This window comes from Cynocephalus volans, chromosome 2 (genome assembly GCF_027409185.1).
Source record: "Cynocephalus volans isolate mCynVol1 chromosome 2, mCynVol1.pri, whole genome shotgun sequence".
Taxonomy (NCBI): domain Eukaryota; kingdom Metazoa; phylum Chordata; class Mammalia; order Dermoptera; family Cynocephalidae; genus Cynocephalus; species Cynocephalus volans.
Genome location: NC_084461.1, coordinates 171,792,828 through 171,935,169, shown reverse-complemented (window position 1 = coordinate 171,935,169; position 142,342 = coordinate 171,792,828). Strand labels below are relative to the sequence as shown.

General features: G+C 48.0%; 3 protein-coding genes across 5 annotated transcripts; 2 read left to right on the top strand and 1 right to left on the bottom strand.

Moving 5' to 3' along the window:
• Positions 1-5,384: 5,384 nt before the first annotated feature.
• On the top strand, positions 5,385-17,828 carry CHMP7 (charged multivesicular body protein 7). 3 transcript variants are annotated; one of them, XM_063085977.1, is made up of 10 exons: positions 5,385-5,744; positions 7,738-7,909; positions 13,019-13,204; positions 13,342-13,475; positions 14,321-14,369; positions 14,619-14,738; positions 15,029-15,127; positions 15,355-15,415; positions 15,933-16,112; positions 16,353-17,828. In XM_063085977.1, the coding sequence occupies exons 1-10, from the start codon at positions 5,446-5,448 to the stop codon at positions 16,403-16,405; spliced, it is 1,353 nt and encodes a 450-aa protein (XP_062942047.1). In that variant the 5' UTR covers positions 5,385-5,445; the 3' UTR covers positions 16,406-17,828. The 3 variants fall into 3 exon arrangements, with proteins under 3 accessions (XP_062942047.1, XP_062942049.1, XP_062942048.1); XM_063085978.1 differs by having other exon boundaries at positions 5,434-5,574; XM_063085979.1 differs by lacking the exon at positions 15,355-15,415.
• Positions 17,829-34,332: 16,504 nt separating this feature from the next.
• R3HCC1 (R3H domain and coiled-coil containing 1) lies at positions 34,333-42,128 on the top strand. The gene is made up of 8 exons (XM_063087711.1): positions 34,333-34,524; positions 34,861-34,988; positions 35,345-35,482; positions 36,165-36,765; positions 37,916-38,088; positions 39,253-39,323; positions 40,658-40,753; positions 41,815-42,128. Exons 1-8 carry the CDS (start codon positions 34,333-34,335, stop codon positions 41,943-41,945), a joined length of 1,530 nt encoding a protein of 509 aa, XP_062943781.1. The 3' UTR covers positions 41,946-42,128.
• Positions 42,129-43,179: 1,051 nt separating this feature from the next.
• On the bottom strand, positions 43,180-128,503 carry LOXL2 (lysyl oxidase like 2). Its single transcript, XM_063086760.1, has 14 exons — positions 128,436-128,503; positions 104,424-104,860; positions 98,248-98,423; positions 84,639-84,850; positions 78,495-78,717; positions 74,378-74,561; positions 67,275-67,426; positions 62,102-62,269; positions 59,140-59,305; positions 54,693-54,936; positions 49,576-49,691; positions 48,366-48,502; positions 44,680-44,791; positions 43,180-44,002 (listed from the first exon to the last, which is right to left on the bottom strand). Exons 2-14 carry the CDS (start codon positions 104,776-104,778, stop codon positions 43,923-43,925), a joined length of 2,325 nt encoding a protein of 774 aa, XP_062942830.1. The 5' UTR covers positions 104,779-104,860; positions 128,436-128,503; the 3' UTR covers positions 43,180-43,922.
• Positions 128,504-142,342: the final 13,839 nt, after the last annotated feature.

Here is a 142,342-nt window from a genome sequence, read left to right as displayed (position 1 = left end):
TTATTTGTTCTTATTTTTGTCTTCCACTCTTTTCCTGCCATTTGTGGCTTTAACTGAGCATTTTATATGATTCCATTTTCTCTCCTTTTTTAGCATATCAATTATACTCCCTATTTTACATTTTTTAGTGGTTGCCCTAGAGTTTGCAAGATATACTAACGACCAGCCCAAATCCAGTTTTAAATAATACTATATCACTTCATAGGTAGTGCAAGTTCCTTATAATAACAAAGTATTTCTAATTTCTTCTTCCCACACCTGTATCATTGTTGTCATTCATTTCATTTATACATAAGCTATAATCATTGAATTCTTTGTTGTAATTATTTTGAGCAAACTGTTATCTGTTAGATCAGTAAAGAATAAGAAAAATAAAAGCTTTTATTTTACCTTCACTATTTCTTCTCTGATGCTCTTTCTTTGTTCATGTATGTTTAAAGTTCTAACATATACCATTTTCCATCCTTCTGAAGAACTTCTTTTAACATTTCTTGCAAGGCAGGTGTATTTTAACATTTCTTGCAAGCCAGGTCACTTCTCTCAATTTTTGTTTGTCTTGGAAAGTCTTTATTTTTACCTCAATTTTAAAGGACAATTTTCCTGGGTACAGAATTCTAGGTTGGTGGGGGTTTTTTTTCTCTCAACACTTTAAATATTTTGCTCTACTCTCTTTCTCATTTCCATGGTTTCTGAGGAGAGGTCAGTTGTAACTCTTATCTTTGCTCCTCTATAGGCAAGGTTTCCTCCCCTCCTGTGCCACTCTTCTCCCCAGGCTTCTCTCAAGATTTTTCTTCATTTCTAATTTTCTGCAGTTTAAATATCATATTCCTAAGTGTAGTTCTGTTTTGTAGTTCTGTGTTGCTTGATGTTCTCTGAGCTTCCTGGATCTGTGGTTTGGTGTTTAACTGTAATTTAGGCGAAATTCTCAGTCATTATTATTTTATTTCTTTTGGTGGCGACCGATACTCTCAGTCATTGTTGATTCAAATATTTCTTCTGTTCCTTTCTCTCTCTCTTGTCTTTCTCTTATTCCCATTATGTGTATGTTACACCTTTTGTAGTTGTCTCACAGTTCTTGAAAATTGTGATCCATTTTTTTTTTTCTTTTTACTCTTTGCTTTTCAGTTTTGGAAGTTTTAATTGACATATCCTTAAGCTTACTAATTCTTTCCTCAGCGATGTCTAGTGCACTAATGAGCTCATCAAAGACTTTCTTCTTTTTTGTTACAATGTTTTTGGGCTCTAATATTTGTTTTTAGTTCTTTTGGGGGATTTCCTTCTCTCTGCTTATATCACCTATCTTTCCTTGTGTGTTGTCTACTTTTTCCATTAGAATCTTTAGCATATAGTTATTTTAAATTGCTGATTGGATCATTCCAACATCCTGTCATATCTGATTATGGTTCTGATGTTTGCTGTGTCTTTTCAAACTGTGTTTTGGTTTTGTTTTTTGCCCTTTTGTATGCCTTGTAATTTTTATTTTACCTTTTTGAAATCTGGACATAATGTTCTGGGTAAAAAGAACTGTGGTAAATAGATATTAGCAATGTTGTGATAAGATGTGTGAAAAGGGGAAGAAGCATTCTGTAACCTTACGACTATGTCTCAGTCTTTGAGTGAGCTTGTGCTCCTGGGCTGTGAACTTCACGGGTGATTCTGTTTCATACTTCCTCCCCTTAGGTAGGATGAGATGGCAAAAGGAGGCTGTAGTTGGGTATTTCTCTTCCCCCACATGGAAGGCTAGAGGAGGCTGGAGTTGGTTATTTCTCTTCCCTCAGGTAAGTTAGTCTCTGATAAAACCCCAATAGGTTAGATATTCTGGTGAAATAGCTTCTGTTGAGGGTAGGCCTTGTTAAAAACATAACTCTCTTGTATATTTCGAAATGCTACCTCCCCTCTCCTCCTGCTGGAAGCGAGAGGGAAAATTTCTATCTTCCCTCTGAGAATTGATAAAGTTTCTGGAGGTAAAATTTATAATAGTTTGGGGTTCCCCTAGGACTGGCCTCCCCTGGCATTTTTAACTCACAGTGTTGTCCACACTGAGCCTCCAACAATTCATCAATTACCATTCTAGTTTTCCTACCCTGGTATTGGTTTCTGCCAAGGCTTCTCTTGTGGGCCTCCACTCTGGTGAGCTGTATTCTCTATATCTGCCTGTCTCTCCAGTTTTGGGGGTAACAATTTGCCTTTTGACCTCCATTCTCTAGTGGATCTAAAAAAGGTTGTTTATTTTTAGTTTGTCCAGTTTTTTACTTGCTGTTAGGATGGAATGATGACTTCCAAGTTGCTTACATGCTGGACCAGAAATATAGAGTAATTTGAAAGAGAAATCTGAGAGGGAAGATAGTAAGATTTAAAAATGATAAATTCCTTGGAGTGTCCACTACATGAAATTAGAAAGGCAATTTCACAAATGGCTGCTGAGGCATTCTAGAAGACATGGTCGTGAGTGGGTTGTTAGTAATAGCTTCCTGTGGTTTGGATGTTTTGAAGAAAAAACCAAGGGGATTTCCCACATCTGTGATTGTTCTGTTCAGGCATGTAGGCAATTAAATTTACAGGCATTTCAGCTCAAAATGTATAAGAAACAAATAAGCCATTCAAATAAATAAAAGATACAAGTATTGTATTAGTACATTATTTCTGAGTAACTGTTCTTGTAATATAAAGAAAGGGTAGGCTTTGATGGAATTGTCTCTTTACTCATAGTTCATTAATTAAATTTATTCATTCCCTTATTCAACAAACTGAGTCCTTAGGATGTGCCAGGCACTATGCTAGAAACAAATATAAGAACACAGTCTTTGTCAGCAAGGCACTTCAGCTAGTCAGAGAAATAAGAATATAAACAGAGTATTAGGAAACTGTGTGGTATATAAAAAGATAGAGGGGTATACGGAGTAATAGAAAAATGAGGGAAGCCCAACCATCATTGGAGCAAGAAGGAAGGAAGAAGAAAGGAAGAGATCAGGAAAGGACTCTGGAACATAGTGATATATCCAGGAACAGAATATTAACAAGCCTGGCTTCTTCCCCTACAAATTCCATAGACTACAAAAAATTTATTTTTTTCATTTCTCTTCTAGCCTAGTCATAAAGGCTGTAAATCTTAGAGATAAGTTCTAGAACTAACTGGATAATATAGCAAGGCTTGCATATTTCTACAAAAATGATGAGGCATTCCCAACAAGCAGGAGAGATGATGTGGAGCATTATTACAGAGGTGTCACAATGCTTGAAGCCTCTGTGGTGTTTGTAGATTATGGCTGAAGTGGGGACATTTAGATGTTTAACCAAAAACATTTTGAAATATCAGTAAATATATATCACCACCACAATGAGGTGACATTTGTGTGAATTTTTGTTCTGCAGGCTCCTCAGAACTAAATAGCTTCTGCAATTATTCAAACATCTATAGCAGATATTACATTTAGGATCAGAAAATGTGCACTAGAAAAAAACTTCAAGATCATGTCTTAGAAATCTTAATTCACAGAGGAGGAATGTGAGAGGAAACCTGCCTGCCTGAGATCATCCAACTATTCACTAACAAAGATGAAACCAAAATGCAGGTCTAGCACATTTCTTTATCTATTCATTTAAAAAAATATATTGAGCGCCGACCGCGTGGCGCACTCGGGAGAGTGCGGCGCTGGGAGCGCAGCGGTGCTCCCGCCATGCAGGTTCGGATCCTACATAGGGATGGCCGGTGCGCTCACTGGCTGAGCGCGGTGCGGGCGACACCAAGCCAAGGGTTGTGATCCCCTTACCGGTCACAAAAAGGACACACACACACACACACACACACACACACACACACACACACACACAAATATATATATATATTGAACGATTTTACCAGAGGATGGGAAGGGAAGGGAAAGGGGAATTAGGGGGATATTGGTTAATACATACAAAGGTACAGCTAGATAGGAAGAATAAGTCATAGTGTCCTGTAGTAGTGTTGTGTCTATAATTAACAATTTATCGTATATTTTCAAATGGCTGGAAGAGAGGAGTTCAAATGTTCTCAACTTGTTAAATGAGATACTGACTGTGAAAGTGCTTGGAGAAATATAACAATACATAGAAATCAATTGATAAGCACATTTGTGTAACCAATCATATCCTTCACCCTCCTTCAAATCCTTATTAAAATTCTTCCTTACACTGAGGTTCAACTACTATTCGCCCTAAAACTCAGTGATAACACCTAGTATACTATGTGCTAGGTGCTTTTCATGCATCATAACATTTCCTTCAAGCAATTCCGTTAAGATATATCATTTTACATAAGAGGAAACAGGCTCAGAAAGATTAGGTGCTTGACCAAGGTCACACAGACAGTGAGTGGCAGAGGCCAGATTTATATTTAACTGTGGTGATTGTTACTTTAGTTCCATCAAGCAGAAAACTCCTTTCACCATTTAAATGGTTCAGTTAAGAAGAAAATCTATTTATTCTGAACACACTGGACAGATCCACTGCGTGTAAGATTCTTGGTGAGAATCACATATTTGAGCTCTCATTCTAACTAGATTCTAAAATATTTGAAGGGTAAGGTTCAGGTTATACACCTTTCAGTTAATGGAATATTTTCTTCAGCCCTGCTGTCATAGCAAGATATGTGAGTCACTGTATCTGCCCTCGGGGAACTAGGAAAGGCACAGGAGACAGAACAGTAAGTGCTAAACTGTATAGTCCAGGAAAGAGACGAACAGTAAGTCCGGACAGTCAACGAAGGTTTCGGGGATACTGACTCTCAGAAAGAAACAGAGGGGGACACTCCAGGGCAGAAGATGGGGGGCAATAGTAGAAGGTTACATATCTCTGAAAATAAGTGTATGCACTGTTACAGAGCTTCACCGACAGACAGGTCTGTTTAACAGTTGACATCATCGACATTATCGCAAAAGGAAGATATCTTGGAAGTTTAAATGTCCAAAGTAAAAACCGCTGGTCTGGGAGCGGTAAACAGTGATGCAAGCGCTCAGATCCATCAGGGCGGTCCCAGCGCTTCTGGTGCCCCTTTGCGAAGACTCCACAGTCCCGCTACCTGAAACCACAAGTTACAGGCTTAATCGTTGGCCCCTCTATCAAGCTTCGCCCACCTCTATGACTCCTGAGCCGGCGCAATGCGCTCCTTCCCGCCGCGCACGCGCGAAGCCTTCCCCTCCGCCCCCACTAACAAAAACCGTGGGAGGAGTGGTCGGCTCAAGCGCTCTGAGTCTCTTTGAAAACGACGTCATCATCCCGCCTCCCTGCAAAGGGAGGGCGGTGCGACGTATGCGCTGTGAGGAATTGTAGGACTTATTTCACGCTGGGAGCGGCGGTGACGTGATGACTGAGGAGGAGGTGTCAAGGAACGGAAGCCGAGAGGGACCTAGGGCGGAAGGGGACCAGGGCGGGGGCTGTGTTCGGGTCCTTGGCGGGGCTGGGGTTCCGATGTGGTCCCCGGAGCGGGAGGCCGAGGCCCCGGCCGGGGGAGACCCGGCGGGCCTACTGCCCCCCGAGTGGGAGGAGGATGAGGAGCGCATGTCCTTCCTGTTCTCCGCCTTCAAGAGGAGTCGCGAGGTGAACAGCACCGACTGGGACAGCAAGATGGGCTTCTGGGCGCCGCTGGTGCTGAGCCACAGCCGCCGCCAGGGGGTGGTGCGCCTGCGTCTGCGGGACTTGCAGGAGGCCTTCCAGCGCAAGGGCAGCGTCCCGCTGGGGCTGGCCACGGTGCTGCAGGACCTGCTGCGGTGAGGGGCGGGCCGGGCCGGGCCGGGGTCGGGCGGGAGCGGCTCCCCGAGGGCCGGGACCTGGTCCTGTTCTCTGACAGTGTACCGCGCCCAGCCCAGGGTCTGGCCCAGAGCAGGTCCCCGGAGCGTTCAGCAGGCGAAGAAAGAAGACGATGAAGGAGGCTGGGGGATAGGTGGAGGGCGTTTAGGGCTCTGGGGAAAGGCTGGGGACCGGGATAGTCCGATTAGATGGGGTTCCACACTGTAAGACGAGAAGCCAGACTGGCAGAGGTGATCATGATTTGTCTAGACTGGAATCCTCTTAGATCGTTATTTCGTAAGGGCCTCCAAATTTGAATTACTACTGGAGCAGAAGGTCTATGAGATAGGATTTATTGAGCTAAGGAAGATCAGAGCTAAGAAGAGAAAGGGCAGTCGAGGGGAAGAGGCCTGTAGGGATTTTGTCAGCACCTGCGTTTGACCTATCTTGGCTTGTCCTTGGTAGGGGCTGTTTGGAGCAGAGAGGACATGAAGGAGGCTGAGGTCTTTATTGAGTATCTTGGTGCCCTGCAAAGGTCTGTAGGTGATACGTGTGCGACAGATGCAGTGTTTGGAGGTACTTGACGAGGTAGATGTGCAGCACTTCACAGCATTCAGATACGTTGCACACACCATTTCATGTGACCCTCTCAACAGTCTTGTGGCGAGGTGGTAGAACTACCTTCAACAGACAGAAAAGGAAACTGAATCTTGGGGAGATCAAGTGGCTTACTCAGGGTCATATGGCTGGTTAGGGGTAATGCCATGGCTGGACCCCTGGTCTTCAGATTCTAAATCATTTGCACTTCACAGCGTATGCATCATACTGAGGCCAGCCTAGTGTGGTTCCTCCCTCGTTGAATGAAGGAGAAAGTCAAATGTGATCTGTTGGTTTTAGCTTGCTGCTCTTTCTGGATGAGGTCTCCCTTCTCTACTGTTCCCAGCACCTTTCTGTTGGCTGACATTGAAGTTACAAGCCCTTCTGAAATTCTCCTTTCTAAGAAAGTGTACTGTGGAAGAAGTTTTAGTTCATGCCTGAAGTGAGGCACAGGAGAGATAGTAGCTGAAGAAGTCAGTGAGGGACAAGACTAGAAATGGGCCTTCTTATTGCAGGACAATCATCTACCACTTCCTATCCAGACACCTTTAATACTTCGAAAACTCCTCTTCTGACTTCTGGCACTCTACTGAAGCTTGCTGCTGCTTGACTGGGTCTGGCACTTGAAGAATTTCTGAGGGCAACATATCTCCATGGAAGTGGCGTTACATAGTAGTTAACAGCTTGAGAGCCAAACCGCCTGGGCCCAAATCCTGGCTCTGCCATTTGCATTTTATGTGGCCCTGGACAAATTATTATGCCATCTTCAGGCCTCAGTTTGACCACTTATAAAGTGGTAATGATAATTGTACAAGGTTTATTGTGAAGATTTGAAGAGATATTCCTAGTGTAGCCCTTAGCATAGTGCCTGACCCATGGTAAGCATTTAGTAAATTTCGCTGCTGTTATTATTACCAGTACCATGAAATGCTTACATCTTATCTCCACTCTGGCTTACGAATAGCAGAAAGGCCTTTCCCTGTACATCTTTGTATTCTTCCTTATGTCTTGTACTTGATGGTGATTCATTATTATTTTCGTTTTATTGTTTTGAGCTCCGTTTGTAAAAGGAAATCTCAGTGAAGGTCTTGTAGCCTCCTGTGCCTCTGTACTCTTAATGAAGTGCTTGCGTTTTGGACCCAGACAAGTCATGGTTCAGACTGGGCCTTTCCTTCTCAGTCACTCAGTTTTCTCAGTAGCTAAAATGCTGATAATACCATTTATCTTGCAGAGTTGTTGTGAGGCTTAGAGTTGCTTATATCAGCTGTAGGTGCCTAATAAATGGAAGTTATGCAATGATAAAATTTGTCTTTTGGGAGATGGGGGAGGTGAGGACTGGAATGGGACATTGCATTGGCCCTCTTTCTTTCCCTGCAGTCGAGGAGAGTTGCAGCGGGAGTCAGACTTCATGGCCAGTGTGGACAGCAGCTGGATCTCCTGGGGGGTCGGAGTCTTCCTGCTGAAGCCCCTCAAGTGGACTCTTTCTAACATGCTGGGGGATAATAAAGTTCCAGCCGAGGAAGTACTTGTGGCTGTGGAGCTGCTTAAGGTGGGTGCTCAGAAGGGAGAGGTCTGGCTGTCATCTGATGTGATAACAGGACCCATGTTCTTTAATGTACATTCATAGAGAAAGATTGTCTTTTTTAACAGGGCAACAGAGTTGACAACTGGGTTGACCTCCCTTGTGTTGTACTTTGTAGCATTATTTATTTTTTAATTGGACTTTTTCATGTCAAGATTGATCCTTTGGGAATTGTCAGTAACAGACAGTTATTTTGTAGTATTTGTAGCGATTAATGATAAGCTATAGTTTGGGAAATGCTTTGCCTCCTTTAGTTTGCTTACAAGAATTTCTCAGGATTTCCGAGGACCTTGTGACTTTCAGCTTTGCCTACCCCTGAATCAAAAACCGAGGCTCAGTCTTCCTGCTTTCTGACTCTTCCCCCTTCCCTTTCCAGCTTGCTGAAGGCCTGCCTTCCACTGTCCGTGCTCTTCTGCCTCCAAAGGCCATTGGGGCCTTGGTCCCTTCAGACTCTGCTGGTCAGGCAGTTTCCCCCGGCCTGCCTTTCCTACCCAGCCTAGACCCTATGGCTGATTGCTTGACAGACTCCCTCGTCAGTGCCCTCAGCTCATTTGCATCTCTTGGGCCACACCAGAAGACACTCAGCAAATCCACAGCCTTACATCAGCCCCACAGTCTGCCATCCCTGCTGGAGAAAATCACCCTGTCTCCCAGACTGGGGCCGCCTTCATGGTCCCAGCTTTAGGAGCACCCTCAGTGCCACCCAACAGCCCAGATTTCTTATCCTTGCCCATCCCCCTCACACACTCAGTCCATTGTTCTCTCTATTCTCTGCAGGCATTTCATTGAGAAAGTAGAAGCTCCTGAGTACGGCCTTCAATTTTCTGTCCTTTCACCTGAAGTCTGACCCCCATGGGGCTTCCTTTCTCCCCTGGCTCAGAGGATACGGTGTCCTTCCTCTGTTCTACTGTGCTTTGGAGTCTGTCCCTACCTATCTTTTTCCTTTGACCCAACGATTAGCCTCTTGCCCTATATATTCCATCTCCCTGTCATCTGATGCTCTCCTTCTTCAGCCTCTAAACCCACTCAAGCTTTTCCCATCAAAAATCGACTCTTTTGTGGTGTCTAGAGTCCTGTCTGGTTACTACTGTGTCTCTCTCCTTGTTGACAAAACCTTGTTGTCACCACATACTCATCTCTCATTCACTCTGTAACCCACTGCACACCTGCTCCAGCCCCACCACTCTCCTGAAACTGCCATGGGCAAGGTTTTAGGGAACCTTAAGTTTGGGTGCGTGTGTGTATATTTATAAAGTTGACTGGACACCAGGCAGCAGAAATATATTGCAGATAGTAGTTACTTTTCAAACTCACAGAACAAGCCCAACCTCAGAGCCTTTGGATAGCCCTGGAGGCTTCCACACAGCTGGAGCCAGCTCAAAATCACCCCCCTCCACCCCAAGAAAAGCATGAATTTTTCCTCACCTAGACAGTCCCTAACCCACTCTGCCACAGATTGAGGAGGAGGTCTCCTGGATTTACCAGTCTCTCTCTGTCCCCAACAGGGGACTGAGCAGCCCACATTTTCTTCATGGGAACTCCCCCGTCCCTGTCTGCACTCCCCCTCTCTGACCCGTGTGGTTGTTCCCCCACCCAGAGCTCTGATCTCCAGGGACAATCCAGATTCCCACAGAGTCTGCAGGATGGTTTGGTTGGTTCTGGGCCAAGCTCAGGTCCTCTGTGCAGTTTTTTACCTCACAGGTTCTCTAGCCTGGAGGAGAGGAGTGGTAGACCCACTGATCCCACAGATGTGGTTTTGGACTCAATCTTTTGAGTGTAAAGGTTGGATATGGGGGTGAGGAGAGGAATTACATAGATCTTTCAGAACTATTTTTGAGAGCAATGTAGTCTAATCCGTTTAAGTAGAAAAGTAAATCTTCTAGCTCTGCAGGGTGCAGTACTGTTTAATCTATACCCACTTTACATCCCTAAACAGGATACTTAACATCGCATTCAGTGATACCTGCTTGCAAATGTATGGTGACTTCCTTGTTTTCTCCTAGGATGGGGACTTGTTTACATTTGTGAAACTAAAGGTCCTATCTGGATATTTATATAAAACAAAGAAAGCCTGCTTCTGAGGTAAATTGCGTTTCCCAAGTCCGGGCACCAGAAACAGCTAGTAACTTTCTACTTTATTTGAAACAGTACTGAAAAAAATACAAAAAAGCAAAAATTGTCCATGATTTTGCTATTTAAAAAAATGGTACAAAGAAATAAAAGTTTCCTTTCTGTTCATCCCATTTCTATCTCTTTGAGTATATTCTCATCCCATCTGTGTGTGTGTATGTGTACGTGTGTGTGTGTGTGTGTGTTTACGTGTGTTTACAAGGTATGTCTTTTCTTACTGATCCTATCACACTCTGTTATGTTACTTTCCACTTTATGTTCTTGTTAACATTTAGTACTTCCTGAAAATCTTATTTACTTGTTCAGTTGTTTATTATCCCTGTCTTCTACTAGAAGGGAGAGGTTCCATGTGCTGTGGAACCCTGGGAACAGTGCCTGGAACATTGTAGACAGTCAATAAATATTTGTGGAATGAACCAGTGAATATACACATACATATATATATGTGTACACATACACTCCATTTTTTTCCAGAAATGGAATTGGTTCACAACCTCCTTTTTTATTCTTTCCACTTTAATATATCATGAGCATCTTTTCAGGCCCTACACAAAATAGATCTAATTCATTCTTTTTAATGGCTACCTAATAATCTATAGCTATACCACGATATATGCAACAGTTGCCTTACAGATGGACATTTAAGTCATTCCAATTTCTCCTCTTTTTCATTTTAAAAAATGCTACTTTGGCAGCCTTGTGCATACATCTGTACATTTCTACTTATATTTTTATGGAATTGATTTCTAGAAATGCATATGTGCCTTTTAAATTTTAAACAAAGTCTGGCTGGTTAGCTCAGTTGATTAGAGCACAGTCTTATAACACCAAGGGTACGGGTTCAGATCCCTGCACTGGGCAGCTACCAAAAAATTGCCAAATTACTTTTCGAAAGTATGTACTAATTTACACTTTCGTCAAGACTGTATGAGAGAGTCCAGCCTCCCCACATCTTTGTCAGCACTGGGTAACATCAGTCTTTTAAAATTTGCCAGTTTGATGGACAACAATGATACTTCCTGTTTGTGAGTTGAGCATCTTTTCTTCTATCCACTGGCCATTTACATATCCCCTTTCGTGAATTGCCTATTTATATCCTTTGGCTGTTTTTATGTTGTGTTGTCTTTTATGTTAATTTGTAAGAGGTCTTTATGTATTAGAGGTAAATACATATAATGTATTTGGTATTAGGGATATAAATATTATTTCCCAGCCTGTTGCTTGCTTAATTTTTATTTATGATGTCTTTTACCATATAGAACTTTTCATATTTCTGCAGTTAGATCTCTCATATTTTCCTTTATGGATGCCAAATTTCTGGTCTTGCTTAGGAAGGTATCCTCTGCCTCAAGCTTAATCAGATATTCTTTTACATTTTCTTTGAATTACTTTATACTTTTTTTTTTTCAATTTAAAATTCAGAACTTGAGTATTTGTTTTTGTATATGTGGTGAGGAAAAGCTGTTTTCTTCTAAATGGATAGCCAGTTTTCTCAAAACCTTTCATTAATGTTGTGTATTGTTAATTTATGTGAATGTGGGTACCATGCTGTTGTTACATAGTAGCTTTACAGTTAAGTGTTAGTATCTGACGGGGCAGTCACATCTAGTGAAAACTTTATTCTCTGTCCTGTTAGCCTCTTCTGCTGCCTTTGATACTATTGACTACTCTCTTTTTAAAACTTCCCATCTCCTTGGATTTGTTCACGTTGCACTGCAGGTTCTCCTGGGTTCTCCCTAAGCTGTCTTCTGGGTCTCTTTTGTGGGTTCCTTCACTTCTAAACATTGGTCTTCCTGCAGCTTATTATTTTCCTCTCTGAATTTCCTTGGGTAATTTCATTTGCACTTGCGATTTTCATTACCGTTTCCGTGCTGGTGACGTTCAGAATTATATCTGCTGTCTTGGCGTCACCTTTGAGCTTCAGATTTGTATATCCAGTTATGTGCTATACGGGTCTTCTTGGATATCCCTCAGGCATTCCCAACTGACATGTCCGAAATCGAATACTTTGTTTTTCCCATAAAATAGACTTTTCTTACTGTATTTTTGCTATAAATCAATGGTATAACATCCAGCAGTCACTTAAAAGCCAGAACCTAATCCTCTTTCTCTTTCAACCCATACCCAGTTATCATGGACTGCCAGTTTTATCTACTAAATTTTGCCTGATTCCACCCCTTCCTTGTTCCTATCACCCAGATACTATCTTATTCAGCCCCACATATTCTCTTAAATGCTCACATGGTCTCCCTGCTGCTAATCCTAACTCTACAGTCGATCCTTTCCCAATTGTTAGCTGGCTCTCGATTAATCTAGCCACGTCCATTCCCTTCAGTGACTACCCTCCACCTGCAGAATGAAGGATGGCATGTAAGATATTACACTTTATATGACACAGAAGTGTTCCCTTGTTTTCTCACTAACCTGATCCTGTCTGTTTGTCACATACTTTTCTCTTAAGGCTCCATATAAACTCACTAATGTTTGTGTCTGCAGTATCACCAGTTAGCATAAAAATAGAGTGACTAGACTTGGAAGGGAATTTAGATGTCATCTCATCCATCCTCTTTGGTTTGCGAGAGGGATACTGAGGCCCAGTGAGACTGTGGTCCACGATCACACGGGCTGGGCCAGAAATGAGGCCTCAGCTCTGGTTCATGGCCCATCTGCCTCATTCTTCCCTTGGGGAACCACATGCCAGGGAGAGGCAGAAACGTAAAGTCCCAGAGGGAAGTGCAGACACAGAGCTGGCTGCAGTATTTCATGTGCCTCATTTCGTACATAGTCACCGAACTTTCCTCCAAGGTTTAAAAAAATCACAAATCTTTCTTCCTTGTTAAAAAGCTGCTGCTTTAGGAAGGATGGAGCCCATTCCCCTGCCCTTGTCCTGCACAATCATGGTTTTGAAGCTCAGGGTCAGGGCTCTCTGCTTGCTTTTCCCTGCAGGAAAAGGCCGAGGAGGTGTATCGTCTATATCAGAACTCCCCGCTCTCTTCCCACCCTGTGGTGGCCCTGTCGGAGCTAAGCACACTTTGCGCCAACTCCTGCCCAGATGAGAGGACCTTCTACCTAGTGCTGCTGCAGCTGCAGAAGGAGAAGAGAGTCACAGTCCTCGAGCAGAATGGGGAAAAGGTATAGAAGTTCATCCGTTCATCCTCGACTTACTGATGATTTTATTAAGTCTGTACTTACATGCCCACCATCATTCCTGCTTGGGAATTTCTCAGCATTCATGGTTGGGGCAGCAGTAATTTGTCCTTGTCTCTTAGATTGTGAAGTTTGCCCGGGGGCCACATGCCAAGGTCTCTCCTGTCAACGACGTAGACGTTGGGGTATACCAGCTGATGCAGAGTGAGCAGCTTCTCTCGCGCAAAGTGGAGTCCTTATCCCAGGAAGCAGAGAGGTAACTTCTACCCCTGAGCAGAACCCTCCTCCCCACCATGACTGGTCTTTAGAACTGGCAATGCATTAGTGTCTGGAGGCTCTTAAAAAGAAAAAAATGGTAATTTTTTTTTTTTACTAATTACAGAAGTAGTAACTGCTCAATATAGAAATCATGGAAAACACAGAATATCACAAAGGAAAAAAAATGAGTCCTTCCCCCAAAGATTATGACTGTCAATGTTATATTTAAGCTCTTCCAATCCATTGTCCATCTAGCTAATATTTGATTCAGGCATTGTCTCCGGTACTGGGGACATAGCTGTGAACAAGATAAGCCTCTGCCTCAGCAGGGGTCTTTCTGAGGGACTCGCGCTCTTCCCTTTGGATGACCATATAGGGGTCCCTGGTGAAGGCACATGAGTCCTTCTCTGAAGGGGGACATAGACATTGAATTGGAAGGTGTCCACTCTGTCTTACGATGAGAGAATCCCAGCCTTGTTGGAAGGTAAAGGGATATGTCCAAGGTCACTGTTGGTGTTAGGAATTGATTGCCTATCTCCCCAAGTGGGAAGCCAAGTGTAAGGTGCCCTGTGTGCGTGTTCCCTCTCCCTGTGGGTTGAAACAGCGTATCCTTAGTCAGTTTGCCATTCACACGCAGATGCTCAAGCCTGTATCTTGATGTGTGACTTGCTGCAAGAATTTGTCTAGAGGGCTTGGGCATCATTTTTCTTGCCATTGGGTGGAGTGGATTTGATCTTCAGATTTGAAGCCACCTTAAATAAGTGCTGCTCTTGGGGACTCTTCAGGGCCTTGCCACCCCCATTCTTTGTCACAATCATCCTGATCTGTCTCTTTGTTTTACAGGTGTAAAGAAGAAGCCCGCCGGGCATGCCGAGCAGGAAAGAAGCAACTGGTGAGTTCTCATCCCCTCCGGCTGTGTAGCAGGGGCCTGGGTAAGGAGGGAGAAGTGCCCAGCTGTTCAGAGAGCAACCTGCTCCAAGGGGAGAAGGGTCTGCAGTGGCCCAGGCACCACAGCTTGTTTTACAAACAAGAGGGAAGAAGGCCTGGGATGGTCTTATCATCTGGGAAGGGTGTATTCCATATCCTCCTGCCCTCTGGCCTGCCCAATCCAGCCCTAACCTAAATCTCCATGCCCCCCTAGGCACTGAGGTCTCTCAAAGCCAAGCAACGGACGGAGAAGCGTATTGAGGCCCTGCATGCCAAGCTGGACACTGTTCAAGGCATCCTGGACCGGATCTATGCCTCGCAGACGGATCAGATGGTAGCCACCCCCGCTGCGCCAGAACTAGGCCGTCTCCTGGCTTGTGTTGTTCATGCCCTCCGCTGCGGCTTTGCTGTTTGGAGGATGCCTGGCTTCTTTCAGGATGTGGCTGGTGTTGCCTTTGCCTTTCCTGTCGGGAAGTGTGGGCTCAGTGGGTGTCAAGGGTGGGGGGTGGAATTGAGCTTGGGTGACCAAAAAAACCCCAAAGATATTCTCTGGAGATGAAACAGTATTGTGTGTATTTTGCCAAATGTTTGTCATTGGCACTGATAACTTTGCTTTCTCTTTAGGTTTTCAATGCCTACCAGGCTGGGGTAGGAGCACTAAAACTCTCCATGAAAGATGTCACAGTGGAGAAGGCAGAGAGCCTTGTGGATCAGATCCAAGAGGTACAGGAGGAGGCCAGGCAGGGACACACAGATGGAGGACAGATCTGACTTTGTTGGACATCCTCTTTTCCCAAACTTGACTCATTACCTTGTGAACTTGAGGGAGCATTCCTTGATTCTCAGATGGGGTGGTGCTGCTTTGTAACCCTGGGCGTTTTCCCCTCAAAGACTTTGAGATGCTCAGAACCACCATTCCCAGTTCAATGCCTTGCATTTGTCTCTTACAGCTGTGTGACACCCAGGATGAAGTTTCTCAGACTCTGGCTGGGGGGGTAACCAATGGCTTAGGTGAGTTGACAAGGTGATACTGTTTTTCTTGCTTTCTTTCTTTCTCAGAGGACTTCACTTCCTTGTGCTGTGGTAGCTTTGATGGAGGATTTGCTTTTCCTGGTGCAGGCAGGCCTCTCCTGCCCTGCCCTGCTCTGCCCTGCACAGGCTTCTCTGCAGGAGGAGTTAGAGGGAAATGCTATTTCCTCTTTGATAGGCTGTGTGGATGTGTCCTTTGTGCTCCAGCATTTCCTGTTTACGAGGCTCTGCCTGGAAGATCCTTCTACAGGGGCAGGGGAACAGGGTCAGTCCATGGGATTAGCAGAATGTGCCTCCTTGGTGACTTAGCTGTGTGTATGGAAAACGAATATGTGCTTGAAGGTGCCCTCTGTCTCCCGACTCACATTTTTTTTAACCTGCAAGGAGGCATGGACATCTTTTGTAAAGCTGAGCAGGGTTTTGGTAAACTCAGTCCTGGACTCTTTAATGTGTTGCATCCCCAGGGTTTATCTGTCCTTATGTTGTCTTTTTTTTCCAGATTTTGACAGTGAGGAACTGGAGAAGGAACTGGACATCCTCCTTCAGGATACCACCAAAGAACCTTTGGATCTGTCCAGCAACCCCCATGAGACATTTTACACCAACAGTGTGCCTAACCCTAGGATCTCGGATGCTGAACTTGAAGCTGAACTTGAGAAACTGTCTTTATCAGAGGGAGGTATGGAGCTGGTTTTTAGAGTTTCTGGTGGGCATGTGGCCCTCTGGCTGACAGAGGAGCTGGGCACAGAGTCGATGGATCTCAGCCCAATTGCTCAGTTTGCCAGGATACCAAAGCCCTGTAAGGGAGTTGGGGTCTGGGGTACATCGTTTATATTAAGAATCAGTACCTTAAACATTAGGATGCTTTCATCTTAAAGACTTTTTTGTTTTAGTGTTCAGTCATTTCTTTTCCTTGCAGGTTTGGTCCCAAGTAGTAAATCTCCGAAAAGGCAATTAGAACCTACTCTCTAAAGCCATTGTAGGACCTTCAAGTGAAGGACCCTCATGTAAAAGAGAGACCAGGCTTGTGTGTGTGTACATAGTTATTTAAAAGAGAAACTCTCAGAATTTGCTGGGAAGAGGAGAAAGGAGAGCCACTCTGATTTATCTGGATGCCACCACTTACTACAGGACAGATATGATCTCTGGAAGCGATGCTCCGAAGGCTTGCTCCCCGCGGTTATCATGGACCTGCCTTCTCATCTTTATAGTGCCACAATTTATACAGTTTTGTGTTTGACCTGTCGTCTCACATAGCCTGCAGTTCTTGGCATTGGCTCAGTTAGGTTTGTCTTCACCCACCAGCTTCCTTCCAGCCAATGAAGGTGAAAGATTCACTGTTCTGCCAAATCAAAATCAGTCCTCCTCCCCGCAACCCCCACATTTCTTTTAGGAGGATTTATTCTGTCTGTAAAGTCAGCTAAACAACTTATTCCTGTCCTACTCTGTTTTCATTTGTTAAGAAGAATGAGAATCAAACACTTAAAAGTTTTATTCGAGGGGACTTAACAGCTGCTGCTCTATGAAGAAGCATAGAGTGTAAAAGATTTTTCTCTAAGGTCATTTGTCAGATTCTTCAGGTGTTCAGAAAAAGGTCACCCCTGAGTGGCTCAGTCATGACGGGTTGGAGGGTGAGGGGCTCGTCTGGTTGGTGTATGCTGCCTCTTCCGTCTTAGGCAGAAAATCTGCCCACTGGAGAGAGGGTTATTCTTGGTCTTTCGAACTTGAGCAGGGAGAGGCCTAGGTAGATGCAGGGCTACAGGGTGTCCAAACCCCATCTGCTTTTTTAAAGGCAAAAGTTTTGCCTTGGCCCCATCATGATATAACTTAAGTTAAAATATGTGTATTTTTTCCAGAATAAGCCACAGAACAACACACCTCTCCTTCTTGAGCCTGGCATACAGCAACAGGCTCTTTGGATTTGGAAAGCATTTCACTCTGCAGCCCACTGGTCAGGGCAGGGTTCTGAGCCGGGATGTGCAATAGAAGCGGGAGGAGGTGGCCTTATACCACACCTGCCACGAGCTTGCCCGGGCCCTGCACCTGTCCCTGGCTCCTGCAGTCCCATCTTCCTGCTTCCTCTGATGAACAGGAGAGGGTCTGAATGCTCTGGCAACAGGGAGCAGAAAAGACAGCCACCCTGCCACCCTGCTGCCCAGGTCCAAGGATTTCTGCCTGGATCCCTTTGCCCTTATCCTTCCTGCCTGAGGTAGCGTAGAGCAGAGGAGAAAAATTTGCTCCAGGCCAGGAGCACGAATCACTGTTCCATGAATTTCTTTCCCACTCGACTTTGGTAAATGGAAATGTTGGGGGTGAAGAAAAACAATCACTATTTTTTCTTTTTTATCTGGTAAAGAATTAAAAGACCCAAGTGCTTGTCCTTGCCTCTTCTTTAGATTGTATCAAGTTTCTTGTTCCTGCATGCTGCCCCTGGGGCCCCCACGTACACACTTTGGTTCTTTCATTTAATGTCACAGGAGAATGTGGAGTAGCTTAATAGTGTGAGCTCTGAATGGCGGTGAAACCTGGTCAGTCCTACTGATCGCCCTCACAGACGCACGCTGTCCTAGGGGAGGCTGGTTCTTTGACCAGCCTGCTTGGTTTTAGGAGTGTGCCACTGGTTTTGTTTCCCATTGTCTGTTCTCTTTATGTTCTGTAAGTGCCTGATTTGTTCTGCCCATGTGACCGCACCATATTTTAGTCTGGCACCAATATTTCTCAGTGCCTGCTATGAGTGTGGTGTTGGCCATGCCCTGTGGGGGAGATGGTTTTGAGGCTAAGTTAGGAACAGGTTAGATGATTGGCCACAGCACTCTGTTTGCAGCTTCAGGGAGGTCAGCAGTTGAACCAGACAGGAAAAGGTGTGGGAGCAGTAGCCCAAAAAGCCTCAGGAAAGTCTGGAGGCCTGGGACCTGATCAGAAGGAGCTGACATGCAGAAGAGAGGGATGGAACCTCAGAGGGAAACGTGCAGTAGAAACACACCCTCGGGGAGTCTCAACATCTGGTTCCATGTTACTCTTTCTTTTGCTGCCCTGAGCTGCTGAAGGATCCTTGTTTAAATGATCCAGCCTGGTTCTTTGCTGTGCTACAGGAAACTAGAAGAAGATATTGAGTCTGTGCTTGGATCAGAGAACCGCAAGAGGAAGTGTATAGCTTTTGTCTGGTGGTGGCTGCAGTTTCAAGCTTGAGATCCCCACAGTGAGGCTGAGTTTCCCACCAGTAGTCAGCACCATGCGGGGTTTCTCTATTGAAACAATGGGCTGGTTTAGTAAGTGAGCTGGTGAGTTTTCTTCTATGTGGAGGTATATCAAGCCCAGATAAATCACGTTCAGATGCCTAAAAGGTATTCTTAACCCAAGTCTGGGGACCTGCCTGGGCTCTGAAGTCAGCCATCCTGTTGGGAAAGGGACAACAGGGTTAAACTGCAATCCTCACTGCCTACCTGAAGTGGCCAGGTTGCACAGACCTCTGTGAAGAAGTCATGAGCCCAGTTCAGCCTGCTGAAAATGCGGTCTAACCATCAGAGAAGAGGAAAGAACTATCAAAGCTGTTAAGGACAATGAGACCACCGACAGAGCTGCTGACTCACAAGGAATCAAAGTGAATCTCTGCTCTGAGGTTTGTGGGTGAGTTGGGTAAACCTCTTCTCTTTCGAAGTATCAATGTTTTCTCTGCCACCGTCTCAGTTTTACTCAAGTTACAGCTACTCTTCGGGGTAAAGTGTGGTTCCTTTTCTCCTGCACAGAAATAATACATGAGAGCCAGAGGAGCCTCCACAATTGTAGGCAAAGCCTCCATTTTACAGATGAGGAAACTGAGGCTTAGGAGACTTGCCCACAGTCACAGAGCTTGCGGAGGAATTTAATTTGTTGACTTCCAGTTCAGTATTCTCTCTGTGACACCAAGGGACCCTTAAATAGACTATCAAAAACTAAATAACTCCAAAAGGACTTTCTATGGTGGACACGTCCTCTGACCCCCTCCCCATGTTAGTGCTTTTGAAACCAAGGAACAAACCCCTGATCTCTCCTAACTATCCCCATGATCCCAGCAGAGGGGTTTGGGGGGGGGGTGGGGGGTGGAGATGAGTGATAACTATAGAAAAAAACTGACCAGGCAGGATGGGCTGGATTCTGAGGAGTAACAATAAGAGTAGAGGTGATTAAACAAACTTCCCTGGGCTAGGAGTTGATCAAAAGTATGTTTGCTCCTTAGGCTACAACTTGATTTGAGGGTCAGAATGTTCGTTCCTTAAATAATTGCCTTATAGCTTAGGATAACATCTGTAATGCTTCGTAGATGACAGACAACTACAAACATGCTTTAAAAGGCATACACCCTGGACCCTAAGTTGCCATGCAAGATGCCAGAAATAATTATGCTGACCTCACTTCTAATCAATCAGATTCATACGTGACTCCTGGAGCCCCCCATCCATGATTTTGCTCTGTAAATGCTTGTGATTCTAAGCTATCGAGAAGCCTGTCTTAAAAGCCCCTTTGGTTACTATGGGCTCCTTTGAATGGCATTCAAATAAATGCTAATCTTCAACACTGCAAACTTTGAAAGCATGAGAGCTTTCTTAGATATTTGGGCAGTGGATGACAGACCCCTCTGGGTTCAGGAATACTTTGAGCTGGCAGGTCAGCTCTTTTTGGCTGACAGTTCTGCAATTACACAGACTTGTATGGATTGGAAATTGCCTGTCGAGATACTGGGAAGAGCTCTGCCTCAGAATCTCCCAATTTATAGGAAAACCAAGAACAGTCTTAACACCATTCCTTTGCTGATCTGTACCATGTAGATAACTTTTTGGACTTGCATGTTGTAGCAAGCCCATTTGTGCAGAAAACAATCCCAGGTCTGGGCTGCACAACACTTCCTGAAGAAGCAGGGCTTAACGCACACATGAGAGTCTCCAGAAGCAGACCAGAAAACCAAGTTTGGAGTATAAAGTTATTAGGAATCACCTAATGGTCACCTGTGAAGGGACAGGAAGAAGGAGTCCATCTGCAATGCAGGCCCTCAAAGGCTTGCCCACCCTGGCAGGGAATTCTAGAGCGAGTATTGCCCATCAGTGTCCCATGTCAGCAGCAATGGCCAGGACTTTATCCATCCCTGCTCTGTCCCTCATCATCAAATACCCCTGGAGAAGGGGTGACCTCAGCGGAGGTGGTTGTCTGTAGCTGAGATGGCCCTTGAAGGAGCTGACAGCTGGCTGCCTATTGACCACTCTCCCTGCAGCGGGTAGCAGACCCAGGAGGGAGACCTGGGCAGAGCATCCTCAGGTCTGCCAGCTGTGCTAAGCTCTTTGGATGTGTTTTATCTATCCAATGAGACGGGTGCTATTATTTTACAAGTGAGTTGACTGAGGCTTAGAAATGGTAAGTAATTTGCCCATGGTTACCAGTGGGCTATGGAAAGGGGTTTTAGTTAGGCGGGTCAATTTTTGCAGTTTTCTTTCACTTTTTTCCTCTCTGTTCTCATCTCCATGGGGGTCTTTGTGCACTGCCGTCTCTTGTCCCAGTTGGGGCGAGGGTTGACTGTGATTGTGATAATTTGATCTCACCAGACTATTGATGCTCACACACAGACTGATATGTTTTACAATAATTGATTTCAGCCTTTCTGGGTTTTCATATGAATGACTCCCTTTGATTACAGAAAGGACTGGAAGTGAAACTTCCAAAAACCCAAACTAAATTTGTTTTTGCTTTTTGTATACCATGAGCATTTCCTTCTTGGGCTGGGCAGGGGGCTTCATAGACTGGATCTAAATCTCAGCTGTCTTTACAGTTTTGAGGATTAGAAGTTTGCTGTCAACCTGGTCACTAATGAGAGGACGACAGGAAAAGAGTTGAGATTACTATTGCTTTATTCTCCCACCACTGACACAGCTGACGGGGCTCTGGCCTCAGACACCCGCAGACCCCTTCCGGGGATGGGACGGGGAGGGGCCCGGAGGAAGAGGAGGGGTGGGGGCGGGGCGGGCGCTCAGGCGGCTGCCGGCGCTTTCCCCGACAGTCCCAATGTGGCGGGGCGGGGCTCGGGGTCCCTGGGAGCCGAGGGGCAGGCAAGGCAGGAGGTGAGGGGTGGCTGTGGTTTGCGCGCAGAGCTCTTTGGAAGGCATTCGACGTGTGCGGCCAAGAGCGCTGGGTTTCAGACCCCAAGAACTGCACTCGCTTATCGGATCCCCGCACACCCACCGCCGCCACCATCCTCTCCTCCCCTCCCCCCAGCGGGTCCCTGCCCTGGTGCGTCCCAGACGACGCTTTCCTCTCCAGCCCAGGTCCTCTGTGTCCCCCTTACCGCCCCCCGCTGCTGATTCAGGGATCTCAGTCACTGTTGGTAGCCAGTGCTGGTGGCCGCCTCACTGCGCCCCAGCTCCCCACCTGCTCCGGGAACTTACTCTCCTCCGACGTGGGAGGAGCCAGGATGCCACCGGCGGAACTCCCTGCTTCCTCGGCAGATGAAAACTGGGACATCCTATTCTTTACGCTGTGCAGGGACCTGTCCCCTCCTCCGAGGGCGGGGTCCTGCCAGGAGCAGCTCTTCTTCAGCATGGAGCCAGGAGCCTCGGGCCTGACGAAAGACAGGTCTGGCCACCTGCACTCCTGACCGCATGGCCTGAGCCTTGTCCCTCATCCCCGTCCAGCTCAGGAACCTTCTGAACAACCAGAGGTGACTGAGGTCAACAGTCCAGCAAAGGGCAGGGTGGGGTGAGGCAGACCCGCTGCGTCGCGGGCTTCTCTGGCTGCTCTTCACCTGCATGGTGCTGGGCTGTGCCCCGCTGTGTGCTGCCCTCCTGCACTTCCGCCACGTGCACCCTAAGGTCAACAACATCCTTGTTTATCCCTTGCGGAGACCAGCTCCAGTCGAGTTGTGGGTACCCAAAAAGGGAGAGGGAGGGTCGGCGAAAATAACAAACACAGACGGAGACCTCAATGCATCAATATGCATGTTCTCTCTCTGCGGGCTGTCAGCGTGTTGCAGCTGGAGCCCAGTAGAGCATGAGACAATGCCTTTATTTAGATTTTTCTCTGCAGGGTTTTTTTGGGTATTATTTTTATTGTATCAGCAAGCTTAAATTAATAGTCCAAAAAGCAGGGAGGAAACTTTTAGAGGTCAGCACCTCTTAGGTGATCAACTCGTGCTTCTTTTTCCTGGAATCAGGTTTATCAGATTCAAACCATCCCTTCATTGTCTTGAAGTTATCTTGTGACCTTTTTCTGTTAGCAAGCTGTGGTTAATATCCATCCTGTTAACAGAGTGGGAGTCAATGTAAAAAGAACAGTGGATATTTGAGCAGCATTATCATGCACATTTTAAGGTTATGCATTGGCTGTGGCCCTGTAATCTTGATCTAAATGTTAAAGTGTCCTTGTGCACAGCACCATCCCTCACAAAACCAGTTACACTTCCTTATTTTTCTAAGATCTAATTTTGTAGGTTTAATAATTTTACAGCATATATTTTTATCCCAATACCTGATTTTTAATGATTTATTTAAAACTGGACACCACCAAGTAAAGGGGGTTCTACAGTTTCATTCCCATATACTTAATTTATCCCAATTATATAATTTCCCACCAATACCAACCATTCTCTTGCCATTAATATAATCTCCAGTAAATGATGTTTGCCAACTTACATTAGGCTGCAGCTCATATTTAGTCATGAGCGGTGCTTTTGGAACATATGTTGATGTGGTCAATTTATCATAAGGGGATAATTTTAAATTGTCCAATTTACTCGGATCCTCTGTGGGAATGTTTAGTTCAATGACTGCAAAGTCATTTGTGTTATTTTTATAATCTTTTGGGAATTCAGAGAACTGCCATGCTAACCAAAATATCGAAAGAGAGAAGGCAAAAGCCACAAAGCCGATGCAGGAACCCTATGGTTGTAGCAAGTGCTCATAGCTGTGGCCTTGCCAGCAGCTCTCCCTCCAGCGGCCTTGCCAACTCGGAGAGGGCAGCCCAAGCTGACTGCTTTAGGATCCTGCCATGGCGTGGACTGCGCCAATCCCTGGTGACTCTGCAGGTGATGCTCTTGAAAGCTACAACCAAATCGCTGGCTAGTAGCCCTTTGGGGGCTTCTGAAACATCTGGGTGGCCATTGATATCACACTCTTCATGGCCCCATCCTGCACCTATGCCACATCAGCCCAGAGCACTGTCAGGGCATAGCCAGCACCTTCTGCTACCAGTAGTAGTGACCCCCCAGGGTTGCTCTGGTGGCCACTGCAATGGCCTGGCTGCTGTCAGTTCTCATCTTCAGCCCCATTCAGCTGCACTGGCATCAGGCAGAATGGCAGGTGGCACAGGGCAGAGCCCCATATTGGGGTTCAAAGACACAATCCCAGCTTCAGCTGCACTTAGCCAGTGGCCTCAGGATAGGGTAGGGTTTCTTAAACATGATACAGAAAGCACAAACCATAAAGAGAACACTTCATAAATTTGACTATGGTCTAATTAAAAATGTTTGTGCATCAGTAGACATACTTTTTTTAAAAGTAAAAACATAAGCCCAAAACCAAAAGAAGATAATTTTGACCTACATAATTGACAAACTCCTACAAATTCAAAAGAAATAGAAAACCCCAGGGGGTGGGGGCCAGTAAAGTACACAAATGGTCAATCACAAGAGGGAAATAGGTAATTCTCAGACTGGGGTTAGTGGGGGTGCTTTAGTCTGCTAGGACTGCCATAACACAGTAGCACAGACAGGTGGCTTAAATAACAGACATTTATCTCCTCAAAGTTCTGGAGGCTGGAAGTCCAAGATCAAGGTGTCAGCAGGGCTGGTTCCTTCTAAGACCTCTCTCCTTGGCTTGTAGTTGGCCACCTTCTCCCTGTGTTTTCACATGACCTTCCCTCTTTCTTAATCTCCCCTTCTTATAAGGACACCAGTCATATTGGATTAAGACCCAGCCTAAAGACTTCATTTTATCTTATTACTTCTCTAGAGACCCGATCCTCCAAAACAGTTACATTCTGAGGTACTGGGGTTTAGAACTTCAACTTATGAATTTGGGGGGAGTGTTACACAATCGGCCCATAACAGAGGATTTCCCTAAGTAAAGAGAGATAGGAGTTGAGTGTCAGAGAGGCCAGTTTCCAGATATACATTGGAGACCAAACCCATAGTTCCCAAAGGCTTAAGGTAGGGCAGGAAGGCAGAAATGAAGGATGATCGATACACTGTAGGCTTGAACAAGTTGGTGGATGCTGGTGCCATTTATGGAGATGGTGAAAACCAAGGGAGGAATAAACTTGAGGCCTGACGCAGGATGAGGCCTCAAGGCATTCCAGCTTTTAGATGTGGTGCTGGCAAAGAAAACTGAGAGTGGCTAGCAGGGGAAGAGGAAACCAGAACCTGTAGTATTATAATAACTTAAAGAGAAGAGCCATTATCGAGTCTGTTGATTCTATACTTCATATCTCTCAAATTCATCTTGATTTCCTCTCTAAACTAACCTTCACCCTGATCCCACCCCAGTGAGAACCAGTCACTGGGAGCCCTCTGTTCCGGCTGCAGGTGTAGAGGGGCATGTTGTAAAAATCCAGTCTGCTTTTTATCTTCACCATGTGCTGACCATTCTAAACAGTGTGGGTGACAAAATATTTCTCTCTGAAAAAAATAATTCATTGGCTTAAGTTCTAAATAATTGCTGTGGCTATTTGAGCTTCAAATGGGCACATCTGTAACCAAAGAAAATCCCCCACACTCACGTATACACTATAGAACTAACTTTGTTTTCCCTTCATAGCTAGCCCTTAATGACTGACTAAACGTCGAGGAATGGAAACCAGATGAGACCTTGGCGCCATAGATAATATCAAATGCAGTTGTCCACGATGTCTTGAAGCAGCTGTCAGTCATACTTGAAGACTCTATATCCTATCTCCCCATACATTTACCTATATAAATCCCAGCCCTCAATTGATTGGGGTGGCAGTTGGGACTTTACCCTCTGTCTCCTGGTCAACGCCTTCCAAAATAAAAAGCTTTTCTTTTAAGCTCTGTGTGGAAGGTGTGATTGGTGATCTTACAGCGGCTAACACTGAGACCCCCACAGGTTAGAAATTCCCTCGACTAAGTCAGCCTCTCACACGTTGGCTGATGGTGAAGGGGAATCCCACAGGACCCATTGGTTACACACTCATCTTACTCATCCTTTACTAACCCTTGTACTTGGAAGTTAATCCAGAGAACTCACAATGGCACAGTGGGTTGCCTCACATGTGCAGTTTGCAAGTACATTTTTAATGGTTTCCAATCATTAGAGTTTGTTTTTGCATGCAGTTCCTGTCTTCAACCCTTATAATAATACATATATTCTTATATTAATACAGTAGATACAGAATAAGCCAGGATAGTGTAGCAATCGTAAAGACCAAAGGAACAGCATGAGTTAACTATGATTATATCACTCTATATGACCACTCGGAGTTGCATTTAAAATTTAAAACATTGAAAGCGAATGAACTGTATGGCATATTTTTGTTTGTGAAGTGCAAATTTCAGTTCATGAAATATTTTAGCAAATTTGAATATGCTTAAATTGAAATTTATTCTTTTTATCAAGTGTTTGTTGTTGTTAAACAAATCAAGACAATAATGATTATTACTGATTACTATGTGATTATTACTGAAAATAATTTTGTTGCATAGAGGAGGAAGGTGTTCAAAAATGGTCTGCTTTCCAGGGGTCAAATATGCTAGTTATGCCATTGAAATGCTCCATATTTCATCTTTGAATACAAATACGCTACCTCCTGGGGTGGTTTCTATCTTTTCAATTTGAGAACTTGGTGAGGGAAAAAAATCAGAGTTTATTCTGGCCAGTGCAGAGGGATTTTGGGTGAGCTGCAGAAAATATCAAGTGAAATATACTTTCTCCCAGTCCTGGAGGCTGGAAGCACAAGATCAAAGTGTGGCAGGGTTGGTTTCCTCTGAGGCCTCTCTCTTTGGTGTGCGGACAGCCACCCTCTTGCTGCCTCTTTTTGAGCTTGAGTGAGAAGTATTAGGAAATCACTACTTTTTATGGCTTAAAAATAAATATATTCAAGGAAACACAGTAAAATAAAACTCCACAAACAAGCCATTTACGTGAAAGTATGGGTGGAGCTCAGTTAATTTGATATGAAGACTGGCCTTTGATCTGGGGGAAATAAATCTGGGTTTGGAGGTAGAGTCCAAACATCTGCAAAGTCACGTCACTGTAAGGAGAATCTGTCAGGAGCCTGGAGGCTGAGATGAGGACAGGCCTGAGCCCCGCAGCCCACTGGGGAGACCCCCCTCACCCCACCTGCGGTCCCATTACTCTAGTCCTTTAAGAAGGGAGCTAGAACTCCAGTGAGGCAGGGGCCCTGGTATCCTGGGAACTGAGGGACAACAAACAATAAAAGCATCTGAGATTTAGGGGGTGGGGTGAGGACCCTTGCCAGCTGGGGCAGCACACATGGAGGCCAATCAGGTAAAGCAGGGTCTGGGGGTGGATTCCTCATTCCCCCCTCCCTCTGGCCCCACCGCCTCTCCTACCCCTCTCTTTTCTCCACGCATTCCCCTGGGCCCCTCTCTGCCTTTCTCCAATTTACTCTGCCCTTCTCTCCATCACTCCCACCACCTCTCTCCAGAGTGGTCTTCACTCCCAGAAACAGTTCTTGCTTGTAAGAGTTTCTTATTGAACTTCTTAGATTTTTAGGTTTAAAAAAATCAATTGTTCTGCAAACAATGATAATTTGATCTCAACAAATTTCTAAACTTTCCAGTCTTTATGTCTTTTTGTCAATGTGCTTTTGCTAGTACCTTAGAAAAATGGCGACTGATACAGGCAGTAGTAGATATTCTTGTTTTGTCCTCAATTTAAGGTGGTGCCTCTCGTGTTTCCCCTTTAAGCATGGTGTGGTGTTTTGACTATTGCATTTAGATCCTTAAATGAATGTGCATAGAGTTGTTCTAGGTGTGAATTGGGTAAAGAACATATAATGGTGTTTTGCATATTGAATCCATTTTAATATATGTAATATAATTGAATTATCTCATTCATGAATTGCTATAAAAGCTTTGTTTGATGTTACTTTTATTACCAATTTTTTATTAAGCTTTCCCCTCTCCCTGTGTTATATTTTTTTAATATGGTCAGTGTTTCTTTTTTAACCAACTTTCCTAACCTCAGCCAATTATTTGGGAAAAATAGCACTGACTTTGACACAATTACATGCCCTTATACCTCCCTCCACACTTTAGAATGTATTCTGGGGTTCCTGTCCTAATTTATTGTGATAAAAATGCTTTTGTTCTGGGCCGGCCCGTGGCTCACTCGGTAGAGTGCAGTGCTGATAACACCAAGGCCACGGGTTCGGATCCTATATAGGGATGGCCGGTTTGCTCACTGGCTGAGCGTGGTGCTGACAACACCAAGCCAAGGGTTGAGATCCCCTTACCGGTCATCTTTTAAAAAAAAAAAAAAATGCTTTTGTTCTTACATTCTGCAACCCTCTTTTCAAGACTTATAATATTTGGGGCCGACCCCGTGGTGCACTCGGGAGAGTGCGGTGCTGGAAGCGGTGCTGGAAGCGCAGCAGCGCTCCCACCGTGGGTTCGGATCCTATGTGGGGATGGCCGGTGCGCTCACTGGCTGAGCGCAGTGCGGCTGGTCACAAAAAGGCCAAAAAAAAAAAAAAGACTTATAATATTTGTATATCATTTGTTGCTGTGATTCTTTTAGTTAAGTAAATGTTGTAAGTAGATTAAATGTTCATCACCAGGCCTTTCCTCTCATGACTTCCCAGTTTTTGAGTCATTTGTTTTGATTCATCTTTTGATTGTCTGGACTATGTCTTCTAACAGCTTTGCAGGAAGGACAGTGAACACCAATGCATAACTCAGCAACATGTAGCTAGTTGGGTAAATAACTCGCAAGCCCATCAAGGAGACAGTCATTAGATTCTCATTAACAAACAAAGGCAAAAAAAAAAAAAAAGGTGGGGAAGATTTGTGAAAGTAAGTGGGTAGAGGAGAAGGGGAAAATGTGCCAACCTAGGAAGAGTGGATTTTGTTTTTCTAATTGAGGTGATTAGCTGGAGGCTGTCAAAGAGGACAGTCTAGGCAATCTATTCCAGAATATGTTGAATAGGTCATTAGAGAAGAACATGTCAGTTATTTGTGGATTTCATAAAAAGTGCCAAGAGTTAATCTGTGCAGGATGTGTGGTGGGATGCATCTCCACCTGAGACAGGCCAGGGTCACACTATGGGAGAGAGATTTCTGGTGTCATCGCAAGTTTGAGAACATCATTGTGTTGCCATCATCACAGTTTATAGAATTTTCTGGTCTTAACACTTCCCCTTTGAAATTCTACAGATATTGTTCCATTTTCTTCTGACACATGAGTAGCTAGGAAAATCTGCAAGCTGCTTGATTTTTTTTTTCATTGTGTTCCGCCTAAATCTTATTAGTAGTGTTGTTTTTAATGCCCACAAAAAATAATTTTCTCATCATCTATACCAGCCATTTATTTATTTATTTATTTTCTGAAACAGCATTTTAATCTGATGAAACACTCTAGTTCACATTTTCTTTTGTTTCAAGAAAATATTGTTTTTAAATTTCTTTTCCTGTCCCAGTAATTTTGTTTTCTTCAGCAGGGACACTAATTATCTGTATGTTGGATCTCCAGAGAAGGCCTTCATATTTATATTCTTCTTTTACTGCTTTGATCTTTTTGGCTTTTTCTTTGAGCTCATGTACTTTTTTATGTGGAGTTTTTCATGTCTGGAGGCTGGCTTTTATTGACAAATGACTTATAGTTATTTAGACTTTAAGTTATATTAGCTTATAAAATAACAAATTTAAATACCTAGTTTTCATTAAGTTTTAAACTTCAATTTATAAATATTGGAATTTTATTTGTATGTTTAGTATATATTTCATATAAAATGAGAACAACTTTGATAACCTCAAGATGACACAACAAATTTTACTCAAACATTCGGTCCCAGTTTTACTCTTATTCATTTTTATTAAACATTTCAACAGTACTTATAAATCTGATATATTTGATTTTCTTTATTTTTTCAACTGAGTTTTTATTGAGAAAGTTGTAGGATCACATAACTGTGAGAAATAATACAAGGGATCTTCAAAAAGTTCATGGAAAGATTTGTATATTCCCATGAAATTTTTGAGGCATCTTTGTACAGAGAGATCCAGTGGACCCTTTACCCAGTTTCTCCCAGTGATAACATCTTGCAAACTATAGTACAATAAATACCACAACTGAGATATTGACATCAATACAATCTACTAATCTTATTCAGATTTTTCCAGTTTTACTTGTACTGTGTGTATTTACTTCAATATAATTTTATCACATGTGTAGGTTCTTGTATCCACCACCACAGTCAAGATACAGAACACAACACCTCCTGTAGTTCTTTTAATCAGTTCTGCCTCCCTCCTACCTCCTGTCCACTCTATCAATCTCCCTATCCCACCCCCACACTGTTTCTAACCCCTGCAACCACTAATCTGTTCTCCATTTCTAAAATTTTGTCTTTTCAAAAAGTTTATATAAATGCAACAGACTAATGTTTTAGGATTGGATTTTTTCACTAAGTTTTCAAATCTATGTGTGTAAAATTGTTTACAGTATTTCCTTCTATGCTTTTGATGTCTGCTGGGTCTGTAATGATATCTCCTGTTTCTTTGCTGATAACGGTAATTTGTGTCTTTTCTCTTTTTTTTCTATGTCAGTTTTATTAGGGGTTTATCAATCTTATTGATCTTCTGAAAGAACCAGCTCTTTGTTTTATTGATTTTCAATTTCATTGATTTCTACTCTTTAATATTTTCTTCCTTCTGATTTCTTTGGGTTTATTTTGATCATTTTCTTTTGATTTGAGACTTTTCCTTTTTTCCTAATGTATGCATTTAGTATTCTAAACTTTCCTCTCAGCACTGCTTACCTGTGTTCCATAAATTTTGACATGTGCTATTTTTATTTTCATTCCATTGAACATATTTCTTTATTTTGCTAGGCTGCACTCCCTCTGTGAAATCCGTATTTCTTATTCATTGTATTAAACCTGTTCACACCTTCTACTGTGACTCTGCTCTTGAATTCTTTCCTGTGGCCTAGTCAAGAACCTGGTAAGAGGGCAGGGTGGGTTGACGGTGACTTCTGGGCACCCCCGAGACCCTACCTTTGACGTTATTATCATACCTTCTGTTTTCTCTCACCACTCCAGCAGGGCAATGTGGGACATGGCCTTCTTACTGTCAGATGGGGGTTAGAGTTTAGGTTACGCACTTGGCCTCCTTTGATACCTAAGATGGGGGCTCCTCATTACTGATGGGTGAGCACGGGAGTTCTGTCTCCCAGTAGACACTACATCCTTCCTGCCTGGGAAGGGTGGAAGCCTCATTGCTGATCCTCATGTGTCCTCCACTGACACCACAAGTGTGGGGTGGTCTTGAGATCTTTGGTTGGTAGTGAAAGTCCTACTATTCATTAGGTCTTTACCCCAGTGGGGAAAAGGAAGGGTGCCTTGTCACTGCCGGTGGAAATCCAGGTTCCCCAGGGGTCTCTACTGACATGGCAAGGTATGGGATTACTGCCCGGAGGGGATGAAAATCCAAGCTCCCTTCTTGGCTTTCTCTGATATCATCTTGATGGAAAGCTTGTGGTGCCCATTATAACCTGGCAAGGGTGACAATCCAGGCTCCTAATCTGGCCTTTGCTCATGTGAGTGGGATGATGTTTGGCTGGGGAAGAACAGTTGTCTTCTGTCTTGCTAGGCTGGCCCTTTCCTGGTCCTCTGCCTGAAGAAAAAAGGCTTTTGTTGGGGTTTTGGTTTTTTGGTGTGTGTGTGTGCGTGCATGCGTACATGCATGTGTGTGTGTGTGTGTGTGTGTTTGTGTGTGTGTTGGTCTGCATCCATTGACGTTTCTGAGTTTCTGGATTCCTTGAGCTCCAAGGGGATCTGAGGCATAAAGAAAACCCAGGGAACTTGTGCTTTGTCATTCTTGGATCCCGGGGTCCCTAGCTGGCCTGCTTTCTTCTCTTCACATTTCAGAGTCTTCTCATGTTTGCTTTATATAAAATGTTCAGGATTTTTAGTTGTATTTAATGGAAGGAATAGGGAAAAGTATGTTTAATCTATCTTCCCAGAAGTCCTGATTTTCTTTTAAACACATCAGATAGATCACCCAGCAGGCTACGGGGCCAAACCTTCCTATGTGCTGTACTTAAACAACTTTTACTGATCTTAAACTATAATAAATCCAGTTCTCTTTAATATTATAATACTGTTTACAAACTTAGTCTAATTCTATCTCCTCATTTGCAGTTATAAGTCTGAGATCCATTTCACTTTTTAAATTGGAATCACCACCTAATGTGTTAGGTCGATTTTCTAGTATACCAAAACCATGTAAACATTTCAAGGACTTTAAATAACAAACATAAACTGGATATTCTTAAACTTAACCTTCCTGGGATTGAAAAGATACTTAAACACAAAGAGAATAGTTTGTCATCTCAAGAAAACTGAGGTTACTGGGTGGACAGTTCAATGCCTGTATTACCTTCTCAGGCAGGTCAGGATTGACTGGAGCGAGGAGATGTGAGACTGGGACACAGACTCCAGAGCTGCAGGTGCCCAAGGTGATCCTGCCCATGGCAAGGGAAATTGCACTGGGTTGTTATTTAGAGTCACTATGGCAGCGGGGAGCTCTAGGTCCATCCCTTCAGATGGGACCATTTACAACCCCATGCCCTCTGGATTCAGTCCTTTCATAATTTTTCCATCATACCTCCATTCTATAGCACACACCCAGCCTGCTCCCCCCACTGATTGGATTCGCCTGATTTATTTAATTCCCTACTTCTGTGTCTGGCTATTGGCCACAGCATCAAGACGATTCTAATGACAATCTAAAGATGAAGAGCCTTACTTAATGTAGTGTTTAATAACAGGGGCTTGGCAGTCAGGCTAGATCTGGATTTTGAGTCCCAGCTCTACTCTTTGTCACTGGGTGCCAAGGGATAAACCTCAGTTTACCCCCTGCAATATGGGTAACAATGTTCATCTTTCGGATGGAAGGATTAAATGAGCGCAGTTTGTCTGTCAAGTTTTCGTAAACAGCAGTTTTCTTCATTTTCATAAGCCTTTGCTTCATGTTGCTGATTTGCCGCGTTGACGACTATGGTTTTTGCTACTTCCGTGATGAACAAGATTACCTTTTGACATCTTCCCATGGCTCGCATAGTTCCATTTCCTCTCAATCCATTGTCTATCCATTGAACAAGGAAATCAGGCTTTCTTTGGCTTCCTTGACAATGTGAAGCAATTATTAACTGGAATTTTCTTCTGTTTTCTCAAGAGAATCTTCCAAAATACCTTTGTCCTCTATCTTGTTCCTGCTACGCTCTTTTCTTCTGCTGCTGCTGCTGTGGACATTCTGCATATCCTTTGTGCTGCTGTGGTTGTGTTGACTCATCTTTGAATGGGGACCATTCTATCCTCACCTGATATTTACCCCCATACAGTGTGGCCAGATGCACTTTGCTTTCCTTCCCCATTTATCTAGGCACCCTAGATCACCTCCACCCCTGGAGCAGCCTGGATGCTATCACTTATTTCCAGTTCAGCCTGTGAGTTCCCTGAAAAGGGACTCATGGGCAGCCCTCTTCTGAGAGCTTATTTGTACCATCTCTGTCTGAATTTATGGAACAATCTCTCTATCACAGACCAGCTCTAACGAGGTGGGCGCATGGCATTTTTCCTGGGTTTGGGGTTTGTTCCTCCATCTCAGGGAGAGACAGCCACTTTGGGTTGGGCTTTTGTTTTTTGAGCTGGCATGAATTTTCCTCCCAGGTCATGTCTTGTCCATAGCTGCTGAGTGGGCTTGCATTACTTGCAGTTGAGGAAGCCTGGTCAGTGAAACAATGCCATCGTGTGGCCTGCGCCCACTTCCAGTAGATCAGCGTGGAGTATGTGTGGGGCTGGTGGGGTTGGAATCCGAGGGGAGTCCCCTGTTCCTCCTTTGCCCCTAGGAGCTGGATGCCCTCCAGGCTGGGGGCAGGGGACCTATTGGGTCTTCAGAATCTCCTCCCACAACCATGCCCAGAAAGGAGACTTATGACTTGGATCCCTGAATTTTCTCTGCACATTGATTTGTCTTTATTCTAGGTCCTGCACCAAAACCTGTGTTGTAAGTGCTCTTGGCTCAGGGCTCTGCTTTGCTCTGGGCTTGTCCATTCAGGATGACCAAGGGCTTACATATTAACATCTTTCAGGGAACAGGAGGATTTCAAACGTGGTCCCCTAGATTATAATAGCTCATCCCACAGGCTGTCCAATGGCAGGAATTTCAAGCCCCATTTAAGGTGGGTGCTGGAATTATTTCTGGATGGAGCAAGGTAGTGTAGGTTGGGGACCTGCAAATCACCGTGCTGATGGCAACCCAGCCTGGTTACCCACAGGGTCAGCAACCTTGTCAGTGACCCCGTGGAATGAATTAGACTTCTTTGTAGGGAGAAGAAGGGCAGTGATGGGCAAAGGGTGATGAAATACTGTGTGCTCAGAAACGAATTTCCTCCTTATTCCGCTGGTGGGTCCCAGGGAAGGACAATCGAGCGCTGCCACTACTTAGAATACAGTAGCCACTCAGAAGTGTTTGCTGAACTTAACTGATCCTAGAAAACATGGTGCTGTCATGGGAGAAAAACAGAGCCGACTTTGAAATCAGACCTATCTTTACTCAAAGCAAGACTCTAGAAATTATTATCTGTACAACTTTGCACGAGTTATTTCACCTTTCTGGGTCTCAGTTTTCCTTGAATGTAATTCCCAGTCGCGTGGTTGTGGGAGAAGCGGTCACGTGCATGTCAGCGGCAGGGGCGCCTCCGCCCCGCCCCTCACAGACGATCCCAGCACGCCCCGGGCCGTTTCTGCGATACCTCCCCCGGGACACGCGGTGGCGCTGCGGCCCCGCCGAGGCCCGGGCTTTCTCGCGCGTTCCTTATCTCAGGCTCGAGCGGACCCTGAGGGCGGCGGCGACGCGCGGGGCGGCCGCGGTGAGTGCGTCGGGACTGGGGGGCGATCGGCCCGGGCCTCTGGCTCCCTGTGGGGAGGGGCGGCTGGGCCGCGCGGATTAGGCCCCGACCCCGGGAAGCCCGGGGTGCCCGGCGGCCGCGCAGCATCTGACCCCGCCCGATGGGAGCGCCGAGCGGGAGCCAGGAGACCCCTCTCTGTCCATCAACTTGCCGGGGGGACCCCGTCACGTCATGTCACCGCCTCCAAGCCCGTTTTCTCACTTGCCGATGGAGAGGCCTTGGCCTAGAAGCTCTGTAAGGGGTTGCGGGTGGGCCCGGGGTCTGTGCCCTGATCGCGGCCCTGCCCCTCCCCTGCAGGCTGTCCCACCTGGCACCCTGGCCCTTCTCTGCTTGGACGGTGTTTTCCTCTCCCCAGCCGAGAATGACTTTGTCCACACCATCCAGGAGGAGCTGGACCGCTTCCTGCTGCAGAAGCAGCTGTCAAAGTAAGCTGGTGTGGACCACCTGTGCCCCTCCCCCAGGTGGCGCATCGCGGTAACTGGCTGGCAGCTGGCCTTTAGTCTTGTTAACATCTGCCGTCGTCCTCTTCCACCTGCATCTTTTCTTTGTAATTCTGAGCATCACTCTGAGACTGCAGGGGCCCTGCACGGGGCTGGGGACGGGATCAGTAGCTCCTTGTGATCATCCCTATGTTTGGTCCCTTCGCAGTAGGCCTGGGACCCCGTGGGGCAGAGGAGTCTAGTGTTAAGCCACCATTAACCTGGGAGTGGACCTGGTAGGAAGCAGGCTCCAGGGCTGGACCTGGAGTCCCTGCTCAGCAGTCCTTCCGGTTCCTTCCCAGGGTCCTTCTCTTTCCCCCACTCTCCAGTCGCCTGCGGTACTTGATCCATAGGACAGCAGAGAATTTTGATCTCTTGAGCAGCTTCTCCGTTGGGGAGGGCTGGAAGAGGAGGACTGTCATCTGTCACCAGGACATCAGGTGTGTATCCTACCACTTTGGAGGGCTCTCAGCGGTTGCTTGTGAGTGGTCGGGCCAGCTGGTCAGCCTCTGGGAGGGTAGAGCTGGGCAGGAACCAGGGCCAGGAGCCCTCAGGCTGCTTCCTGCATCCCTAGCCTCAGTTGCTTAAAGTCAGTGCTGCCCTTTGCTTCAGCAGTGGAGTAGACATGCATTGTTTATGGAACTCACTTGGCAAGTTCAGCTGTACTCTTTGGGCCGAGAGAGAGAGAGAGAGTCATGTAAGTAGCGAGGGTGGGTCTGCCCGACATTTCTCTTGGTGAGTGTGTACCCCGGAGACACAGTGGCAGGGAGAAACCCCTGGTGGGCCTTTGGTCATCTCTGTTCCCACATGCATGTCACAGAATGAGCATCTTATTATAATGATTATGACCCTAGTGTTTAAAGTTACGTGTTTTTCTATTATCGTAATTCCTAAATGCAAGTATTTATCTCATCTGGTGTGTGACCAAAGATTTAGCAATCTCTAATTTGGTTTATGGCACTGGAGGGCAGGGGGCTGCTCTGGTTTTGAGTGTAATTTTGGCTCTCTCTTTTGCCTAAGGCTGACTTGAGAGCATCATGCCCGAATGACAGGTGGCTTCAGTCAACAATTTTCCTTTGGCCCCAAACACTCTCTGATGACCTCCTCCTGCTTCTGCTCCAGGGTACCCAGTTCAGATGGTCTTTCTGGCCCCTGCCACCCTCCTGCCTCCCACCCCGGCAAGTACCGTGGTCCCCGGCTCACCTCCAACCAGGGAGCGACTGCTGATCCCCGAGGCACGCGGGGCATCCGGTGGCATCGTGGACGCAAGCCAGACCAGCCTTTGTATGTGCCCCGGGTGCTGCGCAAGCAAGAAGAGTGGGCACCGACCTCTACCCCAGGGCTCAAGGGAGAGGCCCCCGCTGGCAAGGTCCAGGAAGAGCCTGGAGATGTTGGCCCCGGGGACCCCAACTCTGACCAGGGAGTTCCTGTGTTGATAACTCAGGGAACAGAGGACCTACGGGGCCAAACCTGTGACAATGAGCCACTGCCAGACCCTGTTGGCACTGAACCCCTGAGGCCCAAGTGCCACTCAGGGAAGGGAGACAGGGTAGAGATGGCCATGCAGCTTGGGTCCAACATACAGCTGGCCCTGGAAGAAGGAACTGGGAGTCAGCAGGAGAAAAGTCTTGCGGCCGAGGAGGAAGAGGAAAAGGAAGAAGAGGTGGAGGAGGAGGGGCCCGGCAGCTGCTCTGACGACGATTACAGTGAGCTGCTGCAAGAGGTGATGAGGCTCTTGAGCCCAGAAAAGGGAGGGCAGAAGTGAGGTGGGTGTGGCTGTGGGTGGAAGGGGACACGGGTCCTGGTGTGGAGGGCGGGCATGTGCTGGGTGAGGCAGGGCTGGCTGCTGGGTGATAGGGGTCCCTTAGGTGACATGGGGAGGAGTATGCATTTGGGTCACAGCTCAACTGTTTAGGAACTAGGTGACCCTGGGTAAGCCATTTTGCTTTTCTAAGTCCCAGTTTCCTCATATTAAGAAAAAAAAATGATAGTATGTTCTTCACAAGGTAACATGAATGGAACGTATGTACAAGTGCCTCGTAATGCTCTACAGATGGTGGTCATGAGAATTACTCTTCTGCCTGGAGCTTGTCTTACAGATCTTGTTTCTTGAAACTGTGTGTCTGCCCCTGAAACTGGCTGTGGGTTCAGTTGGGAGGGTGGGCATCTTTTATTGCTATTTTATACACAAAAAATGGAGATCAGAAAGACTTGCTTGATACCACGTTGTTAATAAGGGAAGGAAAGATCCTGGACTTCCCAGCTCTGTCTCTTACTGACTACAACTTGGGGCAAAATCACTTCCCTCTTCAGCTTCCTCATCTGTGAAGCAGGTGCACTTGTCCCTTAGAATCCATGGGGGATTGGTTCCAGAACCTCCCATAGATACCAAAATCTGTGAATGCTCGTCTCTCATATAAAATGGTGTAATATTTGCATATAAGCTACAAACATTCTCTCATATACTTAGTCATCTCTAGATTATTGAAAATACCTAATGCAATGTTAATGCTGTGTAAATAGTTGTTATACTGGACTTTTTTAGGGGAATAATGACAAAAAGTCCATGCATGTTCAGTACAGATGCAGTTTTCTTCCCCCCAAAATTTTCGATCCGTGGTTGGTTGAAACCACAGATGTGGAACCCATGGACATGGAGGGCCAGCTGTATGTAGAATGTAGTTTTTAGGATTATATGAAATATAATGTGTGTAAGTGCCAGTCATCCAGTGGGGACTCCATAAAAGTAAGCTCTTGCCCCTAAAACGCTTCCTGCTGGGCAGGGATCCCTCTTCCCTGCAGGACTCTCAGAGTGTGGCTTAGTTGTTTGGAGGCTTGTGTGTCTCCTTGCTAAAGGGTCTTATCTCTCCCAGATCACAGACAACTTGACTGAGAAGGACATTCAGATAGAGAGGGTCCACATGGACATGTCCTCCTTCGTAGAGGAGCTGCCTGGAGAGAAGGACTTTGCCCATGTGGTGGAGATCTACGATTTTGAGCCAGCACTCAAGACCGAGGACCTCTTGGCAGAGTTTTCTGAGTTCCAGTAAGTGCCAGCAGGGCGGTGGGGGAGGCGTGGTGCTCGCCCTCTGAGAGGAGCCAGGATGCCCCTTTGTTGCTGGGGATGCTTGCCTGCCCCTCCCCCAGCACCTAATGCTCCAGAAAGAAAGGCAGAAAGTGGATGCGTTGCCTGGGCTCCAATGCTCCTGGGCAGTTCAGTTTGCTGACCGTGACTGTGGGGAGGGAGAGAACTGATTTTTGATTGTAGACACATTCTGGAGGCCCTGGACCTCGGCCAGCCCCTCTGCAGGGCCACATGCCTGTTGAGACCCCATAAGGCCCTCCATCAGTCTCCATCAGTGCCACCTCCCAGCCAGTTGTCTGTCAGTCCTCAGCAGGCCAAGGGCCATCCTGCTGCGGGAACTGTTTCTGGGTGAACTGGGTTGAGTACCCAGCAGGGCAGAGTGGTGGAGGGCGGGATGGGAGCCAGAAGGATGTATTGAGAGACAACACATCCCTTCCCTTTGGTGTCCCCAAATGCCTTTTAGATCCAACTGCCTGTCTCCTTTTTTCTTCTTTTTTTAAATTTTCATTTTCCTTTCTCTACTTCTCTTTTCCTGCTTAGGCTTTTTAAAATCCCTTTCTTTGTGGCCCTCCTTTTTGACTCTGCTTCCTGAATGGCCTTCCTTTGTGCTCTCTGCACCTGAGCTGGAGGAGAGCAAAGGGTCCCGGTGGTGGGACAAAGAGCTCATCTGTTGCCAGAGGAGCCGGGTGGCCCCCAGCTGTGTTGGCTTCTCAGGCCAGAGTCAGTGGCGCCTTCCTGCACAATGGGAGGAAAGTTGACTTTAGCAGTAATATTGATGTGCTTATTTTAGGTCCTGTCCCCTTCCCCACCTCGACCCTTGGCCTGGCTGTGACAGTGGCTGTGAGAAGCCTTCTTCACCCGTGGCATTGTGCTGTATGAGCTCTTTGAGTCCTGGCTTCCTCAGTTCTAGGAATTGGGGACCTGCTAGCTGTATTAACAGGGGCAACGCTTGTGTTTCGCAAGCTAACCGTGCAGTCTGCAGAGCAAGTTTACCGCGTGCTGTCTCCCTCCCAGAGTCCCAGTCTCCCTCCCAGAGCCCCAGTCTCGGGTTCGTGGTGTCTGAGGGCTGGAGGGGGGAGGGGCTTGCCTGCTATCATAACCACCCCATCTGCTCTCCCTGCACAGAGAGACGGGGCTCAAGATCCAGTGGGTGGACGACACCCATGCACTCGGCATCTTTCCCTGCCTGGCCTCAGGTACTGCGGCCCATGGTGGCCTCAGCCCTTTCTCTGACCATCATGGAGTGGAAGGGCCCTTGGTCCCTGGGTGGAGGGTCACAGGGCCCCACCCACAGCTGTCCAAGCCAAAGTCTGGGGGTTGCCTAGCGGGCGCTGGCCCAAGAATCTCATGGTAATGAGTCTGGCCCTTCCCAGTGGTGTTATGTTTTCCCTGCAGAGGTTTCAGGTTCAGGTGACATTTACTGAGCGCATGTCATGGGCCAAGCCCCAGGTACTGCTATATACAAACAGAACCATATGAAAGTGCTGTTTTTACAGGTCAAAATCATTCAGGCACCACAGTGCCATCTGGCTCAGGCCACACCCTCCCATTCACTTTTCATTGCAGCTTTAAGACATAGGTCAGGTTACTTGCACTTTACAGATGGGCAGACTGAGGGTCACAGAACATCAGGGGTCTGTTCCAGGTCACGAAGCCTTTCAGGGTCAGAGCCGGGGATGCCGTGCAACCTCCTGACTGTGACTCCAGTGCTACTTGTGCCCTCTCGTCACTTTCCTGCACTGCCCTCGCCATGCCACTGTTCACTTTGGGTGTATTTATAAAATGGTACCTGCCCTCCACCTCCACCACCCCTCACCTGGCCTTCCCAGACCCACGGCCTCCTGCACACTGGAGCTGGGAGCCACCATTGCTGGTGGGGGCCCAGGCCTCATGGGAGCCTGAGTGTCCAGGGAGGGGGCAGTGCTTAGGAAACAGGTCGGGATGGGGGAGCCCCAGGGAGGGATCCCGAGGAAAGGGAGGCAGGGAGGGGAGCAAGGAGGCTGCCTGGTGTCCAGGAAAGAACGAGCTCTGGCAGGGGTTGGCCGTGGCCATCTCTGGGCTCTGTCGCAAACTGTGTGGTGGGAGCAGGTTTCCTCATCTCTAAACATCGGGGGGCTGGGACCTGGAGCCTTGCGAGCTCTGCTGTGCATGTCCTGTAAATAGCCCAGTACTCCATGGCCGAGCATCACTGGGACAGCGCATGTTCCCCAGAGGGTCTTGAGCGGTGAAAGGCGGAGAGTTTTTTAAGCTCTGGGGCTTTAGGAGGCAGGAGCCTGCCTCTCCTCATGTCCTAACCGCAGCCTCACTGGCGTGGCTCCGGGCATCCCGTGCAGGCCTGTGAGGCACGGGGGCATTTTGGGCAGATAGCAGCCGTCTCTTGCCCAGGGTGGTGTCAGAGCAGCCCTGCCCGAGCATTGAATGGGCGCACAAGGGGCTGCATCAGTCTTGGGGGATGCGTGTACTCCCAGGTCTGAGGGGGCCTGGCGCAGGAGGAGGAGGGGATGGCTCCAGATCTGCTTTCTCTCCATAGCTACTGACGCCCTGACCAGGGAGTTCTCGGTGCTCAAGATCCGGCCCCTCGTGCAGGGAACCAAGCAGTCAAAGCTCAAAGCCTTGCAGAGGCCAAGTAAGGAGGCGGTTATCCTGGGGCGGGAGGCTGTGTGGGTGTGTGTGAAGGTTTGCTCTGGCAGGGAGGGGTCTTCCTCTCCGTCTGTTCCCCCTTTTTCAGTTCTTTGCTCTTTAGGAGCTCTGGGCTACCACAGCCAGGGGGGCTGTGCTCCCACTCCCTCCCTGGGGCCCCATCAGTGGTGGCAGCTGCCAGCCACCGGTTCAGGCTTGCCCTCCTGCTCACACCGTGTTCTGGGCGTTGCTCAGGGAAATGCCTGGTCTGTCTTCTGGAGGGCCATGGAAACCGCATCCTGCAGGGGTGAAGAAACTTGGGCTTTGGGGTCAGCCCTGGGCATGATCCTGGCTCTGTCACTTATTTACATTGATCTTGAGCAAGTCACTTCATCCAGGCGTTTGTTTCCTTCTCCATAAAATAAGCAGATGGTACAGGGTAGACTGGAGGACTGGATAAAAGAGCATGGCAGACCTGCCTGGAGCTGTGGGGGCATACGTAAGGTGCCAGATAAATGTCAGTTCCTCTACTTTCCTCTTCTCCTCCTAGAAAGCATGTTGGGGGCTTTGAGAGGCCAGTTTTCTGTGAGTACAGTGGCGGCCAGCAAAACAGCCCTGGAGGGGGCCTGCTGAGGCCACTGTGTCCCTGCGGAAGGTTACACGGCCTCGCCCTAGACTCCTGGGGAGCAATAAATGTCCTGTCTATAGGTCCAAGAGCTCCAGGTGTCCCAGGCTGACTTCATCTCCCTCCCAAAGGGCCCTACAAAGCAGGGATGTGGGCAGGATTAACCCCTCCCCACCTCCACTGTACAGAGAGAAACAAGAGCACCAAGAGGTGACAAGTTTGGGTCAAGATCCATTGGGAGTCTGGATTGTCAAGCCTGGAGCCCTAGGCAGGCCCTGTTTCACGGGTCTCTGGCCACGCATGGGCACAGCTTGGCCTCGGGCCCCTCACATGCAAAATTAGAAGTTGATGTAGATGGTCCCTGAGGCTGCTGTGTCGCTGGGAGGAGAGGCAGACATGGCCTCCATTCAAGTCCCCACGCCTCCGTGGGGCCTTCCTTTTAGAGCTCCTGCGTCTGGCAAAGGAGAGACCACAGACAAATACGGCAGTGGCCCGGAGGCTGGTGGCCCGGGCCCTGGGGCTCCAACACAAAAAGAAGGAGCAGCCTGCTGTCCAGAGTGTCCTGCCATCCTGAGTCCCAAGAGTCCTGTCAAGCTGGATCTGCACCCCAGGACTACACCGGGGCCCAACACCACAAGCCTTTACAGACGCCAAACAGCCCTGCACCATTACTGAAGCTTCATTGTGAGGCATGGTGGGCTTTAGTTTGTCTAGTCCCAGAAGTTGAGAAAAAATAAAAACTTAAAAGTTGCTTTAATGTGATTGCTTCGAAATGTGACCATCTGCGGTGGGACACTAGGGGGCGCTATCCTACTTCCCATCGCTGGCCTGCAGTTGCTGGGGAAAAACAATCACTCTAGGAGCCTGGCCTGGAGTACCCCAGCTGGGCCTCAAGGGTATTTGTGCATGGAGCCTGCCGCCCAGTTTTGGGGATACGTTGCAACAGCTGCTGTGCGACACCTGCCCAGCCTCCTCCAGCCATTTGGGTATCCCAGCCTGCCGTCATGTGCTGCAGAGCAGCTCTGGGCTAATGGCAGTACTGAGGGCCCCAGGCATTTGGGCTGGTCCCAGAGTCACCTTTTGGTGCTGGTTACAAAGGGGTCCTCGGAGAAATAGATGCGAATGAAGCCAGGAGGTGAAAGCTGTGTACTGAGTTTGCTCCCCTCATGGTAACAAGTGGAGGCATCCCTGTGGGGGTGGGCCCAGTGCCCTCATCTCTTGGATTTAGGTGGATTGGTGCCAGGGTGGCCCTTCCTGGAACCTTGGGGTCATTGTGGACTCTCACTTGCTGGGCTCTGGTACAAGTGGGAGCACTTGTGTCTGGGTGAGAGTCGCTGGTGCAGGCCATCCAGAGCTCCTGCTCTGTGAACACCCCTTCCTTTGGGAAGCCGCCTGTGGTTGTTTAGATCTGGGTGTCCCATCTGGTCCTAATACAACTGTTGTGCACCCTGATAAGTTTCAGTAAAAAACAGGAGTTCAAGAAAGGTTACAACCCGTGTTTTAGTTGATTTTTGTGATCTTCTTAACCTGCTTTTCCCAAAGGACAGGAGTTGCTCCTTTTGTGGTCTGTGCTGAAAGGAAGCCCCGGTAGCCACACTGGATTATAGGGGATATGGGATTGCATCTCCATGGGAGTGAAACCATAAAGGTACCCGAAACTCTGTTACTGCAACTAAATATACAGGAAACCTGCGCTTGGGGCCCAGGTGCAGTGGTTCAAAGGAAACACACACATACTATAAATCTTTTATTCCAAGTTTCAAGTATGTGTAAGTGTCTGTGATGACACATGGTGTTTGGTGAGTGTCCTTGTCACCCAGGACCCTGGTTATAGCACCGTTGATTCAATGACCCACAGAATTGGAACAATAGAGAGTCACTTACACAGGTGAGTTGGTCTTTCTTTTGAGCTGTACTTGCAAAGGCCCAGATGCCCAATATTAAATGCCACTAAGTTACTTTGTGTTTCAAAGTCTGTGAAAATATAATATAATAATAGTGTCTGGAAAAATAAGGGGGTGGAGAGGGAAGCACCAACTCTGAGCTCACCTAGTCACAAAACACATGGCAGCGTTATTTATATATGGGAATATAATAGTCTAGAATAGAGGCCATTGGTTTAGCTGGAAGAGAGGTCTAGATATTCAAGTTTGCTGTAACCAAACTCAGAAGAGGAGAAACAGGATTCGGCCTGACCATCATGGGGCTTGATAAGCTCACATTCACTCACGTGTGACTTGAGAAGAAAAGGACTGCATATTATCTGTAGGGAGCTGGGTGGCTTGGGGGACAGGCTGATGACAACCTGTGTGTGTGGCTGGGGTCCTGAGCAAGACTGGTTCTTGGTGTGGCTCCCGCAGCCCTGGGGACTGCCCCTGCACCCCGGTCAGGCAGCAGCACCCCTTCCTCCTGAGCATGGTCATGGCTGCGGGGTCTGGACGGGCTGGGGGCCGAGCGAGGGGCGTAGCCATTGGTCAGACTCAGTTGTTGGGGGACATCCCGGGGAAGATGCGGTGTGGCCCGAAGACAGGAGGTGACCACAGAGGCTTCTTTACCGCGTGGAGAGCTGGTTAGTTATGAGTCCACTGAAGTGTTCAAACTTCTTTTCCGTCTCTTCACTGAAGGACCCGCCTGAGGAGTGGCAATCAGGGGAGAGTTTGGCAAATGAGATACTCAGCCCTTACCTGAGCCAGGGACTTGGCCTCTGTGTGACCCCACAAGGACAGGTGCTGGGCGCTGGCTGTCACTAAGGCCTGGGACATGGCAGGTGCTCTGACAAGGTTGAGTGAATGAGTGAATAAATATAGTGCCTGTAATTTACCAAGAGTGAAGTCTGTCACTCCTGCAGAGGAGGAAGCCCTGTTTTCCCTTGTGTCCTCCAGGTCATAGAACCCAAAGAGAAAGTGTCATTATCGGAGACTAGGAAGTTTCAGTGGTTTGCTGGCTTCTAGTTCTTGACAGAGGAAAACCTGACATGCAGAGCCCACAAATAGCTGACGCCCACATTTTTGAAGTCACATGCATAATGAGTTGGTGGCCTCAGCCCCAGGCCTAAATACCTTTGGGATGTGCCCTGGGCTGGCCCAGTTCTGTGCCATCCTCTCCCATGGCAGAGCTGGCTGTGAAAACAGCCTCCATCCAGGCCTGCCTTTCTGTGGCTTCCTTCCTGAGCATGGAAATGTGAGGCTGCTCCAGTCCCCAAATCAGGAAGCTGCCTCTGCTCCTTGGGAAAGTGGGGGCAGCTCTCACCTGTTCCCCAGTGGTGGGCTGAGGGGCCTGAGGAGGGCAGAGGCAGCTTGGGGCCTTACCTATGTGGCAGTTGTACATCCAGATGCGGTGGCCGTCGTAGCGGGTCCTGCACTTCATGATGTTGTTGGAGTAATCAGATTCTGCAACCTCGTAGTTGGGGTTAATGACAACCTGGGGAGAGTCAAGTCAGAGGAAACTGGTGATTCTCTCCTCAGCCATCCTCCACCCCGGGCCTGGGGCTCTGCTGAGACCAGCCCAGCTTCCAGAGCCGGTGACCTCAAGTAAGGAGAGCGTGCAGGCGCTGGGGTCCAAGAGCAGCCCAGGACAGGACTGGCCAGAGGGGAGCCGTGGATCCTGATGGAGTCCTTGGGACAGGACAGAGATGAGCTGGGTAAGGCAGACAAGAGCTGGCCCAGAGGAGTGAGGCTCGTGCACCACTGTCTACTGCAGCATAACACACACAGTCCCCACCACCAAGGGCAGGCCTTCAAACAGGGCTCGCCCTCTCCTGGGTGCTCTGGGAGAGGCAGGAGGTGGGGTCTGAGGAGGCTCCAGGACAAGACACTGAAGAAAAGTGAAGGAGCAGGGTGCGGAGATGGGGCAGGGAGAAGGACCAGGCGGTATGGAAAGCAGGCAGGGGCTGCCCTGGGCACTGGAGACGACGCTGGTCCCAGCTGCGTGATTTGGGATGGACATATCCTTTCCTCTCTCTGGGCCTGGGTACTGCTCTCTAATATGATGGCCTAGGTGATCCAGAAGTCCCTTTCTGCTCTGCCGGTCCAGGGCCTGGCTCTGGGGCTGCTGGTGGAGGCTGGAGCCCACCCTCCATTCAGCCCCTGCTGCCCCTGCCATCCCTCCCATCCCCTTCCTCTGCATTTCCCCAGCTAAGTGGCACTGCCCAAAGCAGCAGGAAAGGAAGGCCTGTCCTGCTGAGAGGGTGTCTGTGAAGGGACAGTGAGGGGAGATTCGTGGCCCAAAGCAGCAGGAATAGGAAGGCCTGTCCTGCTGAGAGGGTGTCTGAGAGGGGACAGAGAGGGGAGATTTGGGGTGAGGAACCCAGGAGAAAGGGGAAAGAGGCAGAAGGTTAAGAGACAAATGCTGTCCCTTGGGGCAGTGGGCGAAGGTGCAGAGGACACAAATGACAGACCCTTCCTAAGGGCCCTGCCACATTTGGAAGGACCACAAACCCCAAGGAGTGCAGGGGGCACCTGCTAATTAAGGAACATTCTAGGGTTGGGGTCCCAGAAGGACCTGGACATGACCCTTTAGCAGGCCAGCTGGGACTGCCCAAAGAAGTGCTGTGGGAAACTGAGGCCAGCCCTGTGTCCTGGCCCCGTGGTAGCCGTTCTGGGGGGGCCTGACTTTTCTTTGGTCTCTTCTCTAGCCAACGCCCTAGCTGTCCCCTTACCCCTGGCCCACTCATGGCACCAGGCAAACAAAACCACACACTGAGGCCTCCAGACGGCAGGCCAGGCAGCTCTGTGCCCAGCCAGGTGTCCCCTCAGGGTGGCCATGAGGGCACTGGGATGCGGCAAGGGGTCCTGGCCTGCTGGGGGTCAAGGGGGGGGCTGGAATACGTGGTCTCCACAATCCCTTCCCACCCTCATCCTCTGCAGTTGTGAATCTCATCAGGATCTGTGGGAAGTGGCTCTAGATTCCCGTATTTCTGTGCATACGGGAAATGATAAACAGGAGCCTAGTGGGCTGCCTGCCCTGCTTTTGAGCCTCTGCACACAGGCTCTCTGCATGGAGTGCGGCTTCCTCTCTGCCGGGTCCTTCCTCCCATCCTTCGCAGCAGGCACTGATGTCTGCAATGAAGTCAAGCACTTGTGTCCAGCGAGCTCCCAGGCCAGGACTTTCCTGCGGCTAAGGCTCCGTGTCTATCCCAAGGGAAGTATTCTTTCCAATTAATCAGAGGTATTGACATGTCCCTGATAAGTCCATTTGCTAATTGTACAGTTTAGAGGTTGAGAACATAGAATACAGAGTTGATGTGACCTGGCTGTAAAACGAGGACAGTAATGATGCTCCTCATTGGAACGTTAAATGAGACAATGCATTCACTGGGCCTAGGCAGTAAATCCTAATTGCTGAATAGACGGTATTGATCAGAATACACGAGACTATACATTCACCTGGCAAAGTGACAGCAAACCTCACATATAAACCGCCAGGGACTGTATACGTGCACATAGTCACGGATATTCATTTTTTTTTTTTTAAATAAAGCGCACTCTGCTCTCTGGTTGGGCCTCTCCAAGTCTGCGGTTCTGGGCTCGTGGGTGGAAAAGTGCTTGGCTGTCTCATTTCCAGCCTCTGAAATTCCCCAGGAAACCTCTCAAAGCCCCTCTGTGGTCACTTCCCTGCAGGTGTTGGTTCTTCAGAGGACTGCCTGTAGGTGGGGACCTGGGCTGGCTGAATGCCCCCTTGGGAAGGCTTTCAAAGCAGAATGACACATTTCATCCACTTTGCCACCCAACAGGGCAAGGTGGCAAATGAGATGGGTGGGGATGTGGGAGAGAGTGAGAGGGTGAAATGAAGCTTTTGTGGGCAGACATGCACCCATGCATCAGGAGAGAGACCCTGCAGGCACAGTGCCCCTCGTCTCCTCCACCAAACGGGCCCTGGCTGGAGCATGCAGCTGTTAGAAGGAAGGTGGGAGGTCAAGTTCCCCTGATTCCTCCCCAGAGCTGGCCTTCTGCCAGGGCAAAGTATGTGGAAGCCCTGGGAAGTCCCTACAAAAGTCACCCAGCCAGGCTGTCCCTAGCATTTGACTTCTACCATCATAGATTCATTTCTTTGCATGGAGTATGGCCCCCTGCTATGGGTCAAAAGTGTCCCCCAAAAGTTCATGTGTTGGAAACTTGATCCCCCTGTAACAGTGTTAGAAACTGTAATAGGTGAGAAATCCTATTATGATATTTGAAAGGTGGGGCCTTTGAGAGGTGATTGGATCATGAAGACTGTGCCCTCGGAGTAACAAATTACCACTGGTGTGGACTGGTGGCTTTATAAGAAGCACATGAGAGAGTGCTTGCCAGTTTTGTCGTCATGCGATACCCTGTGTCGCTGTGGGACCCTGTAGAGAGTTCCCACCCTGAAGAAGGGCATCGCCAGATGCATTCCCTGGACCACGGACTAACCAGCCTCCAAAACTGTAAGAAAGACATTTCATTTCTTTATACATTACCCAGTTTCAGGTGTTTTGTTATAAGCACAGAAATGGACTAGTACATGCCTCTGCAGATACTCTTTTATGAGGCAGGTATTTCTGGGAGCATTAAGTCACAACCGCTTGTGAGTGACTGGCCCTTTATCAGATTGTTTTCAGCCTTGACGTTACCGACCAAAGGGGTGAGGGCCCTGGGAGAAATCGGAGTGGAGGGAAAAGTAGCTCAAAATGAGACAAAATGTGTGGTTGCTCTAGAGTCTGTGGAACAAATTCGTGGCCCAAGGACTGAATCTGGCCTGCAGATGCGTTTTCATTAGCAAGCACCAAGCATTAACTGAACCCAGTGCGAACATCTCAGGTGTTTGGTTCCCACAGGCCCTGCACAGGCCCTACTCTCAGTCCTGCATGCCTCACATACTGAGGTTGCCTGACAGACCGTGACAGCCTCCGGGTGTGGCACCCCGCACCAGCCTGGCCTGCACACCTGTTCTGGCACCAGCTGGAAGGAGGCTGCTGAGGCGGCCTCCCCTCCTCCCATCAGCAGGACCTGGAACCCCTGCCTGCCCACCTCACCTGGAACAGGTAGTCTCCAGGGGGCACATCAGTGATGTCGATCCACTGGCAGTCGATGTCATGGCGGTACACATCCCAGCAGCCCATGGTGATGCCCTGCTCACCGAAGTTGGCACACTCGTAGCTCTTCTGGATGTCTGCAGGCAGGGCCGGAGGGAAGCCCGTCATGGTATGTGCATGGCCTCACTTCCTGCCCCCAACCTCTGCTTCCTCTGGGCTCAGCCTCCCATCCCCACTGTGTGGGCTTCTGGTCTGCTGTCATTTCAATGGGACTCACCATTCAATTCCCTACCCATCCACGTCTCACCCCTCTGTTCAGACCAGGATCAAGATCCTCCTCCTCCACGAAGTCCTCCCTGACCACTGCGGGCCACCCTGGACTTTCTGTGAAATCCTTTCACTGGGGATGAACTGTGTGTGTATCTGGGAAAGCTTTGGTGTTCACTGTTTAGCTTAGTGTGGGGGTCATCTTGTCTCCTCTGGAATGTCAGCATCCTTACACACTGTCTGTACATGGGAGGTGCTCGAAACCCCTTGCTGTGTGATTTCACGGCATGTCAGTGGCAGGCCGCTTTAATGAGTGACGAGTTAAACGCATATTTACTGAGAGGTTGCTGTGTCTGGGCACCACTCTAGGCAGTGGGTATAGTGAGAATGAACATGTCTCTCCTTAAAGAGCCCCGCGTGTCAAGGTGGCAGGTGTGCTGACAGGTGATCACAGTGCAGATGTGGCAACCTACTCACAGTGAGAGTGGAGTGCTGCCCCTGCCTGCCTGGAGGAGGCAGGCAAGAGAGGCAGGGAACCTCAGAGGGGGTTGTTTGAGCTTGGACTGGAAGGCTAAGAACCTGGTGGGGTAGGGACACTAGACGTCAGGACACACAGGGAAAAAGGTTTGTGGCAGCCAGAGCAGGAGGGGCGCCTGCATCAGGCCCAAGGGTGGACCTTACCCAGGAGGCCGTGTGGACCTACCATCAGCAAAACTCAGGCTGACCTGTCTTTACAGTCAGGTCTTGCCCACACCCCCCAGCTCCAAGCTATAGCCATGGAAGCCCTAGAGAGCTGGGCAAATGAAGGCCCCACATGGAGAGTCAGCAGTGGCCAGGGAACAGGGAGTCCGGCATCTGGCTGGGGCTCCAGCTGGGTGGACACAGGGGTGGGAGCACCTAAGTCCCTATGAGTCTCCTACCACCCCTCCCCCCACAAAGATACCTCCTTCACATTCTGTGTCCTCCAAGCAGAAGCTGGCTTTGTGGCCCTCGGCCACCTTGGTGCCATTGAGGTTCAGCAGGTCGTAGTGGGTGAATACTTCCATGCTGTGGTAGTGCCTGGAGCAAGAGAAGGGCGTGCAAGCTCAGCTTTTGAGCAACTGCTGTCTGCAGGCAGCTGCCTGGCTGGCGATTTGCCTCCAGGAGCACCTCCAATGGTGTGGTCTAAAGGCATGGTCAGATGGGAGAGCAGTGGGTAATGGGGCACAGGAGAGGCGGGATGAGAGTCGGTAACCACGGTGCTTCAGGGGAGGCCTTGGTGCTCTGGAGGTGGGCCACCCACTTCCCTCACCAAGCCCCAGCCCTCCCGTCAGCTACGAGGGAGTTACGATGTGCGTGATGCACGGGTGCCACCTGGCATCCGTGAGCTCGGTTCTTTAAGCTGTGGTTTTTAATAAGCTGGGGCCCTCCTGAGTGCTCCCTTGCCTCTCAGCCCATTCTTGTTTGGTGCACTTTCTGCAGACCAATAAAAAGAAATCGCATTTTGATGTCTTTTGAAAACTTTTTAAAGTGGAAATATGGGAGGGAGGGAAATAGAACAAAAGGGGAGGGCGGAGACAGAAAAGAATGGGCACTAAGAAGTAGGGTGTGTGTCCTGCATGGGACACGCACCGCACGGAACACGCACCGCACGCACCCAGTGGCGTGCACGCGCTTCAGACTGGGAGGGGCAGGGCCTCGGCCTGCAGCTCCACCTCCAGAGCTGGAGCCGGGAGGTGGGCAGCTGCGTCTGTGCTCCTTGCATGTCAAGCTAGGAGGGGATGGAAGCCAGCTGTGGTGGCCCTGGGAAGAAGTGAGTCATCTCAGGGAGAGACCCAGCAGCTGGCAAGGTGCACCCCAGGGGTTCTGGAAGGGGGAGGGCTGTGCACCAGGCTGCAGCGCTGTTGGAGGACTGTTTACATGACAATGTTCCTGCTCTTCACTTGAAGGAATGCAGAGCAGATGCAGAGTCTTGGAAAGCCATGCGTTTTGTTGAAGACACACAAGGGGAGACGGGGCCACCTCCTTTTGCTGTGGTGGGGACTTCCGGATGCACTGGCTTCCCAGGCCCAGGCTGGAGGAATCAGGCTGTCCTGAGCCCCATCGCAACCTGCAGCATGTGTGTCGCAAGCCTCTGCAATGATTCCAACATGCCTGTGTCCATCAATGCAGGACATTTGGAAAACTGAAGGGCAGGATAGTAAGGGTGGGGGAGCAGAGTCATGTGCTGTGTTTCTGCATGACCTGGGTTCCCTTGTCAGTACAGAGGGGACGATAACTTCACCCACTTTCAGGGCGACTGGAAGGACTGAATTAGATAAATGACAAAATACCTAACGGGAGTCTTGTAACAGAAGCATAGTAGGTATCTGTCAGCTCTCCCATTGTTACTACTACTACCAGCAGGAACAGCGGTACTGTAGTGTTTTTACACCGCCGCTACTGTCACTGCTACTACTCCCAGGCCGACAGTGGCTGCTCACCTCCTGAGCCTCGTGCAGGTGGCCCGGGCCCCCCGCTGTGGAGGACAGAGGGGAATGAAAAGGATAGGTTCTCTGAGAGGAAATTACAGACCTTCCTCCTGTGTTTGCTTGTGCTAAAAATAATGTCCGAAGTTGCTAACTCGGGCTTCCCCCAGGCCACTCATGTTTCTGGGTACGATGATGCTGAGCCAGGGGCCCACAGTGACGGTTCACAAGGCAGCATTCTGTGGCAGCTGAAGGGATGAATTTGAAAGAGTCTATTTTGGCTTCTGGAAGGAGCAAGATGAGACATGAGGTCTGACTCACTGCCTAAAAAATGTCTGCCTCGTCAGAGAGGGGCTTATGTTACCATGTTTACCGGGCCGGACCGACCGGAGAGAAGGAGGTTTATGTTCCGTTGTCTAAACAGGATTCAGACGGTGTCCACAGACAGACTTTTGGGAGGCCCACCTCGTCCCGCGGCTCTGCTGCCTGCAGACTTGATTTAAGAGTCTTCCCTGGCTTCAGTTTTTCCCCCACAAACATGGGGAGGCGAGCGGCTGGTTTCACAGCCCCCCCACTTCCCCTGGCTTCTGTCCTGGAACATCTGCTTTACCTCTCGGGTGTATGCGGGCACACCCCCCCAGGGCCACATCTCCCTCCTGGCTGGCCGGATGTAGAGCCCCGTGCCCCCCCCCCCAGGATATACAGAACGGGGACATTGGGAAGGTGGGAGGGTGAGTCCTGGTGATGAAAGTATACTTCCTCTTTCCAGGAAGTCTAGGAGGGGGCTGATCCCTGGGATCAAGACAGGAAAATGTGGACTTAGAAAGAAATTCCAGAACGCTGCCAGGAGAGAGCATAGCCTGCCACTTCATGGAGGTCATTGTATTCTGGACAAAAGAAAGGACCCAGAGCTCAGCGTCCTAAGACACAGCGCTTGTTGAGGAGTTGGATGGATACATGGATAACAAAAAAAGCTAGCAGAGAGAAAGGCATGAGGTTTGGGCACGTTCTTTCCTGTTCTTGGTGGTTAATGACCCCAATAAAACTCTCACCCAGAGAGTCAGTGCACCTGGTAGAGGAGAGCGCTGTGACCTGACGTGACTGTTGAGCAGGTGCGGCCCACTCCCCAGGGCACAAGAGGCAGGACAGGGACCACCTCAAGATCAGCAGCCCGGGTCACAGTGCATATGAGAGAGAGCAGCTCTGAGAGTGTTTTCCTCTGCATCTGGGGGAAGAGGACACTTCCAAGGGACCAGTCTTTGCGTTTCAGCCTAGGGTTTTCAAAGAACATAGCTCTGTTCCTCATTGTGTCATCAATTAAATTGGGAATGGCATTTTTTCACACTAATTTGAGCCAGGATTCTCAAGCTTGGCTCCACGAATGGTGTTCAGAGTGTTTGTAAATAGGCTGAAATAGAATGCTAATTCTTCCAGAAACAATTTTTTTGAGCAGAGGAATGGCTGGCTTTCATCAGCCTCCCAAAGGAACCCAACAGAGGCTTAGGGCCAAGAACCTTATGGAAAAGTCCTCTTATAGAGCCTAGAGAAGTCACCTGGAGCTCTGGGGTCTGGGGAGACCCCTCTTATGGTCCCAGGGATCTTATGATCATAGTTTTTCAGTTATGGACATGTGCTTAGCCAGCAAGTTCTTCCCTACCCTTCCCCTCCCAAACCATTGACTGGAACATCTGTATGCAAAGAAATAAAACAGACCACAGGAAAAGCTGGGGGAGTCAGAGTCCTCGGGGCTCCAGATCAGAAGAACACTTCCCTGACATCACCATGTGACTATTCTTAGAGGAGAGACCGATTCCCTGGAGAGTAAGTATATAGCAGAGACTCCCACCATGTAATCTCTGGGTGGGCCGCCATATGTATGGCTGGGGTGCAATTACCTTCCGCTTATAGACATATAAGCAGTGCCAGCTCCTGCTGGCCAGGGCTTCCACCCACATGCTCTCTAACAAAAATCAAGCACCAATATTGTCATGACATTGACTCCGCTCTTTGACACACACCTTGAAGAAGACTGACATGTGTCTATATAAAGACCGAAATTCTTTGGCTAATTAGGACTTTCACAACATTCAGATCATCATTTAAAGGAAAATCAGCACCCGCAATTCAATTATAGTCGTTTCTTTTGAAATGGGTTGAACAACTCTATGCCAAAACTGATTTGAATATGTCTGGGCCATAAGTTGTGACATGAAAAAGAAGCCAAAGATAGATTTCTGATGATTCACCAGAGGAATGGAAAGAAGGCACGCTTTGGGTCAGACAGGCCCGAGTTGGGATCCCTGCTCTGCCACTTCCTGTGTTATCTTGGGCAGTTTACATGACCCCGAGCCTCCATTTCCTCTGCTATGAGAACGAGCATTCAATAAATTTTAGTTCTTCTGCCTCTCACGGTGACTGCCACATCACAGGGCTGGAAGGAAGCCTAAAGGTCATCTAGACCAGGGCCTCTCAGACTGTGATTTGCACAATCACCTAGTTATCCTATTAAAATGCAGATTTCGATTCCTAGGTCTGCAATGGGCCCAGGGATTTAGCATTCCTCAGGCTCTCCAGTGATGGCAGATACTGCTGGTCCAAGGACCTCAGTTTGAGAAGCAGGGATCTAGTGCAGATGCTTCATCTTACAGATGGGATATCTGGTCACAGAGAAGGGCAATCACTAGGCCAAGGTCTGTCTGTAGACCCCTGGGGATGGGGGGTACTGTCATGCTGCATGGCAGGAGCCTATCTCCCTTTTCAGTCCTGTGCTTGCTTCTGTTCCCTCCACCTGCCCAGCTCCAGTCTTAGAAGGAAAATGTGAACAAGCAGGCACAGCAAGATCTGGATTAGATTAAGAGTCAAGGCCAAAAAAAAAAAAAAAAAGAAAGAAAGAAAGAAAGAAAGAAGAAAAAACGAATAAACAAAGAAATAAAAAGAAAGAAGGAAAGATAGGAATGAATGGGGTGACTTCTATTGGCTCCAGCAAGGACTGGCTGTTGGATTTCACTCTATTCTGTTCTTGCTGGAGATTTATAGTACTGGGATCAGATCCATAGACTGACAGAGATGGAAGGAACACTAGAGGTCCCAGGCGATGTGGCCCAGCTGGCCCAATACCATGCAGCTGGTTGGAGGCACAACTGGGTTTAGAGAGCAAGTCTCAGGACTCCCGGACCTAGAACAGTTGTCTCCACACCCACTGTCTTCCTAGACACATTAAAAATGTATACTGGTATGTAAAACACATTTCTAAATGAACTCAGAGTTCGACAATTGCAAAAGCCCTGCAGAGCACAAACTTGCTGTGGACGCACTTGAAAACCATTGGCTGAAGGTCAGTGAAGGAGGCATTGGGGCTCCGAACCAAGTTTGTTTCCTAAAGTTAGAAGCGTTGGGGGAGGGGTAGTGGGCCAGGGGAGCTGGGAGTGGAGAATGTGACTGGGGAAGGCCAGTCGGACAGACCCGGCCCCTCCAACTTAGGAAGACCCTTCCCCTGGACCATGCAGCCCCTTGGCTCTCTGTAGGCGGCCCTGGAAATTCCGAATCCCCCATTGGAGTACTGCAGGACATGGGGGGGGGGGGGGCAGCTCGCCGGTGAGGGAGGGAGGCCTACCTGTGGCAGTCATGCCAGATCCACGCATGGCGGCCGTTCTTGGGCCGGAAGTCAGACTGGCCGTTGTTGTGGATCTGGGAGGAGAAGCGCAGAAGCCGGCGGTAGCCCGTGGTGGGGTTGGTCTGGGCGGCCGACGCCGAGAGGCAGTTCTCCTCCATGGCGCACTGGAGCATGAACATGGGCCGGTCCTCCAGGTACGTGGTCTGCTGCACAATGTCCGCACTGAGGACAAGGTCGGGGGCAGCTGGGGAGGACAGACATGGTGTTCAACAAGCCGAGAGACCCCCTCTCCCAGGCTTTTCCTTCTGATTCCTAAGCTGGGACAAACCCCTGCCGCTGCCTACCACCCCTTTCTAGAACTGGTTCAAGGGCTCCCCAAGGTTACCTTCCTTGCTTAACACAACCCCAAATCACCCTTTCCCTCTCTGAGAAGCATCTCTGACACTTCAGTTATTGGTGCAGATGGACAAAGTGTTGACAAGTGTTGAATCTGGGTGACAGGTACACAAGGGTCTATTATATCACTTTCGCCAGTTTCAAGGGCTCCAAATTTTCCAAAATAAAAAGCCAGAACAGTAATGATGTGATTGTGCTACCCAGAGAGAGAGAGAGAGAACATTGCTAACATCTTGGTCTGATTCTTCTGGGAATGATATATTTTCCAACATGTATGATATTGTATGTAGATTTATGGTCTGTTAATACTATTCCCCTATTTCCACATTGATATGTATCCATTGCAGCATTCATTTCATGGCTACATAACATTTAACTCATAATCCTATCTATTCCATATTTTTAGATACATCAGTTGTTTGGAATTTTTCCCAGTTGAAGATAAAGCTGTGATGAACATCCTGCAGTAAATCTATGTATATAACTATTTTTTTTCTTTAGAATATATTTGTGTAACTGAAATTCTAGGAGAAAGCGTTGCTCATTTTTAAGGCTCTGATACATAATTGACAAATTGCCTTCTGAACGGGTTCCTCCAGTTTTCACCTGCACACGATGTTGCTCTAGGTACGAGTTTTCCCCAAGTGCCTGTCTTTTTTAAAAAAAATTTAATTTACTCAGTGCATTACACATTGCAGGTGTTAAAAGAATGGCTAATGGCTACAATTTATGTTTACTAAACAATTGTATTAGGCTTAGTGACTTTACAGAAGGATTAACTGTAAGTTTTCCTTTAAAAGTGAGCTTCCATTGAGCATTTCTAGTATACTTCAATTCACAGAAAAGTAGTGTATGAATTATTTACAAGCTCCTGCTGTCTTCTATTTTGGCAAGTTGCTTGTAAATTTCCCAAGTGAGTGTAGTCTGTGAGCTTTGCTCCCTTCAAGTTCACCAGTGCCTGGAGCAGGCTGTCACCTGCCCCTCCCCTGCACGTGCAGCCCAGCAGGTCCTCAGTAGACGGTGGGAGCTCACTGGCACCCTCTAGAGGGTAGATCCACCCACTAGAACTGGGCATGGACCAGAAATGAGGCATACAGATGGGACATGGGGGAGGGGATGAAAACGTAAATCAGGAGGTTCTCGTTTGCTGCAAATATTTCCTCTTAAAGGGCATGCCAGGATGTGGCACTGCTCAGCACTGAGTGTTCTGGGCACACTTTCTGAGTGTTTTGTGAGTCTCTTCGTAGTTGGCAGCACCAGATGGACAGCCCCTCTGCTTGCCTCTGAGCTGAGCACAGGGCTCTCCAGTCAGGCCCTCCTCTTTCTGAGGGGAGGCCAGCCCTCCCTCCAGCTCAGGAGGAGCAGAGCTGTTAAGGTGACATGGTCTGTGATTGGGGAATGGACCTCCCTAACATGCATCAGCCATCGGCAACTCCTCTGAGGCTTTTTTTTTTTTTTTTTTTTTAACCCACCCACCCTTCTCTCTAGTGGAGCATTCTCTGTAGGGAACACTCTGCTGGAGTCTGTGGCCAGAACTGAACAAGGAAGGCATGAAGCCACCTTCCATTCTGGCAGAGAGACAGACAGAAGCCCATAGTCATTCCTTAATGATGGTTGTGATAAGAACTTGCAGGAGAAATATGGGGTACAATGGAAATTTTTTTTTTCTTTTTAAAGATGACCTGTAAGGGGATCTTAACCCTTGGCTTTGTGTTGTCAGCACCACGCTCAGCCAGTGAGCTAACCAGCCATCCCTACATAGGATCCGAACCTGTGGCCTTGGTGTTATCAGCACTGCACTCTCTTGAGTGAGCCACGGGCCGGCCATGGGTATGATGGAATTTTAACAGACGGACCCTGTCGGGTGGGGGATCAGGAAAGATTTCTTTGGGGGAAGAAGTTACATTCTAGTTGTTCACTGGAGGATGAACAGGGATTTGAGGAAATAACTCTAAGGCTGAGGGTAGGTTGGGTGCTTCAGACAAAACCAGTGGACGTGCCAGGACACTGAGGTGTGAAGGACAATCCAGGCCAGCATGGCCAAGACACTGAGGAAGAGAGGGGGTGCCTGGCAGGAGGCTGCACAACATGAGCCCTGCACAATTCCCTTGGTTCACTTAAGTGTGGTGGGAACCGTGGACGGGACTGGAAGTGGAGGGAGGTGTGAGTGGAAGATGTGAGTGGGAGGCCTGCAGGGGCACGTGTCACTGTGGGGACCCCAGTGAGACCTTCGTGATGATACAGTATGGAAGGTGGTCATCTGGACACAGGCAGTGGGATGGAAAGACCCTGAAGGAGTCGAGAAGATATGGAAAGGTAAAAACCATGATGGACTGGTTATGGGGGTGGTGAGAAAGAAATTTCAAGGAAGACGTACACATTCAGGCATGTGCCATTGGCTGGATGTGAAAAAGTGATTATAAAGGGTAACCTGGAGAATTGCTTTACTTCCCTAACTCCTCTAAGATGCATTTAACCAGTCCTGCCCACAGCTATCTATGCTCCTGGCCCACATGGCTACTGCCCTGCTGCAGACACATTCTGAGTGATGCCTTCAGCCTGAGCTGAGGGGCACTCTGAGCAGCAGCTGCATAAAATTCACTTCTGCCATGAGTAGGTTGAGGGCATTGTTCAACTCTCAGTCCTCATAAAGGGAAGTTCCCTCTGATCTCAGTATCCAGAATGGTGTGCTTCTTTGACTCACGGGTTTGTTTCCATCTCATGGGTACTGTAAATCATATTAATGGCCAGTTTTCCCTTTTTCCTCTGGCTGCTAGGAAGCTCACTGTGAAATTAATGATCTACTATAGTAGATGTATAAAACTACGTAAATAAATGTTTTAAATTAACCTCTCTTCTGGCTCCATTTGAAGCCACTACCTCTTTGCCAGTATCGACCTTTCTTTCATCTGTTTTTATCTTATGCTATCTTGAATTTTATTTAGATTTCTATTATCTTAATTCCCTTTTGGAGAAGAAGAGATATTGCAACTACAAACGAACTGATAAATAAAAAAAAGGCCCCTGGGGGGCTGGTAAGGGCGATTCTGGTCTCTCCTCTCAGACAGGATGTAATCACTTGTCATCTGCCCAGAGGAGCTCGTGCTAGGAATTGAGGATCCTGCTTTACGAGGGCTAGAAAATGCTGAGTGAGTCTAAATGGGGCTGTGGGAGAATGCGACTGATAGAGCTCAGGTTTAATCTTCTCAGTCACTCTCTGGGATGGTGACATGACAACCCATCCTGTTTATTAAGCACTTTCAACTGTCACATTCAATTTTCAGTTTCTAGGAAAAACAACAAGTGCAGATCACAGCAGTTAACTAACTTTGCCAAGATCAGCTAACGAGGCAGGGTCTGGTCTCAAGTTCTCTGGCCAGTTCCTGGGTCCCCTGACGGATCTAGCTAAGTGTGAGTTTATAAGGCTGGGGTCAGGAGGTGGGGTTTGGGCTCAGGAGGACACCACGAGCACAAGGCCAAGGGGTCGGTCCTCTCTCTTTTAGCATGGAAGGGAGCCCTCATAAACTGGGTCATTCTGAATCCTGGCTGCTGTTCCCCTTCTCTATGTCCCATCTTTCTAGGACTCCCAGGAGTCACCAGGCAGCTAAGTTATCTCCAGGGTCTGAAAACAGGGACAGATCCCCAGAGCAGGTGGAAGGGAAGGACGCAGCATGCACTGAGCATACATGCCTGCTTTGTCTGCTTTAGGGACCTCCGAGGTGTTAGGAGCCCTCAGTCACAACACTTGCCTGAGGTCGCCAAAATAGTCCACAGTGGCCCTGCGACTTGAACCCAAGTCTACCAGCCTCCCGAGTCCTTCTCTACTGCCCTCCTCTCCGCTACGTCAACAGGCAAGTTTCTGTGGTTGGGGGCTGGGGGCGTCCCTCTTGGTCCCGATGCTTCTCACTTAAGAATTTCATTCTGCCTTCCCCCATTGCTTGACTCATAGCAGATGCCCCAGAGCCTTGCAAGGAATAACTGGAGAGAATTCGGTCCCTTCCTGGAGCCTGGCAGGGTGCGGAGGCAGGGATGTGACCCCAGGAACTCTCACTTTCTGAGCAGGCGACTCCGGCCCCATACTGCACCCCGCCTTGGGGGCAGGCCACGTCCTCCCCGTCGTGGCGGCAGTGCGCCAGGGACAGCTCCGTGCCTGAGCACTTGACTCCACTCATGACCACTTTGTTAGCGTTGATGTCTCCGTGCCAGTACCAGGTCTCCTGGATGAATCAACAAAGGGAACAGCCAGTGCGTCACCTTGAAGTGTCACTTTCTTACATTCTATCAACTTGCAGCTTCACAAAAATCCCAGGGTTTTATGATCCCACTTTTCAGATGGAGACAGCACGACCACAAAGAGTCACTTACCCAAGCCATGCAGTTAATTGGTGGCAGAGTGAATGGGAATCCAGGTCTCCTGACCCCAGTATTTGGATTCTGTCACTCTGCCCCTTGGGAAGGTAGAACTAAGGTGTGGTCGGCCAGTGGTGCAATGTTGCATGTCAGGAATGGCAGATGCCTGCAACTCATGATGCCCACTCCCTAATGCAGGCCAGCGCAGACATCACTAATCAATCATAGCTCCCTCTCCTCTAAGCCTGAATGTCCTTCTTGACACAGTGCTCCAGGAAGTCAGTTGGTTGGAATCGGCAGGAGAGAAGAAATCTATCTGCATATGTCAATAGTTAGGTATTGAAGCCTAACGTCTGGATTTATTCTGGGGAAGACAATTAATAGAGTGTTCTGCACGGAGGCTGAGGAGAGCGCAGACTTACAATCCTGAGATTTATGGGTCCCTTTTGATTGGTAGGGCTTCAAAACACTGTTAGGATAGACTCTCACACTTCAGAGAAGTTTCTAGCAGATGAAAATGAGGAACAGAGGGGGACCGTCAGGTACAGAGCTGGGATGAAAATACAGATGCTGTGTTCCTGGACAGCGGCCTCTTGGGTTTGAAGTCTGAGGCAGGATTAGGGTTCAGGGAAGTCTTCCTGGGATCCTCAGAGAGAGATCATCAGAACAAGAAGGGCCTTGTAAGTATCTCATCCAAACCCTCTTGTGATATTTAATTTTATGTGTCAACTCCGCTGGGCCACAGTACCCAGATATTTGGTTAAACACTATTCTAGATGTTTGGGTGGAGCACTTTTATTTTTTATTTATTTATTTATTATTATTATTTTTTTAAAGATGACTGGTAAGGGGCTCTTAACCCTTGGCTTGGTGTTGTCAGCACTACACTCAGCCAGTGAGTGAACCGGCCATCCCTATATAGGATCCGAACCCATGGCCTTGGTGCTAGCACCACACTCTCCTGAGTGAGCCACGGGCCAGCCCTTGGGTGGAGCAGTTTTAGATGAGATTAACACTTAAATCTCATGACCCTCCATAATGTGGGTGGGCCTCATCCAATCAGTTGAAGGCTTTAAGAGATGAAAGACTGACATCTCAGGAAGAGCAAGGAATTCTGCCTGCAGACTAGCTTCAGACTTCGGCTGCCTGGGTCTCCAGCCTGCTGGTCTACCCTTCCAATTTCAGACTTGCAGATTTCAGCCCTACAATCATGTGAGCTGATTCCTTAAAATCTCTCTCTTTCTTTCATTCATACATATATATAAATGTGTATATATATGCATTCATACATCCTATTGGTTCTGTTTCTCTGAAGAACCTGAGCAATACCCCTCTCATCCTCCAAATGAGAAAACTGAGAAGGGATGCAGCTTGTGGTCATTGGAGGATTTGGGGCTGACATGAGGCCTGGGCCCATTTCATGACCCTGGCTGAGGCCGAGGTGTCTTAGGAATGAGCTGACAGGGAACAAAAACATCTAGACTATGACTTTATCGAAATTTGGTTCTGTTTTTCCACTCTCTTTGGAGAATTAGAGAGGGCCATGGCTTGTCATAAACAGTGTTAGCAGAAACTGGAAGCCGAGCTCCTGGAGGGCATTGGCCGTGGCTTCAGTGTCCTGGCTCTTCTGTACACTGGAATGAGGATCCCCAGGGCAGGGCTCTGGGCAGCCTCTGCTCAGCACTCAGCACCTCCCCTCAAACTGACCCAGGCCCCGCCAGCCCCTGGGAGACAGACAGGCTCAGCAAGGACACTGTTTTCTTCTCTCCCTAACAACCCCCTTTCTTAGGGTCCAATAAAGGCCACTTGGGAACAAGAGTTGGAGACAGGGTTAACAGAGCAAGATGGGGGTCTCAAAGCACTTTGCTGTTCTGTAAGATGCTTAATGAAAATCTTTGGAGTCAGGATATTGAAGATGAGATTATTCATTCCACGTCATTGGGAGGACAGCTGAGGTGTGGCAGGGTGGCAGCTTTGCCCCAGTCCATCATGCAGCTGGCTGGTGGGAGTGCAGTCAGGAATAGACCCTGAGCCTCCTACTCCTGGGCTGCCTTGTGATAGGAACGGGCGGGAACGAGGACGAGAGCTTAGTGGCTCTCACCTGTGTCACTCTCTCATTGGGGAAGGGGCCGATGCACCTGCTGTGACAGGGGCTCTGGCCATGGCTTGGAGATTTACTAGCTTATCAATGGGAGAATGCATGAGGCACGGACACCAGCTAGGAAACATGTCCTGACAAGAGGGGACTTCCAAGGGGGCGAGCTGAGGTGTTTGGGGTGTTGGGCTTTGAACTGGGTGGTCACCATTGCCCTGAAGGACTGATCTGCTTCACTCTGCAAAAGGCACATCAGGGAACCCAGGCTCAACCCTCAGCCCAGGGTACAGTGTGCACAACTGGAGTGAACTCTCGAAAATGGCATCCAGCGCCTCATTCTGCAGCCAGGAAACAGAGGCCAGAGGTGGAGAGTGAACCACCCAAAGACTCAGGGTGGCAAGAGGCAGAGCTGTGTCTAGAATGAGATCCCCTGCCTCCAAGTCCAGGGCACTTTGCTCTGTGCTTCCCGCATGGCAGGGGAAGGTCCTTGGAAGAGGGCCTGACAGAAGATGGGAGGGGTCAGACTGCCTGGAGAGCAGGTGCCGGGGCTGAAGCCAGGGCATCTCACCTGGAAGGCATTGCTGGCGAATCCCAGGCCCAGCTGCCGGCAGACCACCATGGCCTCCACGATGCCCCAGTTCTCGCCGCACACCGTCCCCCACACAAGGGACCCATTTCTCTCCACCAGCACCTCCACGCGGCCCTCGTAGGGATTGCGGCCTCCGTTCAAGCGCAGCTGTGGACACAAAGGCAGGCATGGTCACCATGAGGGACGCAGGGGAGCTTCCTCACACTATTGCCATCAGCCCCAATTTCCCTGAGCCCAGAGCCAGGCGGTCCTGCCCGGGACACACTCAGACTCAGCAGCATTCTTGAGAGCCTCCTGGGTGGAGCCACTGTGCCCAGCACGGTCTTACGATGAGGTCCCCACCACAGGCATCCTGGGGCCCTGGAGGCCCAAGTAGTTGGGGAGGCCCACTCTACTGTCCCCACTGCCCCCATTGTCCCCCACTGCCCCCTACTAAGCACCACAGCAGAGTCTGACTCTGCTGCTGCTGCTACTCAAAAGACCATCAGCAGGGGGCTGCTCTCTAATCAGACACTTGGGAGGATGTGCTCAAGGGGTCTTAAAATGTTAGAATTTCCCAAGACTCCTTCCTGGGTCCTCTTCTCTTTCCATACTTCTGCCTGGCTGGTTCCAGCTTCTGATCTCATCTGGTACTCCCCACTGGCCTCTCTGAGACCCATATAGTCAACTGCCTATATGACAATTCCACTTGGCATCTCCGAGATCCCAAATCCGAACTTGTCCTCTTTTTTCTCTCTCCCTAAACTTGTTCTCTATCTCTGCCCTCCCCCCTTGTTGCACATCCTGTCATAATTTTCATCCTGTGGATTTTATCTCCTGTCTTCCTCCTTCTCCCAGGTGTCATCCCTCCTTGCCTGAGCCGGACCTCCCCAGCCTTCTTACTGCCTTTGCTCTTGCAGAGCTTGTCAATGATCCCTTCTCTACTCAGAAGCCAGAGTCGTGTTTTACAGACACCCGATCATGCCACTCTCCTGCTCAGAACCCGGGAGTGGCTTCCCGTTGCCCTGCTAATCTCCTCTTCAGCCTGTCTCGTGTCTCTCATCCCTATTCTCTGACCTCCAGGCCCTGGGTCTTCTTCCAGTTTCCATGGCTTGCTCTCTGATTTTCTTGACCACATCACACGGTAAGTGGCACCTTTCACACTGAAGACTGCTATGTACAGACCCCTTTCGCATGGTTGATCCCCGTTCATCTTTCAGATTCCATACACAATGAGACCTCCCTCCGACTGGGGTCAGAGCCCCGTTACACATTCTATAGCTCCCTATACCTCTCCTTCCTAGCACTTATGGCAATTCTAGTTAAGCTAATTCACAATTTGTTTACCATCTGTCGCCACTGCTAGAATATAAGCTCCAAAGGGCAGAGCTGTTATTTGTATGGTTTACTGTGTGTTCAATACCTAAGTACTCCACAAATATTTCTGGAGTGAATGAATAAATGATCAATCTTATGGAAGGAAAGCACAGACCAACATATATGAGCTCAAGCAGGGAGGTCTGGAGTTTGAGGAAGGGTTTTGAAAATGCAACCCTCATCCAAATACTTTACCGTGCTTCCCTTTACACCTGGAGCCACTAATCCCTTTGGGATAAGGCATGACACCTCTGAGAAGTGTAATGCACCAGTCCTTAGCAACAGCATGGACCTTAGGGAATGGGTCTTAATTCTTCTGTGGACTTAGGGCTACAGGGTCAGTGAGGCCAGGCACTAACACACAAGCCAAGGCAGTCCTGATGCTAGATCTCCCTACGGGGTTAGGAGTGGATGGATTAAATGAGCTCATCTGTTCCATGAGCACTGTAAGTGCTGAGGGCATGCTAGCCATAATCCTAACAATGATCGTTGTTAGGGTGGGCATCCCATCAGAAACTGAAAGTCTCTTTAGAGGAGATAGAGGGGGTCACACAGGCAGGAGGAGGGCTAGTGAGAGGAGGCTGAGGTTTGTCTCCTGGGGTCTCTAGCCGTGAGCCCAGGGTGGAGGTGGGCACTGGGCACTGCATTGGGCATGGATTTATATCACCACAGCTAACATATCTTTAGGCCTATGTAAAAATACAGACAACCAAGATGAGTAGAACTATTGGGGAAGCCCTAGAATGGGCTGATCCCCGGCAGGCTGCAGGCTACTCGGTGCTAACGTCTGGGGAAGGTGGCAGTCAGTGCATCTGAGCGCAGCAGGATCGTCTCTGTAACTGCGAGCCATTCCTCTGCTGCTCATTTATTGGAGACCTAGTAATGGCCTGTATTTCCCTCCATATTTCCTTTATGGTAGTACTATGGCGAACCCATTTTATAGACGGGAAAGTGGAGTATCGGATAAGGTAAGTGTCTCTTAACTACCACACTGCACCACCTGCAGACCATCTTCATTAAGTGCCCTTTTCCAAGGGGGATTTGTCAAAGGGCAGGAAGCACTGAATCAGACCCAAAGACCACGTTGAGAGTCACAGTCGGGATGCAGGATGGGGGCTCCCACTGGGGGGCCAAGCTGTGGATCCCAGCCTAGGTGTTCTGAAGCATTTACTGTCCCTTGGGGTCCTGGGGTCTGGACTGACCCCTGGGGCTCACGGCACTCACAAAAGCACCTAATTTTGCCCCTTGTGAAAACCACCTTTGGTTGCCCTTCAGCAGCTGCTGCTTCGGCAAGGAGAAGCCCCCCCCCCGGCACCTCCCTCCCATTCCCCTGGCCCTCTGAGTCTCCAGCCTCCGAGCCTCTCTTCCAGGACAGACAGACACAGTAGGGACTGTGATAGAGACTGCAGGCCTCGGATTAGACCTCGGGATGAGCCCTTTAAAGACCTGGGCCCTGACTTTTGGGAGCCTAAAGCTAAGCTTGGGGGGTCCTCTCTGGGTCCCCTCAGGTGGTTTCCCCACAGACCGTGCCCTGCCTTACTGCTGCCCCTGGAGCAGATCTTCCTGGCCCATCCGCCACTGCAAAAACCGACTTTGCTTTTTTGCCTTGAGACCAATAAAAGATGAGGATAGAGGAGCCTTTTTCCTGCTATCAGAGGCGGCAGAGCTCCCAAGTCTAAGCTCAGGGTGAAGGCTCCTGTCTCTAGGGTCCTCTCCCCTTGTCCATTGCTGCTTGTGTGGCCCTCCCCTAAGGTGATTTGCCCGTGTGGCAGTGTCCCTGACCTGGGTTTTAAAGCCAAGGGAGGTCTCAGAGGCTCTGGCTGCAACATCGACTCTGGGGCCAGGAAAACATGGGGCTACCACTGCCCAAAGCTCCAAGATGCCGCCATGGTTCTCTAAGGCTGACTGCACCTGGAGCAGTTTCTGTGACAGGGAGCAGAGTTTGACTGCTCTGTAAGGAATCTGGCACTTGACACATTGGGGGGCTTTTCTCATTTTCCAGAGTAGACTGGGGTGCCCAAGAGGGGCTGGCCATGAAGTTCTAGCTTGGCACAGGACATTGCTCACCCATCCCAGAGCCTCTCCCAAGGCGCCAGCATCCTGGGGATCTCCTGGCTTGCACTGAAGGCAGCCTGACCTCACCGGCGACAATGGAGCCCCAAGAAGCCTCAGGGGCAGCCAGGAGACTCTGGCCTCACCCTCTCCACCACACCAGCCAATGAAGCAGCCAGGGAAGGTCAGTCTTTCTCAAAGTCTCTTAAAACAGCCCAGGCATTTCCCTTTCTCTGCTCCTCTGTGGCAGCAGTACGGGTTGTAAAGGAGGAAGGAAGGAAGTGAAGAGCAGGCAGCTACATTTTTCAGACATAAAAAGAGAAAACAAAACACCTCCAGCCAGTGGAGTAGGGCATGTTTTGATAAGGTTGTGGCCAGCCAGTCCCACACCTATTTTTGGAGGTGGTGGGGTAGGAGGTTAACACAACCCAGATGTTAACGTGTTAGGAAGCTGAGCACTTCCCAGGGCACATTCCACAACAGGGCTTCATCCTGCTGCCAGGCCAGGGCCAGGCCCACAGTTCAGAGGGAAACTGGAGGTCGGCAAGGGGGGGCCCCAGGATGGAGTAGCTTGCCTGGGAAACCCACCTGCCATTCCCAGGGCCTCCTGCCCAGGCTCCTCTCTCCCAGCAAAGAAGGAAATAAGGCTTTGCTATTGCTGGACGAGCAAAACGATCCAGTTCCAAGTCTGCTGCCTTTATTAGCCACTCAGTAGAAAAGTCCATTTCCTAATGAACGGGGCTAGGAATCACCTCTCAAACCTCCTGTTCTCAGAGGAGGAGACTGAAGACTCAAAGAGATTCATTAGGGAATCAGCTGTAAGTGATTGTTATGGACTGAACTGTGTCCCCTCCCCAATTTGTATGTTGAATCCCTAGCTCCCAATGTGACTGTATGTGGATACAAGGTCTTTAAAGAGGTAGTTAAGGTCAAATGAGATCATATAGGTGGGCCCTAATCCAATCAAACTTTGGTGTTCCTATAAGAAGAGGAAGAAATACCAGGGATGTGCACACACAGAGGAAAAAGTGGCTGAGGACACAGTGAGAAGGTGGCATCTGCGGCCAAAGAGAGAGGCCACAGGAGAAACCAACCCTACTGACACCCTGATCTTTGAGGTCCAGCTTCCAGAACTGTGAGAAAACAGATGTCTGTTGTTTAAGCCTCTATCTGTGGTCTTTTGTTACAGCAGCTTGAACTGACTTACGGTGATAAAACTCAGAAGTGTTGATTCTGCCCAGTTGTTGGTGACATCCTATGGAACCCCACGCCATGCTCATGCAGTCAAGAAGCGCTGTCAGAGCAGGGGCCCAGCTGGGGAACTACCCCAAAGCCTGATGTGTGCGCACCTGCTCATTTTTAACATACACACTCAGGGAGCTCTTCCAATGTGGCCTCTCTGTCTATGGAAAGGGTCCATGCCAGTGTGTCTTGGGTGCAATAGACCTTGAGTCCCCTGCAGAAAAGACTTAGTTGCCATCACATCAATGTCCTGTCCCAGAGCAGGGCATGGCACACAGTGGGTGCCCAACATCTACCCCTAAGGAAGGTGGTGCTTTTACATGTTTTCTCATTCGGCACATTAAGAAATGGTAGGTGACAATGTCATTGACAGTGACAGCAGCAGAGCCTGAACCCTTTCTGAGTTCATCTCAGAGCAGTGTAACATGCCCTTAGTGTCCTTCAGAGTGAGGCCACCTGGCCTACACTCTGGGGCCTCAGCAACACGGTCCCCTTCACTCACCTTCTTCTGAAAGCCCATGGCAGGGATGTTACATCTCACTCCAGCATCTTCCTCGTGGTTGCAGCCCTGAGACTCAGCGTTGAATTTGCAATCTATGATGGATTTCTCGTTCCCTGTGCACTCGATCTCATTGAGGTGGATGGGGCCCATCCCTGGAGAGGGAAAACAGACATGTGCTGTGAAAACTTCCGAAGAAAATTTTCTGGAACTGGCAAGAAAGTCCAGGCTGATAGAACTTGCCTCTTCCATCCTCAAAACTCTCCCAACTGCCTATTCTAATCAGCTCAGTGACCCAGGCCGCTTCTCCCTGGAGAGAACATTGCTAATTGCCTTGACATTCACTTCTCCCGTAAGAGCAAATAAAGTTTCTTACTAACTTGCTGTGTGACCTCGGCCAGACCATTCAGCCTCTCTGAATGTTGGTTTTCTCACATTAACAAAGGAGTTAGAGTAGAAGGCATCTAAGTTTCCTTTCCAACTTTAATATTCCATGCATTTATGAATCTGGAACTGGTATCTATTGCTATATCAGTCAGGGTCCCTGCAGGAAACAGATGGCATAAACAAATTGAATGATTTGAGTTACAAAAAGGGATTTTTAAAATTAAAGTGTGAATGGAGTGTTTTGAAATCATAAAGCATAGTCCAGTACTCAAGGGCTACTCACACTGGGCACAGATACCACCCCAGGCCTGCAGGAGTGAGGGGAAGAAGCCAGTATCTAACCCGGGAGAGGAAAAGGGCTGTGTGGAGCCACCTGATCAGGGCTGTCACCCTTGGTGGAGGAGCACAGCACCTGGGGGATTCTGCAGGGAGAACAATTGCCCCAGCCCCTCTCCTTTCCCCCATCCCAGTTCCTGCCAGTGCTCCTTCTTGGCCAAGCCCTACCGTGCCTCTGGGGTACTGGAAAGTATGGACAAGCGTGGAGAGTGGACCTAGAGGGACAGAGGAAGACATCCAGCACATGAACATGGGGACGATGCGGGAAGCTTCTTGTGCAGTCATTGAGATAACAAGAGAGAGCCTCCCACTGCTGGGGAGAGAGAAGTCCCAGCCTGGCCAGCCTTCAGTTCACTTCTGCTCACAAAACTAATGCTGCTCTGTAGAGTCCATCAGGACAGGTAAAGCCGGTTCTGTCCAAGTGCCCTGGGCCGCACCGACTCCCATCTCCTTGGTCCTGCTCTGCTGCTCAGTCCTCCCCCTGGTCCTCCCCAGCCTCCTCTTGAGGGTCCCCAACACCTCCCATCTTTCATCCCACGCCTTCCTCCAACCTGTCACTCCCTTTCAGGGCAAACTTTTGGAAGAGTCACCTGTTTTTGTCCTCTCTACGTCCAGGGCCAGCAGTGCCTCTGGGTTCCTCTGCCAGTGCTCCCCATCTCGGCAAACGGCACCTCCAACAACGCAGTTGCTCTTGCCAGAACCCAGAGGTCGTCTCCGGTACCACCTCCTACTCCTGTATCCCTGACAACGAATCTATCACCAGCTTCTGCTCAATCCCCCCAAATCTGGATGCTTTTTTGTTCCATTTCTGCCACCACAACACGAGTCTGACCCTGTCATCTCCCCTTTGGATAACGCAAAAGCCTTCACTCTCCTTCCCTCTTGCTTACTCCGTTCTATTCACCACCCATCAGCCCATGAGGTTTTTAACACATGTTGAATCATGTCACTCCCATCTGAAAACCCTTCAATGGCTTCTCACTGCACTTGGGGAGAAGTGCATGGATCCATGGTGACCAAATGGCTGTGCAGGCCCTGCGTGATCTGGCCTCCCACTTCTGTCCTGGTTCTGCCTGCTCCACCCCACCTCTGACACACGGACACCTCGAGCTGAGCTGCCCCCTCTGCCTGGACCACTCTCCCTCCACTCCTCACCCTCCAGCTCCTGTGCATACTTCAGGGCTTGGCTTCACGTCACCTCCTTAGAGAACCTTGTTGGTCCCTCCCCCTATGCTAAGCTGGGTGCCCCCTATGTTCTCTCGCTGGGCACTCTGCTCTGCATTGTCTCAGGTGGCCGTTTGTTGAATGTCTGTCTTCCCCATTAAACTGGAGGGCCCGTGAGGGCAGGGACCATGTGTTTTCCTTTTGTATATTCCCGTCTAGAGCCTGGCAACTAGCCAATGCTCACCTAACAAAGTGTCTTCACAAACTCTGCTGCCCTCCCTGAGCACCTGCTACATGGAGGCCTCTGTGCCAGGTGCTCCAGATGCAAAGATGGAGAAGGCAGGCCCTGCCCTAAAGCACTCCTAGCTCCTGGGGGAGGCAGAACTTACACAAAGATGTGGTCAGTAATAAATACAGGGCGATGACAGTGCTTTGGAGTCCAAAGGATGGGTCGTTGGCTCTGTCAACAGGTTCTGCAAATGGCCGGGATCTAGCTTACGGAGGCCAAAACTTAATTTCCAGAATCAACCTATATTAGTAGGTAAGAGCCAAGTTTCTATTTCCTTGGAAATTCATAAATGGCACAGCTTCCAATTCTTTGGAATTTTATAAAATGTGTAAAACCACATTGGCCACTATGGCTGCAAGCATCCAAGGACTAAGTGGAAAGGCTGTGACAAAATACAGATCCTAAACAGAGCCCCCGAGCAAGCAAGGTCACAGCTCAGGAGTAAGGTAGACACAGAAATGGGTCGCAAGTTTGGGCCTGGGTACCCACCTCCCTGGCAGCAGGGAGGATGGAGTGAGGATGACCGTCACTCCTGCTTATCGAGCATGAACATGTGCTAGATTCTGTCCTAAACACATCGCTTATTTAACTCACTTAATCATCACAGCAACCTAATAAAATTAGAAATCTGGGGACCAAAGATTCACTGGCCCAGTGGGGGAGGCAGGTTTCAAACCAGGCAGCCTGACCCCAGGGTACGATCTTGCTAAGTTTCTGAAGCTCATTCAGGAGAGTGAGAAACCTAATGCTGGAAGAGCAGAAGGTTTTGTCTGGGAAAGAGTGAGCCGATCCGGTCCATACCTCGTGTTCCCCTGCCTCCAGGGAAGCTCCCACCGCCTCCTGCCTGCTGCAGTGCCTTCTGCTTTCTGCCTATCTAAGTAGAAGCTGGACTCCAAAGAGCACCTCAACCTGTCCTCCTCCTCCAAGGCGCAGTTTGAAATGGCCTCGCCCTCAGCTGAACTGCTGCGCTTACTTTCTACACCTCTCACTCATGAGGCAGGGAGCTGGGTAGTCAGCCTGAAACTAATGCAATCTCAGGACTGAAGACTGGGGATTCACAAATCCTTGGGCAGTGACAAAACCTCTCTGAGCCTCGCTTTCCTCATCTGTAAATGGGCAATAATAATATCTATTTTGCAGGGTTGGGATTATGAGGAATGAACAATGGGTTACTAGGAACACAGTAATAGTGGGTACTATTATCACTATTATTTCTTGCATGTCATCATCTGTTTGTTAGTGTATGTTATCTTTGACTCAGGTTGTTTCTTATTTCTCCCACTTGAGTGGAGCTCCTGGAGAGCAGAAACAAACACTATCAATGTTTGTGGAATAAATGAACTCTCCTTTCCAGGATCCAGCATAAACAGCACTCAGTGAATATTGGTGGATTGCTAGACCATAGCACAGAACTGGGCAGGAGAGGAAAGGCCAGCTCAAGAGGCTGACATGCTTTGCCACCATGTCACAGTCAGTTAGCCTCCTTCTGGCCTTTGCAGCCATCTGGGGATAAGTCCTGAAGGGCAGGGCCCCCTCCCCTGAAGCACGCATGTTCACGGTGCGTCAGAGGCAGAGCCCAGTGTGCCTCACACTCTTCCCTGTCCCACCAGTTCCATGGCAGGTCTGGCAGGGTGGGAAGTGGTGCTGAAAGACATGGACAGGGTGTCCAGCTGCAGTATGCCCGGGGTGCCTATGGGTTCGTGGCTCCTTCTGCTGACCTGGGTTTGCATCCGTGTCCTCCAGTTTTCACCCGCTCTTGGGTTCTGGATCACCCCCAAACAGCTCCTCCCCATGGTGCTTCCCCACCCCACCTTGGCTCCCTTCTCGCCCATGTACAGAGCCTGACCTGGGTGACCACAGGCTTGGAGCAGAATTGGGGACTATGGAAAAGCACATCTAAGCTCCTGGAGCATGTTCTGGACTCCGGGTCCAGGCCAATGAGTGGGTTAAAGAGTCAACTAAGCAGATTACAGTCAAATTTTAGAAAGCACAACAGAACAGAACAGGACATATCACGGTGCTTTGCAGGTTGTAAAGGTAAGCTTCGTTTCACGTAAGTTTTGCTTCAGTTTCATGTGTCTGGCATGTCCTGACACATGTATTTCTTATTGGGGATTGCAGGCAAAGGGTTTTAAGTCATTGCTTTAGAGCTGCCCTGTCCAATACAGTAGCCAGCAGCCACTATGGCTATTGAGCACTCGAAATGTAGCTGGCCTGATCTGACATATGCTGGAAGTGTAAAATACAGCCTGGATGCCAATGATCTCACTAATAGTGTTTATATTGATTACAAGTCAAAATTACAATATTTTGGATATGCTGGGTTAAAAAATAATTATAATTAACTTCTACATTTTAAAAAAATGTGGCTACTAGAAAATTCAAAATTACATATGTGGCCCACATTATATGTCTACTGGACAGCGCTGGTCTAGAGTGCGGGATCTTCACCACGTGTTTGTTCAGCTGGCCCTGCTTGTGCAGTCAGAACGCATCCGTCCATCCCTTCCTCTTTCACAGCATCAACATCTCTGGAGCACTATGTGCTGGGCACAGACTCAGTGCTAAGGACACGGAGATAAGGACACCCTCCCCTCACGTGGTGCTCAGTCTGGTGGGGGAGGTGGACACGCCCACAGTTGGAGTCCAGATGTACGCAGGGGTCCTGAAGCCCAGAGGGCAGTGCTGAGGCTGGACCCAGACAGAGCCTCAGGCCTCATTAGTCCAGCCACCTCATTTTATACTGAACAGCCCAGGGTCCAGAGGTTACTCCAGGTCACCGAGCCAGTGGGTGGCCAGGCCAGGCTGAGGACTCAGATTGCCCGACTCCCAGTCATGGCCCTTTCACTACTCCTGGCTATGGGTGTGGTCACTTGGTCCATCAGCTAAAGCCAGGACAGGGGGGACTGACCCTGTCTGCTCTGTGACTTCACATTGAATGTGGTACTTTTTTCCCTTTCTGCCTACTGGAGTTGACCCCGCCCAGCGTGGCAGAGATGATAAATCATCAAATGATTCTTTCAAGGACAGCATCAAAGATGCCAGATGCCTCTTTCTCCCAGAGTTCTGCAGGTCTTTGGAAACCTTTGGCTGCTCCAGGCAGTGAAATAATTAGGTCACACAGCACACGCCCATGATAAATGGAATGTTTGTGTCATCGAGTGCTTGTTTATCCCTCAGAATGAGTGGTCTTTGTCCTGCAGGCCTTGGGAAAACACAAACCTACATGTTGCTTGGTCAGGAAAATGGACTGTGGGAATATTCAAGATCCATGGGGACCCCGAAGAGCTCACTGTGACCAGGGGAGGACGACTGTCATGTGTGTAAGTGAAGCTGCCACGTGGCGTGATGTGACACTGAAGTCCACTCCAGACCACCACACTGTGGTGCACACCCAGGAGGCTTGCACAGACTAGAGAATGAAGTTAGAGAGACGTTCCCAATGTGAATGGGACTGGACCAAGCTGAGTATAAAGGAAGAAGCCCAAATCTGAGAGTAAGGAGATGTGGGTTTCAGTCTTTCTCTGCCACCAATGAATGGGGTGACGTCAGACTTGTTGTCCTGAGCCTCAAATTCCTCCTCTGTTAGACTAGATGGTCTGAGGTCCTCTCCAGCAACACTGTCTATGATTCTGGGACTCTCTCTCCAGTCCACTGGAACATGGGCCTCCTTCCAACCTTGGGGAACCATTGACGCATGGACCCACTGCAGGCTGAGGCTGGGGCATGCTGTAGAAATAACCCACGAATGGCACTAGACACATGACCTCCACTTCTAGAAACATGAGAGCTTCATGTTCTCCAAGTGAGCTGAAAGTTAAGTTCAGCACAGGATTCTGGAATCTCACATAAGGAAACAACCGGATGTGGTGTCAGGCCCTGGGAGAGTGGGGACTATTATTTCCTCCAGGCTGTGACTGATGACCTCACCACATTCCTTTCTGTGGGGTGATGGCCTCATGTCTGACAGTATGGAAATCCTCTCCCTGCAGGATAGGACACTGCCCCCTTGTCCGTCCATCTGCAGCTGCCCACTGTCCTTCCTCCCAACCCCTCCCTGCCATAGCACCCCTGGGTCTGCAGCAGCTCCCTGCTGGTCAGTGCTGAAAAGATTCCAGGAAATGACCATGACGTCCCTTGCTCAAACCACAGTTCTCCAGGGGAGGGCTGGGCCCTCACCAGGTTGCAGACTCTGTGTGGGGTGAAGACTCCTCCTTCTGAAGGACCAGGGGCTTGCAAGGATGAGCGGTCTTCATGGGGCTTGTCGGGGACAGGAAAGCGATCTGTTCTGTGTCGTCTTGTGGTTACAACAGTGCTCTCAACGGAGTAACCCATTTGAAAGCCCCTATACTTTTGTTCTTTGCTTACATGAAAGATTTGTTCAGGACACTTAATAAAAACCAGGTCCTTTCTCATTAGTGTCTCATGACATCTGGAGGGGGGCATCCTGTTCCCTGTCTCTGCTGTCAGGGAGAGAATGACTGTGGGGCTGCACCGGGGCAGAAAAGTAAGATGATATTTGGTTCTTTCGTGTCGCATGACTCACAGCATGATGAACTCCATGGTCTTCTTTTGGAGGGACAGCCTGAGAGTCCCAGCTCCCATGGTGGGGCAGCAGGGAGCACAGGGTTAGGAGTTGGGACACGGACATTGGAGTGGTCATTGGATGCTAATATGTTGTCTCACTTTGGTTATTTACTCCGCTCTCTGGGTCTCAGCTTCCCAATCCATAAAATGGGAGCTCAGTGTTCTCTAAGGCCCCTTCCTGCTCTGACTGTCTGAGGAATTCTCAAATGGAGCAGTAGCTACTTGAAGGCAGGAGGAAAAGCAGGAAGAGCCTGAAGCACTCACAGCCAGCAGCCGGGGCTGGGGTCACGGAGCCATGCTCTCCTGTGAAGAGAGGCCCCATCAGCATCTCCCCGTTCCTTACCTTGCCCCAGCCGGGAGCCAGTGATGGCCTCTTTGGCACTTCCAAAGCCCAGCTCTCTGCAGACCACACTGGCTGACACCAGGTCCCACTTGTCGTCACAGACAGTTCCCCACTCTCCATTCTTGAGCACCTCCACGCGGCCCTCGCCGAGGTTGGCGCCACCTCTCAACCGCACCAGGGGTTGCTGCAGAGACACACCGTCTTGCTAAATGCAGAAGCTGATGCATGCTCGGTGGGCACCCACCATCCACTCCTCTCTCCACCCACCCCCCCCCCGCCCAGTCCAGGCACCAGTCTGGAAGCTGAAACTGTGCTGGATTTGCGGGTGGGGAGGGACTCACTCACACAGTCAGCTCCACTGCAAGCTCCCTTTGCAGCCTTGCATGGAAATTTTGTCCTGGACCCCTGAGGAGTCCACTAGGGACCCTCATCAGCTCATCACCCCAACCCACGCTTGGCTCAAGGGTCCTTCCTTTAGGACTTCCCTCCACACTCTGACTCCAGAGCCTTGAGCTTTGGAGCTACAGAAAGAAGCTCCTACCCCCAAAGGCCCGCAGATTCCAAATGGGCCATAATTCCACCTTGCTTATAACAGAGAGCTTTGGTCTAGCCCTGCAGGGAGACTCCACAGTACTAAGCAGACTACACTGAAATGATCCCACTGTACACGCCAGTGAGAGGCAGGAGGGAGCAGACAGGAGGATGGAAAGATAGGGAACTCAACAGCAGGCCTTACCAAAAAAGCCAGACCTCACGTAGCCATGACTCAGGGAAGGGATGTTGTAAGGATGGGGAGCCTCACGCTGACCTGTCCCAGAGCTGGTCACACACCTGGCCACCTCCTGATTCTACACCAAGTCCAAATTAGCCTGATCCTTCAGAAGATACAGCCCCACCAGATATACAGAGAGGGTAGAAAGTTACAGTTTAAATGCCCCTAATGCTCACTGACAGCTTGGAAGCCTTCATCTCCTTATGGGTGTATGGAATTACAAGGAGTAAGACCCACTCTCCACCAGCATCTTGACCCTAGTGGATTGTGTAAGATGGGAGCTGGGTCACTTGACACCATCTGTCCACATGCCCTGGTTTGCATCAGTTTCTGTGCACGTGTGCATGCACATGCGTGTGTGTGTGCCTATGTATAAAAACATGTACATGTGGGTGTTGGGGAAGGCTCAAAAGTCTGTGAGGCTCTGAGTTATGGTCTCTCATTTGATTCGATAGAGGGAGTGAGACTGACTGTGCAGCTGTTCCAGGTGTTTCGGATCAGGCCAGAATCATTGTTCCACCCTGGCCGATGCTGTCTGCAGTGCATGACTCCCCCCAACCCACCCACCGATGGCCTGGCCAGAGGTGGTGTCTTTGAGTATTCACTTTGAGGGCCAAGGTGTCAAACTAGAACTTGTCTCTCCATCCTCCAGCCACATCTCTGTCCCCCACCAACTGCACTTCTGGCTGGCTATGGCAGGGAGGGGTGTGGTGACAGCACCCAGATTTACAGACCTCAGGGGCTGCTCTGAACTTGGCACTGTGGGGAGAAGAAGGGAGGGACGGGGTGGGTACAAAGCACCCAGTGGCTTCAGGAACTTTCATTCTAGCTTTGAAAAACGAAACAAAACAAATCAAACTGCTGGCTCTAGACTCTGTTTTCTATACAACTGTGACCTCCATTTCCCAAGCTGTCTAGCTGGATTGGGGGGTGGGGGGCTGGGGAGGCTTCCCATGGAGCAGACCATCCTTGACTTAAGCTTAACAGAGGCAGAGTGCCACATAACCTCAACCCAGATGGCAGTGGCCAGGCAGAGTCAGCTGGCCCTGGAGGGAAGGAAGAGAACGAGGGAGAACGTGGCATAAGGAGCTCTTGCTCTTTTTCAGTTGGTTTGGTATGAACTTGATTCCTTTGCTTTAAACTACACGGTAGAAGAATTCCAAAACAGTAGGATCTGGTATTCTGATGACACAGGAGGAAAGTGCAGAGGCTCAGGCTGAGGCTGGAGAAAGGCCATGTGGGGTGTGCAGGGGCTGCAAGGGTGGCCTGAGCGAACATGATGGTGTCACATCCGCCCATGCACTTCTGAGACCCCTGAGGGGACCGCCTCCTGGAAGTGCCTGGAAGTCACTGCAGAGTTCCCACACTTTCTGGCTGAGGAGGGCCAGGCCCACCAAAAGCATTTTACTCCTCCCATTTAAGGCTGCATCTTTTGTCTAAATGCACCACCCCAGCCTGGGAGGGGACACCCGACATGGTTTATGCAGATCTGGCCCTAGTTTCCTTCTCCACTGGAGGAGTGTTATCACACCCCTTCCAAGAGCAGGCCTTTGGGTGTTGATGGGGAAGGGAGAGTGGGGAAGGCAGGGAGAAAGATGGGGGGGAGGAAGGGAAGGGGGAGAGGAGACACAGGGGTGATTTGGGTGCACCTGCTGCTCCCGCCCCACCGCCCCCATCTGGCTGATACACCATCTGACCCCCCAGGGCCCTTCTCCCTCCTCTGCTCCTGCTCAGCCCTGATTTGGGCAGAGCTAACTTGGAACTCACCCCTGCCAGGGTGATGATAAGTACCAAGATTTTATCTGGCACCAGGAATTGCTGGGGTTCAGGGGCTGTTACCCCAAAATATGGTGCATTGACATGCTGGAATAAAGCAGCAGCCTCAAGACCTCTCTAACCTCCGGCCCCTCCTGTCTCTCAGTCCTCGTCATTCTCCAAAGCACAGGACAAAGCTGTTCCCTAATCTGCCCAAAGTCAAAACCCACCAAAGAAGAAAACAATTAGTACCTTTGGTTCTTTCCCTGAATTTTCATTAACTTAACTCATAACACGGGAAAAAACACCAAAGTCTGTCAATACACCTGGACAGATTTTTGTCACAGACAATTGTCTTCTCAAAGAGAATCATTTACTAGTCACTGCCAGCTTAACACACCGTCCCAGGCCATTGTGCGTTCTCAAGGACTATTGTGTCCCCCTGAAAACCATTTGCTCCTACACCCCCACCTTCCCTTCCCCTGTGAAGAAGTATATTTAAGTATTGGCACCCCGCTGGATTAATGGGTAATCATTCTGAAATTTCCCCATGCTATGCTTTTTCTGCCTATTAACTGAATCTTGAGAGTTGATTTTTTAAAATGAAGCTTCAGGGATGAAGGGGAAGTTTTTACCTTACCCTACAAATCATCCCTACACATGATCAGTGACCTCTTCTACACCTCCCTCTGCTCTTCCTGTGTGCTGTTCCCACTCAGCAGCCCCGTGTTAGCAGTTCCAGAGCACACAAATCACAGACCTTCTGGTGGATATTTGAAAAAAGGTCAGAAAAAAGCAAAACTAACTGAGGGAAGATAGAACAGGGTACTTTCTCTTTTCTAGAAGATGGGTTAAACCTGCCCTGGTTGGGATAATTTACTTGTCCTAAGAAGTCAGACTGTTAAAATGGTGGTGTTCATTTATATGGGAAGACATACATCTATATCTCTTGAATGCACTCACACACACACACACTCTCTCTCACCCCCACATACTCTTATAGACACGCACTCTCATAGACACACACACACACACACACACACACACACACACACACACACACACAGTCTCTCTCTCACCCCCCCCCCCCCACACACACTCTCATAGACACACACACAAAGGTTCTGGTTTGCATAAGTACAATGTGACTAATGCACAGATGACTTAGACATGGTAATGGTAGGTTTTCTATCTTGGTGAAAGCTTTTTAACATTGCTGTCTTTTCTGTCACAATATAAACCAAAGCATGTTAGAAAACATTTGTAGCTGGTTTCTTGTGATTTTGAGAGGGTATCACATTTCCAACAGTTCCAGAACACTTTTCTCCTTTGGGAATTGCATAGGAGCACAAGGTCCCTGTCTGACTACCCCGATATCATCTCCTTATGCCGGGTTGGCAGACAGTGTGCCAAACCTGTGACAGCCCACAGTGGGGTGCTCTCGTCTCCCAGGTATTCATCTTCTGCAGAGGGGACTCTGGTCTCAGAGTAAAGCAGCAATGGTGCTCTCTCCTGGGGGTCCCTGCTGGTCTGTAACACCCCCCAACCCCACCGGGTGCCGAGCAGCCGCCCCTCCTGCCTGGTCCTCACCTCTGGCTTGTAGGCTTTCCGAAATCTCGAGGGTCCATCAGGGCTGAAGACTTGGCCAGGCACACAACTCACCACAGCCGGCAGCCCATTCTCACAGGTGACGTTCTTCATGGGGTCCAATGACACTTGGGTGCCCAACTTGCAGCTGGAGATGTGGGCCTCGGTGCCTGTGCAGTCCATGGAGAACGGCCAGTAGCGCTGCTTCCTCCGTGCGGCAAACATTCTGCAGGGGGCAGGAGGGGCGGGTGACCGGGGTGTCACAGCACCCACCCCTGATTCCTTCCGCAGCTAGGCAGAACAGGACGGACGTGGTCCCTGCTCCTGGAGCTCAGCCCTGCTTCACAGACAGGGACTCTGCTCAGTGTTTCTACCGACACTCACTGAGCACTTGGTGTATGCTAGGCACTGCGCTGGGCACTGGGGGCAGGGCCCAGAGGGGGCACACGACCTCCTGTCCTCAGGCAGCTTCCATTCAGGGAGAGAACTAACTCAGAGTAGTGAAATAATAATAATAATAATGCTAAAACCTACAAACACAAAATGCAAAAAAGTATCTAAAAGATAGCAATCTAAGAGAGGTGAGATCCCTGGTCCCAGAAAGTCCCTCAGGCCCAGGCAAGCCAGAATGGTTGGTCACCCCACTCTTCTGAGAATTTCAGCACAGTTTGTCATGGTTCCCTGGCTTTCTTTTCCTCTATCTATGAAAGTACAAATTGATTGCTAAGCTCTCTCCCAGTGATATACAAGATTCAGTGTGTAAATACAACAGGAATCAAGGGAACAGTCTTAAATGACACCATCTGGGGGGTCAATGAACACTTTGCTTGGTAAAGGAAACTATGCCGGCAATGAACTCTGCCACAGACCTTACCAGATCCTAAGCCGGGAAAATCAGAGAGGTGAGCTGGTCTCCATACCACACCATATGGCAGCTCTTAGCCTGTATTTTTTACACATGCAAAGTGATCCTATGTTTTTTGTGGGGGGGGCATGGAGGCAGGATATGGATTAAAGTAATTCAAAGATTTTTCTAAAACAATAACCAACTGATAAGTAGTAAGCTGGTTATCAGAAAGGTTACCGTACCTCAGTTTTCTCATATCCAAATCAGAAGAAGTCACAGTATCTACTTCATAAGATTGTTCTGGCAGTTAAATGAGTTAATTAAAGCACTTATAAAGCACTTAAAACAGTGCTCAGAACATAGGAAGTTCTACCTAAGTGTTTGTGAAGTAAACAATAGAACTGTACTGGTTAAAGGGAGGAAAAAACAAGAGGTAGCTCAGGAGGGGTCCCCATGGCTAGAGTGTTGAGGACGACTTCACGGAAGACCAGGCTTTGATTGGGCCTTGAATGATGGTGGGATTGGAAATGGAGGGCAGCAGGAAGGACCGTTGTCCTCTCACGCTGTCCTAGCACTCTGTGGCCTGTGTGCTTGTCCCTGCTTGGCAGGACCCAGAGAGATGCCAGCAGAAAGCAGACGGCATTGTTGCCCAGTGGAGGGGCCTCCCAGGGCAGGCTGACCCTGGAGGCGGTGCAATGGGGGTCAGCCTGGCAGTACGTGTTTGTCTCAGTCTGAGCGGGGCATGAACACACAGTGAGGACAAATTCCACATCTCTCCTTAGCCAGAATGTGAGACTTGTAACAATTCTACCACACCCATGAGTGCAATAACATGGAATCTTTGCTAGAAGGACTATCCTGGGAAATTCGGGGTGCATGCTCAGCACAGCGATGGCCCAGAGCAGAGAACTACACGGGTGGACATGAATAAGTCCAAGAACCACTGCCTGCTCCTCCCCACTTCCTGCAAGGCCCCTGCACTGGAAAACCTACAGCACCCCCACCATCCACACGCCCCCCCATGTGGCCGGGCACACCTCCCTTGGCTCAGCAAAACCCTTTTGCCTCCAGCTGCCAATAAACACCACGCTCTCCAGAAATGGATGTGCTGAGTTCTTAACAGAGAGCAAACGCAGAGCTTTAAGAACTCCTGTCCTCCCAGGCAGCGGCTGCCCTCTTATGTCAGCTCCCAGGAATGAGCCACCCACCCGACCTTCCACCAGGCTGTGGCCCACCCTCCCCCACCCCAACACAATCCACCGTAGACACCCCAGGGGTGCAGACAGGAGTTGCAGGGGAGCGTGAGTGGACAACCCACTCCAGGCCAGAGATTGGATGACAACTTGGAGTTAGGGGCAGTGAGAAAGAAGCCTGCTTGCTAAAGGGCCATCTAGGTCTGTGCTGGGTAGAAGGAAGACTACTGAGCTGGACTGAGTGGACTAAATATGGGAAGTCCTACTGGCTTTCCCAGCTCAGTGTGAAGCCAGATTGTGTGGGGATTTTGCCAATGGCTGAGCATGTCTATTTTAACTATGCATTCCAAAACTGGGGAAATCACCACAGGATGGATCCAGGGCCCCTCTGGTCCCACTGTCAGTTGAAACTCCATTGATCACTTGAACTCCACGGCTCCCACTGTGACTGGAGGGCCACAGTGATGTTTGGGGTCTCCTGGAATCAGTGTCAGTTCAGAACCAGTGTCCAGTATTCCCTAAAAGTCTGATTCTTTTCTTTTCCCCAATGCACAGTTGCCCTGGTAAAAGACCATACATCCCTTCGGGGAAGGATGGGGGAAAGGTTAGCTGTGTTAATTTTCCGTAGTGTGCTGGAGTTCTTCCTCCAAGGCACCCAGCCTCCCCTTCATTCTGGTTCAAGTCTGAGAATTGATTGAGGGGCCGTGATTCTGTTTTTATGATTCCAAATTAGACTTTTGTTCACTCGACTTAGACCTTCTCTGGTTATACAGCTCAAGTAAGAACTTGGTAGGCTTCCCATCCGTTTCACTTCTGGGAATGTCATCACCAACTAGCCATCGATACTGAGTGCATGAGTCAGAACATTCGGATGGTGGCTTTGTCTCTGTGTCCATCATGGTAACCACGCCCATCTTTCCTTCAGCTGGGGAGGGCCCCCACGTGGCCCCTGACCCTCCTGGATGACTCCCATTGCATTAGGTTTTGCAGTTCAGTGGCTACAGCTCCCACTGGGAGGTCTGGACCACAGAGAAGAGCAATCACAGAGCTCGGCAGGGATGCCGGGGCTCCAGTCACGAATTTATTCCTCAGAGTCATGGGGAAAGGTGTGTCTTCTGGACCCCCCACCCCACTGCCAGTGTAGGCGAGTGGTCTTAAATGACAAACCCACCCTAATGTTTCATTCTCCCTAAGCCTCTGATTCCCTTCCTCTGAAGGGCACATCCAGCTTGCTCATGCCGGTCCGAGTTGTAGCCAACCAATCAACCACTGTTAGGGCCCTTCCTAACTCCCTGAGTGCGGCATTAAACGCAGAATTTCTGCTTAGTGAGCTCATATCAATAAAGCAATGTCAATACTGGGCTCCTGCTTTAAGGAAAAAAAGAAAAGATGACAAAATGCTCCTGGGCCTGGGGATGGGACTCTGCAGCTTTAATCTCACTTGCTTCAGAGTTCACGCTGCACTCCGCAGCCCCTCCAGAAGTCAGCTCCAAGCTGGGAGCAGCCCTTGGTGAGGAGGTCCTGACTGCACTCTCGGGGGAGCCTGTGGATGCAGAGGCCTCAGGGGCGCATAGGTGACTGGGGGTCGGGGAAACAGAGGCTCTGAGGAAGAGCTGCAGTCACCGGCCACTGGGTAACTGGGAGGCCTCTGAGCAGCCACCGGTGGGTTAGCAGAGGGAGCCAGCCAGCCCCAGGACAGTGAGGAGGTCCCAGGTGGAGAGACCTTGGAGGTGAATTTCTCTGGCTGGGTGGATACATGGACATTACTAACCCCACCCCAGACCAAGAATTACTTTGCAAACAGCATTCTTCCTAGAGTGGGCAGTGCTTCATGGGAAACCTCAAGGCTGGCTGGAGGAGTGAAGGGGACAGGGGGCAAGGTGCCAGTGGAAGCCACTTGCTCCAGGACCAGGCAGCGTGTCAGCCTCAGTTTGGCTTCCAGACCCCTGTGGTCCTCATTTTCTGAGCAGAGCCCATGAATGCCCCTGGCCCCAGCGCAGCCCTGCCCCAGCCCTCGGACAGGCCAGTGCTGCTCAGCTGGCCCTGCCTCCTGGGAGGATCGGAGCTGCAGCAGGCCTGAAAGTGGGGGCAGCGGCAGGGACTCTCCCTGGAGCAGCCCCGGCTGTCCTGTGGGCTCTGCAGGAAGGGGCCGTGTGGCCCGAGTCCTCTGCCCTTTAGGCCTCAGTCACCTCCTGTGCAGACTGAGGGCTTGGGCCAGAGACTTCCGAACCCTGGGAGTCCCGGCTCTGTGCTAACACCTCCCTCTGGCCTGCTGCCATCTCAGCCCTGGTAGCACCACTGAGACACAGGAACTCTTCTTTGCACCTTCTCTTTGGGGTACACATAGGCACAAATGTGAACTGAGACCCAGGGACTAACACAAAATGACGGAGACAAGCCGAGAAGGTCTAGCACCCACCCTCTGGCTTGATGCTGGGCAGATGGTGCCACATCTCCAGCTAGAGGTCCGCAGTGGGAGCTGGTTCCCAGAGCTTCTTAATCATCTCCCATCGCATAGAGAACACCGCCCACCTTGGACGTCTCCCAACCCTTGATGCCTTTTCCTCCCCATCCTCCACTTGAAAAGACAAAACCACAGATGCGGGGGCGGAGGCCCTTGTTTGGCCTCCACAGTCTCTGAGCTGGGCTTTCCTGGGCCGGGGGTTTCAAATCCAGCATGTGAGAAGATGGTCTGGGGCCCAGCTGCCAAAACCAGCCTGAGATCACCCCTCAAAAGCAGCAGGACTCCAGACAGGCCACAGGTGGGGTCCTGCAATCAACACCATTGGAGCAAGCCCTGTGGCCAGGCTGGGGGCTCTGGTGGGGCCAGGAGGCAGGAAGCCTGTCAGGGGAGGGGACTTGTTTTTCTTGGTCCAATTGGTAGGAAAAGCTGAGAAGGTGTTACCAGGGAAGGAGATGGTCAGCTATTGGGACATCCCCAATGTACTCAGGACCCCTCTGCCAACAGGATGGTCTGGCCATGTCTGGGGGCTGCAGGGGTGGGATTCACCATCGTGATCACCCCCAGGGGCACTGTGAGCCCACCCAGCTGGGCAGCTCTGCAGAAGCACTAACTCACCCAACTGGTGGGCTGGAGGCTTGGGCCGAAGTATGGCCCACCTCAGCTGCGTCCAGACCACGGCCAGGTAGGTCAGGGCCAGGACCCAGGAGGCACATGGCCTGCTCTGTACCCCAGGGACTGGAGGCACAGCTGGCTTGAACCCAGGCCTCCTGACTTTGAAACTACTTCTCCTCTTCCTCTTATTTAAAAGGAAAGAGGCAGTGTTGTGAGTCTACACTCTGGGGCGTAGACCTTGTAGCTGGACACCGTGTTTGAGGCCTGGATCTGCCACTTACCAATTATCTCACCTTTCTCTAGGTTACCTATAGACCTCTATTTCCTAGTGATTATGAGGATTAAATGACCAAGAAGAGTGCCTGACACGTGGCAGGCACTGAGTAAATAGAAGCTAGTATTCTTACTATTATTAAGGAGACAGGAAGAGCTCATTACCAACCAAGGATGCCTGAACTGCCAGCCATCCGGGTGCCGAAAACCTTCACTGGATGCCCCCCGGGTCAAATTATTCTAAGTGCCCTCACTATCTGCTTCTTTCCCCATGTATATTAACCTTGGAAACCATAACGGCAGTGCCAGATTTAATTGGGATTGGCTGAATCAAACGCATCAGCTTCTCAGTTACCAAACAATTGCTGCACTTTCCAGATTTCTCAGCATGATTGCTTGCTGAGGACGAGTAAAATTGCTTCTTAAATCGGTGTGGTCCTGGCCCTGCCTGGCTGGGTATTGCCCTTGTTCGGCCTCCGCAGTCTCTGAGCTGGGCTTTTCTGGGCCGGGAGTACCTTGCATGTTACCTCTGACGTAACCCTTCCCTCACTCTACTTTTGTCATTTGTTTTGGGTCACGGGAGAGTGAGTTCCTCAGAGGTAAGGATGGCCCGTGGCAGCCCCTGCAGACGGGCTTGCTGGGGGCACCAGCTTGCCCAGCGTGACTGGCAGCAGGAAGCCCACTGCCAGGGCAGACTCTTTTGACAAACAGGGAGGGCAGGGGCCCAGGAAGCCACCCGCCCAGCACCGTCCACTTACTTGTACACTTTGGTGTTGTACGTCTTCTCCCCAGGGAAGCCGAACATGCCGCAGACCACACGGGAATTCTTGGCTGTCCAGTGCTTGTCGCAGATCTGCTTCCAGGACTTGCCGTCCTTCACCTCCACGTAGCCCTCGGTCACTGGGGTGCGCTTGCGGTAGGTAGAGAGGATGGCTCGGATCCGGATGTCCTCCACCTGGATATTCAGGTTCTGGGAAGAAAGAGGCATAGGAGGAGAGGGGTTACTTTCCTGGTCTGCCACAGAGAGGTGCCAAGCAACAGGTCCTTCTCAGGTGACTACCGGCAGGCCCTCTGCTCGCCTCTGCCCTCAGGCCCTGCACAGGGCTATGGGCCTCCCCAACGAGCACATGGCACAAGCCACAGTTATAAAGTGCTACGCATGGGGGGGGCAGTACCCCATACCTCAGGGTAGGCATTCCTCCTTTCAAAAATCCCCCACAGAGGGCAGGGCTTGGAGAGAAAGGAGGCGGAGGCTCCCAGTGTTGCTTGAGCACGTTGTGTGCAGGGACTCACGTCTGCCTAGCAGTGGGGGCATCCAAGGGACCAGAGAAGTAGGAGTGAGGACAATTATTTGGCTGTGGCAAGGAAAGACCCTCCTCAACCCCCCTTCACCCATCTTTCTGTGGCAGTGAGGGAGAGAGGCTGGGATCAGGGTCGGGGAGGACTCATGGTCAAGACCCTTCAGGGGGAGGTGGAAGCAGCTGGAGGGGAGGGGCGGGGGGAGGAAAGTGCCTGCCTCCCTGCCACGTGGGCTCTCCTGCTCCCCGGACACTGAGCTGGAATGTCTCTGCACCTCGCCTACATTTGAGTCCTAGGGATTTGGCAGGAGAAGGCCCCGAGAGGCCAAGGTGGATGAGAGGAATGGGGGGAGGGAGTCCCCAGTATTGCAGTGACACTTTTTATGCTGTTTCAAGGCACGCTACATCAGTCCTCCAGTACGATGGAAGCCCCCCTCCTGAATTGCTCATGTCCAGCCCCTCCTCTTTCTGCTCCGGCCCCTGCTCTAGTGGGCCCACCACCGGCTCCTGCAACAGTTCCTGAATACCTGCCTCCATCCATCTGCAGCAGGGCCAGCCACCAGAGAGCTCTCTCCAAACACAGACCTGCCCTTGCCCCTTGCCCGGCTCCTCTTTGTCTATGGAACACCCACATTATGTAGCGAGCTGCCAATGGGCCTTCACAACAGATTCCGCCTATGTCTCCTGCCCCTTCACCGTCTCCAGCTTGGCTGATCCACAGACACCACGAATTACGACAGACAATACTAACAGCCACCTGGACTACTCACAGGTGCCAAGCCCACGCCACGTGCTCTATATGCACTCTCTCATTTGATCCTCAAGAACTGTGGTGAGGTAGTTACAATTATCCCCATTTACAGATGAGAAAACCGTGGCTCCAGTTTCCTCCCCAGGACCACCCTAAGGTGCAGTGTGAGACACACTCTGCGCTGAGCCAGGGAGGGGCTGGAAGGCAGGAGACCAGTGACCTGAGTGCCCCAAGCCCTGTCCAGCCAGGATGCAAATGAGCCTCAAGGTTGAACAGAACCATTCTTTGGGTGCCCAGGGATTCACGTCTCCTTGCCCCTGGCTTCAGGCCCTGCTTTGCAAGTCCTGAGAGGTGATGGAAAGTATGTGGGCCTGGAATGATGGCATTTGGCACTGGTCCTCTTCATGCAGTGCGGAAGGAAAGCCGCCAGTGGCAGGATTATGTTTTCCAGCCTGGATCCTGGATTCTTTACAGCCCTCGTTGAGGCCACAGGACCCGTGCCACCAAGACACGTGGACAGGGATAAGCCAAGAAAGGTCCTGAGGTCTAAACCCAGCCACCGGCCAGCTCCCTTCTGCCTCTCCCCACCTCAGGAGGCCAGGCTGGAATTCCAGTGTGTAATGCGTAATGCCCAGAAGGAAAGTTACTGAGTAGCAGGGCGGGCAGGCTGGGCTGACCTTACTCAAGTCACAGATCCTTTCCCTTGCTGTGAGGTAGCACTGCAGGCTTGCTGAGGGGGCATGTGACCTTCAGCACTGGCTGCCACAGCAGGAGGAGGCAGAACCAGCTGGGGGAGCTCAGCAGACCCCCATGGAAGGGCCATGCTGGCCACAGGGCCTGAGGCCAGCATACATGCCCTCAGCTGCCAGAGGAGCTTGGCACTGCTCCTGCCTTGATACAGGACAGGGCCTCTTGGCAGAAACATGACAGGTGGGGGAGGCAGGTGGGCTCCAGGATGCAGGCGAGGAGGCCTGGAGGAGAGAAAGGGCTAGAACCAGCTGTTGTGTCCTCGATCTTTCACCAACTCACTACGTGTGTGTGTGTGTGTGTGTGTGTGTGTGTGCATGGTATTGTGTGCATGATGGTCTATGTGTCTGTGTGTACGTGTGTGATGATATGTGTATGTGTCTTTGTGTGTCTGTGTATTTGCATGGCAGTGTCTGCCTGGTGGTATGTATGTCTCTATGTCTGTGTGTGTGCACGTTGGTACACGCATGACGGTCTATGTGTCTGTGTGTGTGTTTGTGATGGTGTGTGTGTATGTGCATATTTGGACATCTGTATGTGTGTATTTTGGTGTGTCTGTGTGTGTGTGCCCATGTGTCATGTAAGTATCTGTTTGTTCCTATATCTGTATGTGTGTCTCTGGGAACACAGGTCTGTGTTTGTGTGATGTGTGCAAGGCAGTGCTGTGTGTGTGTGCCTGTGTGTCGTGTGGGTCTTTGTGCACATGTCTGTGCATGTGTGCATGATGGTGTGTCTACATCATGTGGGTCTCTGTATGTGTGGACTGTGTGACAGTGTGTGCGTCTGTGTGGTGGAGGAAAGACTGAAAGGGACTTGTACCTTCCAACACCCAGGAAAGTAGTATAGGCTACGCCTGGTTCCTCAAAATGGAACGTGTTCTCCTCTTCTTCCTCCATGGAACCAAATCCTGCCCACTCTGTAAAACTCAAGTCCACCTCATTCATTCAATTACTCATTCATTCATTCATTCAATAAAATACAGTCTCGGCTCAACATGGGCCTTGCTAGGCTTCCTCCCAACACCTCAACCATAGTCCTGTCTCTTCTTTGAACAATGATTCCAATGGCCATCCCTTACCCACTACCCACTAACGCAGCTTGTGCACAGAACTTCACACCCACTCCCTCACTCAGCCCCCAGGACAACCTTCCAGGTGGTCTATCCATTTATAGGTGAAAACTTGAGAAAACTTGGCGATCTTTTGCAACTTATCCAAGTTCACATGGCCAACAAGTAGGTAAACAAAGACGAGAGTCAGGTTCGACTCTAAGTCATGCTGTAGGCTCTAGTGACCCCTGGTCACTAGTCTAGGCTCATAGTGGCCACTGGTCTCTGAGCCTCCCTTGCCCCCAAGTGCGTGTCCTGTACATTGTCTGGTATTGAGAGTGACCCACATGGGGCAGGGCCTGGGCTCCCACCTCTGCCTGGTGCTGTGCACAGTCCCGTGCCTCACCCAAGGAACCGTGAGCCAGGCCACATTGTGTACGTGAGGGGAGACCCGTGATCCCAGTGGCTCTGTCCTCAGGCCAGCGGGGAGGTGGCAGGGAAACCCCGTGGCACACACTCAGCCCTCATGCTAGCTAACTGGCTCCTCGGAGACCTCTTAGAAAACACAGGCGTGCTCACACAGCCTCCCCTTACTTCACTGCTGTGGAATCTCTTCCATAACCACAAGTGTTAGGATTTTTTTCTCCAGAAGTTTAGTCCCAAGAGGGAAGAGGTTTGAAACATTAATATACATACACATTTTTCTTTTTTAACAAAGGACTCTCTAGACTTGTTACTTTAAAATTAAACTAGCAATGGCCCAGAAGCTGGTCAAGCATCTGGCACATTTTAGAATTCAAAGTAAAGCCTTAAAAACCCAAGATCACTGGTTTGGATCCCTGTACTGGCCAGCTGCCACAAACTAAAGATAAAAAGTAAAATAAAATTCGGACTAAATCCTGAACACAGTTCCTCTTTTCAGAGACAATAGTGCACCCAGGCCGCCAAAGGCTTCCCGAGAAGGGATTCACAGAAACTCCTGGGCTTGTCCTCTCCAGACCTCATCACATCCTTCAGGGAGCCTGAAGACCTGTCACCCACCTCCAGGAGGAAACAGTGGGGCCCAGCAAGGCAAGGGGCTTGCGTGCTTCAGCCGCTGAGTTGCTGGGAAGAAAGGCTGGCAAGGAGTGCTAGGGCTCAGGCTTCCGGGCTTGGGCCGAGAAAGACATTTAATACTTACAGCATCTGTCAACGACTTGCAAATTCCAGAATCTGACAGTCTGGGGCGATAGCCAATGAGGAAAAGTCACCCATTTTGAAAGTCTAGCTGGAGATTGCATCAGGGAAAGAGACAAGAAGCAAAGCAAGAAAGCAAGAGAGCCTGCAAGAATCCACTTTGCATTTGGTCTGAAAACTCAGCACCAGGCACACGGCCTGCTGCGAGGCACGTTTGCAAGACTGGGTCTCAGCCCTGTTTCCTTTCTTCTTCCCTCTGTTCCAGAAGTCATAGTTTAAGACCAGCACAGGCCTTCCCACCCAAGAAGGCACTTTTGGGGTGGTGTTGGGGTGGGAGGATCATGCTGGGGAGAAGTACCATTCTGCCAACATCCCCCTAGATCGTGTGGCCATTAGTTCTCACAGCCTCTGCCCTGCAGCACCCCTCTCCCTCTACAGCCAACGAATTCTCGTGTCTCGTTCTCAAAGTCCTCAGCTTTCTTTATTCAGCTGTTTTTTTTTTAAAAGCTTTCCAGATGCAGACTCATGTTCCTCTCCTCAGCACCTCAACCCAAGCACCTCCACAACATTCCCGTTCTTCCTCTTTCCACTGAGTCACTGAGTGAGGCTGTGCCCTTCCAGCCGCTGTCCCCTTCTAGCCACTGTTCGCTTCCAGCCAGCAGGCCTGCATCAAACTCTCTTCCCCACGCTTCCAGCCCATCCAGCCCCTGTGATGACTGCTCTGCACTTCCAGACGCTTTCCATGACACTGCTGTTTTCTAGTCAGGTGTTCCATGAGGATCGTGGAAGGACAAGAAGGGCATTCTGATTCTGTCATCTCCCTTAGGCCCTGTGCTGTCCGTTCAGCTCTGGTCTCATCTCCAATCCAGTCCATAGACAGGTCCAGCTACTGTGGCCACGGTGGGTCCACATCTTGCTCACACCTTCTTGAGGCTCCCCAACGCCTTAGGCTCGGGTCACACCTTATAATTCTCTCTTCCCTTCTCCTTACCTATTAGAATCCTGCCAACCCTCAGGGATAATGTTAATCATTCATTCATTCATTCACTCGTTCAAAAATATTTGTCGAGTGCTACTGTGTCCCAGGCACTGTTCAAGACCCTGAATATGCAGGTCAACCAGATAGGCAAGTTCCTCGCTGTCATGAGGTTCCTAACCTGGGGGTAAGAGACAGCACCACCTTCCCCACAAAGCCCCCTCTCCCACTGCCAATATCTCATCCACATAGATTTGACTTCTTTTTATTCCTTGAGCATTTGCTTTCTTAGTCACTCATTTATACCTTGGTTCATAGTGACTTCTTGTTCTGCTATTTATCCTTCCACATGTTTTTGCCACCCGGTAGGACTGTGAATCCCCTCCAAGGGCAAAACTTTGTCACCTTCATTTTTGTATCACCTACAGCTTCTACTGCCAGACACACAGTGAGGCCTCAGACATTTTTGGAAGGAGCCAATAATAATTTTTAAAAAATCCAACAACAGGAGTTCAGCTTAGCTAGAAATGTTGGGCTCCTAAGTCAAAAATTTTAAAAAGACTCCCTTTATTCTTTGTTTACTGCAAAATAAACAGCGAGGCAGTCCTTGCCTCCCCTCTCAACGTAAGCACCACTGTGTGATTTATGCATAGACATGCACATCGCACTTTGTCCTGGGATCCTCTCAGCACCCGAGCTATTTCATACCCCCCTTTTCCCTCGAGATCTGACGCCAATATATAGTTACTAGACTGACATAGAAGCAGAACTGATCCTCAGCGCATGTTTAGAAAGCTTAGCTAAGTGAGTATGATCTGTAAACAGCATGAAGCACGTTGTATTAGGAAACTTCAAAAACTTCATGGAAAGATTCATATTCTTTTAATTCGAGTTTTCTATGAACTTTTTGAAGTGCCCTCCTATTAGAAGAGTCTGGCTACACTGTAATTATCCCCTTTTGATGATCAAGTCAGGGACTCATAGTTTGAGAAGCCGCCAGTAACATTCTCTAGCCTGTGACTTCCAACTGGGTCAGATGGAAGAAAGAGAGAGAGGCAGGGCATTTCAGCAATTTCTGTCAGCTCTGCATGATGGAGACCAGAGGGGACAGAGCGGGTCAAGGATGGGGGGGCATAGAGAGCTGAGGTCATGTTGATGCCACCAGAGGAAAAAGCCACTGTCTGTCTGGGCCCTCCTAACATACATCAAGAGCTTTGCAATGCTGCTGGAAAACTGAGTGCTCTGTTTCATTTTCCAACCTGGAAGCACTTAGGTAGGTAAAAGAGGCTGCTTCTTTGGAAAGTGGGCAAGCCCTGTTGTCATCAGCAAGCCACAGGACACCTGCTCCAGCAACCAGCCCCTCTGAGCCAGCAGTTTCTCCAGCCTTGGCTGGTGCACTGAGGCCACAGACCACGCAAGTCTTGGGCCAGGCCAGACCTTCCTCCAACACACCCTGCTGGTGGATCTTGTGATTCTCCTCATAGCACCATAGCCATGGTAATGATTTATTAAAGTAAGGATTTGTGAAATTGTCTTTCTCCACTGCTAGGTGGGAAGCTCCAGGAGGACAAGCCTGTCCATTTCACCGATCCCTTTACCCTCAAGTCTACCATAAGGTCTAGCACTTATTTCCAGTGAATGAACGAACAGACCCTCAGTGACAGCCTCATGGGGATGGGATGGGGGCTTCCTTGGTATTGACCACCCAGCATGTCTGAGGTGATTCAAATGGACCACTTGGGCCCACTGCAGAGCCAGGCTAGACACTACCAGCTCCACCCTGGTCATGTCACCAGAGGGCCCTACAGAACAGATGGGCCCAACCAGGGCAGGGAGTCTTGCTCCCACCCAGCTCAAGCCCCACCTCCGTCACCCAGCAACTTTCCCACTGATCTCTCTTCTCCAAACACAGTCCAGTCCACACTGTTCAAAGTTTGAGCACTTACTGTTCATTCATTTATTTCATCTAAAACGAATGACGATGCTTCTTATTAATTTATGTAATGTAACAAATAAGTATAATGTTACTTATTTGCTGATTTCACCTCACAAAAAATTATAATGCTATTTATACTTTTCAAAGGGGTCCATATGCAACACCCTGGCCAGGAGCCAAGTTCCCAGATTTGCACAGTTTCTAGTATTTTGTTCTGTTATCCGCATAAACACCCTTTTGCTTTTCAGACGCTGTGACCTATTTTTAGGTGGGAAAATAGGTCACCTTAGAACTATTTCTCTGTCACATCTACTCTCTGGTAGGGGGTGGTGGGGACCCCCCAGAAATGGACAAATAAGGCTGCTGGGAGTGCAATGGTGAAACGTTTGGCAACTGACTGTGACTAATAAAAACCTGAACTCCTGGAATTTAAAAAATTCACAACGGCCCCAGTCCCTGTGGTGAAGAGGAGAAGAAAAGGCTTTTTCAGGTCTCAGCGTCCTTTCAAAAGAATGTGAGAGAGCAGAGCTAGAGTACCAGATTCTCCCTTCTTGTGGAAATGAGTGGGCTTCTCCTGGCTCTGTCCTCACCATCCCTCCAGTGGCCCATCAAGACCTCCTGGGCTGTCTACTGTCACAAAGGAGAAACTGAGGCTCAGAGGTCACTCAGGGCAAAGGCAACACCTTAATTTCACAGCCTGGGAATTTCTGATCAGTTCTGGTAACCTAATTGCTTTTTGCAAAGAAGCCTTTTTAAAAGGGGTAGGGGAGGAAGTGGGGTGTTGAGGTGAAGGAGAGGGAAGAGACCCGAAGGTTCCCTGATCTAACAAACCACCACCCCCACCACAAAACTTTCTATAAGCACATGACATAGCAACGTGCAAACCCGCCAGGAAACAGAGGTTTGCTCAGAAGGGCATCTGGATCTGTCATCTCTGCTTATCTAATGCTTTTTCCAACTTGTGTGCCCGCCACAGACAGGAAATGAAGACTCTCGATTTAAGAGCCTCTGAAATCCTGGAAGGTTTGGTTGGGGCTGTTTTCTGCATTTGAAAATGATCTGTTCAAGTGGAACCAATGATATTTCAGATTTCACTATTTGCTCCTGCTTACTCCCTTTTAAGAAAGTTTTGAGAATTAACCTAAGACTCATTTTCTTTATATCCAGCCAAACTTTTGTTTTACAGTGCGGTGTCCAGAGACACAAGGAAGTCAGGTTAATCAGGACACAGAGCTGCAATTGTGTCCAGTGGAGACTGGGACTGGAGGTCCTGCCTTCAACTCTGGGGTCTAAAACTGAAAATACACAGCAAAATATGCTGGTACAGCCTGTACTCGAAAAGGGGAGAGCTGAGACCCTGCCTAGTTAATTTCCTGGAAGAAACAAACCAAGGTTGGAGAATCAGTAGCAGGGCTAACCTACTGCAGTGCGTTATAGTCTGCAAAGCACTTTTGTAGAAATCATCTGATTTTTCTTCCCCCTACAAAAAGTTTTAAATTACCTTGTAAATGATGAGAGCATGCTGTGTCATTCTGATGGGGAAACCATTGCCACTGTGGATTACAGACCATCAGAGCTGGAAGGGATTGAATTCAACCTGCTCGACAGTTGCCAGTGTTCTGGCCGCTGGTCAATAGGTAGCTTAGGGTTCAAACCTGTAAACTCTCCCTTCATTTATGAAGAAGGTGCAATTTTCCCCTCCTGTAGAGGGGACTTTACAAAGTGTCAGGGAGCCCCCAAGGATGCCCCAAGCAGCTGTAGGAGGAGTTCAGGGAGCAGGGTTAGCTCATTAAGTGAAATTCCATCAGCCAGGCTCCAGGGCTTAATGACTCATGCCTCTGGCATTCCAGAGTAGGATGAACTCGGTCTAGACTGATGCACAGTTTTCTTCCACTCTCTGCTTAGGGAATTCTGGTGCACTCCGGAAGAGGCAGACGCCTGTGAGGGTCATCTGTCATGGTCTGTGATCCATCCCTGACCACCAGGAGTCAGTGAGGGTGAATGTTAAAGAGCACAGCCTACGCCCCTGCAGGGTAGTGCTGGGAGGAGACAGGGATGTCTCCATCACTTTCATCAGCCCAGTGGCTCACAGCTGGGATCACAGACATGGAGCAAGCCTTCACTGACACTCAGTTTTGACCACACTTTGCTCTTGGCCACTTTGGAATTTACAGACCCTAAACTGGAGGAAGTCAAGGGAGGGCTTTAAATTTCTTTGATGTGAAAGAACAGGCCATAAAGACTGCACCTGGTTTCAAGAGAAAGGTCATGAGGGAGCCGGAGAAGAGGCAGAGAGAGAGAGCCAGAGCACAACACACACACTAGTTGGCATCTTGTGTGTGTGTATGTGTGAGACACACACACGCACACATACACACACACACGTGTGTGAATGCTGGCAGTAGGCAGCCAGTGGACACCCCCAATGTGGATGCGTGCATTTTCATAGATGCTAAATAACAAGGGACCTCAGAATGTGGCATCACTGATCCTGCTTCCTTCCCCCTGCAGGCATCTGACCACAGTGTTCTTGGAAGGAGGTCATCGGTTCATGCCTGGACAAGGAGCTTACCTCTGACTAGGCTAAACCAATCCACTGTGGGGCATCCACTGAGCTGAAATCTACCTCCCATTACCTTCTCCTCCATATTAGCTCTGGGCATTGGAATAAATTATAGATATTCTTCTTCATGGTAGCACTTCAAATATTTGTCAGTACAGGTCTCCCCCATATCTCTTTTCTTGACAATAATCTCTACTTCCTTATGTGATATGATCTCTAAACTTGTCTCCATCCTGCTGACCCCTGCTCTGGGTGACCTGGTTAAGAGATGGACCCAGAACTGAAACACACGCTCAGTTGCTGGACTAAAAAACAAAGAGTTTAGGGAAAGGATTCTTCTACCAGTATTGCAGTTTGTATTCACTTTTTCAGCTGCCATATTATACCCTTGGCTTACACTGAGTCTGTAATCAATCAACTAAACCTTCATATTGACCCTTATATTCATCCCTAATACATTGCAGTTTGAGCCTATTGTTTCAAACTAATGTAGTTTTTCTGAATCTTCACTTCATAGTTTTATATTCCAGCAATTCCTCCTAGTTTTGTATTTCCTGTAAATTTTATCAGTACACATTTTCGACTTCATGCAAATTCCTGATATGTTATGGATAGGCAGGAGCAGAGTCCTGGGCACACCACTAGAGACCATCCATTCATCAGTGTTGACCTGGATTAGTCAACAGCTCTTGGGTGTCATTAGTCAGTACTCTACGACTCCACCTAACTGTGAGTCCATCAAAGCTATGGCTCTTCCTCTTGTCCACAAAAATTTAATAGGGGGCATTTCTTTAGCCAAGAGGAATGATTCCATGACTTCAGCTACGGACACAGGCCATTGCATGAGGTATTCTGGAGAAACTTCTCAGCATCCCACAAACATCCCCGTAGGTGGTTTAGGCGGATCCCTACCCATCAGGCCAATGCTGCCAGTAAGCATGAGCTTTGACCATGAAGCCCTGAATGCAGGAATCTTCTGGTGACTCATAAAGATTCTCCTCAGACATCCTGAGATCTAGGCCCTTTCGTGACCTACTTTCAGTGGATACCAAGGGAAGAAGTTCCCTCCCAGGCACTGCTCATCCACTGAAAGTTCCCTCGGTGTCTGTGGCTGGGCAAGACAGCTCCACCCTGACTCGTGGTAACTGTTCTGATCTGAATGACAGCAAGAGGGAGGCCTTCTGGGAAAACGCAAGCTATCATGAGGACTTTCAAGCCCGACGTCTCCCCAGGTAGCCCTGTCGGGTTCCTGCAAGTTCAGTAGGGCCTGCGCTTCATGTCTGAGAAGGATGCTCCCCGCAAGGCAAATGTCTTGCCTTCGCAGGCTCTAAGGGCAGAAGGAAAGGGCCAGGTCTTCTTCTGACTGGTGTCCCAGACCAGTACGTGTGTGCAGCAAGCACCCAACAAGTGTACTCAACCCAAAGTAGGTACTCAGCTCTCCTTCCATGTAATTTCAGCCCTTCCAGAATAAAAATGTTCTCTCCAACATATTTTTTCAGTCTTTTCTATGCCTATGCTACCCCATTAAGGTCCTGCTTTTGATCTGACCCATCTTATATCCCCTTCAAATGCTAAGCGTTAGAACTGGCACATAGTAGGTATTCAATAAACATTTATCAAATGAAATGCCACTCTAAGAGTCCCTTTTTCCAGAATCATTTGCTCTGGTGGGCAGACACCAAAATCCACTAATATTTTGGCCCACTTTCCTTTTGTCCAAGTCATCGATGACTTTCTCATGCCAGGAAGTCAGGGTCTTCTCTTGACACTCCAAGTCGACTATCCTGAGGCTCCAGGCTGAACAGATGCCCATTAATGTTGCTGTAAATGAGCTCATTGTCTTATTAGGCAGGGCAATGCTATGAAGAAATAATTTGCTTTTATGTGCTTCTCATTGCTGTTTGGTTTAATATTTTACCCTGGGAGATTTTCTACCTAAGAGGATAATAATCTCCGGTTTGCATTTCTGGGGAGAAGAACATTTGGGCGTCAGAGATACTGTTCTCGTTAGGGACCTAGAATTATATCTACTGGGTATTACAATGAAGAAGATACAGCCCCTGCCCTCTAGGAGCTTCCAATCTCTTTGGAGAGATGGGACACATGTCGGTGGGTGCTAATTATTCCATGAGGGTATACAGAGCAGAGATGGGAAGATTTGTGAAACTGGGCTAAACAAGCCCATCTTCCCAATCATAAGCTTCATGCTGAATCAAAGTTGTCATCAGTAACTGGGACACTAAATGAAGTACATCTACTCTAGAACAAACTCTCTAGTTATCTCAAATAAAATAGCAGCAGAAGTAGTCACATCGTGACAGCTGAGAGAAGGCTGGAAATCCTTTGCATGAAATCCATTATAATACAGGCTTGGATGGGTTCCTAGCATATTTGGTGTGCTCTAGGAACACGTGAGGAAAGAGTTGGAGAGTGTGAGTCATGAGAGGAAAACCTAGAGACCACAATCGGGGGAGGACATCCACTGGCGCCCAAATAGGTCAATTTTAAGTCACTTTTAGTCAGCACTAGTGCTGGGGTCAGCTGGAGGCCAAAGCACCGTGAAGGCTCCTTGGCCTGGATTCATGGCGGATCCCACAGCCCCTTGGAGGGGATATCCAACATGTTCCTTGAGGATGGGACTCTCAGCTGCTGACTCTTCCTGTCCTAAGCCCCACATACTGTGCATGTAAGAGTAGTGCAATAATAGTGCTTGTTAATCCAGTTGCTTGGACAAAGAGCATGATGAAAAACTACATCTGAAATTAGGCATAGATGTAGAAGAAGGGTCACAAGTATGTTTGGCCATTTCTAAATGATGATTTGGTCAGTCTGGCAACATTGGAATCATCTGCAGGAGCTTAAAGTAACTATAATAGTAATTATAATAACCTGACCCCAGAGTGGGAGACTCTGATTCAGCAGATCAGGGGTGAGGGCCCAGAGTCTGCATTGTTTGAGTGATTCTGATCCTCAGCTAGATTTGGGGACATCTGTCCAGCAGTTGCCAGCCTCTATAATCGCCCTTCTCTATTCATGCCCTGTGTAATCTCCCCCCACACTGTACCAGGCTTGGTCTGTGTGACCAATAGAATACAGCAGAGATGACATTATGTCACTTCTGAGATTAGGTTACAAACAATGGTGGCTTCCATCTTATGCTCCCTCTCTCACTGTCCTTTGGATCCCTCTTCTAGGGTAGGAAAACAACCATGTCTCAAGGACACTCAGGCAGCCTGTGGAGAGGCCACATAAAGAGGAACAGAGGGATCCAGCCAATAGCAGGCAAGAAACTAAAGCCTGTCAGTGACTGTGTGAGTCAGCTCAAGACAGAAGCCTCCACCCCAACTACAGCCCTGCTGCAACTTCCCAAGAGACTCCAAGCAGGATCAAGCAGCCAAGCTGCTCCTGAATTCCTGCCCTCAGAAACTGGGAGATAATAAGTGTTCATTGTTCTGAGCTGCAAAATTTGGGGCAATTTGTTACACAGCAATTGACAACTAATACATTTTCTTTACCCAAAGGGTGAGCTCCTGAACACAGCACAGAAAGCATTTCATGCCCACATTTCCAGCTCCAGTTCACACTGCTCCCATGTTCACACCTTATTCTTGAGTGTCTCATCCCCGGTATACCCCAATCTGCACCTCCACACCTCAGAGCCTTTGCCCACGTTGTTTTTTGTGCCTGGAATGCCCTTTCTCTATGGATGGGATCCCCTTCTCCAGAGATCCTTAAATAAACTGCCCTTGCACCAAATCCAGTTGGGTTACGTCCCCCTCCTCACAGCTTAAACACACTTCTTAAGATCGGTAGGCAAGAAGCGAGTTACACGGAAGGAGAAAAATGTTCACAGGAAGGAACAGATGACTTGCCTCAATCTGGTTGATCAAGGAATTGTCAAATTTGAACCCAGGAATCCTTTTGTCACTGCAGACCACGCCGACATCTTCTGTGTGCTTGCAGTCAGTGACGCCCCAGCCATTGGAGGGGCAGGCTGCCAGAGTCGCCTCCTTGCCAGTGCAGTGGACATTATCCAACCAGATGGGCCCTGAAGGAGGCAGAGAAGAGAGAAACTGAGCTCCACATCAGTGCAGGTTTGAATCTTTGGGGTCACCAGTGTCTGACACAGAAAGAGAATTTTTCTCTCCTTTTGGCAGTTGAGCGTGGCCATTAGTTGATTTTTATTATGTTAAGATATTGCGTATGGTTCCAGACTATCTGGATTTCCTTGCCAGAGTAGGCAGCTGCTGTGTTTGGGGGATGTGTTAGATTGAACATCATTAGGATAGGAATCAGATTTAAGCCCAGAAGTCACGTGGTATAGAGGAAAGAGTGGGGGCCTTTGGGTGCTAAGGTGGGTTTAGATTCTGGCTCAGCCACTTAGCTGTCTAACTTTGGTTGAAGCCCCTTTCACTCAACAGTAAAGTGAGGATAACGAGGACACTTGAACTGAGGAGGTGTGAGCAGCTTAGAGATAACACATGGCACATGTCTAGTTAGGGCTGGCCCCTAGTCACTCCAGAATGGTAACCATGATGATGATGATGATTTTAGTCTGACTATGGCACATGCCAGCCTCACCTTCCACCTGCAGCAGAGGCTGAACTCTGACCCTGCAAGGAATGGCTGTACTATCCTGCAATTGAGGGTTTGCAGTTTTTAAGGCATGTTCACATATGTATGAATATTACCTTCCTGGTCTTTCTATTCCTCAGGGGAGAGGGTGAGGTGGCATGAATATTCCCACTTCACAGATGCTGAGCTCAGGTTCAGAGAGGCCAACACCTCAGTGCCAGGCCACCTGAGGTCTGGACAGCTGGGCCTCAATTCCCCTCTGGTGCTCTTCTCACATCTTGACCTTCCCATCACTGACTCAGAGATGGCCCACCTACACTAACCCGCAGACCCATGGACCTCTGCTCACCACCTGTCCTTTCGCCTCACTTGCACTAAGTCGAGAATTCAATGTGCAAAGTGTGAGAGGGTTAACTACGAGATACCACCTCGCACCATCAGGATGGCTACTATCAAAAAACCAGAAAATCACAAGTGTTGGTGGAGAAATTAGAACCTTTGTGCCCTGCTAGTGGGAGTATAAAATGGTGTAGCTGCTATAAAGAATGATACAGTGGTTCTTCAAAAAATTAAAAAGAGAACTACCATATGATCCGGCAATGGAAAGCAGGATCTTGGAAAGGTATCTGTACACCTGTGTTGATAGCAGCATTCTTCACAATAGCCAAGAGGGGGAAACCACTCGAGTGTTCATTGACAAATGGTGGTCTACACATGCAAGGGAATATTATTCAGCCCTAAAAAGTAAGGAAATTCTGAAACATACTACAACATGGATGAAGCATAAAGACATCATGCTAAATGAAATAAGCCGATCACAAAAGACAGATACTGTATAATTCCAGTTATGTGAGGTATCTAGAGAAGCCATATTCAAGGACACAGCAAGTATGATGGTAGTTGCCAGGGGCTGGGGATAGAGGGGAAGCGGGGTGGTTGTTGCATAGGGACAGCGTGTCAGTTCTGCAGGATGGAAAATTCTGGAGATCGGTTGCACAGCAGTGTAAATAGACTTAACACTACTGAACTGTACCCTTAAAAATGGTTACAAAAGTAAATTTTATACTATGTGTATTTTACCACAATTAAAAATAAAAATTGAAAAAGTGATGGAGGGTTTTCAATTATTGATTTTTTTATAAGTGCCACTACAAAATGAAAGAAAACAAAACCAAAGCTCTCATTTTGCTTGTGGCTCCTTCTAGGAGTCTACAGAACAGCAGAGTCACACAAAGCTGGGTTCACATGCCGTCTGCCACTCTCTTGGGCACCGTGTGCTGGGGTCAGTTACTCAGCCAAGCCTGTGTCCCATTTCAAAAGTGGAACAATGATGCCCACAAGAAGGTTGCCATGGAGATTCAAGGAGGTAATGCCCAGGACATGTTCAACCTCCCTTTCCCCTTTCTTCTTCCAGGAAAAAGTCAGAAAAGCAATGAATTCTACTGCTTCCATGATGTGAGGAAAAAGCAGATAGAACATTCCCATTGTAGGGATTAGAAAACCAAGGAGGGAAGCTGAGGCTCTTTAAGGTCAGGGAGGACATGGGGCCACCAGTCTCCTGACTTCCAGGCCCCACTGAAATGTGTCTGCTCCCCTCACCGGTTGGTAGGGTTCAAATGAGCGCGTCTTGGATGTACGGTGGGGGACAAAGAGCTTATTGAAAACATCTGGGCTGAAGCTTTCCAACTGGTTTCTTAATTTGGCCTGCTTTCCGAGCCGTCAAGCTCCACTGAAACATATGCTCCTTAATCGATGGCTGTTTCAACAACAAACCGATGTTTGTCTTACTAAGTGCTAGCAACGGAAAAGACCCTCCACATTTTAAGCGGGGCCTCTTCCTTGGAATGTTCTGTAGCAAAGCTGCTGAAGGGACAAAGATGGGGAAAAAAGAAGCAGCGCTCTTATTCCATCTGCAGAGAAACCACCCGCTAAGGGACTGGAAGTGGGCCAGCCAGTGCACCATTAAAGGAACTGGGAAGAGCTGCAGAACGGAGATCCTGTGGGTAGCATTAGAAATTAGCACCTGGGGTACTAGATGAAGCTAAGTTACCCCAAAGAGCTGCCCTCTTACGGACCTACAATGGACCCCCCATAATCTTATCCTTTGCATATGCTTGGTCAATTCTTTTTTCTTAGGTGGCAGATATGTACCTTTGTACTTAGCCCAAGACTCTATCGCCATGCACAAATTTGCCCTGATTTCATGACAATGTTTTGGTTTATTTTTTTTCCCCCATACACTTAATGCTCATCACCTAGACTGTCCCGATCACCATGCAACCAGCTCCTGGGTCTGCCTGCTGGAAGGCAGAGTGGTTCTAGACACAGCCCAATAGATGCCACGTCAGAGCTGCCAGAAAAGCACCACCTGGGGCACAGATGAGGCTCAGACTTTAGAAACAAAAAAGCCATTCAGTCAGAAAAAAAATTTCATCTTACTCTTTCTACCCATTTATTCTAAGAAATGTCTGTCCTAATGAAAGAAGAGATGTATAAACAACAGATCACCTGAAGATAAAGATCATAAATGAAATTCAGTGTGAATGCCAGAGCCTCTCAGCTCCGTCGGGACAATGGAAATTGTTCAATTTAGACCCTGTGGGACCCCACTGTGGCTGTCGCTGGCTCTGTCACTCTGACCTAAAGAATAGGGGTTGTGGTTGGGAACAGGCTCAGCCTTCTGATTCTGAAGACAAGTAAAGGAGAAGAGCCACCTTAGGTGTAGGTTGCTGTGAGTCCCACCCAGAGAGCAAGGAATTGGAACTCTCTAACCGGGCCCATGGTTTACCTGTGCTCAGAGATGCTTCTGGAGAAGAGACCTGTTGACCGGCCAGGCTGGAAACCCCAGGAGGTCCTGGTGTTCCCCTGGCTTCGTGACTACAGCCTGATGTCAGAGGAGTTTGAGGACCCTTGGAGGGGTGGCCTCCCATGGCCTTTCCAGCTCATGTGCAGAGCCTGCTCCCACCAGAGCACACCCAGAGCACTGGCCACGTTCTGTGGGCGCTATACCAATTACTGTTTTGCCAACTCTTTATTATAGTCTCCCAAATCAAAATAAATCAGTCAGCTAATATTCACTGAGTGCACACCGTGTACCTAGTGCTAAAAAAACCTTGATGGATGCTGATGAAATCCAAATACATTTATATTTAAGATGCTTCTCATGACATAAACCAAGTACCGCTTTATACAGACAGTGTAATTGTTAAAGCCCTGGACACAAGCCAGTGTTCACTTTTTTTTAGCATCTGTTTTTCCCTGTCCTCTCTTTGATATGGCTCCTGTCAAAACCCTTGATAGTTTCACTCTCTACACAGAAGATCTTTCCAGTCCTCCTGGCCTCTTAGTTATTACACCTCCTCCCTGCAGAGACTTTCCCCCACCCTACTGCAGCTGCTCTCCATGGTCACAGCTCAGATGTTGTCATTAGCAATAAATGTGCCCCTCCTCAGTCTCCACTGCAGTCCTCTTGCTCTGCATCCCACCTCCTCCCATCTTTCTACAAACTCTTTCTAGTTTCCAGTCTCAGCACAGACTCACAACCCATTGGTCCTAGGAGCTTTGCACAGTCCTTCAACTCCTCTGTCACTTTTCTCCCTACCCAGCATGGACTCCATGGACCATGATTTCAATCCTTCCCTTTCATATCCTCTCTACACCCTTGAACTTTCTGCCCTTCATCATTCTTGGATGAAAAATTCCACCCAGGTGTGTACCTGGGTGGGACACACCTCTCCAGCTACCTCATGCCTGCTCCTGATGGGGCAAAACCACAGCCACCTTGTCTGATGACAGGTGAATTTTCAATGTGGGTAGAAAGAAAATAACATTATCACTGGAAAAAATCCCCCACGCTTGCAAAGTGCTTGTTATAAAATAATGTGGATTGGAGAGCCTGGAATAGAAAACAAGAATCTGATGTTACCTCTGGATTGCTCAGCTAGCAGAATAAACAGATGTGGAGGTATGGAGGAGTTTTTAAAAGAAGGCAGCAAATGGGCTCTAACAGCGCAGCATTTGCTAACTCATCTCTGCTGCTTTGGCTTGTATCACTGCTAAGGAACCCAGGGGGAGCTTCTGAAAACATGATACTGTAAGTGCCGTCTCTTGATCCAGTTTCTCCAACAGGAAATTTCCCATTGCACGGAGGTGACATATGCATGAGATGGTACTTCCTTTCTCCTATAATTCTAGAATAACAGAAAGGAGGGTTGGAAGGGAGCCGAACAGTTATTTATTCAGTGACTCCCAAGCCTTGCTAAATGTGCAACCACTTCGCAGTCTTCCAAAAGCTACAGAGTCCCGGGCTGCCGCCCAGACCTCCTGCATCAGAATATCATAGCTTGAGGTCTGAAATATTCTGTATGTTTAAGCCCCCTAGGGTGATTCTTACACAGTGAGCGTGGCATTGGCCGATTAGTCCAGGGTGGGAGTGTGGGCCCCTCTGCTTTAGTCCAGCAGCCAGACCCAGGTGAGGCCTGTGAAGCAGCTCAGCCCGGTGGAGTAGCTGCCTTGGCTTTGTCAGCTCAAGGATGGGCAACTAACTCTTAGCTCCGGGAATTCTTTTCTTTAAAATAATGCCCTTCACCCTTATCTACTTTCCCTTTGGAAACACAGACTATCAGAGTTTCAAGAGTTCTTGGGTAGCACAACTTCCAGATGGGGAAACTGAGGCCAAAGAGGACACATGTCTTCCTATAAAGCATATAGTTAATTAGATAAGCCCCAGGACTGAGCTCAAGATTTGGGGCTCCAAGATCTATCCTCCCTCAAAGCTCTTACAACAATTAAAAAAAAATAATAATTGATTTGATTTGTACCTAACGGCAGAGGAAAATTTAGGCCAGCCAAAGATTAAAAACCCAAAGCAACTCTGTCCCCATTGTGACTAAGCCCACCATATCTTATGACTGTTAAAACAATGAACTCAGCACCAAGGTCAAGGGTTAGGTTCCCCATAGTGGCCAGATGCCAAAACAAACAAAACCCCTGACTAACTCTACAGAGGAGGAGGTGTTAGGAGATGGGGAATGCTAGCATGTGGGGAGCCTTCGTGAGAAAGTGCAGAAGGCACTCCTCTCGGGGGAGGGGTTTGGAATAAGACGCAATCAGTCTGGCTGATGCAGCCCCCAGGCAGGGCCTACATGGTCTGGAGGCGTGATTTCACACCTACCCAGAGCCACCAACTATCCTGGTTTGCCTGGAACTGAGAGGTTTCCCAGAATGTGAGACTTTCCATGCTCAAAGCAGGAATGTCCCAGGCAAATCAAGATGGTTGGCCACTGTGCTCCTCCCCAGGTCCCCTCCCTTCCCACCTTCCTGCAGCGCACAGGAGGTTGCACTAGCTGGAGTGTCATCGGTAATTCACATCTGACAGTAATTACAGCTTCCTTTACCAGGCTAACCTCATGGAAGATGGCTCCAGGTCTTGCCAGGGGACAGAGCACTCAGTTCCAAGCACAGAGCGTCTTACCTTCGCCCTTGCCATAGGAGGAGCTGGCGGTCCAGGTCTTGGCCTCCACGTAGCCCAGCTCCCGGCAGACGACGTGGGCGGCGTGGATGGAGAAGTCGTCGTCACACACGGTGCCCCACTGGCCGTCGTAGTACACCTCCACTCGGCCCTCGCTGTGCTTCCTCTTCTGCCCTGCCAGGCGCAGCTGGATCTTGGCGACATCAGAGGGCACCTGAGGCTGGTGATACTCGGGGGCCGGTTGCTGGAAGTACTCGGGGTAGTAGTGCCAGCTCTCGTACTGGGCCAGGCTCAGGGAGGGCAGGAGGGCCAGCACCACCACACAGCCGCACAGGCAGGCATCCAGAGGCCTCTCCATCCCTGTCCTCAGCAGGAGGATCCCAGGGATGGGACCCCGGAGCAGTCAGGAGCGACACAGAGCGTGGAGCAGCAGGAGCTTCCTGGGAGAGAGAAGAAACATGTTAGGACAGGATGGAGGGGTACAGAGACCCACAGAACGCCACGCAGGTCTAGGGGTCCCCACCTCTTTTGCCCCCACTTTCCTGTATCTCTAAAATGTTTTTTTGGTAGGGTTGCTCCTGGCAGGAAACAGCACACTTACACTTAATTTGAAGAGAGTTTATAAAAAGACTGTCTAGGGAGATGTGGGCAGAGTTCAGGGGAACTGACTGAGGATGGGGTAATGCCCCAGAGGGGAGCTGCTACCACCCTAGGCTGGAAGGACTTCCCAGGGGAGGGAGTGCGGACTGAAACTGAGAGGGGCTGCATTGAGAGGGCGACTTGTAGGGGCTGTGGCAGTCACTGAAGGGTCTCAGAGCCAACATACTGCAACCAGCGGGGGGGGGGGGGGGGGGCTGGGGACTATAAACACCTGACCTCACTCTCTACCTGTCTTCTAATCTCTTCCTGGTGCCTCCTGTTGTTCAAACCCTATCCCACCCAACAGGACCCAGAGCCGAGGGTGAGGGAGCCTGGTGGAGAAGCCTGCACAGGTGGCCTCCTGGGGACCACCAGGACTGTGGGAAGCAGGCAGCAGGTTTGTAGGGGCAAGCACAGGATATTGGGCACACTTTTCCTCTTCCTCCCCACCTCTTACAGCTTCTCATTCTCCAAGGCCTGGCTCAGATCCCACTGCCTCCAGGCAACATCCCTGCTGAACCAGCCCCAGGGATCTCTCCCGCCAAGACAGGTTTATGACCTAAACACTCTTCTGACCCTTCCAGGTACTCTCACATCCCCAATTCAGTTATAGACTTCTAAGGGCAGACCTGCAGCAGGAAGCCCACACAGAGTCCTCCACAGGATCTCCAGTTCTCCTCTGTAAGGGACACTCCTCCCCTTGGACCTTAGCTGACCAGACAGACGTGGCCTCTTCAAGGTACCATGAGTGACGCTCTGAGTCTGTCCTGGCTCATGGGCTGCTTTTCTGTCCGTGCACACAGCTAGACCCTCCTCCAGTCTGCTTTCAGGCTCCAGGCCTTCAGACACACCAGCAGTCGCCCACTAAGCTCCTGATCTTATTGTGTCTTGTGCTCTGGACCGCAGGATGGGTGAGTCGACCACATGAGGAGGTCAGTGCAAAGCCCCTCAAACTGCTCTTAGACAGGGCTTGCCTGTAGTTGAGCTGCAGTTTCTGCAAGCAGCAGCCTCTGAGAGCAGTCCTGAGGCAGGTGTCACCCTCGGAGAAGCCAACGATGCCCTGGTGACAATTCCCTTTCTTTTCATAGTGTCTGTCCCTTGGGGGTGCAGGGGCTGGCTGAGACCAGCCTGCTCTTAGCTCAGAGGGGAGGCATTAAGCTCTACGTGACAAACAGGAGGGGGGCCGAGGGGCCTGTCATCAGGCCAGGGAGGGCAGGTCAACAGAGCAGGGATGAATGAGCACAGACTCTGGAGCCAGATGGTCTCAATTTGAATCCTCATTCCGGCACTGACTAGTTATGCAACCTTGGGCAAAATACTTCATTTTCTGTGCTCCAGTTATCTCATCTATAAAATGGGAATTACAATCATATCTAGCTCACTTAATTGTTTGAAGGTTAAATGAATGGTACCTTATAAGCATTAGAGAAACATTTGCAAAATGAAAACGTTTAAATGCTCAAGGTTGTAGTCACCATACTCAATGGAGCCTCCCAGTAAGAATTCCATAGTGAGGTCATGTGGCAAGAAACCTCATGTGCCTTGGTCCTTCCATAATTCAGAGAGAGGGCAGACTGCCTTAGAAGACTGCAGGTGTGTCTCATGGAGGAGGAAGTAGATCAGGATGCAGGGTCCCAAAGGGCAAGCCAGGATGAACAGGTAGAAGCTAAAGAGTACGTAATACCTTTTAACCACATGAGGAGGACCAGGCCAGTCGTACTGCTCTGTTCATGGCACGTAACCACCAAGGAAGGCCTAGATAACTTTTCCGTAGTTGGAGCTGCCCAGAGTTGCCTGTGAAGGCATGATCTGTCTTGGAACAAGGCAGTTCCGTGTCTGTCAAGGTGGTTGGCAATACCCGGTGCCCCATGGTGGGTGCTGGGGCAAAGATGTCAGTGCTCAGGAGATAGTCAGAACTGAGGACCTTCTGGTGTCACCAGATACCCAGTGGTCCTCATCCTGTGACTCACAAGCAAGGCCAGAATGTGGTGGGGTGGGAGTTCCTGCAACAGCCTCCTTCAGACCACAGCCTGACAAACTGGTAACGTGGCTCTGAGAGACACAGTGTCCTGACCACACTGCATTCCCATCAAAGCACATGTGCGTCCACAAATGCATCTACGTCTCAAGAACTTTGGGGAGCAGAGGAGGTTGGTCTTAGGAGTCTCACTTTATAAGGGAGAAGATCAAGAACCAGAGAGGATTAGAGACTTGACCAAAGTTGCACAGTTAGTGCAGGCAAAGCCAGAGCTGGTCACTCCCAAGCTACAAAAACGTCGCCAATATCCATTGCATATAAAAAAAATGTCCACATTTAGACAGGGATACAACTTGGCACATTCCTACATTCCTGGCTTCGTTCCACCTTCTTGTCTCTCCCTTCCCTCACTCCATCACTTCTTGCATCACACATCCAATCATATCAGCCTGTCCTTGGCTTAAGTTTTACCACCTAGAGCGACGGGCCTTCATCCCCCTCCCTCCAAATAGCATATGTCACAATCCTTCTCATTCTTCAGAGACACCTTCCCAGGTCCTCCCAACCAGAACGAGTGTCTGACTCACTTTAAAATCGCATTTTGCTGTGTTTTACACTTTGTCATGCCTGGCTCTACCACCCGACCCTCAGCCCCAAGGGACAGAAACCCTCTGTTATTGCTGCACAGGAACACATCTGTTTCTGAATAAGGCAGACCAGCTTGTATTAGATGAAACTTCCTGCCAAGAACTAGAAAAGGTAAATCAAACACTAAAAAAAAAACAACTTTGAAGACACTGGAAAACACTGAGGCAGCGAGGACTCAAAGAACCAAGAATCCAGAGAGAGAGGAAGTGCAGAGAGCAGAGGCTCACGTTTATCTCTGCTTTTACCCCTGTAAGGCACTTGCCAATTCCAAGGCCTGATGTTGAATTTAGGAACGTTTTTTCTTTTCTACTCTGCCTCTTTATCTTCATCTTACGAAAATTAAAGACAGAAGGTCAGTGACTTGCCAAAGGTCACGCTGAGTCATTACAAACAGCTAACATTACAAAGTGCCCCCTGTGTGCAGGCAACGTTCTCAATGCTGTAGTGTTTTAATTCACTTGATGCAGCAGGCACCATTATTGTCCCCAGGAGGAAACTGAGGCTCAGAGAGTTTTGGTGAGTTGCCTAAGGTTGCAGTGATGGTAGGTGTTAAGTGAGATCTGAATGCGCGTGGCCAGTGGCCAGGGCTGTGTCCCTCACCATGATGTGGTACTGCCTGCCGCCCAGTACTCCCCACCCTCCCCTCTCACAAGGGCTTCAGAAGCTTCCAGATCCTCTAATCCTGTCCCAGAAATAAATGAAAAAAATATGTAGCCTTGCATTTTTTTTTTAAGTAAATCTCAATCTCTGGATTTGTATATCGGCAAGCAGCTCCACCCATGTCCCCAGATTCTCCAATCTGTGTGAATGCCAAGTGTTCAGTACTTAGGTCTTTACTAGAAAAGGGCTCCTGGATTTTTTTTGCTTCTTTTGTGGGCCTTCTTCTCCTTCCTCCTCTGGGGGATTGTAACATATTAGACCCAGCTGCTTCTTTCTTTTTTAAAAAATAACTTTCGTAAGGTTTTTTGTTCATTATTGTAAAAGTTATGCAAGCTGCTGATAAAATCTGGAAAATGCAAACAGTTAAAAGGAAGAAAACATGTAATACCACTGCTGGGGGTGACTGTGGCATCCACCCTTCCAATCTTTCTTCTGTGCATATTTCTTTTCTTTTTATTTTGGCAGCGGGAAAGTACAGAGATCAAACGCTGGACCTTGGTGTTTGTATGTCTTTCCTTTTAACAACTGGAGTAATTTCCCATCTATTGCTTTGCAAACTAGTTTTCACATTGAACAGCACAATGCAAACCTTATGCCTCACCGACTATTCTTTTATAAGATTTTTATTACATAGACTCAAGCATATGGATAACCTTAATCACATTTCTAAATTTTCCACTGCTATAAACATTGTTGAAATGCATATCCTCATAGCTGAAATGGTGTACAATCTTGGGATAAATTCCTAAAAGTGAAAATGCTGGGTCAAAGGGTATGTGAAAAGTCAACACTTTGGCAGAACTATATTAACTGCCTTCCAGAAAGTCTGTGCCAATTTACCTCTCTGCCAGCAGTATGTAGGTTTCCCCAACACCTTAAAAACTCTGGCTATGCCCATATTTTCAAACCTGCCTCCACCAGACAAGGAAAAAAGTGCATTTTGTCTTAACTACTTCCTTTTACTATCAGAGAAGTTGTGCTCCCTGCCCCCCATGCTTATTAAACACCTGTATTTCTTTTTTGGAGTGTCTTCCAGCTTTTTACCCCTTTTTCTATCAAGTTTTTCCTTATTGCTTTGTAAGATTCGTTTTTCACATTGGCATCCATCCAACCCTCAGGAGGGAAAAACTGTCAGGCATTCCTGGTGACCAGGGACTCCGAGCGGTGGGACCCTGGCTTCCCGGCAGCTTATTTAAAGTGGGTGGGGTAATAACAGGGAATGGATGGGTCAGAGGAGATCCCTCCTCATTCCCGGGAGAGGTGGTGGACGGGAGCAGGCAAACCACAGGCCCTGCCGATGGTGGACACAGCCACGATGTTATTTATAAAGAACACAGAGCCCACGAAGGAGCAGCAGGCAGAAGTCCTAGGATTATAGTTAGGTTGTCACAATGAGGGTAGGGGGGATCTATAACTCCCAGAAAGCTGTTTCCCCTTTTTTCAGTTTTTATTTCTATAAAATAGACACATCCCTTCTGATGAAATGCAATCAGCAAATGAGAGAGGTGGCAAAGCAAAGGAGAAACTCGATTGCCCTGTCTGCACTTCTTCCTCGGACGGGGAGCCCATCTCGGCCCACGCTGCCTTCCCCAATCCCAGCTCCATCATACGAAGCGGTTACTTTGATCAGCCTTCGTGTCTTGGGTCAATCCACAGTTGTGAGAACTCAGTGAGGAGAAGGGGTAATGGTCGGTACCCAAACCTCAAACAAGAAGAAATATTTCCCCTGCTTTTTGCCATCACAGTAAATAATGTCTTGTTTTACACACATGTTTCTTCCAGCAAAGGTCACTTCATTGCAGGTGGAAGATGCTGGTTTGTCACTGAACAATTAGAGGGTGTTGGGCTGGCTTTTGGCATCCCCTACAATAAAAGATTCCTCTGTGGATTTATGCTCCCAGAGAAGGTGGTAAATAAGGGTGATGATGGAGAAAAATATGCCCTCCCTTCTTTTCCTGCAAGAATGAAATGAAATTCTGCATGATCTTAGTGCCTGTGGTCCATGTCTTTCTTCAATTCCTTTCCATTCTTAGAATCATTATAAATTCTGCTGTGTAAGTGAAAAGTAATATTATTACACTTAATGAGTACTTAGCTGAGCACCTGTCATGTAACCAGTGTGAAGTTAGCTGCTGTGGGACAGATGGGGAAACAAGAAGCTCTCACTTCCTACCTCCCCATCTGGAATGTAAATTCTGTCCTCATAATTCTCCTATTGTCGCCTGGGTTGGTCCTGCCTTCCTATCTGGAATGGGAGAATTATAAGGAAAGAATTTAATCAGATAGTTGGGTCCACTTCATGGGAGTGTTAGGAGTGATGGGTCCAAGGTCTGTGTGAGCTGGAGCAAAACCAGAGGAGGTTAGAGCTAGGAAGGACCAGGAGGGCTGCTGGAAATGGGCAAGGCTGTGTCCAGGGAGAAAGAGCAGGGAATATAACTTGTTTTTCCTGGTTCCCAAATCCAGAAATCCTGCCACTACAGTGCAAAGGTCAGGAGAGGCTGTGGGAGGAGGATGGCCTTGAGTAGGTATGGGAAGGAGAATTAGCAGAAGGAAAGGTAGAGTAGTTTGAGGTAGAGGAGACAGTGTGATTGAAGCAGTGGACATGCAAACAAGCAGTCAGTGTGGGGGACGGAAAAGAGATGGTGTTGGAACACAGTGTCTGGAAGGTGCTGGGAAAGAAGGATGGATGGGCAGGAGGAGACCTCAGAGTCCTAAAGGCCATCTCAGCTCACTTTACAGATAAGAGAAATAGAGACTAAGAGTTTAACTGATCGGCCCAAAGGTCAATGGTTAGTGCCTGGCAGAGCCTGGTCTTGACCTGGGGTATCCTGGCTTCCAATTCTATCTCCTAGACCAGCTGCCCCTGTTTGTCTCTGTCTGTCCTCATTTTGTCTCTCAGCCAGGGTCTAAGTTCCTGGCTGAGATCAGCTTGCAGAAGACCTGGAAGCATCATGCTGGGTTCCAAGAAACAGTCTGGGCCAATGACAAGAGCTCAGCCCCTTAGTCCCTTCTGTGGCCTTAACAAGTCCCTGCCTCTCTTGGCCTCAAGCTCTTCTTCTGCATAATGAGAAGGTGGCTAGGACAGAGAAGGCAAGTGGATGTCAACTTGCATGTCAAATTCATCCAGCTGGTGTAACTTATGAGGTTCCAGTTTTCATCACAAAACATGTATAAAAAGGGGCTTCAAGGCAATGTACATTTGGGGATCTGGTGATTTTATCATGCAGGGGTGATCAATTCCACAGTGGTTTCTCCCAGCTATGGGTACAAAGACTTTCTTATTCTCTGCCTCTTTTATGTATTTATTTACCACCCTTTCTCCTCCCCACCCCACACCCTATTCTAAAAGCATGACCTCTACTTTTATACAGCATCCTGGACACCGCATAGGTTGGTAATGGAGGTGGGATTCTGTTAAAGAAAAGGTTATATTTTCCAAAGAACAAAACCTGTATTTATGGATTACTTGTACTATATCAACCAATGTGTGAAAAGTGCTTCACAAATATTAACTTGCACTGCCCAAGAGAAACGTAATGTGAGCCACATATGTAATTTGAAATTTTCTAGTAGCCACATTTTAAAAAGTAGAATGAAACAGGCGAAATTAATGTTGATGATATATTTTATTGAATGTAATATATCCCAAATTTTATCATTTCAATATATAATATGAAAATTATGGAGATATTTTACATTCACTTTTTGCATTGTCTTTTGAAATCTGGCATGTACTTCACACTCATGGCACATCTCAATTCCCACTAGCACACTGTGTAAATGTAGAAAACCCCCACACTTGTGTATACACTATGAAACTAACTTTGTATTCCCTTTGTAGCTAGCCCTTAGTGATTAACTCTGATTATATTGAAAGTAGCTGTCTATCACACTTGAAGATCCTACTTCCTCTCTCACCTGACACATCTCTCAAAGATAGCATCACGGAACAGAAACCAGATGAGACTTTGGCGTCATAGATAATGTCAGGAAGCAGCTGTCTGTCATGCTTGAAAACTCTGCACCCTGTCTCCCCAATACATTTACTTGTATAAACCCCAGCTCTCAGTTGATCAGGGAGGTAGTTGAGACTTTACCCTCTGTCTCCTGGTTGACGTCTTCCAAAATAAAAAGACTTTCCTTTAAGTTTTGTCTGGTGGGTGTGACTGGAAATCCTGTATCAGTGTGCACTTGGACCTACACAGGTCAGGGATTCCCCTGACTAAGTTGGCCTCTCTCACATCAGTTTATGGTGAAGGAGAATCCCACAAGACTTGTGCATTACTGCTGAAAGTGCTCCATGTGGTGGCTGCCTTCATGCACAACACAGCTTCCTACAGCCCTCTGAGCAAGGTACTATCAGCATCCCTACTTCCCTGAGGAAAAATCGAGGAACAGAAAGACTGTGTGATTTTCCTGTGGTAACACAGCTAAAAAGTGACCAAGTTGAGATTTGCACCTAGGCCAGCCAGATACCAGAGTTGACACCCGTTTTCACTAATCGTTATTATCCCTGTCTCTGAGACAAGCACGTTCTGGTACTGCTCAGTGACCGAGGTACTTGGAAAGTCCACTTTGGGTTAAAGGATTTGAGCTTCACTAAGAAATTTACTAAGATCCAAATGATTAAAAACAAACACAAAGAAAAGCTTGGATTTTAATTTGAATAAAACAAAAGAAAGAAAACCAAACAGAAGTGCTCTAATATCTTCTTTTTCTGATGCCTAAACATAAACAAATGTGGTAAGTTCTCCATCTACACTTCCATACATTTGAAGACATTTGCATTGATGGAAGACACAATTTCTCTTCTTCATACCTGCTGAATCAGTCCTTAATCAGAGAACTTTATTTCACAAAAGAAATCCAAAAGCTTGGTGAAGACACCTCTGTGATACCACAGTTGGGAGAATTTTTAGATGACAGGAAGATGTATTCTCAGCATTCACCTTTAGAGACCTCCAAGGATGTCCCTTAACATTGACAACCCAGGAAGAGTCTATGTCCCTGGAGCTGAGTCACCACACAACATGGCAATTCCCGGAGCATTCTCCACCCTGAATGCAGGCAGAGAGCATCTTCCAAATGGGTCAGTGGAACACAGGAGAAGCACGCCCCTCAACTCACACTGCCAAAGCAGGCTCGGGTTTCACCAGACGAAGGCCCACCTTGGGGATTATTCTGTTAAACCTCATCTGAGTGATGTCTAGAAACTGCTATAGCAGATGGTCTTAATTATTCACACGGCTGAGCCCAGGAGTGGGTCAAGGCAAGGTGCCTAAAGCCTGAAGTCTCTGATGGAGAGTGAGTGGCAGGAGAAAGTTGGCTGTGACTGTGGCTTATTAGAAAGTGGTAAATTGTCTCCCCAATTTTTCTCACTGGGCTCTTGACTAAGTGTTGAGGGCATTCTAACATTCAATTCAACCCCTTCCAGGATACAATTCACACAGTTGATAGTAACAAGAGACACTGTACCCCAAGCGGTTGTCTGAGAGAGACAGGGAAAGAACTCCTCCACGTCACTGGGACTGAGGGTCCGAGACATTCCTGATGAACATTGGATGGAATCAGCCACCTTCTCCGAGGCCTTGAGCACCTGCTGTGACAGGGAGCTGCACAATCTTCCTCCAGGAAAGCTGCATGCCCTGCCACCCCTACTGACACCAAGCAGCATGGACGAGTGGTTTAGAGTCACACAGAACCAGGTTCAAATTCCATTTCTACCACTAATTAGCTATTGGACCTCAGGCCCACTTAGATTTTCTGTCTCATTATTTCATCTATAAAATGAAAGCCACATGTACTAAAAAACAACTTTTTTAAAAGAGGAAACAAGGAACACTTACTTTTTGGGAACTGTTGTAAAAATCAAAGATCATGTTTCTTAAGTGCCTGGCTCACAGTAGGTGGTCAAAAAAATATCAGCAAATATATCTTGGTTCAAACAGGCACTGCTTACCAGATTTGGGTCAGGCTGTTCAAGCACCAACTACGGTTTTGGCTGATGTTAAGCTGCACAATGAAATTGGTTATATTTAATTCTGATCTTTGATTTCCCCAAGTGTTATTTGGGGAACTTGGAGATCCCCAGGAGGAGGCAAGGTAGTTCTTTCAGGATCCAGCTCTTAGAATAACTTACTTGAAAACTTGACGTGTACATTTGCTCCAAAGAATACACAATATTGAAGAAAACCTTTAATTATCTAAATAAGAAGGTGTTTTCATGTGTGCTATATAAACTAGGTTTGTGCTAACCTGTGCAGAGTCTAATGTGAGAGTGGGCTCCAGGGAGTGTGCAAATAAGACTTGCAAGCAGGGCTTTCTCAGCCAGTGGTTGTTGGTCTTGCTGGCAGTTGAGGATGAGGGTGGGATCAGAGAGAGATGAAGAGAGTCTAAACCTTGATCTTGCTCAGGGGTCTGAGTTGACTGTGAACAGTGCTCCTTTAAGTGTCCAACAAATACCACTCATTGGAGGACATCTTTAGTCCTGAAGCATCAGTTGCTCACCCCAGGACCTTCCCAGTACATTCTAGAATCCCTGATTTCTATGATCCCAGGAGCGGCACTGTACTGATAATGGGTGGATATGTGAAAATCCTTTATGAAGGCTTACTTAATTTTGTCCCAAAAGGCCTAGAGGAGAAAAAGGAGAAAACGTAGGACTGAAATTTCCAGTGTTCTTTTCTTAGACTACCATCTTGACAGCTGAGTCCACCTGCCTAGGAAAAACATGAAAAGCCTACTCCAAAAAATTGTGAGTATCAAGATTTTCTTGGGGCTACTCAAACTTCTTTTTCTTCCAAAAGCAATCCCTTTTGAATCTTTCTATCATCTTCCTGAAAAAGGTATTCTGTTGTAGAACTCACCTGCCTAACAATACTTTCTGAAAAGCTAAGTGGCTATTGGCTTCCGAAGTGCATTCTTAAACAATAGGACAAACAGTGGCCTCTTACCACTGACACTGGACTTTGTGGCACCCAGTCAAATAATGCCCAGTGTGACCAACTGATTCTTAGTTATTAGCAACAATTATTGTTACTGACAATAACAATAGTAATCTTTAGTCATGCATAGATAAGGGAGAAAAACACACTGTAAAAAGTACACATTGTATTTGGACATTATACATTTTGCTTTTCAAACTTCTCTTGCACAACCTGGTCCTCATCGGATCCTCATAACTGTCCCCTCACCCGCTACGAATATCTGGGGCATAGGACTCTTCTAAAGCAAGTCTAGATGGGTCCCCAGCTGTGACAGCCATGCAGCTTCCAAGGCCCCTGGTAGGTAGGGAGATGCTTCAGTCCCTCCAGCACTTGCTCCACATCTTGTGCTCTGGGGCTCCCAGTCACGGTCCTCCCTTCCCGGAATGAATGTGAAGCTTCACATAAACAACCTGCCACTTCTCGGCCAGGAGCAGTGGCCCATGTTGCTGAGGGCTCTGGCTTAGAATGGTGGGGCCAGACCTCTGCTGAATTCCTCCACCCAGACGGAAGGCTCTGCTTGACGTCTCTGCCAGATGTTGGCATTCAGATTTGGGGATGGGGCCAGTGGGGGCGGTATCCATGGACCCTCCCTGCCTGGGATTCCTGCTCAGACTAACAGGAGTGATGAATGGGCCTCATTCATGGCCATCCCAGCTGTGGTCCGGGTGCTGCTCTGGCCCCATGTGGAACACATTCCTCTGTGGAAGGAGGCAGTCCTGGGTTAATGGGGTGTGCTTGGAGGATGAGGGCAGCGGGTGGGGGGAGAGGGGTTCTTCTGAACCACCTCAGGCAAGAATGAGACTTTGACACCAGGCTTGGCCAGGGCTGGTCCATTTGGCCCCTGGCCAAAATTTTCACCTCAGTCCCGTCTATTTCTGGCCACAGAACAGGAATATTCAGGGCACAGTGAGACGGTGAGAAAGGGGCATACAAAGCTGAATATTTTTCAGCCTTCCAAAAGAGGCCTTTGTCGGCATAATTTGTGACCAATCAGGGTTCCCCAGAGTCCACCTCCAGTTCTGGGTGAAATCTCATTTTGTCCAGGCTGTTTCCTGGGGAGGCTGAAGGTACAATTTCAAACACTTTAAAATGTGCTTCTGAAGACTCTCAGATTGGATCAGAAAGCAAAAGCCAAGCATATAGTGTCTGTAAGAGACACATCTCATCTCTACAGCCTGTAGCCCTTAAAGGGGCATGGAAAAGACAAAAATCAGTGTTGCTGCTTGAAGCAACACTATTACAGTGGCGGAGAACAACAGACGGAAGGCGAGGATGCCCATCAGGTTCAAATTATCCTACCCCCATTCCCCACCCTACCGCCGAAACAAAACAAAACAAAACAAAAAAGGAAGCATGGTATGACTCCAGGATAACATGTAATGACTGGAAGAGCCAATGTCCAAGATCCAGGAGGGAGGGGTATCACTATGCCCATCAACCACTCGGCACACCACTTGAGTAACAGGTTTTAACCATCCTCTCACTTCCTCCCCCACCACACACACGCACACACACACACACGCACACACACACACACACATACACACACACGCTCTCAGGCACGCCATTTCCCAGAGCGAACAACCAGCAGTCAAATTGATCTGAGTTTCCGTGCCACTTTGAGGGAGATGTTAAAATCCACAAAAGGCTGGCAGGGGGAAGAGAACAGAAGCCAGGTCCAGAATGATATGCAGACTCAGCAAGGACTCCAATCACCGCAAACAATCCCAGTGTCTCCAGGGACGGGGCCCGCTGCGTGCCAGCTCCTGGACGGAGAGTGCCGAGGGTCGGTCCAGCCACAGACACTGAGGCAGGGAGGGGCTTGGACAGCTGGGGGTACGATGAGCATGCTGGGTGGGAGATGGTGAGAGTCCTGGGATGCAGGGAGTGTACAAATCAGTTTTTCTCAGAGATGACCCATCCAAATTGCCCAGGGAGGCCCTTCCTGAGACCAGTCCCTAAGTGACACCCTCCCCAAGCCCTCCCTCTTAAGCTTGCTGTGTGCCTCGGGTAAGGGCTGTCCATCACAGCAGGACTCGCTCTTGGACTTTCTACGCCTTTGTGCCTCCAGAAGCTGTCAGCCAAGCTCTCATCCAAGTGATGCAGCCTGGGCCAACAGGCAATTCTTCAGGCCTGTGCTTCAGGAAGGAGCAACTGGTACACAGACCCCAGCCACTTCACCTTGTCTGGAAATGTCGAGATTTGCAGGGGAGTGGGATAGGAGCACAGTTCTAAAGTTCACTAAGATCCTGCCACAGCACCGGCTCCTGTGCAGAAGCCCAGTGAGCAATAGTGGCAGGCACCAACTGCCACATCACTGGAGCTGGCCAGGCTTGGCTGCACAATGCCAGCTGGTGCTGGGTCACCAGTAATCTTTTTTCAAGATAATGGCATCCACAGGGTAGTGTCATATACACAGAGACCTACAAGTTCTTGCTTTTACTGAGGGGGCAGACTTTCTCAGCTACCTTTGGAGCTCATCAGTATTATTGGTGCTGATCACAATTGCCTTCTGGACTTCCATCCAAGAATGATTCTAATATTCTTACTGCATCTGCAGACATGGCACAGTTCCCACTACCAGCCATTGGTGCCTCTGCTCTCTTCAGCATGACACAAACTAGCTACAGCCTGCTACCCTGAGCTCTGGCCACACTGACCTGAGTACATATGGTTCCACCTGCTTTCACACTTCTCTGCCTTTGGACATGACATTCCCTAGTCTAGAATACCACATACCTACCTTGTGAATACCTACTCTTGTTTAGGAATCTACTGACATAGGTACATAAAAAAATCCTAAGAGATCTACTAAAGAACTGATATATGAGTTCAGTAAGGTTACAGAACACAAAATCAATGTACAAAAATCAACTCTATTTCTATATGATTTAAATAAATAATCCAAAATGAAATTAAGAAAGCAATCCCATTTACAATAGCAGCAAAAAGAATGACATACTTAGGAATAAATTTAGCAAATGAGGTGCAAAATATATACTCTCAAAATATATACTCTGAAAACTATAAAACATTGTTGAAAAAAATTAAAGATCTAAATAAAGGGGAAAACATCCCATGTTCATGGATTAGGAGACTTAATATTGTTCAGATGGGTGCTGTGGATTGAATGGTGTCCCCCAAAGTCCATGTATTAGAAACGTAATCCCCACCATGCAGTGTTAAGAGGGTGGGAAATCCTATCGTGGTAACTGAAAGGCGAGGTCTTGAAGAGGTGATTAGATTGTGAGAACCATGCCATAGTGAATGGATTAATCCATTTGATGGTTTAATGGTGGCCACGTGCATGGTTCTGAAGGCTTTAAAAGGAGAAGGAGTGAAGAGTTAGCTCTCTCTCTAGCTCCACCATCTGTCATATGAGATCTTGCCCTGCTGTGTAAGACCCTCAGCAGATGTGTTCCCTGGACTTTGGACCCCCCCCAGCATTTGAAACTGTAAGCAATAAATCCTGTTTCTTTATACACTACCCAACTTCAGGTATTTTGTTATAAGCAACAGAAACAGACTAATACAATGGGCATACTCCCCCAACTGATCTGCATATTCAACATAATCCCTATCAGAACCCTAGCTGACTATTTTGTGGAAATTGACAAACTGACTGATTAAAATTCATATGGAATTGCAAGAGACCCAGAATAGCCAAAAAAAATTGTGAAAAGGAGAACAAAGTAAGAGAACTCATCCATTCTGGTTTCAAAACATACTGAAAATCAAGACAGTATGGTACTGGCATAAAGAGAGACATATAGACCAATGGAATAGAATTGAGAGTCCATGAATAAACCCATGTATTTGTGGTCAATTGATTTGAACAAGGGTGTGGAGAAAAAATAGTGTTTTCAAAAAATAACGCTGGAACAACTGAATAGCCACGTGGAAAAGAATAAAGGTGGACCCCAATCCCATATCATTTATAAAAAAATAATTCAAAATGGACCAAAGACCTAAATGTAAAAGCTAAAACTGTAGAACTTTTAGAAGAAAACATAGGGGTAAATATTCATGATCTTGCACTCAGCAATGGTTTCTTGGATATGACACCAAAAACACAGGGAACAAAAGGAAAAATATGTAAATTGAACTTCACCAAATTTAAAACTTTTGTACATCAAAACATACTATCAAGGTGCTTCATGACCAGAGCAGTAGTGGTGGGAGTGGCAAAAAAATGTGATGACCAAGTATTTATTGTACTTAATCTACTATTTTGTCACTGTGTGCATGTCTGTCTCTCTCCTAAGTCTGTGAGCCCACTAGAGGGTGAGTACCAGTACCTTGCACATCTCTGGATCCCCTGTGTCCAGCACAGAATAGATGTTGAATAAACATGATTTAAACTGGAAAAAAAGAGACACTATCGAGAAAGGGAAAAGACAACTCACAGAATGAGAAAATATTTGTAAGTCATATATCTGATAAGAATCTAGTATCTGCAATTTATAAAAATCTTCCAGTTCAACAATAAAAAGACAAGCAACCCAATTAAAAAAATAGGCAAAGACTTGAATAGACATTTCCCCAGAAAAGATATACAAGTGGCCAACAAGCTCATGAAAAGATGCTCAGCATCATTAGTCATTAGGCAAATGCATACCCAAACCACAGTAAGATGCCACTTCATACCCATAAGGATGGCTATAATTGTTTTTTAAAGTGGAAAATAACAACTGCTAGCAAAAATGTGGAGAAACTGGAATCCTCATATACTGCTGGTGGGAATGCAAGATGGTATAGCCACTGCTAAAAACAGTTTGACGGTTCCTAAAAAAGTCAGGCATAGAATTACCACATGACCCAGCAATTCCACTCCTAGAATTGAAACAGGTGTTTCAACTGAAACAAAACTTGTACACAAATGTTCATAGCAGTATTGTCCATAGTAGCCCAAAGGTGGAAACAACCCAAATGTCCATCAACAATGAATGGATAAACAAGATGTGGTATATCCATATGATGGAACATTATTTGGCCATAAAAAGTAATGGAGAAGTGATACATGCTTTGATATCGATGAGGCTTGAAAATTTTAGGCAAAGTGAAAGATGCCACACAAAAGATCACATATTATATGATTGCATTTACATGAAATGTCCAGAAACTGCAATATAGAGACAGGAAATAGATTAGTGTCGGATTAGGGGTGATGGCTAAATGATACAGACTTCTCTTTGTATCGACAAAAATGTCCTAAGATTGCCTGTGGTGATGGTTGAACATATCTGTGAATATTCTAAAATCTATTGTATAGTTTAAGTGGAAGAATTGTATGATATATGAATTATATCTCAATAAAGCTGTTAAAAAGAATCTACTTAAATGATAATCAGCTTAGTAGAACATATTTACTAAGCATCTACTACATGACAAGCCCTGTACTAGGCACTGAGAATTCAAAGATGAATCTGATATGGGTCCTATCTTCAAGGATTTCACAGTATACTTCCAGAGGCAATAAGAGAAATAGATCCAAGGTTCAGAAATAGAACTGAGAAGGCACTGATTCTAACTGAGAGTGAGGAACAGGGAAAGTTTTAGGCAATTGACACCTGAGCAGGTTTTGAAAGAAAGTAGGAGTTTGATAGGTAGGAGGGGAGAGTGGGAGCAGGGAGGTGTCATCATTCCAGGCAGCAGGTACAGCAGGTCTGAAATAATATAGGGTATTCTAGTGGTTCAGAATTGCAAGAGGAAGAGTGGAAGGGCTGGGGTAGTGGATATGGTGAAGAGAATAAAAAGAAGTGAGGCTGGAGAAGCAAACAAAAGGCTTAAGAACCCCTTATGTAATGCTAAAAAAAGTGAGATTTCCTTTTGGGGATGAAGAGCCAATGAAAAGTAAGTTGGAAGGCGATGTGGGCAGATCTATGATCTAGAGCAAGGGTCACCAAACCATAGCCCATGGGCCAAACCTGTAAATAAAGTTTTTGTAAACAAAGTTTTATTGGAACACAGACACACTCATTCTTTTACATAATGTCCATAGCTGCATTCACACTAAAATGGCAGAGTTGACCCGGTGCCACAGAGACTGTATGGCCCCCAAAGCCTAAAATATTTGCTATCTGGCCCTTTACAGAAAAAGTTTGCTGATCCCTGCTCTAGAAAGATCACCCAGACTATTGCAGAGGATGGTTCCACATGCATTAAGACCCAGGGAAGGGAAGCCAGTGAGGAGACTGTTGCAACCACCCAGGTAACAGATGACACTAGGGTAATGTCATGAAGTAATGCCATAACTTAATGTCATGACATTGGAGCAATGGATGATGTAAAGGGGTGGTAGTGGGGTGAAGAGGTGGGCATGGCTTTGAGAGCTGCCAGGAAGAAAAAACACCAAAGGACTATCCACTTAAGAAAGTCATGGGCTGGATGAAAGCAAGAAACAGCATACCCAGGGTCCTAAAGCAGGAGCCAAGGGCAGCATCCCCAGGAGCACATCAAAAACACCACTTCTATGCAAGTAGCCTACCACAGCCACCACCACCACCATGGCTGCTGCAAAAACAGTGGATGTCACAGCAGGCACAGCTACCATGCAGGCAGCCCACCAGACACTCAACTACACTGATATAAGGAGAGTCGCCAGCAGAGACTGGAAAAAGAAGAGGTCTCTCTCCTCAAAGCCCACTCCAGAGTAGTGGAAGAAGCAACTGCTCTACCAGATGACCAGACATCAGTGTAGAGATACTAGAAATATGAAAACCCAAGAAAATATGACACCACCAAAAGAATACAGTAATTCTCAAATACCAGACCCTCTAGAGCGGGAAACCCTTGAAATCACTGAGAAGGCATTCTGAGAAACAATCTTAAGGAAACTCCTGAGATAGGAGAAGACTAAGCTAGACAACTAAATGAAACAAGAAAAAAAATCCAGGATATGAAGGAGGAAATTTACAAAGAGATTAATACCTTAAAAAAGAATGTAGCACTTTAATGTAGGTATTTACAAGTATAAATTTTCCTCTAAACACTGCATGAGCCCTGCATCTTATGAAATTTAATATGTTGTGCTTTGATTTGTATCTTAAAATACTCTCTAATTTCCCTGTGATATTCTTTTTGCTCATTGTTTATTTTAGAGAGTGTTGTTTAATTTCCATATCTTTGTGAATTTTCTAAATTTCCTTCTGTTGTTGTGGTCAGAGAACATATTTTCTATGATCTTAGTTTTTTTAAAGATATTGACTTGTTTTGTGGCCGAAAATAAAAAATAAATAATTTAAAAATAAGTAAATAAATAAATAAGAAAGTCACAAGTGCCATCGAAAAGGATTAGGGACCCCACGGGGTTTCACTGATGTCTACAATTTAGTTTTTTCTTCTTAATCACTAAAATGGTCACTAAACATCATGTTTAGCAGAATTCTGTCAGACGAAGCACTTGAATTCGAGGCAGTTTCAAAGTGTTTTAAAGACTCATTCTTATGGGTTGGTATGGGCATACTAGAGTGCAGTAACTGCAGTTCCAGATAACTTGGTTGATAGTTTTCCCCTCTTTATCAGGGTTGCAATGAGCCCAGACAAATGCTTGGGCTATGCTCTAAGGCTGCAGTTGGCACGAGGGAGGCACCATTGGGTTGGCTGCTGGCCATCAGAATATTACTCTTAACTGAAGATTTATTTTTAAAACATATGTCAAATATCATTTCTGATTCATTTTTGTTTCTCCTATGATGATTGGCATGGTGTCTGGCACATGGAGAGTCACTAATAAATCATTTTAGTTAAGGAGAGAGAAGACGTGGTGGGAAGGGAAGGAGGAAGAACAGAGAATGAGGCAAGAAGGCAGGAGATGGCCAGAAAACTTTTTGCTCAGGCTTAAGCCGTGCTCCAGCAGAAGCTGACAATGAGCAGGTGCTCTCCAGGTGGATTTAATGCTCCCCTAGCTGAAGGGGAGCCTGGAAGAATGATCCCTACTGGTGACACCCTAAGAGAGCTACAACTACAAATCCCAAGTATGTTGTGTTCCCTTCCCTGGACATTTAAGGAAAGAACTGCTTAAAACTCACATCTACTCCAGTGGTCTTCTAGACTATAAACCGTATTTTTCAAATACCAATTCCAGGATCTTGAGGTGTAGTTGAAGCAGCAGTATGCAGGCATGAAATGTATTCGAAATGTCCTGCTCTACCTTTAAACTCATGCACTCTTGGTAATGTTCTTTTCTTGATCTAGGTGACAGTTACAAGGGCACGTTCACTTGGTTAGAGTCTGTCCGTAGCTGGCATTTGTACAGCACTGTTCACAGCAGCACTATTCCCAATAACCAAAAGGTAGAAACAACCCAAATGTCTTTGAGTCATGCAGGCACTCTAAACGCTGTGTGTGTTTATCCCAGCACACCCGTGGTTGGCTGGGGGTGGGGGAAGTTCACAGACTCAAGTTCACGAAGGACATCACAAACAAACTGAAAATTAAGCTGTTCACAAGTCATTGACATAAGTTATCTTCTCATAGAGTATCTTTCATGGGCAAGCGATGTTATTTTTGCAGAAGATACTTATAGTATTGTGTTGGCAACACATCAAGGAGGACATGTGAGATATGTTGTCACAGGAAACCCAGAGAGCCAGATGTGTCTGCTCGTCTGACCTGGATTTTGGCAATGAAAAAACTAAAAAAGGACACATATTGCGATTTGTGTATAATATTATAATTACTTATAATACTAAAGCTATCCCAAGTGAAGGGATCAAAAGGCCTCGGACAAGAAGAACTTACTAACTGTGATCCTAACCACATCCTCATTACTGGCTGGTTAGTTCCTGCTCTAACAATCTTATTTGCCACACATAACTTGTCTGGCAATATTGTTTCTGCCAAGGGAAGTGTGAAAGATTTTTTTAAACTCTGGACAGAAATCTTATCTAATCTGTCACAATCATGCTTTATCATCCCCAAACAAGTTGGCTACTCTGTAAAGGTAGTCCTGCTGCCTAGAGACTTCTCTGCCCCAGGTCGTGGTAGAAAAGCAGCCAACACACCTGGTCAGGCAGTAGCCAGGTTGCCGAGCATGCACTATGTTCAATGGCAGGAACATATCTGTGGGGTTACCAAAATGAGACATTTCTGCATATTTGCTTCAACTCAGACAGACTTAGAAAATTCAGTTGCATGTTGCTGCTGCATCTCTGTGCATAGCTGCTTGGCTCTTCCTTTTCTAGCCCACAATGGCTAGTCTGCTGGTTCTGTGGACCTGGAGTAATGTGGGCTCTGACCACTTCATCTGAGGTGTCATGGCCCACCCACGGTGTGACGTGCAGGTGGGCCTGTGTGACTGCCATGCAGACTGACCATGAAGTTTTCTCCCCAAAAGAAAATGAACAAGAGTCATTACAAGTTGCTCTTCTACAGCCAGGCAGCCCCTGGGAGTGGGGAACGGTACCTCCTAAGACTCCCAAAACTATAAAATGAAGGAAGCAATCATGCCCAGGCAACTGCAGCTGCTGAGGCAGAATCACCTAGGAATTCCTTCCAGGTGGAGACAGTCTCTTGGCTAAGGGAGAAGAGAATTTACTTACAGCTGCCAGAAGACAGTGTGGTTTAAAGTTAATGTTTTGCTTCTTTTGAGTTCCTCCAATGATGAGATTGGATTGACCAATTCCTCTGCTCCCAGCTGGCTATTTTATGGAAGGTCTGTCTATTCCCTGTCTGTTTCAGCACAACCACCAGAACAGTAGAAAACCTGGGAGTTGAGCAACAAGAGATTCCTTTTTTCCACACAGCTGGCCAAAAAAGAATTCTGACTCATGAGTCTCATTTATAAGATGCAAAAATTTCTCCTTTATCACCCCTTTTCAAAAGCAAATAAACATAAGCAATAAAAATGTTAAAAGCAAAAGACTCTGGTGTTGTTTATCTTCAGCAGATGAAGGTGGAATACACGAAGTTGTCCGTAAACTGAGGACTTTAGTGGGAAGCCTATATGTCTGCAGCTCTTCTCTGTCACATGCTTTAGGGGCTTTAGTATGAAGATGGTAGGTGCCAAAATACTCAGGAGATGCTCAAAGAGAGGTGATTGTTCTCTACCAGATTTCTTTCGGTAGCCATTGTTTCTTCTGGAAATTCCAGCCACAGTCATCCCGCTAAGCCTCCTTTTTGAGCTAGAAGCCAAAAATGAGAAAGGATAATGCTCCCTAGTTCAGGGGGGACAATGCTGAGCCCTCGAGAGGTAAGTTGCTTTCTTACAGTTTCACAATAAGCTGGAGAACAAAGCCAAGCTTCCTAACTTTGTGGCTGATTTATCTCAATCGCCAAATGGCCATTTACTAAATATTTGCTCAGGGATTTCTGATTCAAGGTGTGCAGAGGCCGTGATAAGCCCCAGGATGAAGCCTGAACCAAGATGAACTCTTCAGAGAGCAGCTGATATTTCATGAGCAGCTTGAAGAACCAGAACCACTGTTGCCCAGGATGAGGTTAGGTCCTGGCTCTGTCAGCCACCAGCTGTGCCATCTGGACAGCTTACCTGTTTGCCAGTTTCCTCAGCCATAAAATGGATTCAGCAGTACCCACCTCACTCTTTACTGGGATGTTGTAAGAATCGTATGACACAGTAGATAGAAAAGTAGCTTGAAAGGAGTAACATACAATAGAAATGTAACAAATTATACAAATCAACAGAACTCAGATCAACTATGAAAAGATATTTTGGGGAAAACTGGGTATTAGACGATACCAACAAATAATTATTGTTAATTCTCGTAGGTGCAATAATGGTATCAATAGTTATTTAATAACTTCAGAGATCACACTGAAGTCCATAGTGATGAAATGACATGACGTCTGAGATTTACTTTACAATATGTCAATACAAAGAAACAGAAAAGGGATAGATGAAGTGAGGCAAAACGTTAATAACCGTTAAAGCTCGGTGAGAAGCACAGGCACGTGTACACTTCTGAGAAAGGCGTCCTTAGGAGATTTCATTGTCGTGCGAACATCACAGAGTGTACACACACAAACCTAGACGGTACAGCCCACTACACACCTAGGCTAGAAGGTATAGCCCTTATAGTCCTACAGGACCACCGCTGTAAACGCGGTTCATCATTGCCCATTATGTCATTATGCAGCACATGACTGTATATGGGGTTCCTTATTCCCTTCTCTCCACTTTTGTGCATATTTAAAACTTTTCAGAATAAAATAAACTTTTTAATAAACAATGTAGAATTTCCTAGGGCAATGAAAGCTTCACTGATAATCATATCTGAAGCACAGAAAATCTGTTTCCTTCACAAAGCCCTTTCACACTGGTCATTCAGCGGTCAGAGGACAAGGACTAGGAAGGAGGCAGGAGAGTCTTGGCAAGGAGCCCATCTGGAAAGCAGATCAATGGAAGCTTCTTCACAGAACCTCCTGTCTGCGAAGCATCAAAATGTCAGCCAATGTGTGATGTCAAGTGCATGATTTGTCTTCAGACGAGTTTCATATTCAGCCTTGCCACTTAATGGCTAAGGGAACTTAGACCTAGTTGCTTTAAAACACACACTTACAGAGAAACAAACAGATGCACGTACACAGACACACACACAGACCACTGAGACCCAAACCCCTTGGGGGGAACCCTGAGGGTCACCAGGGGCCCATGGGGTGCACACTTCTTGTCTTGGGTTTGATGGTTGTCCCAGGGGCAGATACTAGGGACCAGGAAGAAGAACAGGACAAACGTGGGGGAGGGAGATTAATGATTTAGCCCAGGCAGAGTCCAGTGAGTCAGTCATTCATCTGGGAACTGACCAGGAAAATGAACTCTTCTGCTTCCGTCCTAAGCCCCATCTCTGACCATTAAGTACACAATACACCATAAATAACCAAGGAATTCCACCAAAAATGACTAATGGGCTTTTAGGGTTCCAGGACAGACAGGCTGGTGGTGTTGTAGGGGAGAGGGTTGGAGTGAGGGATATGGGTCCGAGTCCCCACACTGACCAACCCAGTGGCCGTGAGCTTCAGCACTTTTCCTCCTCTGCCAAAAGAAACGACTGGACTGATTTTAAGATCTCTGCAGTTCCAGGATTTTAGGGGATGAAACTACTCTGGGGCATGTTTCTGACTGTCGTGCATATATCTCTCCTCTCATCAGGACTTGAGGTGTCCTAACCACATGGAGCAGTTCAGTATCTTCCCCTACCTTGTTCCACTGCGTCCCACCGCCCCTCCCCGCCCCTTCCTGCACTCCCACTGTTTTTTGGGTGGTCTTTGCCCAGGAGTGATGGAGAAGAAACTTCTCTTGTTTCTTCCAATCATTTCTATGCCAACGCTGATTATAGTGACATCTCCCAGATTTGGGAGTGAAGAGGGAACATAAAATTTGTAGGCACTGGGGACGGTGGGACTAAGGCACACGGTCTGAATTGGCTCTACCCGTGGGATCGCTCGTGCTGGTTCTCTCCTACTCCAGGGCCTCTCAGTGGTGACAACGGCGGAAGGAGGTTTCCTGTCCCGGACGAGCCAGGGCGACTTGGGAGTGAACACCTGGCGTGCGGACTGCGCTTGGTCCCGCAAGGCTCAGGGCGCTCGGGCGCTCCCCCGAGCCTTTCCAGCAGGCTGGGAAGAAAAGCCACTTCCAGGCCATGGCTCTGGAGCTCCCGGGCACATCCCCAGTGTCCACCCCCCAAACTGCCCCAGCCCTGCGCGCTGCACAGCCCCAGAGCCGCAGCTCCGAGGACATTCCAGCGTGATCCCCGTCCCCCGCGCCGCCACATCCTCATAGCCAGACCCCAGGCCACGGGCACCACCCCCAGTGCCCCTGACCCCCCAGCCAGTGCACACCAGGGCTGGACTGGCTCTGTCCCGCCTGGACACCGGCGCTCCCGGCCAAAGAGGAGCCCCGCGCCCCGCTCCCCGGGCGCGCAGGCTGCAGGCGAGGCGGGGCAGGGCGGGGCCGCGCGAGTCGGGAGGGGGACCCGTCAGCCTGCACCTCCTCGCATCGCCCCCGGCAAGAAGTCTTCGCTGGGTGTGCCCGCCGCTCCGGCCCCGGAGGCGGCCCCGCGGGTGGCCGAGCCTGGAGACCCCGCGGGGACGCCCCGCTTTCCCGCGAGCCGCGCTGGGGAGGGGGTGGCGCGGGAAGCGTCTTACTTGGCAGCGGGGTCCGCGGTGGCTGCGCTGGAGCCGGGTTGTCCTTGCCCGTCGCCGCGGAGCCCCTTTCCCGAGCAGAGGCGGCGAGCAGAGTTCTCCGATCGTTCCAGAAAGAGAGCCCCGAGTTAGGAAGCCGCGCGCTGGAGTCGCCCGCTTACTCTTTCCCCCCCGTACTTTTAACCAGAGTCCGACGGCAAACCCCTCCCCGGACCCACCCCCTTCCCTGAGGGAGGCCACCGAAGCAAGCCCGGCCTCCACCCCCTTTTGTGGTAATTCGTAATTCGAGAACGGCCACTCCCGGGGCCGGGGGGCTCGGCGGGGGAGGCCGCGCGCCCGCGGCGCAGCCCTTCCCGGGCTCTTCGCGCCCAGGTTTCCGGAGCCTGGGAAGGGAGGCAGGAACTGTTCCTCGGGGAGATTCCTCTACCCGCATTCCACGTAGCGCTCCCAGAATTTAACTCTTCGATGTCTTTATCCACCAGCATTAGAGCCCGTAACTAATCCATCTCCGTATTCGGAAAACCCTAGCCCTGACTGGAGCAGAGTAGACGCGCAATAAAAGTTGCCGAAGGAAAGAATTCAGAAACTTATCCTTCTCGCGTGGGTTTCACCCCCTTTTCCTGTTGGGGAACAACTGATTCTGGACATGAAGAGAAACAGCTCCCTTCCTTGCAGAAGGTCACGTCGGTGGCCTTGGCGAAGCCCCTCTTCTCCCCGAGGACAAGTTTTCTCCTTTGTAAATTAAAGGCGTTAGATTCCATGACATCTGAGGTCTTTTCCTGAATGGCAGGACCCAGATTAACAAGCCGTGTCCCCAGGGGACTGAACAGGACACAGCCGAGGGGTGGACATTGTGCAGATGGACATTCCGTGCCTGCGTCTGAGGCTTGCACTGGTGGCAAACTGAGGCAGCCGGCACGTTGGGAGAGCCCTCTGTGCAGATTCCCAGGCTCCCTGAGCAAGAGCAAGGCTTTGGATGCAGGAGGCCCAGCTGTGAAACAAGGGACTGCCTGTGGGCCTGTGTGCAGGCTGCACCCTGAAGCGGACTGTCCACTCCTCTTGGGCAGACACTGTCTGTTACATGAAGTGTGGTGATCCTCCTGGGGGCTCCTTTCTGGGTCCTCTGCTCTTTCTCCACTCCCTCCCTAGGCAAACCCTCCACACCAGCAGTGATAGGTGCTGACTCCCAAATGTCACCTCCAGCTCAGACTTCCCTCCTCAGCCAGGGATTTGTAAACTCATTGGCCTCGGGGACATTTCCCCCATGGCCTCTGAACATTTCCGTGACCACAACTAACCTAGCAAGCCCCAAACTTGGCATCCCAACTCACAGCCCACCCTAATCCCCACGAGCTCTTAGAAGCAGAAATAGGATCTTCTTAGGCCCCTCCTCCTTACCCTCCACTCTAAATCCATTACTGGGGCTGGTGGGCAGTGGAGGGAGGGAGTAGATGGGAGGTGGTTATGGTTACAAAAGGCCAAGCAGAGGGATTCTCATGTTGGAAATGTTTAGTATCTTGGGTGTGGTGATGGATACAAGAAACTACACGGGTGATAAAATTGTATTGAACTTAATACACCCAACAACATTTCAATTAAAAAAATAACCTGCAGTGGCCCCAGGGCTCTGAGGATGCAATTTGCACCCCTTGATACAGCTGACAAGCCAGAAGCATTTCCAGCCTGCCCATCTCCCAGCCACATCCTCTGCCCTGTAGGCCTTACTTGCTGTCCTCCCACATGTCTGCTGTTTCACACACCAGGACCTTTGAACATGCCTTCCCCTTGCTGGTCTGCCTAGCAACACTCATGCAGCTGTCACAGTGAACACTCTGCACAGTGGCTGCAGGTAGGAGATGCTCAGTGAATGCTGGTGGAACTGAACTCCTCTCCCTGTCTCCTGTCCCTCCTGCGTCCTGTTAACCTCTGTGGCCTTCCTGGGAGCCAGGCCTTACACATCTCCCAGGCCATCAGTGTGTGTTGGTGTCAATCAGATTGAACTGAAAACACCTGGAAGCCTATAATGCATGATTAAAGTAGAAAAATTTTAGTCATGTGTCTTAGTCCATTGTGCTGAGAAAACAAAATACCTTAGACTGGGGAATATATAAATAATAGAAATTTATTTCTCACAGTTCTGGAAGCTGAGGGTCCAAGTCCAGGGCGCCAGCAGATTCAGTGTCTGGTGAGGGCTGCTCTCTGCTTCACAGATGGCGGGAGGGGTAAAGGGGCTAGGGCGCTCCCTTCAACCTCTTTCATAAGGGCACGAATCCCGTTCATGAGGCAGAGCGCTCATGACTTAATCACTTTCCAAAACGTCCCACCTCTTAAGACTTTTACATTGGGTATGAGCTTCTAACACATGATTTTGGAGGGCCACATACATTCAAATCATAGCAGTCAGTATTATCGATGACTACCCAGACTAATAAGAATGTAGCAACTAGTAGTTTATATTTATAGCAGAAGAGGGTTCACAGTGTCTACTTGTTAAATTAAAAGGAAAACTAACCAATCAACCGACCAAACAAACATGGGTTGAGCAGTTTGGGAAGGTGATTTGGAAATATATGTCAAGGTGCTGTCTGGGGGAGAGGATCGTGGTTAAAGCAGTCAGGTTGGTCGCCTATTTTACATATTCCAGTGTTCCTGTGTTGGCCAGATATCTATCGGGCCCTGTGATCTGGCTTCTGTGTTTCTCATTATCACCAGCCTGAAGCCTTCTGTCACAACCACTCTGAATGAGCGTGGACACTGTACAGGAGGGAAGATTGGGGAGAGTGTGAGCACAGCTCCAGCTTCCTCCGAGGAGGCGGCGCCCCCTCGTGGCCCACGCCTCACATAGCAATGAGAGCTTGCTCTTGAGGGCCAAGTAATAAAACCCGCAAAGGGGTTTTTAGAGCCACCAGAACATTTAAGAGAACTTTAGGTGCAAGCATCTCGTTTACAGACATGGAACCAGAGGCCCAGACAAACAGCTGTGGAACCGAGCACGGTCCCTCGAAGGGTTTAGCAGCAGCGCTGAGATCAAATCTAGACCCAGGTCAGCAAAGCCCCTGGGAGAGTACCAAATCTGCTCAAAAAGCACGTTTGTAAACAGCACGTGGTGTAGTCAGGAGTGGTTAGGGTGCACCTTTCCTCTGGAAACACATTTTTACATTGGAGGTGTAATTTAATTCATATAACCTATTTTCTAGAATGTAAGACCATTCCTTACAGTGGGCTAACCTTCCTCCAACTCTGCTTTTCTTTTTCTTACTTTATTGCTAATGATCATCATTAACACCATGTTTGAGACTGCAAAACAGTTTACGTGAGGAGCTCAAAGCTTCTCATAGCCTTGTGCAATGCAGAAAGCAGAGCAAGGCAGTCCCTTACATTATGCAGAGAAGAAAACGATGACTAACCTGCCCTTCCTGCCCGAAGCCTGGGGGATCCGGGGAACTACTTGGCCCCTCCAATAACTTTCAGTACTTGGAGCCCATTTGGGGTCCAGTTCAGCTTGATGTTGCCCAGTACCTCCCTTAACTTGAAGCCAGACTAAGGTCAGTGCAGTTCAACCAGACTGAGAAGTTCCTACTCTTAAAAAAAAAAAAAAAAAAAAAAGCCTACTTTCCGCTCCTGGGAATTACCGTGTCTGAAATCCTGCCTTAAAATTAGTTCCTTTAATGAACTACTGTTATGTGCAACAGTATGGTTGAGTCTCCAAAGTATTATGTTGCGCACACACACACAAAGGCCAGTCACAAAAGAGTAACATCCTATATGATTGCATTCATAAGAAACTCCAGAAAAGTCAAAACTAAACTATAGCAACTGACAGCAGATCAGTGGTGACCTCAGGCTGGTTCCGCGGGTGGAGGGGGCCTGGGAGGGAGCATGGGGGAACTTTCTGGGGCGATGGAAATGGTCTATTTCTTGATGGTGGTGGTGTTTACATCGGTATATACATTTGTCCAAATCTTAAGAAACTGAGCACTTAAAATGGGTGATTTTACTTAATGTAAATTATTCCATAATAAAGTTGATTTAAAGAAATTATTTGTTTCGGGGCCCCCTCTTATATCCTCTTTTAAAATGAAAAGTTTGGGAAGAGCAACGCAGAGGTACGCGTGGTTAAGAGCACAGTGCCAGAGCCACATATCTAGGCTTGAATCCAGCTTCACCACGTACTAGCCGTGTGAACTTGAGCACAACATTTAACCTGGCCTTCAGTTTCCTCACCTGCCAAATGAGGAGATGCCTCACAGGATTCTTGTGAGGCTGAAATGAGTTCATACATGTGAAGTGCTTAGAGCCCAGTGTCTGGCACCAGCCAGCGCCAGTTCATCTTAAACTAATTTACATGAACATGATTTGTTACACACAAACTCACTTCACATTGACAGCTTTTTTCCTAGTCATATTCTTTGTAATTTTTTAGAGCAGTTTTAGGTTTACAGAAGAAATTGAACAGAAAATTCAGAGAATGCCCACATACCCCCCTCTACACACTGAGTTTCAGCTATTATTTAACATCTTGCATTGTTATAATTGTTGAACCATTATTGATACATTAGTATTAACTAAAGTCCAAGTTTACATTAAGGGCTCATTCTTTGTATTGTACATTCTATGGGTTTCAATAGAGGCATAATGTATCCATCATTACAGTATCATACAGAATCGTTTCCCTGCCCTGAAAATCCCCTGTACACTGCCTGGTCATATTTCCCCACTAGCCCTGAAACCACTGATCTCTTCACTGTCCCCAGTTTGTGAAAAAGATGATACAAATCTTTCCATCAACTTTTTGAAGACCCCTCATAGTTTTGCCTTTTCCAGAATGTCATATAGTTGGAATCATACAGTATGTAGCCTTTCCACACAGGCTTATTTCACTTAGTAATATGCATTTAAGACTCCTCCATGCCTTTTCGTTGCTTGATAGCTCACTTTTTATTGCTGAATAATATTCCATTATCCGGATGGAGTTTATTTATCCACTCACCTATTGAAAGACATCTTGGTTGCTTCCAAGTTTAGGCAATTATAAATAAAACTGTTATAAACATCCACGTGCAGGTTTTTGTGTTGACCTACATTTTCAATTCCTGTGGATAAATCCCCAAAAGTGCAATTGCTGGATCTTAATGTAAGAGTATGTTTAGTTTTGTAAGAAACGGCCAGACTGTCTTCTGAAGTGGCTGTTCCATGCTGCATCCCCACCAGCAGTGCACGAGATTTCCTGTTGCTCCACATCTTTGCCAGCATTTGGTGTTGTCCGTGTTCTGGATTTTAGCCATTCTAACAGATGTGCAGTGGCGTCTCATTATTGTTTAATTTGCAATTCTCTGATGACCTGTGATGTGGAGCATCTTTTCATACACTTATTTGTCATCTGTACATCTTCTTTGGTGAGGTGTCTGTTTAGACCTTTTGCCCATTTTGAAAATTGGGTGTTGAGTTTTAAGAATTCTTTGCATATTTTGGATACAAGTCCTTTATCAAATACGTGCTTTGCAAAGACTTTCTCCCAGTCTGTGTCTTGTCTTTTCATTCTTCAAAGAGTTTTCCACAAGCACCTAGAATGCCAACATACCTCCCTGTCTCTGTGTGTGAATGTGTGAGTGAGTGTGTGTGTGCGCGCGTGTGTGTGTGTGTGTGCACGCGTGCACGTGTGTATAATGGACAGCATTTAGAAGCCAGGGAGATACTAGGAATGACTAACACTTGAGGCAGTCTTCCAGGGCTTACATTCTGGTTTGGGAGAGAAGATCACATAGATATTAAATAACGAGAAAAAGCATATGAGAGTCAGTGCACAGTGCCTGGTACCATGCAGTGAGCAGAGGTCAGAGGGACTTGGGCAGGGTGGGGGGACTGCGTGAAGTCCGAGGGGGTGCGCATGTGGAGGGAGAGGGGGCTGAGAAGAGCGTAGGAACTGGGCAGGCTGGGAAGGAGGGGTGATGCTTCCCAGGCTGGGGCAGGTGGATGTGTCATGAGAAAGACACAGACCTGGGACACCACCTTAACCCTTCTTCAGGGAGGAGTCCCATGACATCTGGAAACAGGGTGGGTAGGGTGGGGATACGGTGGACCTTGGAAACTTGGAAAAGGCACAGAATGTGGGGTGACAGGTTCAGAAGACAAGTGTGGCCAGCATTATAAATTTGCTGTTCCCCTTCACTCTTTACTTGCCCCCTCCACACGGAAGTCTCCTGCTGGGAGAAGAGGGAGACTCACCCAGCACAGTCATTTAGAAGAAAAAAAAGCTGGTTTGAATCTCATTCCCAGACACCTGGCTTCTGCCAGCTCTGACCACCTTGTCTCAAAGATGTGGCTGAAACAGGGAAGGCAGGAGTGCCAGACAAAAATGGGAGCTTTTCTGCAGAGACGAGCTGGCATCTTCCAGGGCCCACGCTGCACGCCACAGCCCAGCCAAGCCTCGCTGGTCTTCCAAGAAGGCATCCGAACTGCCTGCCCAGGGCGCTCGGGGTTGGCTGAGGACACAGCCTGAGTTCGTTGCATTCCAGCCACTGGTATTCATGAGGCTCCTGCGTGCCCAGGCCCATGGCAGCACTGCAGAGAGGCAGGGAACACGCAAGTCCTGCTCTGCTCAGCAGCTCCTGTACCTGGGGAGAAGGGCCAGGACAGGGCTGCAGTGGGCAGTTGCTTTATTTTAAATAGCCAGCCAGCCAGAAGCTAAAGAGGATGAAAAGTTCAGAGGAAGCCCCCCAAACCTCCACAGCATTATTCACCAGAACAGCAGGAACATGCTGTAGACAGAGTTGTGATGAACCCCCCCAGATTCATATATTGAAGCTCTGTCTTCCAGTGGGATGCAATTTGGAGATGGGGCCTTGGAGAAGTGATTAGGGTTAGCTGAGGTCATAAAAAGGCATGATGGGATTAGTGGCTTTATAAGAAGAGCGAGAGAAATCTTTCAATCTCTCTCTCTCTCTCTCTCTCTTTCTCTCTCTCTCTGACTCTGCCTTGTGAGGACCCAGTGAAAAGACAGTTGTCTGTGCACCGGGAAGTGGCCCCCACCAGGAGTCAAATCAGCCAGCACCTTGACCTTGGACTTATTCCCAGCCTCTGGAACTGTGAGAAATCAGTGTCTGTCCTGTAAGCCGCCTGGTCTGTGGTATTTTGTCACAGCTGGCCATGGTCACCATTGTGACCCAAGGGTAGGGCTCTGTCCATTCCCCTCCACAGCCACTCTGGCCTCCCTCACACACAGGCTCCCCCACCAGCACCCCGGCGCCTTCCCTGCCAAAGGAATCTGCCTTTTAAAATAGGTGCCCTAAGAGATGTGGTGCTACCCCGCATGCCCCCTCCCCTCTGCTGTCCCCCACCTAGCCCCGAATGCTCTAGGCCAGCCATTGTTCTCAAAGTGTGGTCCTGGGACCACTGGGAGTTACAAAAACCCTTTCAGGGATCTGCTGGGTCAAACTATGTTCATAATAAAACTAAAATCTTACTTGCCTTTTTATTCTCATTCTCTGGAGCTGGCAATGGGTCGGGAGCAGCCAGAGCTACTTCCTCCAGACAGAGGAAATGGTGTCATCAGGGAGAGTTCCAGGGACATCAGGCAACTTGGATTCCAGCCCCAGGTTTTCTCCTCAGGAAACATGAAGTTGAATTAGATAAGGAAGGTCCTTCCTAGCTATAGAAATGGCATTGTTCTATTTTCTCTGAGTCTTGTTTTGGGGTTTTTGTTTTTGTTTTTGGCAATTGGCTGGTACAGAGATTGAACCCTGGACCCTGGTGTTATCAGCACCATGCTCTAACCACCTGAGCTAACCAGCCAGCCCCTGGCTTTCTTTTTTTGTAGATTGAGAAATTGAGCCTGACCTCTCCACCTCTGGGGTAGGAGCCTGGAAACTGAGTCCAGTCCCATGGCCAATGATTCAATCATGCTTACATAATGAATCCTCAATAAAAACTCTGGACAACAAAGCTTGGTGGCACTTTCTGCCTGATCATGCACACTGATGTCTTCTTTGACTCCATGTCCCCTATCTTGGGCATACTGGCTTTGCTGGGTGCAGGACATGCCACAGCTCTCATGGGCTGGAATCTCATGCCTGCAGCTCTCCCAGGCTGGAGCTGCATGTTGGTGGCCTACAGTTCTCTGGTCTTGAGGGCTGCTCCACTTCCACAGCTCCACTGGGCATTGTCCTAGTAGAGGTTCTCATGGTGGCTTTGCCCCATGACAAGTCTCTGCCTGGGCCTGCAGGCTGTCCATGACATCCTCTGAAACCCAGGTGGAGGCCGCTAGGTCTCCACAGCTCATGTACTTGCACGTCTTCAGAATCAGCACCTTGTGGATGCCACCAACACTTACCACTTGCGCTCTCTGGAGTGGTGGCATGAGTCATACCTGGACCCACTTGAGCTATGGCTGGGACAGCCAAGGAGTGCTGTACTGAAATGCAGGGAGCAGAGACCCAAGGTGGCTCTGGGCAATGAATGCTGACGTCTGGTGGGTGCCTTTCTGTAAACCTTGCCCTCAAGGCCCTGCTCTGGGCCTGTGGTGGGAGGGAAAGCCTCAAAGATCTCTGAAATTCCTCTGAGGTCTTTCTCCCATTGTCTTGATGAATAGCACCTGGCTCCCTTCTATCCATACTACTTTCTTTAGCAAAGGGTAGCTTGGCCACACCCTTGATTTGCTCTTCTAAACATACCTTTTCACTCTTCACATGGCCAGGCTGTGGGTTTTTCAAATCTTTCCATTCTGCTTCTTTTTAAATTATAACTTCCATGTTTAAATAATTTTCTGCTCTCATCTTACTATATGTGGTTTAAAGAAGCAACCATGTAGCCCCTTCAATATTTTGCTTAGATATTTCTTCTGCCAGATAGTCTAGTTCATCAGTCTTAAATTCTACTTTCCATAAAGCCCTTGGCCATGGACACAATTCAGCCAACTTCTTTGTGACTTCATAACAAGGATGGCCTTTACTCCAGATTCCATCCATTGCTCCTTATTTCTGTCTGAGACCTTATGAGCATGGTCTTTACTGTCTGTATTTCTACTAGCATTCTGATCACAACTAAGAGTTTCCCTACTGTTCTCCTCTTCTTCTGAGCCCTCACCAGAATTACCCTTCATGCTCTATTTGTGGCAATACAAGCTTTTCTATCCTACTCCTCCAAATTCTTCCAGCCTCTACCCATTACGAAGTTCCAAAGACACTTTCACATTTTCAGATATTTGTTACAGGAACAGGTCCACTTCTTGGTACCAATTTTCTGTTTTAGTCCATTTTATGTTGCTATAAAAGAATGCCACAGACTGAGTAATTTATAATGAATGGAAATTTATTTGGCTCATGGTTCTGGGGTTTGGGAAGTCCAAAAGCATGGCACCAGCATCTGGTGAAGGCCTTTGTGCTGCATCACCCCATGGAAGAAGGTCCAAGGGCAACAAGAGTGAGAGCCAGAGAGCAAGAGGGGATCAAACTAACTTTATAACAAGCTCACTCTCACAATAATTAACCCACTCCCATGACAGTGACATTAATCCGTTCATGAGGGAAGAGCCCTTACGACGTAATCAGTTCTTATTAGGCCCCACTTCCCAACACTGTTGTTTTGGGGATTCAGTTTCCAATACATCAGCTTTGGGAAACACTATGAACATAGCACCTGGGGTACATTTTTTTAGTGTATCAAGCTTATTATAATTTGAATATTATGGAGGTATATAATGAAAAAAATTAATGCTCTTCCCTGAAAATCCTTCCCTGAAGTAAGCACTGCAAGCATTTGTGTATCCTTCTGTGTGCACTTTAATTTGGAGCCCAGAACTGAACCCTCCATGACCTCTTTTCATGATATATTCTCATCCTTGGTCCATTGTGCACGGCCAGGATTATTTTATTTTGTTTCGTTATTCATTAATAAGAGGAACACTCATGAATATATCATCCACCCAAAGATCTGGAACATTATCAAGAAATTACATTTACCTACATGCTCCTCCCATACCCTCCACAGAGGCAACCACTATCCTGAAGCCTGTATTTGTCAGTTTTAATTTTTGTTTGGCTTATTAATTTTTTTTTTGTTGTTAAATATATACTTGATGTGCTGTTTAGTTTTCCTTTTTTCAATGTTTCTCGATAGGGCATCTTACTGTGTGCAGTTGCAGTCTTCAGGGACTTTCTTTTTTCATTCAATATTATGATACTGAAATTCATCCTGATGAGTGTAGTTGAAGTACTTTTGTTTTCACTGTAATGTCATATTCAAGAATGTGGCTATACCATGATTTATTTATCTAGTCTATCAATAGGCATCTGTATTATTTCTAGTTTAAAACTATTAAAAAACAGTGCTATGAGGAACATTCTTGTGCCTCCTAGTTCGCAAAAGCAAGAGATTCTCTAGGTGCCTATTTACCTAGACTGCAAATTCTGCATCCCAGAATGTGTGAATATCAACCTCACATGTTAATATCAGGATGTTAACTGAAGTAGCTGTTCCAATTTCACTCCCAGCAGCAAGTTATAAATAATCCAAACGATCCACTTCCTCACTGAAACCTATCAGACATCTTAATGTTTGCCAACTGAATGAGTGTAAATAGTATCTCATTGTGATTTTGATTTGCATTTTCCTGATTGCTAGTGAGGTTGAGTATCTCTTCATTTGTTTATTGGCCACATGGGTTTCTGTTCTGTGCCTATTCATTTTCCCTTTGGGACTATTTGCCCATGTTTTCTCGGGGCTGTTTGTCATTTCTTTTTGAGACATACCATGTTATAGATTAGGAAGACAATCTCATAAAGATGTTAATTCCAAGTTATGTGTTTATTTCAACTTTGGCAAAAATCCTAGCAGGATCTTTACAAGTGAAACCCGGTGGGTACCTCATTCAGATAAAGCCTCTTGAAAATTTTGATGAGAGCAAGCTCTGGCCTTGGTTCCCCAAACTGAAAGTGATTTAAGATCTGGAAGCTGGGCTCTCCAAATAAGGAGCTAAGATTTACAGTTAGCAATGGCAGAAGGTAGTACAAAGAAGGCAGCTGCGAAAACAGAATGTTATCTAAGTGTTAAGAAGTGCCATAAATCAGAGTCACTAAGTTCCCAGGAGCAATGACATTATCTTTGTACCAGCCAGCCACCAACAAAAGAAAACGAAGACATTATCCTGACACGTACCCTTGAGATGTTGTTACAGGGACAGACAACAAAAATTTCCCAGTCCTTGGAATGTACTGGCCAGATGTGGACTGCAAGGACCCCAGACTGCTCAGGGCCAGAGGAGTGATAAGCAGAGACCAAATGCTGCTGTTTTGTTCCTGGAGATTCTGCTTCTGTGTCCTCAGGGATTCAGCCAATCAGAAGCATCCAGAGGCTACTTGTGCAACCCAAACCCACAACTCTTTCCTTTAAAAATCCTTGCCTGCAAGCTTTCTAGGAGCTCAGTAGTTTTTCAGCATTGGCTGGTCTGGCTCCAATTACTTGGCCTTGTAATTTCTCCCCACCTCCCTCTTTGGCGCTGGCCAGTACAGGGGATCTGAACCCTTGATCTTGCTCTAACCAGGCTTTGTAATTAGATGCCTAATTTCCCTCACTGCAATCCGGTGTCAGGGTCTTGGCTTAGCTGGGCTCAGGTGAGCAGACCCAAGTTTGCTTTGGTAATGCAACATGACAATAATAGCAGCAGAGTTGGCTGGTTAGCTCCCTTGGTTAGAGCACAGCCTTACAATGCAAAGGTCATGGGTTTGGATCCCCTTACCAGCCAGCCACCAAAAAAAAAAAAAAAAAAAAAAGCAATATGAATCATGAATGCCCCAGATTATTTCTGAGGAAAAGGAACAAAGTAGGAAGAGGGAAGAACTGACTTACTAGATTTAAAGATGGATTGTAATATGAAGATATATTAATTAAGGAAGCATAGTATTGACAATGAAACAGAACAGAGAGCTGGCAAACAACCCCAGTCGTTTATCGATTTTTTAATACATGATAGATGTCAAGTCAGATTACTGGGGGAAAAGGAACTATTCCACAAAAGGAGTTGAAAAGTTTAATTATTCATATGAAAAAAAATTGAATTCCTAGTTATCACCATACACACAAAAAAATCGAGATATTAATAATTTAAGCATCGAAGTCAAAAATTTAAAACTTTTAGAAAACAGTATAGGCAATTATCCTTTTAATCTTGGGGTGAGGAAGCATTTCTTAAACTAAATCCAAAAGCATTAACTATAAAAACATTGGTAAGTTTTACTATATTGAAATTAAGAACGTCTGTGTCCATCAAAATACAACTTTAAAAAAAGGAGAATACAAGCTAAAAACAGTGAGAAGGTATTTGTAAAATATAGCCAGGAGATTAATATTAATAACTCCATTATTTGACCTGTTATACAAATATATTAAAATGGATTCCATAAAGATTTTTTAGATGGTTTAATAATACACGAAATACCCTGCAACCTGCTTATCCACTTAAAAATACATCAAAGACAGCTTTATGAGTCAACACATTGAGATCCAACTGACTCCTCCTAGTAACTGCAATATTTCATAGCACAAATGTTTTATAATTTATTTAGACATTCAGATTATTCTGTTTTTGTGATTTATAAGCAATTCTGTGTACTGAAGTGTTTAAGGGTGATATTGCTTGGGTTTGAATCCCAGCTTCACCTTAACTAGCAATCTGTTTTACCAAGTCATTTGATCTAAGTTTCATGTTTTACATAAAATACGGAGATAGTAGTAATTCTTGCTTCATGGGCTTATTGTAGGGGTTAAATGACATGTAAAGAGGAGTGTAGTCCTATGCCTGGCTGCATTGTGAGAGCTCATGAATGTCAGCTGTCTCTTCCACAGTACACACGTTTGTGTTTGTATTTCTCTAGGATAGATTTCCAATAGTGGGATGACCTGATCAAGAGGTATGGGTATTTTCAATTTTAATTGATACTATTCAATTGCTTGCCCCAAAGGTAGCAGCAGTTCGTATTCCCACAAGCAAGCAGTAGGTAGGAGATTACCTGACCATTGTCATAAACCCTCACCAGAATGGAGGGTATTAGTTTTTAATGTTTGCCAATCTGATGAGAAAAAAAACTAATCAAATAACTTAATTAATTAATAAATTAAATGTTTGTCTTACTTTGTCCATCCTGCCAGATGTATTCGAATTTCAGGTTCAAGTATCACGTTAGAAGGATCCTGAATCAGGAGACATCCTGGCACAGACTGTCACATTCCAGCTGACTGCTGAGTGATCCCACCCATGGAAACAGAGAGGAAACTGGGATGGCACCAGTATCAGCACAATATGACATGATAACATTATAATAAAGAATCTTACCTTGTTGGTGTTTTTAAAGAGTGTTTTGGCTATTCTTGACCATTTGTTCCTCCACATAAGTTTTAGAACCACTGTATCTATTAAAAACCCTCTTGGAATTTTGATTGGAATTGCATTGACTCAAAAGATCAACTTGGTGAGAACTGCTGTCTTACAATTTATGTCTGAAGCATCTCTGCCTATGAATAAGGTATAGTTTTTCATCGTTGGTCTCCCTTATTGTTTCTCAATAAAATTGTATAATTTTCTCCATAAAGATTTTGTCCATTTTTGGTTGGATTTATTCTAAGCACTTTGTATGATTTATTGCTCATATAAAAGGCATTTTAAAAACTACATTTTCTAATTCTGTTGCCAATGTATAGAAATGCAATTGCTCTTTGGATATTAAAATATCTAGCAACTGTCCTAAGATCTATTAATTCTGATAAATTAAGAGACTCTTTTAGGTTTTCTATACAGATAAAGCACACCGTCTGTGAAAAATGATGGTTTTGTTTCTTCCTTTCCAATTCTTATAATTTTGTTTTCCTTGGCCTTGTACACAGGCCTGGTCATTCAATGAGAAGGCTGAATAGGAATGGTC

What these genes read in the sequence shown, in the direction of transcription:
- R3HCC1 (XM_063087711.1), top strand. Translation starts at nt 34,333, where the DNA reads ATGTCAGCGGCAGGGGCGCCTCCGCCCCGCCCCTCACAGACGATCCCA. An exon ending in CTGCAGAAGCAGCTGTCAAA is followed by an intron (nt 34,989 to 35,344) that starts GTAAGCTGGTGT and finishes GTTCCTTCCCAG; the next exon opens with GGTCCTTCTCTTTCCCCCAC. An exon ending in ATCTGTCACCAGGACATCAG is followed by an intron (nt 35,483 to 36,164) that starts GTGTGTATCCTA and finishes CTTCTGCTCCAG; the next exon opens with GGTACCCAGTTCAGATGGTC.
- LOXL2 (XM_063086760.1), bottom strand. Translation starts at nt 104,778, where the DNA reads ATGGAGAGGCCTCTGGATGCCTGCCTGTGCGGCTGTGTGGTGGTGCTG. An exon ending in CCATGGGCTTTCAGAAGAAG is followed by an intron (nt 62,270 to 67,274) that starts GTGAGTGAAGGG and finishes TTGTGTCCACAG; the next exon opens with CTGCGCTTGAACGGAGGCCG. An exon ending in GATGTACAACTGCCACATAG is followed by an intron (nt 44,003 to 44,679) that starts GTAAGGCCCCAA and finishes GCCACTCCTCAG; the next exon opens with GCGGGTCCTTCAGTGAAGAG.
- CHMP7 (XM_063085977.1), top strand. Translation starts at nt 5,446, where the DNA reads ATGTGGTCCCCGGAGCGGGAGGCCGAGGCCCCGGCCGGGGGAGACCCG. An exon ending in TGGCTGTGGAGCTGCTTAAG is followed by an intron (nt 7,910 to 13,018) that starts GTGGGTGCTCAG and finishes TTTTCCCTGCAG; the next exon opens with GAAAAGGCCGAGGAGGTGTA. An exon ending in GGGGGTAACCAATGGCTTAG is followed by an intron (nt 15,416 to 15,932) that starts GTGAGTTGACAA and finishes TTTTTTTTCCAG; the next exon opens with ATTTTGACAGTGAGGAACTG.